The following is a 144,179-nucleotide window of genomic DNA, read 5'->3' on the forward strand; positions in this document are numbered from 1 at the left end:
CCTGAGATACCAGGCACCATGATGATCCAGCTATTCTCCAACAGAGCGACTCCTCGCTATCGTCGAGTCCATAAGCTGACAGGGTTTGTGGGAACTTTCCAGCTTTCGCTTGCAGATAGACAGTTTTCGCCATAGTTTCATAATTTGATTATGGGTGTAGAGAGAAAGACAAGCGGTGGTATGCTGGCGTGAAAAGATCTCAAACAAACAGTTCAGAGGTTCGTGCTCTTCAACGATTAGAATGTGTTGAATGAGGATACGATCATGACTTAATACAACAGTTATAACAGTTATGTTCGTATCATATTTCTCACTATTCTGGTATCAGCTAGATTTAAAATTCAGAGTTAGTATGGAAATATAGTCAGACCAGACAAGGAAAACAGAAAAAGTGGATATTGTAGACAGGTGGCCTTTCTAGGCAGGTTCTGCAACACGTATCTTCCTCAAGAGAGACAAAATAGATGGCTACTGTGGATTGGTGGCCTTTATAGAGAAGTGATTACTAGACACGTTGGACTATAGTTCAGATTTCTAAAAATGATTTTATCAAGCTCTCAGCTATTCAATGAACCGTTATAAAATGATACGTTTGTAAAACAGTGAGCATTACTGCACATATCTTGGTAGATAGATTCTAAAAAGTTAAACATCTATTTTTGAGCCAAGTTTTTTAAATCAACAGGTTTCGCATCAAGTCTAACTTTTGATTATCAAACCGCTACTACCACTGCTGAGGTTTTAACTCGCTTGCCAAAATCCCCAACCTTCACCTCTCTGTTTTACTTTTAATCCGTCTCCCAACCAAACGATCGTCCAGAGTTTAACCAGGACTCCTCGCTAACCTCAGAAAAGGCTCGACAATTCAATTAGTTTTAATCAGTTATTCTCTAGTTGCTGTACGTGACTTTAAAAACCCAGGATACTCCCCCTCTTCCCAGGTATGAGAAATGAAAGTAGGTTGTGGCTTTTCAAAAATATCACATTTGTTTATCTACTCTATTGTATTTTCACCTTCTAGATGCACTTTCAACGATTCAAGGAAATTAATGGGTTGATTATATTACGTTGGTTTAGCACTTAATATTATATTTTTAGACTATTTTTGAGAGAAAAAAGAAAATACAAATTATAAAAATAATCCGGAAATGATGAAACTGTAGAAAAGAAGCATGATTTTTATATTTCATTTTTTAAAGATGTTCATGCGTGGGTATATAGTCGTTCATGAAGTAGGCAACTTGGCGAACACTGAGCCAACAGGTATTATGCTCCTGTATGGACGTATGCTTAAAGGGACACTAGTACGCAAGGAGGCGTAATACCCGTTGGCTCGGTGTGCTGCCCTCTATATACCCGCATGTGAGCAACTTTCAAGGGGGAATTAAAGTTACAAAAAATGAAGAAAATAGATAAAAGAAAAGGGGCAAATATAGTAGGCAAAATGATATACCCCCCCCCCCTCTATTTAGGTCCAGATGGGTGTTCAAACAAATTCTTTAACACAGGGTTGCTTTTTGAGATCAGAAGGGTATTAACTCATGTTCATAGACTTTAGAGTTAACATCCTTCTTGCTCCTCACCGGGAGATGATACAGGCCTAGAGATTCAACAACAAACGAAATTTCCAAAACAGAGACTAAAGTAGTGTGGATAGTGTGATATTCTTGCAAATCTAGTGTTGTAACAATAGCAATCATCTTCAAAAGATATGCTTCAGAAGTCATTGGAACTTCAAGTGTGCTCTAATGTGGTGTCGCTCATATTGAAACAAGACAGTGATGGAATTCATGTTCTTTCTATTTCCTTTCCATCCCATAATACTGCTGAACTTGAAATGAACCATGTTCTCTCTAATCCTTTTTTTCCTTTCCCCACTCCAAAAAGAAAAGTAAGCAGAGAATGTGATGTATTTCCATGCTGTGTAGGGTGCTACCAAGGAGTTATTCTACCAAGGTTTCTCGCTGACCTTTTTCATCCTTATTATAGCTTGAAGGATTTGCTTGCTAGGCTGGAAATTCTCCCCAATCCAACCACTTCTGATCGCTTTCTATTTTGCCCATGAGGTCTTTGGTGCCCATGGAGCTCCTGTAGAGTGGGTCACTGACCGGAAAATCAGCTAAACGATATGCCAAATAGAATTATATTCCTTGTTTTGAAGTAGTAGGCATTTCTTTGAAGAGTTAGAAAGAAAAAACTGTTGACTGCCTGCGATTCATGGTCCAGGAATCAAGGAATGGGGGTTAGATGATGGATGTGGTTACATCTAGCAGTCTCCCTGAAAAAAATGTCCATATGCCATGCCAGAATACATCAAAATGTGATGAGAAGTAGGAAAAGTAAAACTTTTACAGATGTAGACATTCATGCAAGCTGAATGCATGACCAAAGATATTATTCTTTTCCTCACATTATCAAAGCATTATATCACTTTCACAATCCAAATAATTTCTTCATTCTTCACAACAATTTTAAATACAACATATGCTCATACCATTTCCTTCACAACATGATGTCACAAGGCGTCTTTTTCATGCAAGAACTGTGGAAGCCCGTCATTGTGGTCAATCCATGCTGTTTGGTCTGTATCTTTCTTAACCTGTTGACTCCCAAATCCCCTCAATCCCATAGGCTTGATGTAGGAAGCCCCTGGACTGGTGTCCCCCCCCCCACCTCTCCCCACCCCGGCAGTTGGTTAAATAGACACCTGTTACCCACCTGTATCACTATCTTATGAAGATAACTCTGGTAGACCCATGCATTGGGGTTTCTGTAAAGTCAGCCCAATACCACCATCGTATGAATCTATTGTCATGCTTTCCCTTTGAAGTATGTGCACTCTGTATGCCCACGCACTTGGACGTTTTAGTTTTGATAAATGATTATGCTGTTGCTTGGAACTTTGAACGTGGAGAGGAGGAAATACATAAATTATTTTAAACTTTAAATGGATGGATTTCTGTAAAGAGAAGTGGAGTTGAGAGAAGTAGAGGATGAGAGAGACTCAGAAAAGGGGCATAGGGGAAAGGAATCGGAAGGGAGAGGACTCAGGAAGGGAGAGGGAGAGAGAAAAAGGAAGTTGGATAGATGGAGAGGATGCGAAAGAGAGAGAGAGAGAGAGAAGGAGAGAGAGAGAGAAAGGGGGGGGGGGGGGAGAAAGAGAGAAAGAGAGAGAGAGAGAGAGAGAGAGAGAGAGACTCAAAATAAGGACAAATGATTCAGAAGGGAGATGGGTAGAGAGAAAGAGAGAGAAAGAGAGAGAGAGAGGAAGATGAATAGAAAGACAGACAGACAGATAGGCAGACAGATAGGCAGACAGACAGAAAGACAGAGAGATGCATGGGCTGATAATACCTACATTTAGACAGAAATACAGTCAAAAGATGCTTTGTAAGGATTCGGGAATTAGTTTTAGAGATTAAAGATCAAAAAATAGAATGAAGCACACCTGTAGCTTTGGATAATAAGTATCAAACAACAGCATGGATAGGTAAGGAACCAAGGTCAACATAGCTCGTCAAGGTTACACTCTTTTTGATATCTTTCTTTTGTAAGACCTAACATCTAGACTCTAAACCATTGCGGTAGGAAGTGACTCACATTAGTTCAGCATGTTGCTTACAGTCAAAGAGAAGTCTGCAATAATATTGACTTTTCAGACTTTACAAAATCTTTGATTCGTGGATTATTTCACATGTTATCACACCTTTAGGATTAGATAAGGAAGCTCTAACTGTGAGTGAGGATTTATGTTTGGTTTTAACTTTTGTTTGTCTAATAATGTACTGGTACTTAATAATCATTTCATGAAATTTATGTCAAGTTAAAAAAACAAATGTGTCTGTAATATATACCAGGATTATTTCCGGGGATATAATTTGGGTTTGTGGACATTACATACTTCAAATCTACCTTTATGATGTCATTATGTTTATTAAAATTTAAAGTAAGTCCTATTGAATTTCTTGAACTTGTTGGAGAGAAGTGCTGTCACCTTTCATTTCCTCTTTGAAGCGGCTTAGACATGACAAAATCAGGGTAGGTTGTTTGTAGGCCGGTGACGAACCCAAAGATATTTACTCAAACGACACCTATTCTATTCACCGGCAGTGTTATTGAGGAGGGGATTTTCCATTGTGGCATTGTATTTTCTGACTGAATAAGCCAGAATTAAACGAGCGATATCTCAGTTCTAACCTCATGCTAGCTACCACAATGCCTCAGCAGGGAGTATACAACCTGTTTACATCCGACTGGTTTTCTACCTAGTACCTCGCTTATATATTGATGAAAAAAACAGAAATATATATGTTTTCATACTTTCATACTTGAGGTTCTGTGGGAGAAGAATTCCAAATCATGTGATACAGAATAGTGAGAATATTTTTATAAATTTTACAAAAACAAAAAAAATGTATTTCCTGCTTGGGTCCCTGTTGGAAAGGATTTATTAAGTGATGATTGGTTCTAGCTGTAAACCTGAGATTGAATGTTGCTAAAAGTAGATCCGCCTTCATTGAACATATTACAATGGGAATATACAGTCACATATTGTTGAGAGCCAGAAGGGCATTAACTCTGTGTTTAAGTTTATGAGTTAATGCCCTTTTGGCTCCAAACAGAAGACATTGTCAGCTGAGACAGAGAGCCTGAATGTCACTAGTTCTTTGTAAGATGGCAAACACATGTATGAGTTTAAAGGTATACTGGTAGACCAGTTTTGGAAACGCCCCCCCTCCCCTTAAAAAAATGAAATGGAAACTCTTATTACCAATCATGTGAAAGAATATGTTTTGACTATAAACATGTGATCATAAAAACTTTGCCAGGAAACCTCCTACTAATTGATATATTTGGTATATCTGGACTGGATAGATATCGCGTAGTCCCATATACATCTTTCTGTGTACAGTGCTTGTAACTTTCCAAGACTGGGCCAAATTTTGATGATTCCAGAACCTTGCATTACACACCAATACTTACATGCTAGATGATCAACCTTTTCTGATCGATTCCACAACGTTTCTTTCACAATGCAATCACATGACCAGAACTCAACTTTATCTTAATGATGCCTACTCTCTCATCAGATGAAGTACCCCAGTTTCAAAAAGCATAGATCATCTGTTTGGAGCCAGAAGGGCAGTGTCAGAAATACAGAAATACAGAAATATCGCCCTTCTGGCTCTGAACAAACAAAATGGGCATCATAAACTGAACACAAATTTACCCTACAAATTTATGTGACAGCAATATTCTAGTGTTCTGTGAGTTTTTGTTAAAAATTGCATAAGCAGGGAAGTACCGTATGAATCATGCTATTAATTTTCAGATTAGTTTCCATTTTGCACTTTTATCATCGCATATTCATGGCAGGTTTTCATGACATCATTTAATGATGACCTCATGACCTTTGGAAATGAACGTGTTAAATGCAGGAAATGAAAAGTGACACAAGAAAGGAAATATCAGATTGGGAGTATTTGATAGTCTAGGGGCACTTTCAAATTAATGAAGACCTTCGGTATGTCAAATCATTGTGATATTGTTAATGGTATTGACCTACTTAGAATTAACCTGAGTAATTCAGTAAAAATGTACAGGTATTGATGTAAAGGACATTCAATGATTTTACAGAAATATATCACGTTTTTAAGACAATAAATGTTTGTTTCATATTGCATACTGTAAGATAAAGGTTTTAATAATGTCTTAATTTATGGATATCAGTTGTATACTTCCACTCATGTAATATCAAGGGAATAACAATTAAAAAAAATTCATGAAGGAGTATTTTGATTTGCTGAAGTGCGCTAACGTTTAATTTTCTTTCTTTCTTTATTCTATTTTACAGACATACTTTTTCACCGATGTAGATGATTCAGATTATCAGGATAAATCAAGTAAGTCAAATTCATGTTTTTTTCTTGTTCCGTTACTTAAAATTGATGTTCCATTTATCTTCTTTGTACCCTGGCCCACCCCCATTACATTCCTGATGTCTTCTCAACAATAAATCAGAATTATATTTCTATCTCTTCATAAATAAACTAATTTCTGCTTATATTTTAATTCACATACCTGCTTTCTCATCCGACCTCTTTTTTATTTCTATGTACTATTTTTTTTTTACTGTATGTTCTTCCTTGCTGTTAAATTTCTCTCTTTTTTTGTCTTCCATCATATTTTATCAACTTCCATGATGTTCTCATGGTATTGTGTTGTTTCCACTACCAAAGTCTACATAAGATAAAGCACATGTTTAGCAAACTACTTGATGTTATATTTTTTTTGTTCTCATCTTGAATCATCGTTTCCCACACCTACCCTTTCAACCACAGCCCTCATTTATCAACAGATTAGTTTATTCACATACATTTGGATGATGACGTTACAAAAATTTTATAAAAACATGGTGAAATATGAAAGACAAAATTGTAGGATAATGAAGCATGACGAATTATCATCATCATCAGTAAGAAGGTGATAAAACTGGCAAATTACCCTGTACAAAAGCCATGTTCACACGGCAGTCCATAAAGATAAGGTTTTTAGGTCATGGTTATAAACTTTGAGGTTATCTTGTAGTGGTGGACCGTATGAACACACTAATAAGGTGCAAGTGTACTCAAACCATTATTGATCTTCTGGTCGACATCGTAACGAGACGCAGGGGGTTCTGGCTTGAAGTTATAAACCATGGAGATGCATTTTACTAGAAGGTTTTGCCAGCTTGTAGTAAAAGGGATCCGGTAACTTTGTCTTAGATCCTTTAAAAAAATCCTTGATTTAGCTCATGTTGCAATAATAATTAAAAACCTTTAGGTCAGTCAGGAACCCCATGAATTGTACAAGCCGATCGCCCGTCTGATTATGAAGATATTTATGATTGGAATTACAAATTTTGAAAACCGTTTAGCAACAGTACAGTCTATTGGGGAAAACGAGTATGGTAAAACTGGTCATTCAAAGGTTTTTACTTTTTTGAGGCACTTCTTGATCATTTTGAAGCGCAATTTTTTTAGGGCTTCAATATAACACCATATCACAGACACTGATAAGACGTAGGGCTTTTCAGGGCATCTCAGATTTAACAGTGTTAAACGATCCCTTTAATTGAATGCTTACACAGGTTGTAGTTTAAAACTTTGAATACACATTGTTTTTTGTCTGTGTAAACTCTCATAGTTAGTGGGCCGTGTTTAATACTTTGAGGTTTCGCAAACTTAAAGTTTAAAACTACGACCGTCCCAAGTGAACTTAACTAAACATAGCAATAATAACAAACAAATATGGAATGAAAACACACCACAAATGAAACTTGAAACATAAAAGAAACAATAAAACTCCCATTTGCTTGTACCTTTGTCTGGTTTTCAATAGTTACCATCTGTTCAGAGCCTGGAGAAGGGAGAGACGCGCTCATAAATCCTTCATAAAAATGAGAACAGGTTGAGGTTATTATGAGTAAATCAATATCAAATCATCCTAAATGATACCCAGGAGTACAATGGAATGTTCATCAAATAATTTTTCCAACCAGTATATATTTCTTGTTACTCTTCTGAATATTTTTGACCCACTTTGATGTAGTAGTGTAATTTGTGAGTTCATTGTGATTTTAGTAGAACTCTCTGGTGTCCATTCCTATTCCCCCAAAGTTTTATTCTGAATTTAAGGGGTCCTTATTATCCAAGAAGAAGAAAAGGGCCAAGGATAGAAGGAGCTAGTTGGGTCTATGAAACGAGCTTAGAGCTCAACCTCTGCAAATGGTTGTAGTGAGCTGACCTGCAGAAGAATTTAATCAAAATATATACCTTAGAAATTATTGTTTTTCATCAGTTTAAATATCCTCTATCCTTTTTTTTTTACTGTCTTGAGCAAAAGTTTCAAACATTTATCAATGTTTTCCTTTTCTGGACCTATTTATTCAGAAAAGGATCAAGTAAAGAGTGACTTTGGTATGTCATTGAGATGGAAAATCAATCCAAAACCTTAAACAAATAAAACTTAGCCTCTTATTTACGGAAGGTGGTGTTACTCAATATCCTGAGATAAGTGGATGTTTAGACATAATGCAATTATTGGAGAGCTTAAAGAAAAAACATGTGCCATTTTAAACTGATCAAATCATCCATTTCACAGTTCCAATGTCAAATTTTTAAACTATTACAATACCAAGCCCGAGATCATTTTGGATCTGTGGGGAAAAGAATGTATGAGGAAAATGTAATTGTCTCCACAATGGAAAACATTCAATTCCCTCCAAGTATTTGTACTATAATGGGAGGGGAGTGGGGATTTTGATTGTGACAAAATCCAGTTTAACAAGTCATGATCTTAGTGCAATATATTTCCCTTTTCTGTAAATATTATCAGTTATAGGGACCATTTTGTAATTCTACCATTAATGTTTGCAGTCACACCTGGTTAAGTAGATTAATTTATGCTTTTTTCAATGAGACAGGTTAATGGTTAGCTTTTAGTTTAGGCTGAGAGGTATTGTAAAAGTAAGACCTGTTCTGGTATTTGGACGACCACTTGTTCTCTTTACCCTATACACACTGTGTGTTTGTAGAATTGTTTGCAAAGCAGTGATTAATTTTTTTCACCAAGTCTTTGCATTAACATTCTTTTGTGCCCCATTATCATCAAGTGATTCAGACAAACTTGTCTTTATTCACTAAAATGGAGAGCAGGTAGAATTGTATACTTCTTATTATGATCAATCAAAGGTAACTCAATGGATCATCAGGTAGCTTTATTTGTAATCCAGGAACAAATAGTGAGTTGTTGGTCGGTCGGTGAGATCAGATGCGTGCTCGATGGTTCGTGATGGTATTTTAACTCTTTTCTTTGAAAAAGAAGTGATCAATATTGTTGTGAAGTGCCTCTGTTTATTGACCTCTACTCAGAGTTAATTTAACAGGGGTATATGATGGACTCTGTGAAAAGCTAGAAATGTAATTGAGAATCGAAATGGAAAATTATGTATGTATAACAAATTTGAAAACCTAGTGGGCAATTGGTGGTGTTTGTGTAGTCCAGACTTATAGGAGGAATGCTTTGATAAGATTCATTTAGAATTTTTTCAAGACCAATATATATATATATATATATATATATTTATTTAAAAAAACAGACACTTAGTCTGGTCTCACTACATCACATTCAATCCTTGTTGCCTCTCAACTGAGTCTTTTTTGTAATAACAAGAGGTGATTTCACGTACCACTTATGACAATTAAACTTGTCAAAATGAATGACAGCTAAGAGAAGAACAGTTAAAATATTCAGTACTTCGCAGTGCAAATACTCTATCATCCATGTTGAAGATACGAAAGAGAGGACCAATTATTTCCGTCAAAACATGAAGGCGGGGCTCTTTGAGAGATGCACCGATTCTGATGAATTCTAAAATATTAATCGTATCATAGCATTCCAATTCCTATGCAACCTGTGACATAGCCTCGGGGGAATGCCTACCAATATTGACTAGTAAGGTTGTGTGTTGTCCTGGTGGATTTCTTGAAGACTCCTAAGAGAGGGAGTGTTTGCCGACTCTGAAGATGATTGTCCGTCCTTTGATCCATCCTTTGATCCATCCAGTCAAAATATGATGAACAAACACCCTTGAACTTCCTCCTACTCAATGTAATCCCTTTTCTAGAAGTCTTTGGTTAGAATTATTATGAGGTATAGGGAAAGGTATTTTAAAATTACCATTTTTGATTGTGTTTGGATAGCGTGACGGTGATACCAGTGTTTGCCAAGAACAAATTGTAGAACCGTGGTGTCTCTAGGAAACTAGGCCTGGGCGACTCTTGACCGACCTTTGACAATCGGCTGGATCGAGCCTTCCGATTTTCATTTCCTCTGGTCAGTTTGCATCATGATACAACACCCATTGGTGTCTGTGGTCAATATGACTCTAATGGTCACTTAAAGGTCATTTTGCCTTTATTCACAGTGACCATTTGAAATGTTATTACATGACACAAATGCAATTCGTCATTTGTGTTTGATTTTTTATGAGTAATTCCTATTGAGTTAGGCCATAGTTATGGACTTGTCTTGTGATAAAAAGAACTATAAAATTTATTGTTAGCAGTATTATCATCTATGAACAGCCAAAAAGATGTCACTTAAAGCCTGTCTGCCCTAGTTAGGCCAGGTGGGATTATACCACCCTGCATGGTCACTGGCAGGTGGTTATCTCATCAAATCAGCTCTTACTTAACATAAGAAAAAGGGGATCATGGGGGACCAACAGGCACCGATTAGGCATTGTTTGCTATATAGAGGGCGCAAGTAGCTACAAGTAGTACAGTGAGGCTTTAATGTAGAATAATATGAGTTAATGCCCTTCTGGCTGTCAAACCATGAATCCAGTCACCAAATATGTAGAGGATGACTGGATTGAGAGATTTAATGTATATAATTCTATTTTCAAGATATAATCCTATTTTCAAGATATAGTTACATGCATGTTCAAATGGATCAATGAAATAGACATAAGGGTGTATGAAGTATTAATAATGTTCATAATTCTATCTTTGTTTTCAGATGGTCACATGGTTAACACAGAGTGCCAAGGAACACACTCAAGGTAAGGATTTCCCCAATAATATAGATAATTTCATTTTTGTAAAGGCAATTCAGGTATCAATAAGAAATGAAATGAATCGGTCATCATATATTCTCTTTTGTTAAGACTCCTAAAATGTGAGGTAAATTAGTGAAGGGTATGGTTATATTTTAGAAAATATTTTAGTGCAATTCAGCTTTTCCACGGGTCTATTATATTCATTGTAATTTTATCCATAATTATCCATAATGATTACAGATACAGTCGGGTATATGATTGTTTTTTATACATGTATTCAATTGTTATTCTTTCAAAGTATGAATAGATTTTGATTTCTAATGTAAAGAAATTAAATTGAAAAAAAAATATAGATCATACTTTTGTAATTGTTTTTCTTTTTGATGTAAACGTGCTTGATCTTTGGTTAGGCTTATGTTTTTATTCTTCTCCTCTCTTCTCTACAGATTGGCCCTGTGTTGTAAAACCTCCAAGATTTTCAGTATGTTTTATAAATCTGATAAAAGGTGAGAATCTCTTTTCGACATTGAATCATTTAAATTATCTACTTAGTATTTTCCTTACGATTCCCCCCTCATGAACCTGTCCTTTTTATGCTTTTAATCAGTTTTAAAACTGGTTTCCTTCTCAATTCCATTTTTGTTTGATACCCTTCTTTGTTTTCTTTAATTTCTATCAACAGGTACTTTGTTATTCTGTAATGGATCTAAACAAGCTTTTATACATTAGATTTGATGATAAAATCGTATCGATTTCACATTATCAATACATCTTGTTGCTTGTTGAAGCAGTAATGTGAACCACTTTTGTTATAGGACCTACTATCAATATGTATCTATTAAGATAAGAACCTGATACGTTCATCCTCTTAATTAAAGTTCTGTAATATAAACCCATACTTTCTGTGATTTTATAAAGGCATTTTTCATTAATTTTCCCAATATTTCAACAATCTGATAACCTCAATCCTGAATTCAAAACTCAGACTGGTGGGCATGAGTGATTCAAAGTGGACTCTGTTTTAAATAACTGCATTATTTATCTGCAGTTCTAAAATTTGAAGAACCAATTATTCAATATATTCATAAATCATTATTTGTTCTCCATTATAGTTCTGTACAATTTGTAGTATAGACATCATAATTAATAAAATGTACAGTGGACTTAGTTTAAAGCTGTAAAATGTTTCTTCTTTCATTATTAATCTACTTAAATTTTTTACATTACATGTTTGTTGTGTCAATTCATATTAATTCAAGAACCTATTACCATATTTCTTATGAGAATTCTGTAACACAAACGTCAGACTTGCAGCAATTTAAAGTGGAATCCTTATTAAAATTCTGACTTTTATTGTCAATTCTTATTATTGCAAGGAACCTAATAAGTACTTTCTTGTGATAGTTCTGTAACAGGAACCCCAGACTTGCAGCGATTTTAAAGTGGATTCCAGCTGATTTTCCCAATACTTACTTGTATATAATTGCCTGCTTTCTGAGATAATCTTTGACCTAGAGGCAGTTGGACTGTCGAGAAAGTCAGTCACTTTAGAAGACTCCTGGAAAGAACAATTCTCGGTCTAATTGGTAGTAATGTTATTCATTCTATAGGAAATGTAAAATAATTCAATATAAGCTAGAGATTATTGTGGTTCGGGAAAATATATCCAAAGTGACTTCTATTAGATGGTCAATTTATTGGGTTTTATTTCTCAAAGCTATTGAGCAATTGTTCAAGTTTTGCATGCATTTCTTTACCAAAGAAACTTATGATTTTGTCTTACATTATTGGCTACTATTTACAATCTACCATTATAGTAGTTGTCTTGTGACTTCCGTGACTGCGACTAGCTTAGTACTGTATTGAATCATCAGGGTCCCTAAGCCAAGATTATCAGTCATAAGTTTAGGGCGCAGAGCTTCATCATCCATCACTCAGTGAAGATTACCATGTTCTACGTGACATTACTGCATTAACCTTCAATGTTCTTTACTCTTGCAATCTTGATCTAGCTGCGAAGGGCTTGATTAAAGTTGTCGATCAAAAAACTGACAGGTCAAATAAACTGTATATGAAACTTAAGCATTATTAATAAAGGTTGAGTAGTGCCTAATTAAAGCTTCATCTCTTCCCTATCCCTTCTCCCCCTATCCCCTCCCCATTTAGCCCTCTCTTCCCATCCACTCTCTCCCTTCCCTCTCCCCTCCCCTCCCCTCCCCTCCCCTCCTCCCCTCCCCCCTCCCCTCCCCTCCCCTCCTTTCCTCCCCTCCCCTCCCCTCCCCTCCTTCCGTTCCCTCCCCTCCCCTTCTCCACCCCTTCTCCTTGTCTCCTTTCCCCCATCTTCCTTTCTCTCCCTGTCCCCTCTCTATTTCTAAATGTGTCAGTTCATCAGACCAGACATCAGCCATTGTGTATAGAAGCAATATACAACATGTTTTCATGCTTTAATTCAATCTTTCAGGTGGTTATGTCATGTTGATGATGACAACTATCTCAATGTACCAGAGCTGATGAAGTTACTCAGGCAGTTTGATCATAATCAAGATCATTACCTTGGTAGAGCAAGCCTCAGTCATCCTATAGAAGCTTTAGATAGAGACACAAATCAGGTAAGAACCTATCACAGTCTTGGTAAAGACTGGTAAAGTAACCCATTACTGAGTTAGAGCAAGCCTCAGTCATCCTATAGAAGCTTTAGTTAGAGACACAAATCAGGTAAGAACCTATCCCAGTCTTGGTAAAGACTGGGAAAGTAACCTATTACTAAGTTAGAGCAAGCCACATTTATGTGATGATGTATGCACCATTTTCCTGCAAGTAGCTTCATTCTACTGCGATTTGTTCAAGATCATAATGGAGTCTTCTGCCAGCGAGGTTTCCTTGAAGGGATTGAGGTTTGGTAAGACAGAAACGAAAGATGGGATCAAGCAGAGGAAACGAAGCAGAGATTATATCAAGGAGAATGATTAAAGAAGCCAGGAAGTGGAGGCATGAGCCATTTCTGGAGGAATCTCTTGGCTCATTTACATTACAGAAAAACCAATTTGAAAAAACATTGTTCAAATAAAAAACTTAATGTAAAATCCACATTGTAATGGGCAGTTTCATTTCATTTTGGTAGAAAGTAAAGATTATGTTTTAGTACAGTAACTTAATTAATCCAGCAATAAGGAATAAAATGTGATTTCACTCACAGGGAGAGACACAATAAACACACGTCATAATGAAGGAAACTTAAAAAGCAGATTTATTTAAAGAATCACAAGAATAAAAAGCACCATTGTGCTCAAGTTCAGAATTTTCAGTCAATGCAAAGGACCCTGAAAAAGTGCAATACTTTTATCAGAAGAAAACTGTAATGTTCATTCATTTTGAAAATTCAAAAAGAGATAAATGAAGTTTTATGATAAACGGAATAAGCATTGCTCTCTCCTCTGATTGAGATGTTTTATGTCACTGCAAGTGGTTCGTTGAGTACATTATTGTTTCTTTCTCATGAGCATGACAAATGTTCAATTATTAGTTGATTCTTGAGGTAATGCGTTAAACTTGCACACGTTAATAATAATAATAAAACGGTGCTTATAAAGATGTTGGAAGAATGAGGAAGTTAAACCTACTATCAGCTCATTTCACTCCAAATTAAAATTGCTTGACTTTTATTTATCAAAAGATTACTCGATTGTGTCATAGTCAATCAGGCATAGGACGTTGAATGGGAAGGAGATTGATAAAAGAAGAATTAACGAGATCTATCCATCATGATAATGTTTGCCTTTCTTGTAGTAAATTGCTTAAAGGCATTGAAAATGAACTGACACAAAAGTCAATACCATCTCTGTTGGGGTAGCATGAAGCCATACAGGAAGAAAAATTATATATTTCTGCAAAAGAAATTTCAGATGAAAACTGAAATTTCAAGCCATAAATGCATATAAACAAAAGAAAGTACATTTATCTTTGACAATAATCATTTTGTGGAGGTGTCATGGTTTAGTGGTTCATTCACTTGACTTTCAAGCTAAGGGTTGAGGGTCCAAATCCCAGCCCGGCGCTAACGTCGTTTGACAAGACATTAGTCCAAGCACATTTGCCACACTCTACCCAGGTGAATAAATGGGTACAGGCAATGCTGAAGTAAATTAATTGCAGGGCGCGCAGGAAGACCGGGCTAATAAAACCACTTTGACTTTCTTTTTTCTAACATCAGTTTTCCAACACTTTAAACAAATTGATCTACACAGTAGATGTCAACAGAAGAAAAAGTTAGATTTGCTATAGACAGATTATGACGTCAGGGGAAAAAAATTAGGGATTTAAAATGATCTTGAAGTACATGGTATTAGGAGAGAATTTCACACGATACTCGGATTTGATGATGAGCAATCATAAAACGTCTTTGTAGTCATTTTGCAAACAGTATTGTAAGACGGAAGCTATCGATACAATAGAAACAGACATGGTCCACCGGAGATATAGCGCTGAAACGAAAGGGGATTTTCTGCTGTTAAATATAAAAGAACTCAAAGAAGAATCATAGATGAATTCAGAAAGGTTACCAAATTTTCTGATTGTTCCATCATCAATCAATACAAAATCTAACAAATAGTAGGTGTCCTTGCATTTCTTGCTCTATTTATTTGATGTTTTTGATCCTATTCTTTCTTTGTAAGAAAGTGTGAGAGAAAGAATAATAATCCTCTTATTAAAGTTCATATCTCATTGTGGGTTAGGGTGTAACTTAACAGGTAACCTCAAAAGGATATCTGCTTTTGGTTTTATATCGAATCCCATAATTTTGTATTACCTCTCTTTATCTATCATTGAATTATATGGTGCTGATTTTTATGATTCACACATACCCATAAGTTCTTTATACTCCTCATAATTTTATGAATTCTTATTCTCTCCTTTCATTTGTCTTTTTTTTTTTTTACCATCAGAGAGTATCATTTTGGTTTGCGACTGGAGGGGCAGGGTTCTGCATCAGCAAGGCACTAGCTACCAAGATGATGGTCTATGCAAGGTATGCTATTCTTATCAAGTCTTTGGATTCCATGTTAGAAGCTGATCTCCAGGGGGTGTTTCACAAAGACTAAGATCGACTATAAGTTGGACTTAACTATGGCAGGCCGTTCATGCCACTGTTTGCTCTAACCATTTACTGGCATTGGTCTTTGAAGGGACATATAAATCGTGGTCACAAATCTACAGAATTTACATTTTTTGATGGTTCATTATTGAAGGAAAAGATATCTAAAGATCATAATCATGAGACCAATAGTGAGAGCAACCAGTGGCATGAATGGCCTGTCATAGTTAAGTCCAACTTAAAGTCGATCTTAGTCTTTGTGAAACAGGGCCTAGGAATGATGATACCACAAATGCTCCTATGACACTTGCACGGGCCCCTTGGTCTGTTCCATACATTACTGGAATCCCTGATCTCAACTGAGGACCCACCACTTTGCTTAACTATAACCCTAAATCTAATATGAAACTGTTTGGTCTCCAAATGTATGTTTGGTATCTTACTTCAGTTTTACAGGAAAATGTCTCAATAACGTTCTCCTGTTTGATGTAACCATTACTTTTCATTAGTAATTTTTTTCTACAAAATTCTTAATTCTTCCAGTATACAGAGAAATCAAGGAAATGTTAGAAATATAGATTGTAGAGAGATAAAAAAAGAAAAGTGAGGATGAGAGAAGGGGAGAGAGAACGAGGAAGAGGGAGAGAGCAATAGAGAGGGAAGGAAAGAGAAGGAGAGATAGGTGAGGAAGAAAGAGTGAGAGAGTGGATGGGAGAAATGGAAAGAACAGGAAAAAGAAAGAAAGATATTTGTATCACAACAACTTTTCCATTTCATTATCATTAGAGTATATTTGTATCATATTGTTGTGAATTAACCTGTACCCTCTACTACTAAAGGCTGAAAAGAAAGGCTTTGAATATAAATCCTGACATGTTTACCCGTTCTATTTACTCGTTTTACTCTAACGGATACATAAATATGTTATTGGTTTAAACACGTTGACTCATTTTTTACTCCAAACCGATGCAGTGTGTTGTTGGTTTGAACACGTATCACACGTAGGCGTGGGTTGTTATGGATTCCAAATCTCAAACAAAATGGTTGTATTAAAGATCACGTAAGCTCTTTTCTTGCTGGCCTGTTCATACTTCTGAGTACAAAGAAAGGTGTATAGAATCGTCATAGCGATAGTAATAAACATACTGTTTATATAACGATATTACATTTAAAAATGTTGTACCGGGGTATATAGAATTTGTTTTAAAGAGGTCATTTGACATTACAGCTAGCCAGTCATTAGTACATGCTCACGATGTAACTAATTTTGGTAGTATGAAGGAGAGTATGTGCACTTTTTTCAGTTGTAATAAATAGACGAGAGTGTAGTGTTTCATCATATTACTGGAGAGATTACATTTTCCCAGCACATAATATATGTAGATATCCACCAAAACAAAGGATAAGAAAAGGAAAACCCTGGACATTGTTCATGTTATTCCCACAAGTTGAAAAACATTTTGTCACACATGTCACTCAGGGGAATGGTTGATCAATAGATTTTTTTTGTATAGAAATGGATGTATAGAATTGAATGAATCCGAACGTGTGACATTGTTTGAAGACGGAGGTTACTGTAAATAGTAGAAATGTGTTGGATCTTCCGATAACATATACTAGAGCTCCGAAACAATGTGTATGGTTTCATTTGCTCAAGGTTATAAACAAACACCAGAGGACCTTTCCGCCAATCAGTGTTTAGATTCACACCTTGATTTTTTTAGTCAAATAGAATTGGTTTCTTGCAGGAAGCTCAAAGAAGATGATTTGTCTTGATTCTATAAGCCTGTCTTCATCAGCTCGAGATTGCCAAATAGCCCGCTATTTTAGTTATCATGATCGCAAATCATCCAATTAGTTTGCGTCTTCACCAGCCTGAAGTTGCAATTAGCAAGATATTTGGTCGAGATAATCATCCCAAGATATCTTGGTTAGTTTGCAAAATATCCCGCTATTTGGCAAAATATCTTCACCAGCCCGAAGACTCGCACTATATGCGCGAATGCTGAGCAAAATATCTTGAGCTTGAGTTTCAAGTTTCGAGGTAAAGTCTCGAGCTGATGAAGACACGATTTGTAACTTTGGGATTATTTCCCAAATCAGAAATAGCTGGCTATTTTGCAATCTCGAGCTGATGAGGACAGGCCGCGTGTGTGTATTTCTGGTTCATTGTCAACCCTGTATTCACCAAACGGGTAATCTGTACAAATACAACCGGCCATGAAAAGGATGTTGACAGACCAGCATGCTGCTTTGGAATAATGCTTTTATATTTGTTCCTGTTCCATGACAATTGTAATGAATGCTAACTGAATATCATTGGTGAAATCACGACACGTAGAAAAGAAGACCATGTTTTGGAGAAGGCAGTTTGGCTGTCATTCACCATGTTGTCTAGTTTCTCAGGACAATAGGAGCTGTAGACTGATAGTATATGGTTGTGCCCCTCAAGAGTTTGAATTAAAGTTCCGTCACTTCCCTGTCTGTGTAATAACCTGTCTGATAACCAGTTTTTGTACCTCTTCAAAGAATCATTTCCAACTGCTTCAAACTATTGACTCAGAAATGAGTAGGCCATAGGGTAATATACCCACAAGGATTCCAGTAGACAACAGTTGTATTAAAATGAAGTTATTCCATTGAGCAAATATCACAGTTTTGAATTCTAAAGGGTATGCTTGATCATTGCTTCACCTTTCAAATATTCAGATATAAGTTATGAGAAAAGCTCGCAGGTTTTGGACACTGGTCAATGAAACTTTGATCATCATACCACAGCCGGGGTAATAATCTTCAAGTTTGGAAGCGCTTAGTGATTGTAATAAGCGCTATATACAAACTGAGTATTATTATTATTATTATTAAAACCAACAATACCATAACAGACTGACAGTAGACTGGTAAAAATAAAATACATTACCCTGAATTGCAAATATTTTTCCAGTTGTCAGTCAGCTTGGATTTGCTTTATAGCATGACCAGACTATCACACGGTCATTTTTATTTTAAACATGTAACAATGGTATCTATTTTTTTAGTTCTATAGAATATTAAAATTAGCAGGGCGTCATGCTAGGCCGCATAATTGTTTGCTGACCGGCAAGAAGGCTGTTGAGAGCTATATATCGTTAATAATAATAATAATAATACTCAGCTTTTATATAGCGCAAATTACAAGTCTCTAAGCGCTTCCAAACTTGGAGATTATTACCCCGGCTTTAGGTGTGCTGTCATTGTGGCGCTCTAGCATTTCAAGGAATTAATTCCTGGTAGTGAGTGCCTTAATGCTTGCAGCTGACATGCTGATATGGTGTTTTTCAAAGACAGAAATTATATTTTATTCTAGAATGTGAAAACGATTCATGATGGCGGTGGAAAGAGAAAGGCTCAAACTATCATATAAAAGATTGAAAATTATAAACTGGAAAGGTTAGCAAGAGGACGAAAGGAAGTCTTTCTTGAACTGGGTCTGGGACGATAGAAGAAGAAACTAATCCTTTTGTTGAGAATCTTTATTATAAAAGTCTTGGCTTGACCATGCTAGCTATCATAGGAGGAAGTATGAGGTTAGACATATCCCAAGATGATCTAATACAGGAAGTTATGTAGGCATGATCATCAAAGTGCCAGGTAATGATTTTTCCCCTCTTCATTGGACTCTAAACCTTCTAAAAAATAGATAATCTTTGCTTTACCCCGATAATTTCTTAGACCCTGTTTACTTTGAGAATTTTTTTATGGAGTGCACCAAAGTTGCTTAATATTGGTAGTACTGACCTGCCCACTTTGCACAAAACTTACCATTGATGGTAACTTTGCCGTCAATGGTAACTACCATGGAAACCTTGATTTGTATTGGCTGTTGAGCCCTGTTACCATGGTAGTTGCCATTGATGGCAAAGTTACCATCAAAGGTGAGTTTTATGCGACGGGGCGCTGGTCAGTGTGGACAAGATTTTTGGCGAACCCCTAAGTGACTGTCCACTGGAGGTATAAGGTTTAGGCAGACCAGAGGGGGTCAAGATGCAGAATAAAGAGGAGACTCTACTGTATGGAGTTGATCGTTTGTGGCCACCACAAACTTGGGTTTTAGTCCTTAGAATTCTGCAAATTTGATTGAAGAGACTTTTTGGCATGGTAACCAGATTTCTTCAGGAAGGATTTTTCTTCCAGCCCGATTGCTCACCCCCCCCCCTCCAACTATACCTCATTCTTGGAATAGAGTGTTTAATTGTGAATGAATGGCTTAGTTGCGATTGTCCCATGTCTTGTAGGAAGTTAGGAGATCCTCTATCACTTGTTGTCCACTTTCACCATTCAGCACTTGCTTAAAGCCCCACTGCTCTATAGTTTGGCCAGGAGGGATTAGACCTCCCTGCATGGTCACCGACAGGTGGTTATCTGATCAAATCACTTGTCAATTAGCAAAGGAAAAAGGGGACCATGTGGGACCAATGGTCACCGATTAGGCATTGTTTGCTATATAGAGGGCGCAAGTAGCTATAGTGCAGTGGGGCTTTAAATCATTCATGTTTACAGGGAAGGATGGTTGGAATCCCTGGAGATGAAGTGGGTTTCTAGCTCCTAGAATCTTGATCTTCATCACAACCTCCTCTTGTTCTCCTTCCTATCCCAGTCACACTGCCAAACTGATTCCAAAACTGACTCCGGCCCAACCGATCCATTCATAGCTATTCATTTGTTATTATCTGATAGTGTGTTGGTCTCTTCAATGTGACAGGGGTTTCAGGAGGGGTTTTCTCTAGAGAGGATCATGATTTGATGATGAGTGGGAGAAAATGTGGAGAAGTAGGATTCTTCATCATCCACCGCATAGATCAGGAGATTCTCAGGAGAATTCCAGATGCTTGGTAGAGTCTTGGTATTCTAAGACTCTGGCGGATGAAGATGTTCGATGGGACTTCATTTATATACTCCAGCGCATGTGAAAGTGTTTGGTGATTTAAATGCCCTGTGAAAAGTTACAGCTACAATTTCCCACCAGTGCCCGATTTCTTGAGTTTTAAAGTAAAACGTTGGGTGGGGATTAGAGGAAAATTGAGATGGGGGGAAGAAAAAAAAAGGGGGGTAGGGTTCGAGAGAGATGTAGAGAAGGAGCAAGGCAAATAGGATGTGAGATATGAAATAGTTTTGTTAATGGTAAGAGACTTGAATTTCAGGGAGAATGACATGATAAAAGTAATTAGAGAAATAAGTGAAGAGCAAAAAAAGAATTAAAAAATGACTTCCAATTGATGGGTTCAAGGATACAGAAATGCTTAGTTTAGAAAATTCTGGAAATATTTTAAGTTCATTGACATTGATAAGGAAATGTTAACGATAAGTTAGTTGAGATAGGTACTAGACTTTGAATGTATTGCTGCTATGTAAATGTATTGTGATTCTTTTTTCTTCATTCATAAGTCTAGATATGAATCAATTAAGCTAGGTTATTCAAATAATAAAACTTTGAAGAAAGAAAAAGGCGATTTGCAGAAGTAGAAATCATTGAAAGAACTCAAAATTTACAGATTCTTTTGGGGGAAGTGGAGATAGAAGTTAAAAAATATAATATTTGAGACTTCAGGATTGGGAAAATGAGCTGAAAGGAGGGAAAATTAAAGAGTACTTTAACAGAATAGAGATTAGAAGGTTAAGGAACTGGCAAATTTCTGAATAAAAACAATTACAAACCGAAGAAGAACTTTAAAGGGAAAAGGACATGGATAGAAAAGAGAAGAACAGGGTTGGACTGTTCTTCAGACCTGTAATAAATCCACCTGTTTAATGTACTGGTAGGCAGAATGCAGTAATAGTCGTACCAGGATATGAAGATCTGGTCCATCCATTCAACCCTTATCCATTTCAACATACTTATTTCAACTTTACTTATTTATTGATAGATAATAGATATACCAAACTGCATGTGTGCTAATGTAGTTTTTCCTGCAGGTGTTCTAACTACGCAGTCATGCCTTTTTTCTCGATATTTTGGAATTATTCTCCATGTACGTTAAACCATTTTAGATTTTTAGACGTGTCCCGAAATTGACATCGGTTGTCTAACATTGGTCATGGAAGAGTAAAGTGACTGGGGAGGGAAGAGAGGGAGATAGAAAGAGAGAGAGAGAGAGAGAGAGAGAGAGAGAGGGGGAGAGAGGGAGAGGGGAGAGAGAGAGAGAGAGAGAGAGAGAGGGGAGAGAGAGAGGGGGAGAGGGAGAGAGAGAGAAGAGTAAGGCAAGAGAGACATAAAGGCAGAAGGGTAGAGCAAGAGAGACAGGCATGCAGAGAGAGAGTCAAAGGTAGATAGAGAGAGAGAGAGAGAGTCAGATAGAGAGAGAGAGAGAGAGAGAGACAGACAGACAGACAGAGGAGAGGGGGGGGGGGGGTAAACAAAAGAAGGAGGGAAAGATAGACAGGTTAAGACTTTCACCGCCCATGAAACATCAAAAGCTGGGCATTGAACATTACAATATCAAGGTAGAGAGAGAGAGAGATAGAGAGAGAGTTCATGACCAAGCTGAAATATTTGAGTATTCCAATATGTTGGCATTCTCCACAAATAAGATATACTGCGGGCTGTCTGACGTAGTGTCAGGCAATGAGTTAGAAATTAAGGTTGCGAAGTCGTGTAAAGAGTTTGGTGGTTTGTTAATTGACGTCTTCTGATAGCAACCTATTCCCCAGTATGTTCTTATCAAGCAGAGCATGATCTGTGACTCAGCACAACATGGATCTCATTTCACTTCAGCTTCAAGTTCAAGAGGAATCTTTAAAAAAAGCTTGAGTTCTAATATCTCACTGGGCCTTTTCATCAAGGAGTTAATATAACTCTCTGGTTTTATCAAGGTTCCGATGATGCTTCCTACCCTTTCATCGGCCTTCCCATGATGCCTTCTTGCTTGAAAATAAATGTAAGCTTTCTTGAAGTTGAACCGAAGACCAACCTATTCTTGATTTATCTGACTCAAGCAGACGTGAAGTTTGGTCTTCGCTATCATCCTTGACGGGGAAAGGTCTGATGAAGTCTGACTGCAGTCAAGTGGGTGCATTAATGGGACCCAGATGGGCTCAATCTGGAGCATTAATGTGACCTAGGATTGTCCACAGGGGTGCTTGTAGGGGGTTGTAATGACCCCCTGTCCACTCTCCAAGATAAAAGAGGACGCATATTCATGTTTGTAGGCCTAATTAGATGTATGTTTGGATAACAGTGCTTGTATTCAGTAGCCTACAGCCATGATTTGTTCACATTAACACAAGCCTGTCTTCATCTTTTAAAACGAGCTTTTTTTTCAAAGGTATTTCTAATTTGATTTTGACTCTGATATTTCCATACAACAATTTTTTATTTTACGTTGGTCTGAACTTTTTGTTGAAATGTAGAAATGACTACAAAAAGGAAATAAATCAACTCTGTTTTAAGATGGAAATTTGACAAAACAAAGCTTGTGTCTTTTGTGTAGACCTACCCCTAAACCATTAAATTCTATTACTGCTTACTCCCTGTGCAAAGCTAAGCATAGGACTAGACCTTTATGCTAACATTTAAACATATTTAGATTGATCAATATCTAGGATGTCACAGCTGTTACATATCCTATTTAAACCGTCTGTATGTCTTCCACTTCACTTGGAGAACATTAATTGGAAATATAAAGGATATCCTCTCATCATTGTAACATATTGCAAACATTAACCACATCAGACACATAGCCTACATGTGTATGAAGGTTGATAATATGAAATGTGTCAGGGGCATTTATTCTTGTTGATTTCTTCAGTTTTGTGTGCTGGAAGTGGCACCCATATTGCCTCCATTTAAACAAGAAACTGTAGCTTAAAGATATATGTCCCTTTTGCAGCCAACATCAAATTCTGTAGAACTTTGTAGGAATTATGAATAATTCACTATGTCCTATCTGTGAAATTTAAACGTTAGCAGTGTCCCAATATTCAAATTATGCAAGGAAACCCGTTTACTTGCTAGACTTCACTGTCAGACACTATTGAGTGACGGACTGGCTTTTTTTCATCTTTGGTAATAACAAACATAAAATGAGCTGAAAGGGTACATGAGCATTTGTCTACAACAATAACCCACTTCTTGTAATGGCCAAAATTAAACCGATTGAATCTAAAATGTACGACCATTCATACAATGGTCTGAAAAATCAGACTATTACTTACTGGCTCTATAGCCCCTAAGTCAATTTGACAACTAAAAGTCATTATTTTCCCACTTAATAACATTTTCAAGCCCCCCTTTTTTAGGGAAGTTCTAAATTAGTATTGTATTTCAAATGCTGTTGGATTTTAACCTTTTCATTTTTTTGGCCTGCAAATGGGACATAGTACCTTTAAAGTGTACCAAACACCAAATGATATTTTGTATTTTTGTTCTGCATGTTGGAAGTTCCATGTCGAAATAGTACGGTACATTCAAAATATGAGCTTGAAGTAATCCATCTTTAAAGAGATTTTACAACTTTAAATACACTCTTAATTAACATAAAAACAGCTTGTGAGTAGTATACATGACACACCTGTACGTGCTTGCGACTTGGGTTCAATGTGTACTGTTTTATGTTATACTATACTTTACTTTCTTCATATTCCGTTAGCCCATAGAATGCGGGATGCAGTTTTGTTAATGATGATTTCAAACATTCTAGCTATACACAAATAATATTTGTGTATATAATATTTGTAGGTTATTGGTACACTTTGAATAGCTTGATTATTCTGTACCAAGTTCATTGAGTTTTTTTTTTTTACTATTCCATTCAAATTACCCCCTTTCTGCCCATTTAAAAAGATATGACTTTTCACAATTGGCATATTAGCTTAGATTTTCGTTCTATATCTTTTATGATATTAATATTTTAAAAACTTTCCTCTTGCCGTAGGCTTCATACAATTCAGCAGTTACCGGGAGTACAGGTCAGTTAGAATCAGGAATGTGTAATCCACTGGGTTCAATGGTATGATTGATGTTATAACGATGGTTGGTTTGAAACTTTGAATTAAATACTAGACTAGGGCTAATCCTGTTTAGGGTTGCATTAAGGTGAAACCCTGTCATTAATCCGCCTGATTGAGTCTGTAAAGCGCCAGCTATGCCTTCAGGGAAAATATGATATTACCAGCCCCAGGAGGGCCAGGACGTAAAGAGCTGTTCTAGTCCCTTAATTTGTTTTGATTTCTTGTATTTAGTAAACAGAACACCTAGATAAGCCGCCTTAATTCCTGTCTCTCATTTAGAATAAAATATCCCATCAACCTCACCTGTAAATGAACCTTGCGTGAAGATCTCAAAGTGCAACATCCACAGGACAAGTTTTTCCTCCTTTGCAATTTCATATGTCCTGTCCCTTATTGTTTTTCTTCTATTAATAGTAAACAGAACACCAATATAAGCCGACTTCTCCTTCTCTCTCTCCCTCCCCTCTCTCTCTCTCTCTCTCTCTCTCTCTCTCTCATTGTAAATGAACCTTGCGGGAAGTCCTCAAAGTGCAACAACCACAGGACAAGTTTGTCTTCCTTTGCAATTTCATATGTAATCCACAATCTTTTATAGCTGAATGGTATTGAAAATAAGCTATACAGTACTGAGGTGATAAAGGACATCAAAGTGATTGTCTAAGAAGGGTAAAATGGCGAGGCTTCTTTCATAATTGAGGCCAATCATAATTGGTCACGATCAATTCCTATTATATGATATTGCCTCGTAGAATTGTTCACTCCATGGCAGGTTGCATCAAGGATGACGCATATTGAATTAAGAAGGAATGATACACTGCATAAAAAAGTCAAATTCTGATTATAATAATGCGATACAGAGTATCATTTATTGTAGACTGTATTACGAGGATGAATCATCTTATGTTATTGAATGGTTTTGTACTTAATTCTTTACATTCCTATTTTAATGTAACTTCTTACCTAATACATTTAAAAAACTACTTCCATATTTGTTTCATATTTCTCAGATATTCAAGATTCAAGAGTATTTTATCAGTTTCTCTGTTTCTGACATATCTGTCTCTGTCTTTTGGTCTCTCTCTCTCTCTCTCTCTCTCTCTGTCTGCCTGCCTCTCTGTGTCTGTGTCTGTGTCTGTCTCTATTAGTTTCTCAGTCCGCCCCCAACCTCTCTCTATCTCTGTATCTCGCCAATCTGGCTTCCATACATATTTTTGAAACCCCAAGCAAACACATTTTGACTCAGGCCATGTTAAATAAAGCATGAAGATGAAGGGGAGTAGTTTAAGTGAGAAGTGATGACGGATGTAGCAGATAATATCACAGTCTCAAGCTCTTTTTAACCGTGCTTGAAATTGAATATTTTCTCTCCTGAGATCATTATTTTGAGCAAAATTGAGCGAAATTGGATGAAAGAATGTGAATAATTAGAAACTGAAGACAACCGTGAAACCTAAAAGGAGGGTCGTGAATTTTTAGCTTTTGTTATTGTGAATGGGGATGAATCAGGAAGAAGGAAGTGGCCGTTTTAAATTGCTCTTAGACTTCTGTCATTTGGTGTATTAATGCAGCGCAATGTAATTTGGATTTTTTTTTTAAATTTATCTATGTAGTCATGTCACTTGTGTGTATGTATTGCTAGTTGCCCTTTTAAATTGTGGTAATTACAAAATATATTGATTTCAGTTTCTCCTTTCTTTTCCCCCTTGCTGATTTCTTCTTGCCCTAACAGTAGTGGAACTTTTGAGAGAATGTGCCAAAGAGTACGTCTTCCAGATGATGTAACTATCGGTTTCATTATAGGTAAGTTATTGAACCCAATATTCTTTTTTATTTAATATCTTTTTTTTAAATTTAAGTACCTGATCTCATTTCATATTTATTTGTGGGACCTAATGACATGGTTAGTTATGTTTAATGGCGTTCTTTAATAGACTTCATCCAAATTTATGTTTATATATTTTCATATTTAGATTGAAAACCAAAGTAAATTTTTCTCCAACACATTACTGATATGTTGAATGATACCCTTTTCCCTTTCGTTTAGTACTCTTGATTATAATTCAATGTTCTTTTCTTTAATCTTCTATTCTACTTTTGTTTCCACCTTGCCTTCTATGAACCTCTCCCTTTCTCTCTTTCTCACTTTCTCCCTTTCTCTCTTTCTCTTTTTCTCTCTTTCTCTCTTTCTCTCTTTCTCTCTTTCTCTCTTTCTCTCTCTTCTCTCTTTCTCTCTTTCTCTCCTCCCTTTCTCCCTTTCTCTCTTTCTCTGTTTCTTTCTTCCTCTCTTTCTCTCTATCTCCCTTTCTCCCTAATTTCTCTCCTCTTCTCTTTCTCTCTTTGTCATTGCAGAAGTCTTATTGAAGAAGCCACTGACGAAAGTGCAAACTTTCAATTCTCACCTACAACAATTGGCACGGATTCCAACTAAACAACTTCAAAACCAGGTATCTGATCTCATTTCTTCTCTCAAAAAATCTTTACTCATATTCATAAAGGTTGCCTTAAGTTAATTCCGCTTTAATTTAGTCCACTGATGTATGGTGACCAAGCACGAAACTCTTTATTCCGTAGAAAATTTGTATCTCTGTAATTGAATGAAAGTGATTTTAAAATACACCATGTCGCAGATAAAATAAGGCTTGTTTTCATATATTTTGTGTTCGTGAAATCAGCAATATTTAGTGTTAAGATATTCAGTTATTTCTAACTGAAACTCGACACTTATACATGCCAAGTGCAGTGAAATTACAGTTATGTGAGACATGCTTTGTAATAATTTTATTTTTGTTTTGCAGCTCACCTTGAGTTACAGTATTACTGAGAAGAGACGCAATGTAGTCAACATGGTATCCATAATGAGTGACGATCCTACCAGGTATGACATACAAACTCCCTATTTTATGAAACCTAATGTGAACTTCACCAAAGGCTCACACAAAGCAGATAAATGCAAGCAATCAGAGCTTTTTTTTACATGTGACTGAGTGTCATGCTGGAATTGGGCAATGATAATTAAAATGTATAAATAAATGTTAATTTTTCAAGCAAATGCAAACAGTATACAACAAAAAACACAAATTTTGCCATTTTTGATTTTGAAAAAAAAGAGGAAATTTTGTGTCCATGTACATCTCCTTCACCTTCAAAGTGTGTATCTTCTTCTGTAAGAAAATAATCTGAACATCAGATCTGAGAAAAGACAATCTGTTTATATTTGGTTGCTATGGAAGGAACTCATCTACATGTCACCATCTAATCACAACTTAATTAAGCCTGGTTCAGATATGAAGGGGTAAACTGCAGCATTTTAAAATTTGATGATGATTTACCGGTAAGTGTTGTATGCTTCACATCTCTGCATCTTATAACTCAAAGCTCAGACAATACACCTAGAACCTTTGTTGCATGCAGTTGCCATCCATGATACACATAATCAAAACATGCCATGTTTTTTTGCAGTAGTTTACTGCGTAATATCTGAACAAGCCTTATCTGCTTCCCTGCCATCCATCCATCCAATTTTTTCCAAAAATCTCCAGAGCCACAATTCTACTCTTGACAATGATTATGGCAGTGTTCCAGCGCCGCCGATAGTGATGCTTGGCTGGTGTGCGATTTATAGACGAGGTGTCCCGTTACATGGAGCAATTACTCCAGACCTGGGGATAAGATATAAATATTTATAGCGAGCTAAAAGCCATCTGGGTTCACATTTATCTGGGAGGACTGATTTAGGTTGGGGGTGGTTTGAAGGATGCATATTTTAAGGAAGGAAACAAAAGAGTTACATACAGTTATAGTATTCAGGCCGATGATAGTATATTCCTTTTAGTAAAATTCATGCCTAGTTTCTTGTCTAGTTTTTAAAAGAAAAGAAGAGGAGGGGATTCTGTGTTATTCAATACTCAATATTTTTCCTGTAGATATATAAGAATGCTATTGCATTAATTTCAATACACGTATGCTCTGAATTTAATTTCATTTATGTTAATGATTTGTTAATCATTGTATAGATGTCCTCTGATTATGACTATTTTTTTTAAGAACAAGATTATCAAATATTCTAAAAAAGGAGGGTCAAAGTAAGGAAGGAGGGGGTGAGAAACTAGTTTTCTTTTTACTTTTCCTTATGGCTGAGTAGTATTTTTCTTCAAAACATGAACCTTCTTTTTAGAAATTCTTTTTATGACAAATTTATCCAAAAAAGGACAGGTATCCAAATACATGAAAATTGAGATGTGAGCAAAGTCTTGTCATGTTATGATCCATTAATTGTCTCTACTCTGCATTTGGGTTTATATAAGATTTGGGGTGTTCCAGGAAAACAGGAACAGAAGAACAACATCATTTTATGATATTTTCTTTTTTTTAAACTAAAACTTTCTAGAGCATAAAATGAAATTATGGGAAAGTGATGCTTGCAGCCTTGTATCTTGTTATAAATGAATTTAGACTTACAAGTTTTTTGAAAATGGCAACTTAGATTAAATTCATACCCCCCACATTATTTGGTAGTATGTTGAATTAGAGAAAACTCGTAATGGAATTGTATTTTTAACTGGAACGATAAAGGGGAGAAGCATAATGAAAGCCTTGTTCAATATAGGTAAGGGCCTACAGTCATAACCTTTTCCTTTATTGATTTAGAATTGGATGTTTTTGTCTGAGTAATAAACTAATCATGGATTTTCAATTACCAGGATGAGACCTGTATTGTTAGGCAGAGCCAATTTTCATTATGATGATGAGGAGTATCAGTGTTCCAAAAACTCATTACCGGTATAACAAGTCATGGTATATGAGTACGACCAAGACTTGATGGCAAGATAACCTTCTCTAACCTCATTGTACGCCTTTACATCAACATCTGAAACCAAGTCACACCAGCAAAGTGACTCAAACTGACTGGAAACAGACACAATTCTAGCATTTGAAATAGTAGTAACATTCAAAACTATTCAAACTGATCCGTAACCATTTGGTAATGACATTGAAATGTCACCCCCTTTTGTTTTGATCTATATACGTAGCAGCAGTATTTTAAGGGATGAGATATTATTACATTTTGACCATGAAACAGTGCTTGAATCAGTATGGTTAAAGTTTGAGGAACTACATTAATAGCAATATACATGTCAAATTACTGATGGTATGTCATCACCACAGAGAATCAATTAAGAGAGATAAATACACTCCTTGTTGATTGGTAGTACATTGAACCACTAATTAGACATTAAGATTCTTCATCAACTCTTTGGTGAAGAGTGAGCTGAAGTCATACCCCTTGCCCATTCTGATCTAATTAATTATCTATCCAGCATTGTACAGTATTCAAAGTAACTGTTACAATATGACAGCTAAATTTCCTTCAGTTGTCTCATAGGCACAAGGCTACATTTAAACGCAAAATTATTTGACGATATGAAACTTTGTATTACTGAATTCCATTGTAATTTATGCTGAGAATGATTGAATACCCTGTAGTTGATTGGTATTGCATAGTTCTGTTATGAAAAGGCATAATGCTGTTTGTTATACTATTCCAATAATTGATATATGTATATTTCAACTTGTCACAGTCGAGTGACATTGCCAATCTCATCTATTTGATTGCTATTTTCTATTAGCGCTTAGAGACTTTGGGGGAATGCGCTATATAAGCACCGTTTTATTATTATTATTATTAGGCTCTTGTCATATCTGACTGATATAGTGCAGCATCATCACCTAAATTGATATGTTTGCACTCAGAGAACTATACAGGGAGAAATAATAATTTGACCGGGACATATTTTATAAGATTATCAGTGGTGTTACAGAACTGCCAACCATTACCAGTACGTTTTTCCCAGAAATATTCTGTGTTTTTTTCTCTAAATTACGGTAGTACGTTATCATGAAATACGTTTTTATTTCTTTTCTTTTTTAACATACCACACATTAACCAAATGCCCTTAAATTTTGATCACTATTTCAATAGAAAACATACTTGAAGAGAAAAATATTCTCAAAGAGAATGAAACGCCGATAATACCACCCCCCCCCAAAAAAAAAAAAAAAAAAACTACCTACCGGTACTTGTAAATAAACTATAGGTCCTAATATAAAAGTAACATCATGAGGAATGGATATTGCAGTTCCATGCAGTATATAAACCTTGTATATTACATGTATGGTGTCCTCTTTCCTGGCATATCTCTTCTTTAACAAGAGGCACTAGAATATCAAGTTCATCTCGGGCATTATATAGATGATTCAGAATAACAGTTGAAACCCTGAGAGAAAGATCTATGAAACAATTTAAAGACCGGCAACTGCATTTCGTCTCCTTCAGTAAAATCACCTACTAAACCTTGAAACTATTCTTGCTTATAGTAGTCAACGAGGAAGAATATATAAGACTTTCAAATCTGTTGAGATGACAAAATAATGATATTACACTCTTGACTGATGACGTATCCATACATGTAGCGAAGCTCATTATGAATTTCTTGAAATTATATACCGATATTAGAAAGTGGTACCATGCATCACAACTGCTACAATATGCTTGTGTAAGGCGTGTGTTATATATATTAGAGGGACGACTGGTGTAAGATAGAAATCTAATGGTGATGAGAAATCCAATATCTTCTGCCTCCTAGCCGTCACACTCCACTGAGACTAATAAAGAATACATAACTGCTACAGGATGTCTCAAGAAAACCCCAATTTTTCTAGGAAAAAGGTGCCTTGTGCAAGGGTCATTTTTGGGAGATAAAGCCATTGTTTTCATGCTTTTGAACTTGTTTGTAGTTCACAGTGCTTTAATAGGAAATTTCAAATTTCAGTTGTGAAAAATGTTTGAAAGTTGAATCCTAGGACTATGTGATATTGGTGAACTCTATAGGCATACTTTTAGATGTTTTAGTGATGTTTTCTGTTTTTTGTTATAGATGTTGTAGCCAAAAGACCACTACTCTTTGACTACTGCAATCTGCAGACAAAGGGGGCAGAAATCAAAAAGAAAACCTTTTCAGTAGATACAGAAAAGTCATGCATTTACATTTTGTTGGGTCTAAAAGCACCCAACACTCCTACAGTTTTCTTCAAGTAGATCTTAATCTCTTTAACTACCTTGTAGGAATCATTCATTGTAATTCAATTCCTTCAATACAACATGCAATCAAAGGGAAATAGAAGGTTTGTACTCATGCAACTACTTTTGAAGATAAGCTTTCAATCAACATTGAAGAAGAGCATTACAAATCATCAGAAGAGCACAATCAACCAATTACAATCAACCAATTAGAATCAACCAATCACTATCAACCAATCACAATCAATCAACCAATCATAATGAATCAACCATTCACAATCAACCAATCACAGTGAATAAACCAATCATAATAAATCAACCAATCACTATCAACCAATCACAATCAATCACCCAATCATAATGAATCAACCAATCACAATCAATCAACCATTCACAATCAACCAATCACAGTGAATAAATCATTCATAATCAACCAATCACAATGAATCAACCAATCACATTTCTCAAATTTCCCACTATTCAGGAGTAATGACTGTATAAATTAATTAATTTCCCCAGTAAAGCAGTATTAAAACTTTTCAGGGTATTTTATGTCATTAGTTATACAGCAAACTCCTGTTCCGGAGGCTATACTATGATAAAAGGGAGTATTTACATAATGAGCTGTAATCCGTTTAACAACTTTGAGTATTCTAGCTAAATCTCTTCCTCCATTGGTAATGTATCATCCAGCAGGGAACTTTGCATTACAATACAACCATGCAGATTAACTGGAGGAGGGAGTTTGAAATGAATAAGAATAAGATTAAACCTTGCTCTCTTGCTGAGTTTTAGCCTTTTGAAATAGGGGATAATGCCATTATATGGGGCTATGGGAAGGATATTAGGTTTTTTGTAATAGAGTGAGGTGAGGGGGAAAGGTTAAATGCAAATGTTAGATCGACACTCACAAGGCGACTACCATAACTTGCATGAGAAACACATTTTTTGGTAACCCATAAACATTAACGCTTTAAAAAGATGAGCAAGACTTAAATATTTAAAGACTTAATATTAATATTTAAACAAGGAATAGCTGCAGTGGTCCAAACTGACCGAAATGGTCAATCTTCAGACCGCAATCACAAGTGGTTAATGGCACTGTAGGGCCTATTGGAGGCTGTATGTTTAGTCCCTATTGACGTTAGTGATTATGAGTATCCAGTTACCCAGCCCCTCCCATACAGACCCTGGCTTCCAATCCTAGATAAGTCCCTACATGCTTCCCAGGGTATACTCATGGACCTACTATGCTACGGCCTGGGGTCGATGGAATCACCGATATATTACCATAGAAAACTGTATATCCATAATTGTGGTAGGTCTATGATTTTATACTCATGATTGAATTCAGTATATTTGTATGGTGACTTTTCATCCATGAAATGAAGTTTTTCTTCCCAATATGGATCTCTATGTTGTCTGCTGATTTGTTAAAGCAAGAAAGGCACTAACTCTATGTTAAACTCTATGAGTTAATGCCCTTTAGGCTCTTAGCACTGATAATCTGAGAGTATCCCTTTTCCCTAATGCATATCACTATCCAATCGGCCATTCCTGTTATTCTTCTTCATTGCTGATTAGATGTTGGAACATAAAAGTTAGTTTTTCTCCTGCAATTTGACATTTGAAGAGGAAGTTAATGCTCTGTCTTATTCCTAAATCCTAGTACAATCCATCAGTAGTCGAGCGATAAATCCTTTCATGCTCCGCCGGTGAAGCTAGGTTGTAAGGAGATAAAGTCTGTTAGGAGCCAGAAGGATTTTAACTCTTCTATTTATACACATAACTAATGCCCTTCTGGCTCTGAACAGACATTACGTTTTTAAGATCTTCTCCAGGGATGAGGTGCTCTTTTCCAAGGACACTTGTGGGCTAAGAGGTTATAATCCATCAAACGGTTATTGTATACCCATTAATTAGCACCTTATCGGTCCATATGATTTATTTACATAATCTTTGCCCTCTGTCACCATTTAATGTAAAATGTTCTACATACAATTTGTAAATAACAACGATGATGATAGTAATAATGATCATAAGAACAATAATAATGATAACGTTAACAATGACAACAACTACTGCAACCACAATACCACTGAAATGTAGTTTTTGTTTAGGACATATTACTTCTCTAGGTGCTGCACTGAAATGAAAGAAAGAAAAGAAGAAGAAAATGCAAACAGAAAAACGAAAGGAAAATGGTTTACCATAAGCATTACTTCAGTTTTAAAGAGATATATGTCTATGCTTATTCCACCATGTACTGCGTGTATGCCATACCCTTTCCTGCAATACTTTATATCATATGAATGGGGATAGTGCAGGGAGATGACTATTGTTTACCTTCCATGGTCCGCTGAAATTCAATGCAAACATGACATTTCTAAGCATTGAATATGGGTCACAGTCAGGTGAACTTTTGATCAGCATGAAACAAATATTTATTTCAGTTACTACTAACCTTTAATATAGCTCCTCACACTTTTTCATGTTTTGAATTATGATTGAAAATAGTGATTAATCTCTTTAAAGTCACTAAAACAGGTTTATTCTATCCATATTTGTTTGAATTTAATTGCTCTAAAGTTTATTTTCATTAGCTTGCATTCATATCCAATTGGGCGTTTGGATAATTAGGCTTTTTAAATTAAATATTATACAAATAATGAATGGTTATGAGTTGAATAGTGCGAATATTTTCATGAGTTGAAAGATTAACATTCTATTCAACGAGGCATCAGCCGAGTTGAATAGAATTAACGTTAATCTTTCAACGAATGAAAATATTCGCACTATTAAACGAATGAAAAACTTTTCATTATTTGTTTTATACAACATCGAAGAAGATCTAATAGAACGTTAATCAACAAATTATGCTTTAGTCCTTAATTAAAGATAAATTAAAGTTGGAGTCAAGCCTTCTCGATTACATTCAGATTGCCTTCGCGTCAGATACATGCAGGGATACGCGCACTGCAGAGAGGTACGCAGTCTGCATATAACCAAAAATGCACGCTCGTGCAATATAACATCTATTGAATATCATGTGACCAACAATCCTCCAATCAAATGACAAGGATCCACGTAGATGTTATATATCAAGCTGTATTTCAAGATACTGTGTAATCATATTTTCTAACCGTCATCTTTTTGTTTCTTTTATCATTTTGTGCTACCATAGATTCAAGTCATTCCATTGCACCTACTTCCGTGGATATGGAAATGGAAACTGTCCAGCCACCTAATGTCATATGACTGACCAGCCACTGACCGTCTCTACCATCCTGAAGCCAGTCCATGGTCATTTCAACCACCACCCAAAGGAGAACTGATTAATCCTCTGGATAGCTAACGGTCATCTTACTGATCATCCATGGGTTGGCTAGTGGCCATGTCAGTGACCATCTCCAGATGAGCTAATGGTCATCACATCTTATGGCCAGCTAATGGTCACTCCAACTGTGTGGGCCATTCCATCTTATGGCCAGCTAATGGTCACTTCAACTATTTGGGCCATTCCATCTTATGGCTAGCTAGTAGTTACTTGAACTACATGGACCGTACCAATTCTTATGGCCATCTGATGGTCAGCTCAACCACCATCCACTGGTCAGCTAACAGTCTGCTCAACTATTACCCCAGCTACTTCAGTATCTGGTCTAGGAAGATGTGTAGCTTGAATGGGTGAACAGACTGCGATATGTTGATAGAGCTTGTGTCCTAGAACAGAAAGATCCTCTTTCTCTTGGAGCAAGTGCTGCAATCATCTCTCTGTAGGATAGAACAGTGAATACAACAAAATATCTTTCTTTATCAAGAATGGGTTCATCCTTGGTGCCGAGACATTCTTGAAGAAGTCTTGGAAGACATCAGTTCACCATTCCAGTTTCCTTCAATGTTTCTATGTCAATATGCTGCAGCCATTGTTTGTTGGTAAAAAAAGTAAGCTGGTGCCAAAACAACTCAAGGACAAATACCACATTGTAAATATGTATTTCCTCAAAGTCTATCTATAAGTAGCACGGGTCAAGAGGTGCCTGCTGCTACCTACACAATATGATATAATATGGTGTGTAAAACCTGAATAGTATTTTGATTGTTGGTGAGAGACAGAGTGTGGAATGCATACCTGCATGCCTCTGTTGACTTCAGGTTCCAAAGCCATATGTTGTCACGATCACAAGAAGATAAATAGAGATAGGTAGGATAGCAATGTCTTTGGTCTTTGGTGTATGCACTGACCAAAGAATGAACCAATGAATTTCTCTGGGACAACATCCATGGATCAGGAAGTCTGATCTCGACCAGTGCCTATCATCTACCATAGAGTCTCAGTGGCGGATCCAGGATTCCTTGGCTAGGTGGGGGAGGGGAGGGGAAGGGGAGGGGGCACAAAGTCCAAAACTTTGTGACAATAAAAAGTGGATCATCAGTCCATCCTTCCTCTTTTCTTTCTACTTTATTCCTCCTTCTATTCCTCTTTATTTTATGGCTGGGGAATAACCCCCTGCTTATCGGGGCACCGGTGTGCCAGCGGTGGTACTCTTAGCTGGCCCCTCATGAATCCTCAAAAAGGGGCTTCCCCGACTCTCACCTGGATCGACTAGCTCAATTGAGTTGCGACCCGGAGGTGGACCACCCAAGGCATATTTGCGAGGACCCTACGGCTGTCCAGCGAGTCAGTAGTACACCTCCTCACTGCCCAGCCTGTGTTAGCACAAGAGGGTCCTCCATCATCCTTTTTAAGTCCATTACCTGACGAGCCTTCGTCATGTAGGAAGATGCGTCGCGAGACTTAAGAGAGTCTGTCCTCACACCTGTCTGTGGAGAAAAGAGAACCAGTGCTTCTGTAAAGTATCGTCATCACTGGATAAAAGTGGTAAAGTCTTCCAAGAGCAGTTACATCCATCTGATTTAGAAATGTTGTGATTATCTCCCATGGAGATCTTTAAAGGACAAAGTTAATACTGAAAGGATTTATTGTAGGCTACACACCAAATTTTACTCATAAATGACTTATATATCTGTTGGACATGATTAAATGTAAATGCTGAAAAGGTGTTTGGTTATCAAAAAAAATTATGAGGGAAAGAAAGGAAATGTTTCAATAGTGCACACACTTTAATGACTCTCAGAGAACTTGAGTGTTTTAAAGGAAAGAAAGGAGAGAATGATTTATATATGTATAGCACACCTTAATGTATGTGCCAAATAAGGGCCCTGCCTTATGAAACTCACACTTAATTGTATTAAAAATTGGCAACATTACTTAGATCTCATTGTATTTTACCACAACATGACTTTTAACTGGGTCATGGTCTTAATCAATTGATTGTGAGTTTCATGTTGCAGGCCTCATACATGTAAATGTGAGTATGTGAGTGTGTGTGAGAAGTAGAGTTCGAAAAGAGACAAAGGAGAGGTTTTATACATATGAATGAGAGTATATTACAGATGAAAGCTTATAATATTTTTGTACTTGTATAGTCTAGTGATTGTTATTTTTTTTTGCGGTGAGCGTTTTGTACTAATAGATTTCCAAAGGATTGCATTTGCTCCATATGAATAGGTCACTTTACTTACGCATGTTGCTATAACATTCAACTCTCTTTTAAAATTCATATGATCTAATCCATAAACATTATAGGGCATTCACTTAATTTTCAAAGGGAGGTTTGAACATTTGAATCCATAGCGAGGGCATTTATGTTCTTAGATGAGACATCTTTATCTTCTCTCATCCCAGGCTGTGAAACTAAAGCCAATAACAAAATTGCACAGACAAAATATTTCTAAAAAATAAAAAATCAGCTTTTATTTCTTCACATCAAGCTTCCTGTAAATGCTCCTGGCATTCTTACGTGACAAAATGAGTCTTGTTAGGATTATTGCAGCCTTTTGCAGGCTATACATCTATTATAACTCAGAGAATAAAGCATCTAAAGTAATATTGATATGTAGAAAATATGTTTGTGTATTAAGAAAAAGCTCTTTTCCTGATTGATTTTATTCTTGAAAATATGCTAGAAACTTTTTATTCTGGAATTGTTTACTTTTGCAGAACAGTTGAAAACAAATTTTTCATCTATTTTTGCAGACCAGAGTGTGTTATTAGGTGAAAAATGTTGGATATTTTATAGTTGTTTGTTCTAATTTTCCTATCGCATTGGTTGCTTTAAATTGTTTATTATTCAGCATTATGTATTCATTTAACCAAAGAGATATTGTTAAATCATGTTTTATATCAGTTTGATGTTATAGTTCAGAAAATGAGAGTTGTAATGATTTGTTGTAGTAATTTACAAGTGTTGTAGATAGGCTTTTAAAATGGAATGATTCTTTAATGAACATTTCTATATATTTCTATGAAACATGATTTATAATCATATTGGTGATATTATGTGTGGTAGGTAAGGAGAAGAGTGAAAATGGTTATTGAAGAATTATGTTTATAGGTTTGTCATTTTCTTTTGTATGTTGATCTTCAGAATTTTGATGCTGTCGTTACTTTCTTTATCATTCCAATACCGTCAGACTGTTGTGCTTGGTTCAATTTATTCATGATAGCATTTCTTTCAAGGAAATCTACATGTACACATCATCAACTATTTCGACAACACAACACAACACCATCAGCAAATCAATAATAACAAAAAAACATTAACAGCAATATAGAGATCAATTTCAAGCAGCATGAAAGGATATCAATCATACAATGTAGTTTGTAGCAAACACAAAAAACAACACACTACACAGTATATGACCTACAACGTGATTTATCCAAGTCTTGGAAACTTGTCATCTGAACATTTCTTTCATTGTGCATAGATATGCAGGACATATCTGAACTCAATTTTATATACTCTATGTAGTGAGATATCAAAGAAAATTTTACAGACAGTGAAAATATGTACTGTATGTTATAGTGTTGTGAAGAGTTGGTGCTTCAATTTGCAGTTGATCAGTATCATAACATTTTATCCAATCTGAACATCGATATATTGCTGTACTTCTAGTTTACAATGAGAATGTTAGTAAAGCATGTTTGTATGGAGATGTAACAACACATTCCAATCTGTTCCATATTGCAGAGTTAATTTCTCAACACTCCCAATAAAACTTTGCTTTGTTAACAACAATCCTTTGTTACAGCAAATGATGATATATTTTTGAAATACCAATGCAGATTATAAATAGAGAATACAGTTATTCAATAGAGGTACAAACCTCAAATGCCTCTAATTACAGATAAAGAGATATGTGTTCGTCATCACTGAAAGGCTTGTATGAATGCAAACTATGGGTTTGTATTGGTCTGTGGTGTTGGTATCCTTACAAGTTCATTTATAGAGGAGTGTATTCTTTTTTAGATGTCTACTCTTGGAGATACCATACAGTTAAGATCATTTATACTACATCAAGTTAATATTTCCCTAGGAAGTATTATGCAGGTAACCTTGAAAAAACTATCTGAGTTACACTAAAAACTCCAAGCATACCAATCACCTTTGAAGACAGGTTCCCCCATGAATACCTTTGCGCTCTTCAAAGTCACTTTACTCTTTAGTAATTATTGTAGTTTGCTCTTTCTTTTTCCAAATGAGTCACTTTAAAAAAAATTGTCACTTTAGTCTTCCCTTTGTATGTTCATTTGAATGCTTAGCATGTTTATTAAAAAAAAAGGGAAAGAAAATAAAGTTATTATAAGCTGCGCTATTCTGTACATCATTCCTAATTATGGTTGTTTATTGTTCTTCCTCTTTATCATTTGAATACCGGTAGATTAAACAAAAACAATTTAAACACAAAAGTCTTGACATACATTGCCTAGTAATGTTAGTCACTTTTGGATTAGTGTTTCAGGAATCATGTTTTATTTACTTTAAAAGAAAACAAGATATCAAATGTTAAATCTGTCGGGTTTAGCAAATTTGATTTGTACATTGCCAGACAAGTACGTGTGTGTTGCAACTGAAAAAGGTCTTTTACATGATAAAGAGGAATGAAAATACAAACTCTATCTCGTTGTTATAAGAGACTTCATGTAAGGCTATTTCTTTCTCCTTTATGCCTAATGTTTGATATTGGCAGATGTCCTTGCTTTTGATAAAGATTTAATTCTTATATATGCTGAGTTTGACTTTTTTACCCTATACATTACATGCATCTGGCGTATTTAGTTTTGTAGTTTTAAGCAGTATCTCTATACATTTTTTTTATATTCCAGCATTTGCATTTTTCTATCTATAAAACTATGAAACTAAAGAGGAATCAATCATGTAAATTGGATAAACCTTGTACTAACAATATTTATCAGTGATAAAAGAGTAAATTGAAAGTACTATCATGGGGATACTAACATAGATACATTAAAAACTGTGTACATCTAGAAGGCTCCGAAATGAGACCGTTAGACATAACTTGCTAATTTTCAAAACATGAAGAATGTTTGAATTCAATGTAGCAATCATGGAGAGCATTTTGACTTGTTATCCAAATAATTATGATCATGATGTTTAATATGGTCTGCTGAGAGGAAGAAGGACATTAACTCATATAACTTTACAAAGAGTTAACGTTTTTCTGGCTCTTAGCAGACGAACCCGAGTGCCAAATAGTAACATGTAAGTTGTATAAAGTAAGTATTATTATCTTTTCCATGATGTAACACAAGCTAACTTTATGATACATAGAACTTGGTAGTAAAATTAGAAACCTCCTGGGGTTCAATATCTCAGTTTGTTTTATGAGGTGAAATTAGAAGCTTAAAAAATTAACTGGGAATCGAATGACTGTGAAACTGCATATATACGTTGAAAATTGATATTGGCAATAATAAAATGGGATATTTGTGATTTTAATTGACTGATGCTCAAAGGTGTCTTTTTGATATTGTTGATACTGGTTGTATTGATGGTAGGAATGATGGTGATGGTGATCATGAAGATGATAATGGTTATGGTGATGGTGATGTGATGACGATAATGATATTATAATGGAGATGAAGATGATGGACAATGATGAGCAAGTGTGTGCTTGTAAAAATGATGCCTGGCTGGAATGCTCCCCAGGGAGTGGAGAATGTGCATACATTGTGTGTGGATAAGCCTGAATCCAATGACCGGGGTAATAATATTTATCTATGAAGTGCTTTGAGAGGGCCTACGGTCCTGAAAGCACTATATAAGAACAAACTATTTTTATTATTATTATGGTGGTGATGCAGATGATGATGATAATGGTAATGGTGATAGGATGGTGGAGATGATGATGGTGATGATGATAATGATAATACAATAATTGTGATGATGATGATATCAATTCTGATAATTACATATATGACATCAAAGAAAATTAATTTTCATGGAATTTGGTGAGAGTACAGGTGATTAATGGAGTGATAAAACAGAAACACTGGAAACACTTCAAAACTAAAATTGCTCAACAACAAAAAATTCAATCTTTCACCAAAGAGTGTGTTATGTTCAATTTTTATTGTAGCTTATTCAACCATACCAAAGGCACAAAAACCAGCATATACAAGATTTATTTTGCATAGAAACACACATCAATAATATATTGCGGCGGTAGGAATACAATCTGCAATAAAAATAGCTTTTTGAAAATTGGAAATTATTTGATCATTTCACAGCATTTTTTGTTCCAAGAGCTCACTTAGACTGTCAAGGTGATACCTTAGAGGACGGAATATTGAAGAAAAAGATTCAGGTGCAAAAATAGCCAAATCTATCCAACTATGCTTCATAATATTAAATACTAGATAAAGGCACACACACAATTCATCAAATTATCTTATGTACATTTTGTTCCAGCTGATCTACTGCCAACAATATACATCGTTTCTCATAAATAAAATGTCAATTATAGAAGTATTTCATCACGTATGTACAATGTTCTATTTACATGTTTTGGTGTATGAAACCAAGAGGAGTGTAGGAATGTTTGATCAATACTACTCCAGAATGCAAGATCTTCACACAAATGTCACATTTCTTTATATATATATATATATATATATATATATATGCTTGCTCAATACAAAGGATCTTATCTTCATTTCATTCCAAAAGATGAGAGCTCTCCTTGAACCAAAAGCCACCCCCCCCCCTACAAAAAAAAAAAAATATTAATAAAAAAATATTAATAAAAAAATGAAGAAAAAAATAATTACACTATGATATAACAGACAAGAGTAATTGTCTGTATATGTGATGCTACTCTCGACATTATACACATCATACAAACATGTATACACATGCACAAGTACTAACTTTAAAACTCTGATGTATGTTAAAATTTATGATCATCTGCATCAACATATACTTGTACGCATATGAAAACATCTTCTCCATCATAAGATTTATTTGTATCTATATTCCCATTGCAAAGTAACCTCAAATAGTTTTCAGAGGTCAGTCTGACTTTGCAAAAACTATGACTGCATGAAATGGACTTGTCAATATGTTAGTGGAGAAACATCTACTCGGTATTATGTTGAATGGTCTATTATAACTAACCCAAAGTCTATTAACAACAGAAATAACATTTTTTTTCCAAAATAGTTTTTCATGACTGGCCATCACAATTCAAGTACACATATGACAGAATCAAGAACGTTTATAGAAAACACTTTAAATATATAACTTGACGCTCATTCTAGAATCAGGCAAGACTTCCACACCAACCAACAAAGCAAGAAAACCGCAATTTTGATAAATATCCAAATATTCTGTTCTGCTTCTCTCACCTCCAATTATCAAATCTTTGTAGTATGATTGGAAACCCTTGCAAATCACTGATTCTAACAATTATTCTATAATACAATCTGATATCTCCCATATCATTCTTGTAAACATTATGATATACTTTCTATTTATAAGCCATCAACTTTATATACATTTTCAATCAGATTTTATACAGGACTTATACAGATTTCAGAAAAAAAGATCAAGAAGTTAATGTAAGATAGTTGGTAAAGGCACATATAATATTTTTCTTTGAATACTCTTGTAATATTGATATAATTCATTATTTATCTTTATACTGATGAAGCTGCTTCGGGCAATGATGAATGAAAGAATTTGTAATATCATTTTTTTTCTTCAGTTGAATTTTGTAAAATATAATTGCATAGTTCCTTTTCAAGGTTTGATCAAATTTGGGGGTTTGAAAGCAATATGGGGAATCAATACAGATGTGCAAAACAATATCAAGTTTTCAATGAAACCTTTCAATCTCAAATCTATAATATGGGTATTTACATTTCACATAAAATCAACTATTGATTTCATTTGAAAATTAAGTGGAAATACAGGCCACAAAACTGAAGTCCTAACATATTTCAAATAAATCAGTATTCACTGCAATCACTATGATATATCACTTGTCTATTTGACTCAGGTATGAAAAATGTACATACATGTATATAACATTTATGTAAGAAAAATATATAAATTAGAAAATATATACATTATGTAAACATAGAATTTGTTCATATTTTCACATCAATGCATATCTAACAATCCCATTTGGAACTAATTCACATTTACGAGACATTAGGTGAGACATATACTGATATTTAAGCCAATTCATTATTACATGTACAAAAATAAAGAATTCTTACACAAATTTAAGACAAACAGAAAAGAAATGTCGCTTATTTAAATTCCTATTTATAAAACATCAAATGTTTACTAACAATACTTAGTGTGTCATTGATGATTTGAGCATGAAAGCATTTCACTGTAAAAGACATACAACACATACATGTAACTGTCAAATAATTAGCATAAATTAAAAACAATTTCATACAGAACAAGCAATATTTTTCATCCAATTTCAATTCTTTATTAATCCATCATTATCTGTTCACAAGTCAGAAGATGAAACATCTTCATTCATAAATTGATTTTTAACTCTATTTTATAACTATCCACATTTCCACTTCAATATAAATGAAATTTAAGATGGCTGAGGGCACACAATTATCTATTTTTGTCTTACATGTAATCATAAGTGATGCTAGGGATGCTTTCACATATGAAATGACATTAGAACAATTTACTGCCATATCTAACCATCTGTATATCTGATTGTTGTAGCTGTACATGTTTGGTCCATTGACACTCTAAAACACGGCAGGCAAACACCTGTATCATCATCTATTGCTTTATGTACTATTGATCGCTGTCTCATTTCAGCATTATTATTATTTAATGTTGTTTGTTCTCTAATAACCAATTGGCTTATTGCAGTATCTAATAGATGCTCTTGATTATTCCTGTAAATGCATGATCACCATGGTTACTAATCATCCAGCTGGCAGAGAGCAGCCACGCCCCTATTGGTCCAGTGCCTCTGGGTCTTATCCGACGGCAGCTCCATCCACATCACAAAGTTGGTGGAATGACCGGTGGTGGAGAGGGTGCCACGCCTAGCGCTGGTCTTGTAGACGGGCGTGTTGTAGATGGAGGAAGGTTTGAAGTCTGCCTTGCGACCAGGCTTCATCCAGATGATAGGGATGGTGTCGAAGAGTGTCTTGGGGAGGGATTCAGAGAGGACCTTGGTAGGACGATCCCAACGACATCCCTCTAAGAACAGACCCTAAAGGGAGGAGAACAGGATAAAACAAGCACACATTATACTTCCAATCTTGATCTTTAAGATGTCATCAGAGCATAAAACTTACAATTGATGGAAACTTTGATGTTCATGGTAGCTTCCATGGAAACCTTGATTTGATTGGCTGTCGAGTGATGTTGCCATGGTAGTTGATATTGATGGCAAGGTTACCATCAGCGGTACGTTTTATGCAACGGGCCCAGTTCTTTTTTAAATCAAAGTTTGCAATAATAATATTAATTGGCTAGGCAATAACCCCCCTTTCTATACACAACCCAGGTGTGGTAGAAGTAATTCCTTGAATGCTTTTAGTGCCTTTGGGCACATTGGCTACAGCCATGGTAATAGTAGCATACACTTTGTAGATGCCTTTCCTTGAGTATCCCCTGGGATGGACAATATCACTGCAGCTATTGCTATCATGCATAATTGTTGTACTCTTAGACTGACAGTTTCACATATCAATAATTACATTTAAACAAGGCATTCAACAATTTAGCAATGAAATCTGGATTTGTCAAACACATTATAACCTGACAAGTGCTCCATTTTCTTGACTTTGGCCCATATGGTAGGTCTACATCCCAGACCAGTGTGTATGCCCTAGCTTACACAAGGTATTTTCTGCACTTCAGCTCTCAACAGTGAAAGAACCTTCAGACATTCCTTGAAAGCTGTTTTAGAGTGTGTACATTGGAGGTTATGGAAAGCCAGGGCGATACCACCAAGGACCTTGGGGTAGATTTTTTAGAAATATTAAAGCCGGACTGCCCTTCTTGTAGAGCCTTGCGCCCTCTACATAGCCAACAATGCCTAAGCGGTACCCGTTGATCCCCCATGATCCTCTTTTTCTTATTTTAACTGAGAGCTGATTTGATGAGATAACCACCTGCAAGTGACCATGCAGGGAGGTCTAATTCCCCTTGCCAAACTAGTGCAGATAGGCTTTAAAGCCCTTTTGTACTATCAGCTCTCAATTAACATATGAAAAAGAGGATCATGGAAGACCAACAGGTACCGCTTAGGCATTGTTTGCTATATAGAGGGCGCAAGTAGCTATAAGCAGTGGGGCTTTAAATGCACTATCATGACATAAAGCTTGCAAACAAAATGACACAGAGTTTATCTAACTGGTCTAGCATACATACCTTGATGAAAGCCCCATCCTCAGGCCTGGCACTGACAGAGTCTTCAAAGTCAGTCACTTCAAACTGGAATCCAAGATGGTCTATGGGAATGGTGTACTTTCTGGCATAGTTCTGACTCACACCTGATGAAGAAAAAGAATGTATGATATTATGATATTCTGTTTAATAGTCCTTTCATACCACAAACACAATTCATGCTCCAGCTTGCTCCCATAAAAACTGCTCCAGGCTATATTTTATCAAAGATAGAGAGTTCAGGTAGGGTTACAATTTTGGTTGGGTTGATGGTTCAGTTCAGGGTGAAGTATAGTTTTAATCCAGGGTTTCAGTTAAGAATTCAGTTAGTGTAGGACGCAGATTTCGTCTACTGCATTCTTCATTTTGACTGACCAGTTTAAATATAATACATTATGTGTAACTTAGCAACAATTGTTGATTAATTAAAAGTATATTTGGCTTACCAGTGAGGAAGGAATGTGTGAAATAGAATCCAGACACCCAGAATACATCAGGGGCACCATGTGCAATCCAGTCATTGAAGAACTTTAATCTGTAAAAGTACCAGAGCACACATTAATTTAAAATGAATACTTGTACTGAATTTGCAAGGAATGCATATATAATCGATTAAATATACCGACTTCAGGGTGCCATCATTCTATCTTGATGGTTGAAAATCAATGACATTTTTAATTGTATAAATTTTATTAAACAAAACCTTGAGTTGAGAAGAGCTGCTTCTATTTTTTATACAGCTTGCAAGGTAACAATCAAATATTATTATTATCATTATTATTATGTCTCACTCATTTCTCAAAGTCTGAATGTTTCAAGATCATGAAGATGGGCACCTACCTGGCCAGGAGATCATTGATGTAGCTACCCATGGGTTTGAGGGAAGGGTAACTCTTGGCAGCCCACATAGGAGGTACCTTGCCCACCAGCATGCAGTCAAAGACATCCTCAAGCTCCGAAGACATCACCACCAGACCCTTGATGGCCTTCTGGATATTCTGCAGACTGGCACGGACCACGGTGGTGAGGCGGTTGAAACGGATCAGCTCCTGCCTCAGGACAGTGTTCATAGACTCCTCATAGGTCACAGGGTACTTCTTGATCACCTGCAGCGATAGAAGTATGAAAAGTGTTGCGGAAAGAAATGTTATGACTTCATGTCTTCAAGAAGCTATTAACTCGGGTACCCACAACCACAACTATGACAATAGTGAGGATGACAAAGATAATGACAGTGAGGATGACTAAAATGACGATGATGATTATGGTAGGTACTCCATTTATGGTATATATTAAATTCATGCTGTAACATAAAGGCTTGTACTCATATGATGTGGTAAACCATGCCGGTTAATGGCAGGTTTTTTTTCAAGCATACCTTACACATCCTGCACTTTTTTCATTTCCACTCGCAATTCATTTAGTACACACACACAAGAAGAAAAAAACCCAGATGCAGTTTATTGCAGCATATGAGAACGGGCTTTGACTGTACAAGACAATAATAATAATATTCAGTTTTTATATAGAGTCGCACCCTTCTACCAGTACTGTTTTGGTGTCCTGATACTGCATGTATATCAACACAAGCAATATGTTGACCATTTTAGGGTTCTTTCATTCATCACATCAGTCCATTCATATAGTGTCAACCAGAGAGTGACATCAGGCAAAACTATCAATAAAGGTGTGAACTATAATCAAGTAAGGAAATAGGGTCACAAAGGGTCAGTCATGACTCGCAGGACAATAACGAAGGAAGTTTCAAGTTTCAAGTTGATTTATTTCTACTTTATCGAAGATAACATAATTGAACATAATGAACATGGTAATTATTATAACTAAACATACAATATAGAAACATAATGTACATGGTAATAGTTATAACAAAAGATACAATCATAAGTTTGATAAATACATTGCAAAAAAGCTAAATAAAGTGGGGGATCTACTAAAAAGCAAAGCTTGTATTATGTAGGTCCCAGTTAATAGGTTTGTATATAAATTAGGGTATCTGAATAAACATATGTACGCCTACAATAGAAGAGACATATACATACCATCTCCATATCAAAGTTTGGAGGTAGCTTGGAGAGGATATCATTAGCAAGATCCTGGATCTGTTCAGCGGGTGACTTGCCCCCTTCTCCGGCCTGACGGGGTAGGGTACACAAGATCCCATCAAATAACTGTGAGGAAGAAGAAATCAATAGGTTTTAAGATAAATGTTACTTGAAGAGGCACGATAGCTCAGTCGGTAGAGCAGTGGTCTCGTAATCCGGTGACTCGGGTTTGAAACCAAGTTGATGCGCTAGTGCCCTTTGGTAAGGCATTGATCCTCATTACCAGGTCCCTCGGAGAGGACCTAAAGCTGTCGGTCCTCTGGTTGCTTACTTACAAGCATCTATGCCTTCCTAGCAGTCAGATAAAATAACCAACACCACTAATAAAAAGAATTGCTGAGCTTGAGGATTAATATTGCTCCGATTGTTTGTTTTTTAGTGTGTGTATATGTTTTGTTTCTATGCAAAATGATTACTATTCTGAATCTAGAGGAATGTACATTTACCAGAAGAAGAAGAGTAGAGAAACACTGTCTAAACAGAGACAAAATGGGATGATAAACAACTTACAATCACCATTACCTTGTGCGCATTTCATTTCATCACATAATACTATCAAATGGTGCCAGAGGTGTGATATCAAGCCCCATTTTTTCAATAATAGATACCAATATATATATCTTTGGGATGTTCGAAAAATAACAGAGGAGCTAGGAACCAATGTCTACTTTGCTTTACCTGTTGTGTTTCTTGGTTGTCCTTTGTGATGTCAGCATTCTCATGAAGTCCAAACACCTCAGGGTGGGGTATGAGAGGTAGACCACGCAGGTACTCCACATAGCTCTCATAGTCACCATGCAGAGGACAGTAGTACATACCGCTGTCTGAGAATCTGCAATCATATGACAAACAAACAGAGACATTTGGACGGGGTTCAACACTAAATTTTTCTTGGAAGGGGTCTGGACTGACCTTTTGGAGTATGTATGCATAGGCCATATGTAAACATATAAGAATTTTTGGTGTACGGACTTAGATTGTGGGCGCTGGGTGCCTGTCAGTGTCGTGGACTGCATTTGCAATAATAAGAATACCGTACATTTATATAGTACATTACATAATACATTTCAATGCGACTTAAGACACAAAACCATAATGCAGGGAGTGGGCTGTTGGATGTACCCTTGAATCTTTGGATAAGGTACAACGTAGTGAGGGGAAAAAAATCTCTAGTGTCTATTGCTTATGTTAAGCCATATAATTAATGTAAATGTAGGTGTAATAACAATCCAATTATGACCTTAACTATGTCCACTGAAACAATTTCTACAATAAACTGTTTGATTTGAAAGAAACAACAGATATGACCGGTGATACAAATGTGTATTCTTTGGTAGATCTTTCACCACGATTGAGAGTGTTCTTACGTGAATTTATCTTGCTCCGTGACCTCTGGTGTGTAGAACTTGGACAGGAGAGACATGAGAAGACGTCTGTCCTTGTCGTCCGTCACACGTCCACCATAGTTACATTCCCCGGTCAGGTAGATCAGGGCATCGTATGGGGTGTCATCGTAGTTATTCAAGAACATCTACAAGGTAGAGGAAATGATTTCATTGAATGAGCACCAAGAAGGAAAATGAATAGCAACTTCTGAAGCTTTATCCAGACATGGTATATGTTTGATAATTTTTTACTAATCTATATCACAATATCTGCCTAATACATTTCTTTCATTAAAAGATAACAGCATAAAAAACATGGGGATGGTATTCACCACAGAATTCTTAAGTAAACAGAAGCAGAGATACATGGATAAATGACAAAATTTTTAAGTACAGAAAGAAAACAAATCCATCAACCATATTTTTAATGAGAAAACTATTACAATCCCTCCGGTTAAAGGTCGATTTATCAACACCCATATCAAAAGCAGATTTCAATCAGGATAATAAAACAAAATCTTTTTAAACAAAACTAATAATCTTAATGAGATGGGGAGGTGTTGTGGTGGGCTGTACAGAGAAGCAAAGTTGTGATGAAATGGCTTACCTTGAGCTGTGTCATACTGATCCTAAGATCCGATTCATTGAACTCATAAGGGATGTTCCAACCAAGAGGACCAAACTTTCTTCTCTCTTGGGTCAGGGCATGGAAGAAACACAGACTGAATAGAAGCTTCTGCCAGACCACAGGCTGCACAAAGATCAAACATGCACAAAATAATTAACAATAACAGATTATAGCATTAGTGATGATGATGAAATACATTGGGATGTTTATAATGCCTATGAAAAAAAGTAGCATGAGAGAATACAAGAGAATTATCTTGAGGGTAAGTCTCTGGTTGCCTCATTAATGTTAAAGCATTGTCTAATCATTTAAACAGCTATACATCAAGGCTTCATCTTTTTCTAATATTGATTATTTTTATGATATAGTAATTATATGACAGCAGCTATGTATGGCACAAAGAGGGACTAACGATATGTATTTAATCACTCACATTTAGTTTTTAATCATTCTAAGTACTACAGAATCAAATTTCAAAGCAGACATGAAAATACTGGTGCACGAATGGTAGCAGTATTATACTTTGGAGTAATTACAACAAAAAATTCTCAGTATCATCCTTCCTTTCAAATGGGAATATATCTCACAGAGATGAGAATCTCAAGATGAATAAACATCTTTGATTGTGAAGAGAACTTTTTTCCCTCCATCATTCATTAATTGAATGATATGTACATAAGAAACACATAATTATATTGATTACAAAGAAAAACACATAAATTATACTTGTATCAAAAAATTAATTATACTTTTTTTTTAAAAACATAACAAACATTTAGAGAACTTCTACTGACCTTGTTGCATCCTTCAAAGAAGCTTGGATCTGAGATGGGATCATTCAGGTACGATCTGGTGAGGTTGGCTCTCAATCCTTTAGGGGGTTCATTGGTCATCTTTACACCTGCAACACAGAATCAGAGATAGATATCGTATCATCAATTAATACAGCTAATATACCACATATCACAATCAGAAGAGCAAAGTCTAAAGAATCAATTAAAGCCCATCTGCACTAGTTTAGCCAGAAGGGATTAGACCTCCCTGCATGGTACTGACAGGTGGTTATCTCATCAAATCAGCTCTCAATTAACATCAGAAAAAGGGGATAGTGGGGGACCAATGGTCACCAATTAGGCTTTGTTTGCTATATAGAGGGCGCAAGTAGCTCTAAGTAGTGTAGTGGGGCTTTAAAAGGTGTCTTCAAGATGCTTCTTTAGAATGTAGAGGTGTGAATACTTAGTCGGACTGTGGATCACAGGGTTTGCGGTGGGCAGCACTAATATCCTTTGGCAAGACATTAATCTACATTTGCCACTCTCTACCCAAGTGTTAAGTGGGTACCGGTAAAAAGGAATTCGTTGAATGCTGTTAGCACCAAAACTGGTAGCCTAGCAGAGTTGGAGTAATATTAGAGCGCGTGATCACCTGGTGGATATGTGCGCTATATAAATTTCAAATATTGAAATTATTAGTCATTACTATGAAAAAAAATGTTCTTGTTCTACATTTGTATCTGTTTTATTTCTCTTTTCTTTTATGTTATCTGATGGGTTAAAGAACGTACCATTCTGGAGGATGGATACAGGGAAGGCATCCGACGGGTAACTGGTCAACCACAGTCTGAAATCACTATGCACATTCTCTGGTATCAACACCTCCTCACAGATAAACTCCAGCCTTGGCATCCAGCTTGTCGCCAAGTGACAGTTCTGTAGAACCACCCATGTACCCGCTTCCCGGGCATGTTCGATCATCTTCTCAGCGATGGGACCTTGGCCCTGCCCGAGTGAGATGGTGCTGATGCGTGGGCCACCGTACCCGTTATCATCGGCGTACTTCAGCAGACCGGCCATAGGGTCAGCTCCAGGGGAGAGCACAAACACCAGAGGGGCGCAGCAGTGGGAGTCCGCGAAGCTGCCTGCGAGGTCAAAGGTGGGAGGCTCGATGTAGTTGCGACCGAGTTGGTCCACGATGTAGTTTTGGACAGCGGGTACCATCTTGTCGGGTCTGAGGGCGCGGAGGATGATCATTTTTGGCATACCTGTCACCATGTCGTAAGGGGCGGGGTAGCTCTGTTCTTGAGGAGCGGCTGAATCGTAGACTTCTTTCCAAGCATCACAGTTGGTCTTCACATCTGATTGAAAAAATAGAAATAAACCATACTGTCACTACATACCATTAAAGCATCTACTTTCTTTATTAGCTCAGCAATGCCCAACAAAGTCTCATCATTTGAAATGTAACAAATTTGTTGTAACATCAAATGTTCAGTCGGGATAGAAACCAATTATGAAATCTACAAGTTAAGAAGTTTATTACAACAATATCATTAAAACTTTGATAAAAATCACCATTCTGCACGAGCACACACTATTGAGATATGATGCAATAACCATCATTAAAAAAACTGGTGTAACAAATTATTGTGTGTAAATTCATGCCAAGGGGCAACTATGACAGAGATTAAAAATATATAAAAAACAAAAAAATAAATAACAAACAAACATCCAAAGCTTGGCACAACAATGGCCCTTATACTTTACCGATTGATTTATGCATTATAAAAAACAGAATACATGAAGTGCTTTCAATAAAGTTTTGCAACAACACTTTTTCTCAAGTAATTTACTACTCATGTGTGAACATGGTATCTGCCTTAATATCCTGCCTCATTATCCTCATCACCAGATTCACATAAGGCAGCAGAACAGAGTACAAGTCAAGCGAATGAACTTACTTTGCCTGAGTCCATCTAGGCTCTTTAGATCAGAAGCCCTAACGATCTCTGCCCATGCTCTATCAGTCAACCAATCAGGGCAGGGGTTAGGGTAAGGGTTCTCTAAGGCCACGCCTCCCGTCAACAGGAATCGCCACTCAGTATCGTCAACTTTACCCCTGAAAAGGACAAGATAAACATAGCAAGATTGTAGCACATGGCGAAGTAAGATATCATTATGGTAGCCAATCTACAGGAAAATAAAAATTCATAGTCTTAGAATTCATAGTCTTAAATAAAAAAAGCATGAGATTATGAAAGATGGTCACTCGATCCTTACTTGCTAGTCATGATGCCAACAGCCAGGATGGTTGAGAAGAGAAGTTTATCTTTCTCAAAGAGAGATCTGCAGACGTTCTTATAGATGCTGTCGGTGAAGTGATCGTTGAGATTATCAATACGCTCCTGAAGGACAGTGGACTTGCGACTGTTCTGGATGGACTGTAGAGAGAGAAAGCAATGACAACAACGTCAATATCTTTCAAACTGTACATATTTGGAGTGATAGCACAAACACTTATGTTGTACGCAACAGCAAAAACAAACGTTCTTATTGAAAAGTTGGTTAATGAAATTGTATTCTAGACACAAGTTTTTGAGCGTTATGGCATCCAAGGGGGGGGGGGGGGTAGCCAATAGCACTGCTGATTCTTAGCGTATGATCATATGCATGAAGAAGAATCTTACGTGTACAAACTGTCTATTCGGAAAAGATTTGTTTGAACTGCAAATGTAACTACAAAAAGGCAGAGGATTGCAGTGCCTGTTTATAACCATCGATTAAGATGAAAAATTCCCTAAGCACCTTCCTACACTTACCTGAATGTACAGGTTTATAAACCATGTGAGCGAATACTGGTACATAGGTTCAATGTTAGCTCAATCATATGCTTACCTGAATGTACAGGTTTATAAACCAAGTGAGCGAGTACTGGTACATAGGTTCAATGTTGGCCAGTTCTGATATGCAGAAGAAGAGTGTTGCAGAATGGACAGCCACAGGGTGGTAGCCATTCCTTGTCTCATCAATTTCCTTCTCAGTCGCTGAAGCAATTTCCTAAGGAGGGTCAAAATTATAAAAATTGTCATTGTCCTTATAGAGCTAGGTAAAGTAATTAAAAGAATAATAGTGACTAGAGATACATATCTTGAAATCTGCATTCATTCTACATTGCCATTTCCATCTCTTTGAATTACTACCACATCTAATCTATGCATCAGTTAGTTTATCTACCACCTTTCTTGTGGTCTGTTTGTATGTTGCATGTACTTGTCTACCTATTATCTTTCTTTCTCTCTGCTTTTCTTTCTGTCGCGTCGCGTCTTTATTTACTTTATCTATGCATTAACGATATTGTACAAATATGTTTTGTAATATCCATGAAAGGACCCCCCTACCTCTTAACTTCTACGCTGTTGTATCATCCTCTATCAATCTAACTACTTCTTCATTTACTTTATCTACATATCTATAGATATATCAGGTTGTGCAAGACTGCTACTTGATATCTATCAGTGAATCCCTCTGCCTTTGTTTCTCTCTGCATTCTTACATCATCCTCTCAGTCTCCATACCTGTTTAGCAGAGATCTCCTCCGAGAGGGTCTTGGATGAGGACAGGACCTTGATGGCCGTCTCGTCCTCCAGAATGTTCCCCTCCGAAGACGAGAGGATCTCCAAGATACTGTCCTCAATCTCCTTCAGTTGTTTCTTGTTGCTGGCGCTCTCTACGATCAGTTGGTTCTTCTTCTCTTCCAGCTCGGGTTTCTCCTTGGCTGCTACCAGACCAAGGAGCTGGTCTTGGAGACCCAGGGGTGTGATCATGAAGTTTACCAACGCAACCTAGGATGATGGCAAAGGTAAGAGACACACCACAATGAATGAGAGAAGACAAATTCTCAAACATATTAAGCAGCTACAAGTAGCATTGATTGAACCATTTTAAGTACTATACCTGAGGTAAACTTGGGCTGGAGTCTAGATGTAAACAAGTGTTATACCAAACCACATAGCATCCACCAGGTTAACTGTTTGTGAGTTTGTCCGTAAACCCCCTGTGCGTTGCATTAATTCGCAGCGTGCACTTTTTGTCTGTGTTAAGAAGGTACACTGTAATTCTAATTTTAGAAGGCTGTAACTTTTTACTTGAACATTTTGAAGATAAATGCTGTGTAGCAGCATTTTTTAAAGTTTTGTGAACCCCCCCCCCCCCCCAGGTAGAAGGTGATCGAGTTTGTCTGTCTTACCTTGACTGAGATCTCAGGTAGATAATGAGGGTTTCTCAGGGATGTAGTGATGTAGAACCTGAAGTCTGGTGACCATTCAATCACATTCTCACCAAGGCGAATGGACTGCACAAGTAAGAAAAACCAGGAATTATTAGATATGAATTCATGATGTCTACAAATATAGACACAAAAATCAATCAATGATAAATACAATACCAAGAGATTATTTTGATCATATTTCATTTAGCTTCACATATTTTTTTCACCTTTCTTTTCACTTCCATTTTTCATGAAGAATTTTCACAAGAAACAGCAAAAAAAGAAGAAGCAGGAAATAGATAATCACAATTACTGTCGTACTTCAAGAAGAATCATATTCATGTATATGTTCATATACCACAACAATTTCATAAGCTATGACAAGATGAGCAATAACTTCATATTAAATAATTGAAATTCATGAGTTAGAGTAGTGATTGATGAATAGTTTCATTTCATCAAACAGAAAGTCAAGTTAGCATGCACAAATGTGAACAGATGGTACGTCCTGAATACAAACAAGAGGTATGAATTACAGCTTAACTCTATGATGCAATTTAATTCATTGAAGATTTGATAGTTTGCATTTTTTCCCAATTTTGTAAATGATATGGTACTTTTTTGCTTTTGGTGCCCCTAAATATCTATCACGATCATCATCATCACCATCCTCCTCCTCCTCATTATTTCTTTCACTTACCAAGACACCTGATACTTTGAAGGTCTGTTTAAGAAGGATGGATTCGAGGAGAGGGTCCAACTCCTCTCCGACGTTCTCCAAGAGGACTGGTTTACCAAACTGGATGCTGTTCTCTAGGGTTCTTACATAGTTGGGATCAGAGAGCTTGATGATGGACAGCTGGTTGGCTTTCTCCATGTTCTTCACCCATTTATTAGCTTGACCTGTCATGGTATGAACATAGGATCTCTTGAAAACTGACATACTGTGGATCTAGAACCCATTTCACAAAGCCTTTTTTCAATGACCAATGACAAAAATCAGTGACAAATCTGCTGATAACCAATCAGAAGCAGGGATTTCAGTACCTTATAACAAAAACTGTCATTTATCTCTGATGACAAGTTTTGTGAAATGCCCCCTTGGACATTACAGTACAGGAAAGGGGGCCAGCGCTCTGTACTAATCCTCTAAACAGTTTTACAAAAATCGAATATGTCACCGAATGTACATGTAGTGCTATACTGCTACCCTATACTGCAACTTGAAGCTGATGAAAAAACACAGCTCTAAATAACACTTTGTTTTGCATTGAACTCTATGCAAATTTTAGGGGGCTCTTTGGGGCATTTTGAGGGCTATATTGCCCCGAGCCCTGTGTATTTTTAATTAGGTAACACCAAAAAGGATAAATATTGAGCTGAAGTCCTTGGTATACACTCACCCTGAGGGTCAATCATGAGGGGCCATCTCCTTGAGTTGGATACAATGATACCATTATCAATAGAGAAGGAGTCTACAGGGAGACCAGCAATGTTCCATGCTCGGATCTTCACAGGTTCACCTAATGTAGCACTCAGTGAGAACGTCTCAGAACATGGGATCTTCTTCTCTTGACAAAGCTTCAGCCATTCATCAGTAGCTTTCTGCAAATCACAAGCATGGGTTAAAATGGTCACCACTGTTTAGCTTGACTGCATATATTGTCAATGATACTGCAGACTCATATCATCTGTTACTATGCATAAAGGTAATGGATTCGTATGCAAAATTAATTAATTTTGTTAACCTGTTTTGCTTCCTAATTGTATTATTATTATATTATATCAATACTATTATATTATAGTGCTCAAAACATAATCATTTTATATTGAAATTGTATGTACACTTCATCCATACCCATCCAAACTGAGACCTGCTAAAAGCAAGTATAGAAATCCACTATATAGTTTTTATAATGCAACAGAGAAAAAGATGTGTTTGATGGTTGTTCAAGATGGAGTTACAAGAATTACAAGTTTGTTAAAACCACAGTCAAATCTGGACAAAGTAAAATAATAGTATATTGCTTTTAAAAAAATCAGCTATTAGCTGATTCACACTATACCTCCTCATTTCTGCAATAACAATATATGACAATTAGGTTTAATGGTTGTATTTGCTTGTAGATAGACCTACCTGTCTGTAGTCCACGGTGAAGGTTCCTAGGTATGCTACCACACCAGCTGATATCAAGACATCACCGGTGATAGAGATAAACTTCTGACCTAGAAGATTAGCTGCCAACTCCCACCGATCCTTTTCTCCTCCCAGACCACCGATCAGCTTCTCTGCACGGTCAAGCTTCTGAGAGCAGAGCTCGATGTTTGCCTCCAGGTCCTGCTTCTTGTCAACCATGCGCTCCAGCTCGTCGTTGAGGGCCTGGAGCTTGTCAGAGACCTCCTTGAGCTGAGCTCGTTTGGTGTTAAGCTTCTCCATCTGGATGGCCAGCTCCGCCTCAGCTTCGGCAAGCTTCTGTTTCTTAGGTCCTACCACCTGGTGTTGACAGAGAAAAATAATATAAAGATGTTAGATCAAAGATCACCCCCCAGCAAGGATAGTCTTTCTAATCGCCTTTGAATATTTGTTTGATAACCCATACCGACAATACACCATTTAGTTTATGTAAATTTACTGTGACCTACATGTATTCACATCCACCTGATCTAGATAATGCCATTGGCACTATGACAGGAAAGCTCATACTATTGATTTTGAACATTATCAACATACTGAAGATTTTTTGTGTGCAAAATCTCTGCTATTGGCTATTGTCATGTATGTCAAATGAGGCACCGACTAAGAATTACTAACGTGATGGTTTACATGATATTCAAGACCACCTATGAAAGACAAACTTTGGGATGCGACTTCACTTTGACCAACCATGTTGCGTTGCAAGATTTTTGTTATGTGGGATATAATTGGTCACATTTCTTGAAAAAGAACTAAATATTATTCTTTAGATATCCCATTACATATTCAGTAAAACACCCTGAGCTTACAAGACACTTTTATTAAAATAACAATCTGAGATCTATACTAAATGTCATGAACAGAATATTGTTGGTTACCTTGGCCACACGATCATAGACGTCCATAGCCCGGACCCACTTGCAAAGACCTTCACAAGCAGTGGAGATGTTCTTGATAACTTCGGGCTTGAAATCTGGGTTTGGTATGTACCTGGTGTAAAAAAAAAAAGGAACATATGTTTGTAACAATTTCATCACTTTACAAACTGAAAGTATGTATCCCTCTTTTGCCTTTTCTCCATCACAGAAGTATTATGTGGAGGTGTCATGGTATAGTGGTTCATTCACCGGACTTCAGTCATAAGGTTGAAGGTTTGAATCCCAAGCCAGCACTAAAGTCACTTGGCTAGACATTAATATGCATTTGCCACTCTCCACCCAGGTATCAATGGGTGATTGATATACTTGAGCACTAGTTACTTTGGCAGCTGGCTTTAACCAAGGTAATGATGTTGAAGCGCTAAGAGCATCAAAGCTTAATGGATATGATGGCTTCATGAAAAAAATCCATTATCCTATCCTCTATTTGAAGCCAGAGGGACATTAAGCCTCATCATTTAAAACAAAGTTAACGCCCATCTGGCACCAAACAGACGATATCAAGAAGACTTAACAGTTCCTAGAGGGTATTCAGAGAAAAAGGCTAAACTGGACCAGGAGCCAACTTACTTATCCCGGATCTTTTTCATGATAGCAGGAGCGATGTTGTCCTTGTCATATTGCTTGAGGATTTCCAGGAACTTCATGTCTCCCAGAAGCTTCTGGGAGGGTCCCCAGAAGTCCTCCACCATCTTACCGCTGCCGTTGGGGTCAGGCTTACGCTCCGGTTTGACTGAACGCATCACGCACACCGACTCCAACACAAGCCTCACACCACCAGGAGGGTTCTAAGGTTAGAGAAAAAGAGATTGGCTGGCTCAACACTGACTGATGCAGGGAAACCTGTATACAAAGACTGCTCAGGGGAGACCAGACATGTGGTCTTTATAGGCAGGTAGTCTTCATGTATATGTGTCTGTACATGCAGGTTATTTTAGTTCAGGTTTCAATGAGAAACACTGCCCTTTACGTCTTAACTTGTGTATATATATTTATTTGCACAGGTCACTGTAGTATAGATTTTGATGAGAAACCCAGTAAAAGGGAACAAGTGGGACCTTCTGTGCAAGTGTCTTTTCAAACAGGTAACTTCAAGACAAAAAACAATGATTTCAAAACATATCAAAAATACATGGGCCTCCGTTTTATAAAACTTGTTATCAATAATAAGTTCCAATAACTGTTATAAGCTACTGAAATCGTGGCATATGATTGGCTGAAGACAAAATTGTCCTAGAATTTTTACATTAAGTAACAGCTAGGGCTAAGGCAGAAAGATTAGAGGGCAGATATAGAGAGCTCACCTTCATAGATTTGACCATAGAGATGTCACTGGGTTTGAGAGTGTTGAGAGCAGAAAGAGAAGCTTCCAAGGCAGGGATAGCTTCAGCAAGGTCTGCTTCACAGTCAGACTTGATCCCCTGTGCTACACCAGCTGCAGCATTGGCTACGGCTTCATCTGCTGCTACGACCTGGTGTATGGGATAGAATACAAGGTCAAAGTATGGCTCTAGGCCCCATCTTACAAAGAGTTATGATTGATCCAAATCAATCACAAGTCCTCCAATCAATCGCAAGTTTGCAGTCTCCTATCTCTTCTGTACATAGTTGCGATTGATATCAACTCTTTTTAAGACAGGGCCCTGGTTTGCATAATGATGTAAAACAAGAAAATTTCACAATGCAAAGCTTCAGTGATTTGTAAAGAAGAGTGATTTTTCACCGCAAGAAACTTTCATGTAGTGCATAAAACCAGTGGTTTGTCACTTGTGATGCAATTATTTTGCGGCATGGCACTGTCATTAATCTCAACCACTTGCAAACATTTCTAGTGCGCGAAAGCCTTTGGTCTTACAATAATATAGAGGGTACATTAATTTAGGTTACCTTTACTTTTAACTTCTCTTTGATTAAATTTATCTTTTAGATAACTAAAAAAAAGTCCCCTCTTTTCTCAATCGAATTAAACACTACAATGTAAACTGAAATTCTTCACCTCAGAATTTAATTAAACGATCTGTCAATCATGCAAAAAGTTTTTGATTCAGACCCCTTTGAAAGAAGTCAGTGTGGCGCCCTGCGGCGATGGAAGCAGGACGGAAGCAGGCCACCCTGAGGAACACCGACTTACCTCTTTCTGTGCCTCCACCTCCACTGTATCCTGCTCAATCTTCTCCATGAGAATGACCGTCTCCTCGGAGGTCTTGATGAGCTCCGGCTGGAGATCAGTCAGCTCCTGCTGCATGACGGAGACCTGGGACGCAGCGAAGGCCAGCTTCTCAAGACCCACCACGTATCTGTTCTTCATGGTGGCTATCTCGTCACGTTTCAGCTGGAAGAGCTTCTTAAAGGTGAGGATCAGCTCCAGGTAGCTGGTCGGGGTCACATAGTTGTGACGACGCAGGGTGTTTAAAAACCTGGGAGATGAACATAGACACATTCAATATCTCTTTCTCAAAAGGCTCCATAATTTTCAGTCTTTTCCTGTTGCTAAATTATCCTAAAACATTCTTTTTTTTAATTTAATGAAAAATGTTAGTTAAAGTATTATAATAAGGAGTTCTTGTTTCCTGCATTCCAATTTGGATATGCAGATATATACCTAAAGCAATTTACTGTACGCACCTACAAAATATTGCATATTCTTGCTGTGGCTTCAAAAATTTAAATGTTGCACCATGTCTTTCAGAGGTTACAAGCACATTTACCCTACTCATACAAATTTTAAATAACGTTTCAATCAACACTTCCTCAAGTTCCAACTCTCAGCACATGCAATCAATGAATTTAGATTTTCACCAATATATAATATAACTTTATAATCATACAGTCAAACTTGTCTATAGCGACCACCCAAGGAAACACAAAAAGAGGCCTTCGTAGACAGGTTCCTTTAGTACATGATTCAATGCGAAACCATTTTCAAGGGAAACAACAAATGTGGTCTTTGTAGACAGGTGGTCACTAAAGCAGGTTTGACTGTACTTTCATATGATCCTCCAAGAAGAAAATGATTTTATTCACAGGTTGCCATCAGACAGAACATTGTTAAGGAATAATGATTAAGACTCCTGTCACTTTACATACTCAAACACTTACTCTTCAGACATCATGCGCACGCTCTCATGGAAGTGTTTGCACATGGCGACAGATTCCTTGCGGACATGATCATCAAGGTCCATGTCTTCAAAGAACTTCTCAGCGACCATCTCCAAGGCATCTTCTGGCCACGCCTAGCAGTAAGCAAGAATTAGATACACAAAATTACTATGACCTTCTCTACAGGTGATTCAGACTATTTTCAAGTCTCTTGTAAATTCAAAATGATCAATTCAATATAATAGACCTGCTTTATAGCTTTAAAGCAAACTAAAAAGATTGCCAGGGTCCTGTCTGACATAGCAACAACTAATTGAGCAAAGACTATTTCATTCACAGAGATGCCATGATTCATAGCTGGTGAATAAAATGACTGGTAACTAGGGGTTTGGAAGTGGAACATGCATAAATTGAAATAAAATTTAAACAGGTCTATTCCATGCAATGATGGTTTTATTTGAACAATACTACGCAGCCAAAGGCTGAATTGTGCATGTATAAAACAATGTTTCAATGTCATTTCACATTGCATGTACCATTAAGAACCACATTAAAAATGACAGCTCATCAATGAACAATTCTTGATAGAATGTCTACTGACTACTATGGGTTAGAGGTTCTTGCTTTCATGCTATAACAATAGAATCTTTCTAAATAGAGTGGCACCATTTTCTTCCTTGAACTCAAGCCTACCTGGAACCAGTCAATAGTACAGCAGTTGATGAGAGAAGGGAACATCCTCAGTCTATTCCTGAAGGCATCTCCTATCGGACTCATGGCCAGGACCACGTGAAGATGTTTACGTACTCTCTCAATAAAGTAGTTATACATGGCAAGAGGTGTAGCTTCTATCTTTTTACCCTGTAATGGTAAACAAGAAAGCAATTAGGAAATGCACGATAAATGAAACAAAAAAAGTCAATCAACTTAAGTGATATGGATTTGCCATATGAACATTTTAGTGAAATAAAATCAGGCATAATTCATCTTTTATGAGGTTGAGAATCTTCATGGAAGTACCAATTACCAAAAAAAAAAAAAAAAAAAAAAAAAACTATCTTTAATAATAAGCCAGTTTTTCTCCTTCAATTTCTAAATATATATAATTCCATTAAAATTTTAAATCCTCTTTTAAGTTCATCACCAAGAACGAGAGGTTATACAAATTTGTTCATGTATTTTAAATTCCAAATAATGACCATGAAAATTAGAAAATTAAATAAACTCACAATGTCTGTAATGATAGTTTCTGCCTTGCAATACCGGTATGTTTCATTCAATCTTGACTGTATAGACACATTTATAAGGTAATCCAAGGCTATTCTGCGGATATATATATCAACCACTTAAAAATGATTTGAGTTTGTATGTAAAAAAAGATTCTACAGGCCCTAGCCTGAGATACCTTGAGAACCATTTAAAGGTGCTACATCTTACCTCAGTTCTAGCCACTGCCTGCATCTTCTCAATAATTTCAGCTTTTTCATCGGCAGGGTAGAGATTAGGGACATCCCCGGTGTTCAGGATCATGTTGATGTCTTCAACAAACGACTCGTCTTTGATCTGGTTGTCACTGAACAGGAACGTAGTCTGTTTGCCCTCTGCACCGGTCTTCAACAGAAGCTGTGTCCAGAAACAGAGAAGTATGTTAGTATGATAGAGTAAGAATAATACAAACAAATGGGAGAAGAATTAGAAACTTCATATCCCTTCCAAAAAAAATTTGATATATCCTCCGTCCAAATTCATATGATTTTTGTAGTTATCCTATGTATCTATCTCAACAAAGACATTGTATTTTGCATTTCAATCATGATTCCATGATTGTAGTTTGACTTTTGTTTGTAATATCATGATGTTACAGAGAGTTTAGAATTCAATCAAACGAAATTGAAAATAGCCACACTGTATTTTACATCACTTTGCAGAACAGGACCCCATTTGATACAACTTTTATCAATAACAAGTTACAACAACTGTTATAAGCTAATGAAGTAGTTGCATGTAATTGGCTGTAAGCAAATTTTTAATGAAAATGTGACACTTATTGATATTGCTATTAATAAAAAGCTTAATGAAAAAGGGCCCTGTTTCTATGTTTGTACATTTAGTATAAACTTTACTCATTATCTCTTCCAGCAAAAACTCAAAATGTTCTTTTAAGAAGAGCTCTGTGAATACTTTATAGTCAACAAAAAGATTCTACATGTCAGCTATTCGGTGCTAATGAGATGAAAATAATAACAATGATAATAATAATAATAATAATACGTCTTGTTTTCCCAAGGTAGCCTCATCAATACTAATACTTTTCTATGCAATCATATTACATATTACCCGGCTTTAGCCGAGCTACCATGATAAGGCACCAAAGCCGTCAAGGAATTTCTTCCTACCGGGTACCGATTTACTACACCTGGGCGGAGAGTGGCAAATATAGAATACCTTTTTTAAGTCTTCTCTCCATTCATTATGTGTGTAATTCTTGGTAATTTCAATCTGAAAGAGCTCAAAATCTGCCATAGACGTAGCCAGCTTGGTGGCACTCTGACGTCCACTGCCACCGATACCTGAATGAAGGAAGGAACAAAAATTATTCATTTTATGCTCTAATTAAGGATTAATCAATTAAAAGAATTAATTACTACAATAGAATCCTAGAATTAGTGCTTGATTAATTAACAGTGTTTATATATCATAGTGATGTTTATCAATAAATTCAAGTATAAAATTTCCCAGCAGTAATTGGTAAAATTATTCAAATCTCGTTTCTTCTTTTCATTCTATACAACTTTTTAAGGTTGACCTGACTAGAATAATAAAAATGAGAGTGGTTTTGAGTATTGCACGCATGTCTGCAACAATTTGATACTCCTGGGGCTTCAATACTGTTTTCCCAGTTACACCTGAGCGACAACATACTTAAAATTCTATCATATACCCATTTACTTGTACAGCTGATAAATACTTTGATGACTTTCCTTTCGACATTTCCCTATGTCGTACAATATCGTGGAAATAAGACCAAAATAACTGCAGGTTCCACAGACGATCTTAGAACTCAAACTTATCCAATTGAGTTGAAGACTTACCGATTAGGAGAGCATGTCCATTGTCTTGTTTGAGAACACGACTGACCCTAGAGATGTGCTCGATAGCAAACTTGAACATGACAAGTGACATGGGTGCCTTACTGATCTGGTTGAACTCGCTCAGGTAAAACTCCATGGTCCCTGTCAGCTCTTTGATGTTAGTGATCTCATTGTACGTTTTATCGTCAGAGTCAGGGTTGCCAAAGTCTCCAAAGAACAAAGATCTAGAGAGAGTGTGAATGCAAACAATCGTTTTCAATGAAAATGTGAATACAAAATCATTTCAAATGAAACATTCAGTAATGAAGGGAAAATCTACACAAAGTACACCACAGCTATCATGATCACTGTGTCTATATGAAAGATGAATGCTAATTATGCAATCATATTCCAGATTCTGCAGCATATATTACAGTATCTATTGGTATTTTACAGGACGACCCTGGCAACCAGCTTCTTGCTCATAAACATTGTGTACAGCAACATGTTTTTATGAATATCATGTGATAAAGCGCTGGATAGACAGAAAAAACGATGACGGATATTCAGTCTCTTTTTCTAGCTTAGGATATCTTACCTGATATTATCATCGATGAGTTTTCCAGATGGAGTGAGATGACTCAAGACTTTATCCATGCTCTGCTTAAACATAGACTGTGTGGTTTCTTTCACAATCTCAAAGAATGTGATTCTGTTCATGAAAAGAAATAACAAATGTTCAATTAACCCATTTGCTCACTGGAACCGAGTAATCCCTGTGTTAAGCATATGGAAATTAGATAATTCAGTAGTCATTGGGTTAATATATATAATACATATATGTACAAGTCATTCTTATATCTTCAATTTAGAGCTAATCTTGATACTGCCCTTCATCATGTACAATAAAATGTCTTTGTTGGCTACTTAATGATGTCACCTGAATGTAATACTACATGAAATAATAAGGATTCATAATACAGATTTGGCACATTCGCTTAATGTTAAAGTACTTATATTCCGAAGCTAGATATTACCCCAGAATTACATATACATATTTGACCTCAAAAAGAAATATTTAAACCTATTTTTGAAAGTATTATTATGAAATACTGCAATGACAATATCTCTTAACAATCCCTGTACCCGCTAAGCTCTGTGTATATAATATCATAGATAAACACATCATAGATCAGCTGGAATGCTCCCCAAGGAGTGGAGAATATGCATACATTGTGTGTGGGTAAGCCTGAATCCGATGACTGGGGTAATAATAAATATCTGTAAAGCGCTTAGGCACATAGTTGTATCAATGTATTGGGCGCTATATAAAAGCGGAATATTGTTATTATTATAAACACATTGTTTTTATGCATGTATACAAGAACAAAAATCACAACTATTTAGGTATGCAATATTAACCTGTCTTTGTCATCAATCAATCTGTCATAGAAGACTCGATAGATCTCATGAATCCAAAGCCGAATGAGCTTGTCCTTGTCATCCTCCTTCATGACTGTCGATGGAACGAGAAGCACTCCACGGATCACACGGGCAAAGTCACGAAGGTTGAACACATAGTGAGACTTGGAAGGTGTCGGTAGGAAGTTTGTGATGGCTTCTTTGTACACACCCAGAGTGGCTTGAACCATGATCTGTTGGGAACATAGATCAAGATTTGAATATGATTCGTTCTTGGGTGTTATTTATTAGGATGATACTAGCCGGTTTATCATTTTATTGTCTTTCAGGAGAGAACAATGTTTTGATTTTTGTATCTGACCCTAACATCAACATTATGCACGACTTATTCAGAATGCTAAAATTGAATCAATGAAATACTTGACTTATAGAAAAGGTAAAACCTTTCATTGTGGTCTTTTGTTAGTGTCACATCACACAAGTAATGCTTACAACCACAATTATATGATCGTCTTTAATAAGGTATTCTGCATCCTCATGGTGCATGCCTCACATCATCAATATCCCACAAATAATGTATTTCATATTAATGTTTCATGCCAGGTACTTCTTGGAAAAAATAGAAGAAACTATTATGCCTGAGGGCTTGATATTTTCCTCTGTCACCTATTAGTATGAAATTATGTACAATGAAATGAAAACAATGATGTACATTTAACCTGTAAAGAGAGTATTTTTTGTATGTAGACAACCTACTTGACCAGGCCCCTGTGGCCTTTATAAGTTTCTCCTTTATTCTCAATTTCACATTACCTAACTTAATTATGAATTTATTATGGCATACTTGATTAGATATTATATCTATATCTCTTTTGTGTAAGATCACAATGTCTCTATTTTTATGTATTTCACTGTATATCTGTTTTTTAAACCGGAAAATAGAAATAAACGAAGAAACAAACATTCACCTTTCCAAGTCGGGCGAAAGCGCCATCGAAGCCTTGAGCGAAATGCCAGTCACCGATAGATGTGAAGATCTTGACCATAGTCTCATCGTCAAACGAGTCGATGGAGATGATGTTATAATGTCTTGTGAAGCGACCGGTGATGTGATTCCTACCTCCCCCAGGGGGTCCCATTGCAGAGAGGAGAAGCTGAAAGACAGGTTGAATGGATTTTGTTCAAATTCTGAGGGGCTTCTCAATAGAAAATTATCTTATATAACTGTTATTTTGGTTTCACAAAAACAAGTTTGATCTCTGACTGAAGTATCAGTGATAATTGTCATGGTGGATACAGAATTGTAGGTAAAGCTTTCAGGGTTACACCATGTAATTCTTACAAAGAAATAAGATAATGATGTGCAAATTACCATGAAGGCTTACATTATAAATTGTCAATACACAAATTTACGAAATATATTCTATAATTAACCATAAATTTATTTCACAGAAACAAGTTCTTTCAGCTGACACTTCCAATCATCAATCCTGAATTATTCCACAATTATTATAAGACTTCCTATGAAAAAAAAAAAAAGTTTATCACTATAATCCTGAAACCTCTTTCTGTTTAACTGTTACAGATTTAGAGGTGCACCACACCATATACAGTGATACCTGTATACAAAGACCACTCAGAGGAGACAAGAAAAGTGGTATTTGTAGGAAGGTGGTCTTTAAGTACAGGTTCCATTAGTACAGGTTTCAATAAGAAACTATTATCAAGGAAAACAAAAAATTAGGTCTTTCAATACAACTGGTCGCTACGACTGTACATTCTCTATGTCAAATGAAGTGGGTTCTCCATATTCACGGTAACTTTCTTATAAATATGCCTCTATATTAGAAGAGCCTGCGCTATGTACTATACAGATTTTAATGCGATTTGAATGAGTATACTCACTGCATCAACGATCTCCAGCTTGGACGTATCCTTCTTGTCATACCAATGCTTGTGATCGATCCACTGTCTGAGTAATTCAATGGGTGGCTGAGCTCCGTAGATCTCTTTAGCTGGCATGTTAAGATCATCTACAAACACAACACACTTCTTACCCATGGGTGGACCGTATACTCCTTTGCGACGCCTGTCAAGAAACAAAAAAAAACAACATCAATTTACTGAGATATTTTTGGAAACATTTTGCAATTGCGAACAATAGCCACTTCCGAGTATCAATAGATAATTGTTCACTGTTGATCACAAGAGCAGTCACTAAAAGAGAGTCCCAAATAGGCTGAGCCAGCTGGTTAACTGCTGTTTAGATGATATCAAACATCTCATTGCAAATTAAATCTGACTTTATGGTATTTAACATGCTCACAATGAAAAACAAATGGTCCTCTTAATACATGTACATAATAATGCCTTCACATACATACCATTTAGCCAAGAAATAAATGTACCATGCGTTTTAATTTGCCTTTTAGAACGGCAAGAGTTCTGTGGTCGATCAACTGCTTAATAGCTTTCGAAAACAGGTGAAAAATCAAACGTGCACAATCCTGAAAGAAATTATCGCAACATAATTACATGATATTGAGATAGTCTTAACATGAGGAGATTTTGAAATGTCTTTCTTACCTGTCAAGTTTGGACATGATGATGTCTTGTGTCTGGTTTGCTGAGGTTCTGGCTGAGAAGTTGATGGTATTGGCAACATACCTGAAGAAAAGAAAAAGTCAAATCTTTCAATCAGAATCAATTAGAAGCACTAAATCCAAATCAAGGGTTATTCGTTAATAAATTCTTCCCTATTGACACTTTCTCAGATAGATTAAAAAACTTAAGTTATCTGGGAACTTATAGACAAGAAATAAAACTCTCTTATAATCTGCATTCTATCTTACCATTCAAAATAACAATCGAATGGATCAATTTAAACTGTATTATAAATTCTCTCCCATCGCCTTTTTGGAGCCAGAAGGTTCGATGGTCTGGTGGGATGGTTTGTTTTACCCTGGGTACCTGGCAATTGCTTAATTAATAATAACTGCAGATCCCTCAGGAAGAACAGCGGATGCTGATGGGGTTTCCCTGGGTATCATTAACGAGCCATAACTCAGGTTCTTACCTATCCTTTGGCATGCCAATGAGTTGATCATTGGCGATGGCTGATTTTCCCGTACCGGTAGGACCCACAAAGAGAAGCGGTACCTCATGAGAGATATAGGCGTCCATGAAGAAGATCTGACGAACCGTCTCGTTGGTTTGGATGATCAAATCACTCACCTACACAAAACAAAAAATGAACCACAGTAAAATAACAGTGATTCCCTATTGAAATATTTCCATTGAGATGGTCATATCTCAGCCAATACCTAACAAAATTCAATTGGTTTTGGAAATGTGGAAAAAAAAGATTATGCTCTTTCGGAAAATGAAGTTCAAATTGAGAAATTCTAAAAGATACTCTATAGTAAATACTAGATTCTGGGACAACTTTTGCTCTTTGCCAATTAAATGCAATCATTTCAGTAGCTAAAACAGTTATTGTAATTTGTTACTGATGATAATTTTTTAGAAAAAGGGCCCAGCTGGTGTAACACTGTCCAACTTACCTTAGCTCCGGCTGGAATATCAATTTTGGACTTGTCTAGGTATGTCATCCAATCATTCCATTGACCGCTGGCAGCCTTATGGAAGTAGTAGTCATATATCAACCCTCTCTCGGGGAACGAATTGCTCTGAAAAGTTAAACAAAACAGACAAATATATATATACAGTGAAATCCATCAGACTCTATAAAGACTGCCCAAGGTAGACAAGAAAAGTGGTCTTTATAGGCAGATGGTCTTTATGTGCAGGTTCCTTACATGTGTTAATGAAAAACTATTTGTTAAGGGAAACAAAACATGTGGTCTTTGTAGACAGGTGGTCCCTAAAGACTGTACATGAAATGGAAATATCACATACATAGAGTCATAGTGAATCTATGAAAACAAATAATTAAGATTACTTTCGTATTCACATCCTCTATGTGTCCATTGTATGACTCTCAACTTTTGCTATAACCTCCTTTTCATTTTTATTTCACACTGCCAACTTTGTTGCATTGTTTATATCAATCCAACTGAGGCTGATATTGCTTTCATCTCTTTTGTCCAAGAACACAAATGTTACTTGTATTCATTTCTATCATTATTATAACTGCCTCATCCCTCACCCCCTCCCTCTCTCTCCCTCTCTCTCTATCTCTCTCTCTTTAACTATCTCTCTCTCTCTCTAACTCTCTCTCTCTCTCTCTCTCTTTCTCCTCTCTTTCACTATCTCTCTGACTCATCAAATCCCTCTCCATCTCTCTCTCTCTTCACCTACCTTGGTGATCTTGATACTCTTTGGTTTTGGATGATCCGGGTGCGTTCCGCTGATGAGGAGACGGAAGAACTGATCAAACTTCTTCCTGCTGTCTCCCTTCATGGTCCCACCGATGCTCCACACCACGCAGAACAGGAACAGACCCTGAAGCCACAGAGTGATCTGAAAGAGATTAAACAAATAAACAATCCAGATTAATTAGTTTATCTCTATTTGTAATTAGTACTTTCAATACCCAAGGTCTCAAGCTTGAATGATGTAAACATTTTAAACCCTGAGAGTTAATCATAGACAAGAACCCAATGAAACAGCCCATCTTGTAAGTAGTGATCAAGTAGACTTTCTATCAAGTAACCGATGAAGGAAGAAGAGTGACCAGGGGAGTGTTTCACAAAGACTAAGATTGGCTTGAAGTTGGACTTAACTATGGCAGGCAGTTCATGCCATTGTTTGCTCTCACTGTTATGATCTTTAGATAATATTTTTTCCTTCAATAATGAACTATCAAAAAATGTGAATTCTGTAGATTTGTGACCATGATTTGTACGTCCCTTGAGAAACCAATGTCAGTAAACGGTGAGAGAAAACTGTGGCATGAAGGGCCTGCCATAGTTAACTCCAACTAAAAGTTGATCTTAGTCTTTGTGAAACACTCCCCATGTATCTCATCTAACAGACATATAGGGTCTCAACAGAGAGAATACAAAATGGATGGGTGATAAACACAGAGATACACCCAATAAAATAAGTTAGATGGGTGATAGGAACTGAAATACTCTGAAAGATAGACCTACCTGTTGACTACTCATTTCTGAACCTTCTGAGCCAGAAGCAGCTATCTCATCTAAGAGACATGTAAAGAGTCTCATCAGAGAGAATGCAAGATGGATCGGCGATGTTTCCACAAACAGCTTGCACTCATGACGCAAGAATTCTAAAGTGGAAAAGATAAACACATTTCAATATTTGAAATACTCTGAATCGAAACCCAAATATTCTATCATTCTGTATTATACTATAGATATATACATCTATTAGATGCACAACTGCACTTGCAATTTAAAATTTCATAAACATTTTGCCAATTCAAACAGATTATAAGAACATAATGTAGCTACTAGACATTGAAATCTGGAGATATTCTGGGCTTTAACAAAAGGTGCTTTCATTCCTAGTAAGTATTTTATTAATTGCTACATGAAGGGTGAAAAGCCTCATTAAGGACATCCCAGAGGTGGTAGATGAACTTGACAAGTTTCACAAAATAAAAGAATTTTCTTTTACAGGGGGGGGGGGGGGGGGGGGGGGGGGGGGGGGGGGGAGGAGGGGGTATAATGGCATTTTTTTAAAAGGAAGACATCTCCCACACATAACAATGGATAATATATGTTGTTTATACAATTACATATTTTAAGTTCCATCTTTATCACTTGAAATTTTGCTCTTGTTTCCAAAATAACCCGCTATTTCCTAAATAGCAGGCAAATATGCGCCCATCTTCATCTAGTTTGTGATTAGCGTATCGGTCTGGTGAAGACGCAATTTGGAGCTTCAGGAAAATAGCTGGTTATTTTGCAACTTTGGTCTGATAAATGCAGGCCTTTTGGGACAGTGCAGACACCACCAGCAAGACGCTCTTACCTAAGCATGGATCAATGAGCCATTCAAAGAGATCATTGACAAGCTCCCTGTGTTCCTCCGTCAGGCAGGCCGGTAGCTCATCCATGTACGAGGCCTTGAGAGGTTTCCAGCCCAGCTGATGAGGCTCCATGAAGATCATACCGCAGCGGGACACCGTGGCTGGAGACGCCTGCTCCAGGTCCTCAGCCTCAAAGATGAGGTTCTGCTTGTTGCTCATCTGAACGATCTCACCACTCATCAGGCACAGCTGGGATGGATACAAAGAATTAATACAACATTTAGAGGAGGGGTTATAAAGATATGTAGAAGTGTTGTAGTCCAGTGGTTTAAGCACTTGACTTGGAATTCAAAGGTCGTGCTTCGATCCCGACACGGTACTAATGCCCTTTGGCAAGGCATTAATCTTCATTTGCCACACTCGACCCAGGTGATGTAAATGGGTACCTGGCAGGAATGAATTCCTTGAAATACTGGAGCGCTGTATAAATGGCAGCTATAATAGGCTAAAGCCGGGGTAATAATAAGTGCGTCTCGGAATAGAATTTCTAGATAGACGGCGCTATATAAATGCCAAACATTATTGATATATGAACAACTACTGGTGCTGTGGTTTGATCCTTATGCATTGCCAATGCCTTAATACAAAACACATTGTCTGCTAACATCCAGAAGGGAAATAAGTTTTACAGAGTTAATATTGTCAGCAGATAATCTGTCTACAAGTGTTTTCTTAACCCGCATATAGAAGTGAAATAGAAACAAAAATTCACTTAATTCAGTGAGCAAATGTTGTACTGATGTACATTTGATATATAACCAAATACTCACTATTCCATTCCATAATAAAAAGAATTGAACAAATAGAGAACCACAGTACAATTTCCTGGAAAACAAATTATGAGATATAAAGTGTTCAATAGCTTATCTATAACCAAAACTAATACTACCGTCACTGCAATGCTTGGTTTTAATTCAACAGAGGCAAACAAAATCGATCCATATGAGCCCTCTGCATGACTCCTCTAATTTCTGAAGAGTTATTTCTGAGCCAGACAATCAACTTTAATACAGAAGACAAGTTCATACCTTTTTGTTATCATCCAGTACGGTGTTCATGTTTTCAATCCAAACAGCGTCTACAGGACCATCAAAGACAAGCCACTTCCTATCTTCTGTGGTGGATGCTGCCTGCTCTCTGAAGGAGTTGGCCAGAACACCTACACACACATGGGAACATACAATGTAGATGACTCAATGTAAGACCTAGATATACACAGTCATAGTCTACATACCTGTTACCAACCCCATAATTTACTCAATTTCATTGCACCAAGTATTCAGGCAATAGCCTAGGCATGATTAAAAAAAAATGTTTTCAACAAGGTTTCTGTGGTTATATTCGATAAATAAAGTATGCGACAATACAAACATAACATTGATCCTCACAATCATACAAAATAACTTCATGAATAAAAAAAGTATATCAATGTTTCATTTATCCTTTCTTCACCATCTTCATCATCATCATCATCATACTACTCACTAACATCCACTTCATCAGTGTAAGCATCTTTTCTCCTTTGCATCATGTGTCTATTTTCTGTACAATGTTGTTCTTAAATTGTTTAGTTCTGTAAACATTGTATTTTTAATAAGAGATGTGAATTAAATGAATTTGAGTATGAAAGTATCAATTATTTAAAATGCTTCATCCATTGAGCATAACTGTTAACTTTTGAAAATAAGAAACAGGCATTCGCACATGCAGCGGCAGTGTAACGGGCAATACGCCGGTAAATCTGTACAAAAAAAGGAAAAACAAATCCGCTGCTCGAACATGCGGCCATTCAACGCACGCAATACATGAACCCTCAAATCGCGGCACATGATAAAACAAGCTTAATTGGCTTAGAACTTTATAGAAGGTCTAAGCAACAACAAAACAAAAACAACAAAAAAGAAATTGTGAAAAATAAGAATATTCTGAATTTGTAGGTCCTAAAAACCCAGAAAATCTTAATATTCCGGATTATTCGGAAGGGTTGGCAGGTATGATTGAGGCCTGATACATTAAAATAACCAAAGGTCCTACCGTCTGTCCATTCATGAGACACTGGATCAAAAGCACCATAGAGCTGCCCCATGGTGATACTCTTAGGGTTGATGATGGTCATGAGAACCTTGAATTCATCCATTAGATTGGCAGCGTGGAGGTCCCCCAAGGAACCTGCCAACACCCGGTAGGCGCTGGACTTACCCCCCATAGGGTCACCCACGATCATGAAGCCGTGACGAACCAACATCATCTCATACACCTATACAGAGATACAAAACATTATCAAAAGGACATCTTACAAAAGATAGCATAGTTTGAATATTTCAAAGAGCTAAAAAAAGTAATTATGATAATAATCCCAACATTTTCTAGGTAGCTTATGAATAAACAATGTCGGACAATGGAATTGGTCAAGCTCACAAACAATGATTTCATTCCCGATATTTCATTCTCTATATTTCATTGTCTATATTTCATTGTCTATATTTCATTGTCTATATTTCATTGTCTATATTTCATTGTCTATATTTCATTCTCTATATTTTATTGTCTATATTTTATTGTCTATATTTCATTCTCTATATTTCACTTTCAAGTTAGGAATAAAAGTAGTTACTGAAACCGAAGCAGTTTCTGGGTTTAACACCATTAACAATGGAGATCTAGGCAATAAAATTTGATGTATATTTCTCTTTCAAAATTATCTTTAAATGGCAAGATATGACGGGTAAAATGAACAGCAACTATGCACAACAAAGGACTTGCACATATTCACTGAGCTCTGTGTTATATGAGGTGAAGCATATTCCATTTACTTCATTATATAACAAAATTGCCACAGTTTATTGCATCATATTAAAGGGATCCGGTAACTTTGTCTTAGATCCATTAAAAAAATCCTTGATTTAGCACATGCTGCAATGATAATTATAAACCTTTAGGTCAGTCAGGAACCCCATGAAATTTACAAGCCGATCGCCCGTCTGATTATCAAGATAGTTATGATTGGAAATGGAAACCAAATTTTATGTTTGCCTAACGGTTTCCATAAAACTATAGTCTATTGGGAAAAACGAGTATGGTAACACCGGTCACTCAAAGATTTTTACTTTCTTGAGGCACTTCTGGATCATTATTTTGAAGTGCAATTTTTTGTTAGGGCTTCAATATTACACCATATATCACAGACACTGATAACACGTAGGGCCTTGCATCTCAGATTTAGCATTGTTAAATGATGCCTTTAAAGGTAATAAATGGAAGCTAAGAATAAAGTAGGTGTGTTGTTACTGTACCTCAATGATCTTGGTGATGAACCATGGTACCGGCTGTAGCTTGAGCTTGGTGATGTTCTCTTTGAGTGCTTCTAAGAAGACCACATAGTCAGGCTCTGGAAGGATAGTTCCAGGGAACAGATCACCAATGATGCCTTCAAACAGAGGCACATCCTGTACATCAAACAAAGAAAAGTGATGATTACTCCCATTTGATAGAATAACAAACTAGATGGAACTTTGACTGCGCGCAGTCGAAAATGATGCCTCCACCATAGAGCAATTTTACAAACCAAAACAGAAACAATTTTTAAAATTCAAGTTTTAAAATTCAAGTTTTATTTTAATCCATCTGTTGGTTTAAATGATAATGCATGCACAAGCTATTCATAGGCATACATAATGAGCCATGTGACCTTTGACCTTCGACCTGGTGACCTCAAAATCTAATCAGTTTATTGGCTCTGCAAGATACATACATGACTTGAGTTTGATAGTAATCTGTCTATTGGTTCTCATGGTAATGTGATCACAAGCCATTTGTGGATACATAAAGAGCCCTGTGACCTTTGACCTTGTGACCCCAAATCTAATCAGTTCATTGGCTGTGTAAGATACATACATGATTTAGGTTTGGCAGGAATCCATCAATCAGTTCTAGAGATAACGCGATCACGAGCCATTTTTGCATACATAATGAGCCCTGTGACCTTTGACCTTGGATCTCGTGACCCCAAAATCTATTCAGTTTATTGGCTCTGCGAGATACATACATGACCTAAGTTTGGCGGGAATCAATAAATCGGTTCTTGAGATAACGCGATCACAAGAACGGGACGTACGGACGGACGGACAACCTGAAAACATAATGCCTCCGGCTACTTTGTAGCGGAGGCATAAAACCATGATGACCGTTACTAATAGTAATTCTGTACACATATTTATACTACCACAAAGTATTGGCACAAGAATATCTTTTTAAAGTGTACCAACTAACCCCCCCCCCCCCCAAAAAAAAAAAAAAAAAAAGGAAAAAAAAAAGAAAAAGAAGGTGTACAGCTAGAATGTATAAACTCAACTTCTGTGGATTGCAATGTACTGAACTGTAATTGTTGTTAGGCTTTACACCATCTTCTGCATGATATCTGATAATATACAAGCATTCTTAGCACTCTGATAAAACTGAAGATAAATCAAATCAACCGAATTGGACTGAAAATCAGGGGCCCGTTTCACAAAGCCTTTTTTCAATGACAAATGACAAAATCAGTGTCAAATGTGCTGATAACCAATCAGAAGCAAGGATTTCAGTAGATTATAACAAAAACTGTCATTTGTCACTGATGACAAGTTTTGTGAAACGCCCCCCTGAAATGAGATGGTCATACCTGTGCTAAGAACTTTGGTAGATTGACATCCTTGATGGCCCTCAAGACCAGCACGCTCTCATCTTCATCAGAGTACTTGAGCTTCAGGTTTCCTGCAGCGGTCAGTACGGACTTGACCGCACGCATCCCGTAGTCGTAGTGATGCTGCGAGGAGAGAAGCTCGGAGCATAGACGATAGGTGGCAACGATCTTTCCTGCCAAGCTACGAGCATCCACAAAACCCATGGAGTAGAGAGAGATCTCGCCGATCAGGGCGTAGTCGGGCACCATCATAGCAACAGTTCGGAACAGAACCTATATTGCATTTAAAAAAACATAAATATTACACTACAGGAAATAGCACTTATTTAATACATACTATATGAAAACGTAGATGGACCATCAAGATATACTAGAGATTCTCATACAAGAGGGATTATTTTGCTGACAAGTGTTAGCAGAATGATAGAAATATATATTTTACAAGTAAAAAATGAGAATGCCACATGAACCAACCACACAATCAAAGTACATAAATAAAATCATTGTTCAACCAGGATATTGGTCAAAATGTTTATTTTCATCTCATGACTTTAGATTCATTAGCCATATTGGTTTATTTTGATCTGGTTGGTCTTGTAGAATAGGACCTACCTTCAAGTTATCAGGAAGATCTGACCGACCAGCGTAGCCAGGGTTCATGGTGATGAACATAGTACAAGTGGGGTTAAGGGTCAACTCTGTCCCCTCAAACATGAACTTCTTCTGGAAGGTCTGGATGGCACGTTGGATGCTCTGGATCTGCTGAGCTACCACAGACAACACCTCCAGCTCAATACGATTGAACTCATCAAAGCAAGCCCAGGCACCGGCTTGGGCTAGACCCTTGAAGAACTTGCCCATGGCCTTGTAGTCCAGACCATCCGAGCAGTTGAACACCACACACTGGTTTCAAGAATAAAGTGATGAAAACAATCACAATATATAATTTTTTGTAAAAGGCATATCAAGAGATCATGAAACATGGTCTCTATTCCCCTTCTGGAAATGATCAATCTGACTTTAAGGTCATACTGCTGTTATCAGTGCAATGTACAGTGCAATAATAATCCTACTTGGTACCAGGAGGCAGAGCTGCCAACATTTGGAAGTACAAATTAGTACTCTGCACCTCCAAAATTAATACTCAGCACCTCCAAAATTAGTATTTTACCATCAAAATTAGTATTTTTCAAGCAGCCTTCCTTTCACCTATTAAAAACCTATTGATGTCGTAACGCAAGGCAAATGCATACCATAAAGACCATATTTGTGCTGTAATTAGTTTTTTAAAACATATTCAATTGTACATGTTGGCCGGGCAAGTAAAATTTCAGAAAAATGTGATACTGTTACGTACAGTCAATAAAAATGTTTGTTCTTTCATTAAAATTTTAAAAGAAAATTGTAAAAATCAAAGTTTTTGTTGGGATTGAGGGGGTTTACTTGTACATGTTTCTATGCGATTCCGGGGTTTTTATGGGTTTAAAAAAAATTTATGTTTTTTTTTTGTTTGAAAAAGTGTATTTTAAAAGGTGATATCGTATTATCATATTCCACTCTTATTATCGTACTAAAAACGATTAAATCGTACTGGTTGGCACCTCTGAGGAGGGGTGTGTATCAAACTTTTATTCATGTTTATGAAATTTGTGATGCAGTCATGCACAATCACATTTGTTTCTCATAAAGTTTGAAATGCTGCCTCAAAATAACAAAAATGTATGGGTTCATTTCAAATCAGGAGAAAGACAAATAAAGGTTAGACTTATTCAGAAGAATGATATCAGCTGAGAATACATTCAAACCATTAGGTTTAGAGACGAACAAAACAATATTTCGCTATGTTACAGACCAATCTTTTTCTTCTTCTACGGAACATGTCAACAGACTTGTTAATTAGTCCATGTGGAGACATGGGCAAGGGTCACATGATCATGGACTGAATTGATCTTTCTTTGATATATTTCAACGTTTGGGATTTAAAAGTGTCAGAGGATTCGATATTGATGATATGTTCACATGAACTTCACAGAGTTTCACGTAACATTTATCCTGACAAGTATCATACTAACCTGTTTAGCGACAGCTTTGGCCAAATCCTTACTGGTCTCTGTCTTTCCCGTACCGGCTGGACCCTCAGGGGCTCCTCCAAGATTCAGCTTCAGGGCACCCATCAAGGTCCTGGTCAACAACAACAAACACAGAGCAATTCAACGAGGCATGTCGTAGAACATCAGCCGCCTGCAAGAATGCTGTAACTGCCATTAAAGCCACACTGCACTACTTAAGCTACTAGCGCCCTCTATAGAGCAGACAATGCCTAATCGGTAACCATTGGTCCCCCATATGGTCCCCTTTTTCTAATATTTATTGAGAGCTGATTTGATGAGATAACCACCTGTCACTGCATCATGCAGAGAGGTCTAATCCCTCCTGAACAACCTAGTGCAGATAAGCTTTAACAATACATAGGCCTTCTTGTAGACAGCCAGTGAAACACTACCTAACTTTCATTTGCCAAATAAATGTCAATTAAAGCATATAAGTGTTGTGTGGGAGGGATAGGGTATCTTGTGTGATAACGCTAAGGCATTTTGTTGTACATATTGACCTCTTAAATATATCGCAAAGTGCAAAAGCAGTTCAGCTGATTGACATAGAATGTATTCTATTCTGCAGAGTCACTGAATCAGTCTCACAAATTCCTTCACTGTATTTGTAAATATCATCTAAAATTACATTTCCGTAAACCACATTGATATCATGTCTATCCAAACATGAGTCGAAACATAAACACTAGAGTAATATGAGTAGGCCATTATGCACTGATGTTTACAATGAAAGCGAGACACAAATATACGCTGCATAGAACCATTGAATGGGGTGATTATAAAGATAATTGAGAAGATGATTCGAGAGTAATTATTCTGTCAAGTGTTCGGTATCAAAGAGAGATTGAACTCTGATCTTACTAAAACACAAACTCAAGTTACATAGAAACTTCTGGACAAGAGGATACAAAGAGGTGATAATACTGGTACAGTGAAATCTGTGTATAAAGAATGTTCAATGGAGTTAAGAAAAGTGGTCTTTATCTACGTGTAGTCTGAATGTGCAGGTTCTATACAAACTTTCTAATGGTACTTAACATAGCGATGATTATGCCATAAGAGAGATATTATCAATCAAACTTGAGTTCCAAAAACTTTTGTTGAGGGGCTCATTTAAAGGCATAAAGTCTTTCTATACAGGTGGCCCATAAAGCGAGTCTGACAGCTAGTACTAACCTGTAACACCGATCAGTGAGCGGAGTGATAACCAGACGTCCTGAGTTACCCAGGTACTCGTATCCATAGGGTAATTCTGTAGTGATCATCTGTACGTTGATGGTTTCACCGTTGAAGTAGTACCTCAGCTGACTGAGCCAGTTGAAGTCATTCACACTCTGTACACCCATCTCATCAAAGCTCTGTACCAAGTCACGGGCTACGATGGGATGGAGAAGAGATATCATTTAGTAAATAACATACCGCACATTGCATCATGTTTTCTTTTGGTGATGATTTCTTTTTCATTCACAAAGTCATATCTCTATTGGGAAAATTAAAATTTGGTAGTGCACTTCATAATGCTATATGATTCTTTAAAGTGAATGCATTTAGTGTCACACTCCTACTGAATGGGTGCAAGATACCATCTGCAAGCCGGAAGGTCGTGGGAACAGTGAGCCCAATGCTGATTTAGTTACACATACATTTTATATGGGATTCAAAGAGATTTCAAAGATTTTAATGAAAATTTAAAAATCACCATCTTTCTTAAAGCTAAACTTTAGTACTGGTAATGCGATTGCATTGTGAAAGAAAAGGTGTGGAAAGGATCAGAAAAAGTTGATCATGTAGAATGTAAGTATTGGTGCGCACTGCAAGGTTCTAGAGTCATCAAAATCATAATAAATTTGACCGAGTTTTGGTAAAGTAACACGCACCGTACACAGAAAGCTATATATGGGACAACACGCATGTTGTCGGGGCTGGTACTACCTTGATTTCCTTGTCTTTCTATGCTCATTACTCAGCCAGTATACATTTTCTTCCAAAATTGTTTGGCACATGACATTTATTTGTAATCTTGAACATTCGGTGTAAGTTTCGTTTGATTCTGTGAGAATTCATTTTCTTTTTTTTACCAGTACTGGAGTTTCTCTTTAAGGCAGCATACCATTTCAAATGGCAAAGGCATTGTCAAGGCTTTAGGTAGAGGAATGTTGGAGCAATGGAAATCACATAATCATATAAAACTTTAATCATTGATAAAACTCTGCTGCAAGTCATATGTGGAAAGAATACACTGACATACAACTAAAGAGATATGATTGTATTATTGAATTAAAAACCAACTATACAGGTTATAAGATCATTAACCAAAACTTGCAGACAATTATCTGACTTACCGTGAACATCAATGACAGTGAGAGCCCCTAGGGTGGTTCTGTGTCCCTTCTCTAACTTGCCTCTCACAAGATCTACAATCTCCTTCAAATACACATTGCTCAGCTCTGTGTATTTCTGTTCAAACAAAACCAGATATAACAAAAAATTTACTTTCATTCATTTAGTCTTCAATCACTAAAATATTGAGTGACAGAAAAAAGCATTTGGAGCCAATTGGTTTGCAACTTTAGGGCCCAAATTCACAAAGGAGATTTGTCTACAAACCTAGGTTTATGTGCATCATATGATGCGTTTTGACGCGTTTCAGACCAAGGTTTGTCTGAACCTTGGTCTGAAATCGCGTCATATGACGCACATAAACCTAGGTTTGTTGACATAACTCCTTTGTGAAATCGGGCCTTGGAGTCTAATAAAATGTAAAAACAAGCATATAAAATCCATAAGATATTACCATTTTTATGACGAATGCTGAAAAAAATCAATGTGGTATCATACTGATGAAGACAATTAAATATTTGGTGTAACAGTGAAGAAATGATTCTTCCAGAGACTCAACTGACTGATAGATAATGCTGACAAAACAATGAAATTCAGCATTCATATTTAAATGAAAGAAGTCTACCTATTCTACCTGTTCAGAAACTTGAGTGATATTTTAAAGAAGTGGACCATGTAACATGAAGCTTAGCAATGGAACATACAATTTATTTTTATGATTAAACATTTGATTGCAAAAATCCATTATATGTGGCCCTGATGTTAAGGTCTCATCTCTGTTTGGTATAGAACATCATTCCTTTCTTTCTTTCATTCTACCTCTACCCCATACCTGCCAACATTTGAAAATGAGAATTAAGAATTTCTAGCACGGTATGTCTTCGAAAATACCCTTAACAGGCGTTCGCACACGCAGCGGCAGTGTAACTGGCAATACGCGGTAAATCTGTGCAAAAGAGCGAATACAAATTCACTGCTCAATCATGCAGCCCTTCAACACATGCAATACGTGAACTCTCACATCGCAGCATATGATAAAACAAGCTTAAAGGTAATACAAAGTTTTGGTATGGGGTCATGAATTTGGTTCAAATGAAAATATTGGAAGCATATGCGATCCTACAATATTCAGTGATCGTTGTCGCAGTTGAAATCGAGTCTAAAGTTATGAAATTGTAAATAATAAACTCTTTATATTGTATAGCTCCCTCTAAAGGTCAAGATATTAGTTAAGTCAAGAACAATGTTTGTTGACTAAAATCGACCGACTATTATTCCCGTTTGGTAAATATATATCACAACTACACATTCTGAGATTTTCATGGTCGCAGCTACCTTTGTGCGGCCGTAGGCGCTATTTCGAATTTATCAAAATTTACCGGGAGCACCGGTAAATTTTTATATTAAATTTTTCTCGAAAGCTGAAGTGTTTTAGGGGCTAAATTTTCTAGTGCTTATAATACATCCACAGGGGCATCCAAATATATGAAAATTGTAAAGAATCACTATCCACCCAATTTTCAAATTTGCCCAAAACTTTGTATTACCTTTAATTTGGCTTAAGCAACACACACACACACAAAAAAAAAAAATTAATTTTTTTTTTTTTTTAAATTAAAAAAAAATAAAAAAATCCCGGATTTTGTATTGGGGTCCTAAAAATCCAGAAAAACAGGATATTCTGGATTATTTGGGAGAGTTGGCAGGTATGCTACCCCTCTCTACACTAATTCTTTGCTCACTAACCTTGAGTCCACCTGGTTCCTTGATAGCCTTGGCTACCTCATCAGTCCAGAAGGTCTGAGAGACACAGATGACCACCTGACCAGGCCATTCCAGGACCCACTTGTTCCTTGGGTTTGAGGCGTACGCTGCCACGCCGTCCTTGCATACCTTGGTGACGCTGGACATCATCGTCTCTTCAACCTGTAACAACCACTTCTCTACCATACCCTTTGTAAGGAGAAATAATTACAATGACTTATTTTCAACTTTAGAAAAAATATTCATGAACAAATGTCCTTTGGCAAGACATTGATCTACATTTGCCACACTCAACCCAGGTGATGTAAATCGGTACCTGGCAGGAATTAATTCCTTGAAATGCTAGAGCGCCGTAATGGCAGGCGTGCTAAAGCCAGGGTAATGATCAGGAGCGCCAGGAGTGTCAAGTCTGACAGACATGAGCGCTAACAAGAACCCATTATTATTATTATAAGAGTGAAGTTTCCTAATAAATAAAAGTACAATCAAGCAAGTCCTTGACAGATATCACCGTGGGAGCAAAAATTAACTCAAATATAGAACAACAACAAATCATTTTGTTAAAGGTATGATCTAACTCATACACGTGTAATCAATACCAAGGCTAAAGTAAACAATATGCTTCAAACACTTATTAAACAATTAATATACCTATCGTCAAGGATGAGGAAGTATACTTGATTTGTACAAGTGCATCTTCACATAGAATGGAATGGTATGAATACATACATGATGACTGGACATTTAATTAATTTTATTAATTGGTTTACCTGAGAGCCAAGAAAGTACACTGAACCCTGACTTGGTCACAAAACAGAGTCACTTCATTCACAACTTCATCACTCCATTAATTGAGCCATACACCTCCTTCCTTCTTTGTATGAAACACAATTTTGGAACTCACCCTGGCCTTAGCTGGGTAGACTTTCTGCGAGAAAGGAACCATTTCTTTCTCCGCGCTGATCATCCCTACAATCTCCTGCTGTTCAGTGAACTCCAAGGTAGAGATACCTTCAAAGCACTTCTTGAGATGCGGCTGAACACGCAGAGGGTCTTTGGTCTCGGACAAGATCTCAAGCAGTTCATCGTTGGACAAGAAGAACAACCTGTTTGAATATATCGTATACTGTCAAACCTGTCTATAGCGACCGCCCAAGGCAGCCACAAAATTGGTCTTTGAAGACAGGTGGTCTTTGTAGACAGGTTCCTTTAGTACATGTTTCAATGAGAAACCATTTTCAACGGAAATCAAAACATGTGGTCTTTGTAGACAGGTGGTCACTAAACCAGGTTTTACTGTATATATCTATCTTTAGAACCAAGCAACGGGCAACGGGCATGTACAACTTTACACAATGCAAAACACTGTCTGAAAATCAGACGTACTCTAGCCTTAAATCCAGCAAAAGTCCAAAGTATTGTATGCAGTGGTGTCATTTGTATCCACGACTACAATCTCTGAGTTGCATCCCTTACAATTACAGCATCATGTAAGTATGGAATGACCACAACCACCACTAGCTTGTATAACACTCTGGCAATGGAAATGACCGGATAGGACTACATACATGAATTCGACAAAAATACTGAAAAATACCAAATGCTGTAGCTACCTTGGGAAGTAGAGTCGTTTCTTCTCCAGGTAGTCATTGAGACCCTTCTGAATCTCCTCCAGGAGAATGTTAGACTCCTGTAGTCTTCCCAACATGTTGGGTTGACCTGTACACACCAAGGCTTTGTTGTCTTTCACCTATGCATCACAACAAACAAAAAAAGAGAATATTAATCAATCAAAGCATGCCTTAAAACATCAACTGAAAAAAAGAGAAAAGTAAAGATATCTTGTTGCAATGGCAGAAGGGTGTGAATTAACTAACGTCCTTTTCTAAAAACATGCAATTTAAAAGTTCTGACCTTTCTTATACTATATTTCCTCAACATATTTCAGGCCATACATTATCTAAATCCTTTTATTCCACATTTTAATACATAACTGAAAATTGGATCCCATTCAAATTCAGCCCTTATTCGCTCTTGAATGGTTCTTGTTTTGTAATCAACGTAAGTAACATTTATGAAATCTAACTTGATGTAGCAAATATGGAAAGATGATGATGATGATCCAATCCAGGTATTATAAAACGCCAGTATCGATCTAGTTGCCTAATCAAGATTCAAGATTTAAGATTCAAGATTATTTATTGGTCCATGCATGCAAACATTGCATAGAAACATTACATCATCATCATCAAAGGATGATGATGATGATGATGATGATGATATTAGTAAAGCAATGTAAGAGGAGAAATCTATTTTTAAGTGTTAAGCCCCAGGACTTACAGCTTCTGTCATGATGTCCCTCCAGTAGCTATCGACGATGCCAAACTTGCGACCCTCTTCAGGCATCTGGGCGATGATGTCTTCGGAGCTGAAGATGGGTTCTAGGTAGAGCCAGGTGGCTTGGCACTTGAGCCAGGAATCAAGGATGTCCTGCATGGTCACCAACTTCTCTTCCCATTCCTACAAAGAAAGAATCACATAATGGATAATTACCTCACAAGTGGATCAGGGCCCTGTTTCATCAAACTTGATATCAATAACAAGTTACAAGCTACTGTTATAAGCTACTGAAATCCTTGCTTCTGATTGGTTGTCAACAGATTTGTCACTGATTTTTGTCATTTGTGATTGAAAAAAGGCTTTGTGAAACGGGTCCCTGGTCAGTCCAACATGAATGACATCATGGGAAAACAGAAGGGTCTGATGGTAATTGCTACATAAGATAGTTCTCTTTAGAGATACAGGTAGGAAACATGAAATCTGACATAAAGTCAAAATGTTTTCTAGCAGTATAAAGACATTTAACTACTACCCAGTGAAGACTGAGCATCCTATGAGAAAAGAAAATCATATCAAATTAATTTCAAAATGAAACCATCTCTGATCCTATAATGTATTTCAAATATCTTTCAAAAACAAATCCAGGATATCAGTAAATAAAAAAATTAAATACTCTGGTAAGCAGGGAATGCAGGAAGGCAGAGAGAGAGAGAAAGAGGGAGAAAGAGAGAGAGAGAGAGAGAAGAGGGAAAGAAAAGAGAAAGAAAAATGAGGGAAGGACAAGAAGAAAAAATACAAATGGGGGGAAGGTGGAGAGAAAGAAATATGAATATAGAAAAGGAGTATAAAGGAAGGCAAGATAAAAAGGAAGACAGAAAGAGAATGTCTACTGAACATTGGAAGATAGAAGATGTTTTACCTTGACTTCATTCTCGAATGGTTTGACAAAGGGAGATCCCCTCATGGTCTGGACCTTGACAATATGATCATCAAGGAGAAGCTGGATGTCATCAATACTTGATAAGATGGATACCCCCTGCATCAGAAAAAACATAGATCAGAGAAAATGGTTGGGATACATTCATGGCTGCTGCCATAACACTGGCTGAAATCATATACATGTTTCTCTCAGACTAGCATTCAATACATTAAATTGAATTAGATTAATTGAATTAGAGCATCATTTCACAAACTCATCCTAATAACAAGTTTACCGACATCCCATTGGAATATGTGTTAATTACAACACACAATGGGATGTTGGTGAACTTATACTTATGACGGTTTTATGAAACACTGCCCAAGTTTCCACAGTGAATTAATACACTGGGCATCTGGTCTAAAATACATAGAGTTTGTATGCATGAGCCCCCTATTAAATTTGGGGGAGTGGGGTTGACAATTATAATTTTGGGGCCTATATGAACCATGTGACTGTTAGCTGTCAAGCCTCGCTTGAATCATAAGCATTCAAACCAAACTATGTCATTCATCTTGATTCGAATATCTATACTATAACCATTCCAAGTACTTGGTTTTAAGTCGTAAAATGATATTAGCCATCAAGGCTTGTAACTCTCTTTTCCCCTTTTCTATTAAAGCCCATCCGTACTAGTTTGGCTAGGAGGGATTAGACCACTCAGGAAGGTCACTGACAGGTGGCTATCTCATCAACTCAGCTCTCAATTAACATAAGAAAAAGAGGATCATGAGGGACCAATGGTCACTGATTAGGCATTGTTTTCTATATAGAGGGAGCAAGTAGCTACAAGTAGTACAATGGGCCTTTAATAAAAAAAAATGCAATTAACACAAGACATGCCATACCAAGCCCTTTTTAATGCACTGTCACGATCTGAATGAAAGCAAAAGAAAACAATTCAAAGAAAAGAAGTGAAGCGTTATGAAATTGAAACAGCTTTCAAGTTACACTTGACACTCCAGACTGTACTTTTGTCATATGTATGAATGAGACTTCACATCATTGTACTTACAGTGTCTCTGTATGGTAAGAATTCAAATGCGATATCTTGCCATTCAAACTTCATCTTCTCCATGGCCTTCTCAAGGGAGTACTCCTTGCTGGCAGCTGCTCCAACTTCTTCAAGTCTAGATGAAAGCGAAAATACAACAAATTGGTTTACATTATTCCAAGTAAATCATTCTGAGAAAAGAAGTGAGTCAACACTTCTTAAATCAGGTTTATTAGAAAATGATTGTTACAAAAAGGTGTGAGAACACATATTTCAATTACAGAAAATACAACAAATTTAGTATGATATAGCCGTTTGAATTATTTCATTCTGAGAAAAGAAGTGAAAGAAATTGAAGCATGTCTGAAAAGCACTTTGGGACATTATGAATGCTTGAAGTTTCATATAAAACCAGATTGTATTATCACAGAATGTGGAGCAACAGGGTATAAACTGCTGAAAAGGATGGCTCAAGACCGAGGAACTTGGAGAGACACTTGATATAGATTGGGTCCCTGAACCTGTCATAAACTGACAGATCACTATCGATGATGATGATTATCACCATCATTATATCACGCTCAAAAAAAAAATCCACAATCCATATCTGGCACTTTTGATCTACTTCTAACACTTCTTAATCAGATTTATTAGAAAACGATTGTTACAAAAAGGTATGAGAATATATTACAGAATCATAATGCATGATTGTATGATGGTGTATACCATTCAATGTATTAGTAGTAACAAGCTGGGTAGAAATTTTCCTACACTCATATCACCATCATCAAACTGTTCCATGGTAGAGTTTAAATTCAATCTCTCACCATCATATCAAGTTGACTAACTTCATGTTTTCAATCTTTTTTACATAACAAGTAGAAATGCACCAAAACTTTTCAAAAGCAATTACATTTCATTACCCGAACAAATCCAAGTTAAAACCCTTAAATTCTGGAGAAATGTACATCTATAGGTTAGTATTTTGGCAAATGTAAGAACTGCACTGTATGAATATTTTTGGACACAGCTTTTCTTTTCAAAGATGTATAAGAACTTACTGGTCACTCCATTTTGTTAGGCCAAGTTCCAGCATCTGAAGCAGGGATGTATCATTCTTAGGCTGGAGCTCAAAGCCAACAATGTCACTCATCTGTAAAATAAGATTAAAAATTCAAATTATGAGGTATTAAACATATAAATATGAAATGTATATGTGATTGGAAATTATTATGATCAACTAACAAACTCTACAGTATATCACTCAATATTAAGGCATGTTACATGAATTATAAAGGATCTTTTACAATATCTTTTACTTTTACCATACCTTAGCCTGGAAATAGTACTGTAAAGAGGCAGGCCTATATTTTAATTGTGTAACTTGTCTCATTTTGATATCATATAAGTAATCTCTACCAACAGAAGAATGACAAATATTGGACTAAGAATAACCCAACATTTAAGTCTGAACCCCCAAATTTTGAAAGTTTTACATAATGCAATTGCACCCAGGCTGTCAAAAGTACAATCTACACCCCTTCCAAAAAAGCTAGTGTGAAGCCGTCATTAACCGGTTTTGAATTTCCCAAAGAAAGACGAGCATTTATCTGTTATAAACTTGGAGATTTTTAGAAACCTATGACACGGCAATGAGAGGGTTAATTAGAAAGTGAAAGTGAATCTCGCTCAACAAGCCTGGCTTTTCTGAGAATCTCTTTTTTCCCCTCTCAGTTAAATCAAGCAATATAAAATATTTTGTCTTATTCTCAAACTTAAATGTACTCTGTAAACTTATTTGATTACGAACATACATGTATTTGTCAGTATTTTGTTACTTGTATAATTCATTTGTTCTATTTTATATTGTATTACTGTATGGTTTATATATGTCATTTAATTTGTAGATATTTGAGTGGAAAATAAATAAATAAAATTAAATCAAATCAAATCAAATCAAATCAAATCAAATCAAATCGACTCACCCTAGTCCAGTGGCGACCCCTGATACCGGGGTTACAGATGATACCCAGAAGAGGAAGATGCGCTTTGAACTTGTCAATCTTTCCTTTGACATTGTTGGATATCCTCTGCGGACCAGGCTGATCTGAGAAGCTCCTAGAGAGCTTGTACATGGTACGGAACATGGAGTCCACTTCCTCCGTTACCACCTCAGCATTCAGCTCCAAGAATGGACCTGTGCATGTCAAAAAGTTATGATAATATATATTTGTCTTGTTTTACCCAGCGTAGCCTCATCAGTATTCATACTGTTCTCCCTGAGGTCCCTGCAATCATATTATTACCCCGGTCATCAGATTCAGGCTTACCCGCACACAATGTATGCATATTCTCCACTCCCTGGGGAGCATTCCATCCAGGCATCATTTTTACAAGCGCACACTTGCTAATCTAAGCACATTAGCTTTTGCATCCTACTGGATACCCATTTAACACCTGGGTGGAGAGTGGCAAATGTAGATCAATGTCTTGCCAAAGTACATTAGTGTCGCAGTGGGACTTGAACCGCGGACCTTGTGATCCACAGTTCGGTGACATATCCACTCGGCCACGACACCTAACTAGTTAGCCCTTTGCTTTGGCAAGATCCAGTTCGATATGAGCATACAGCTTGGGCTAAAATGGGCTCATTATAGGCCTGATCACATATGATATGATGCAACGTTTTGTTTTGTTTGTGTTCTTTTTGTGTGTACTAAATGAATGGCAAGTGGGGATGAAAGGTAGCTGGGTACAACAAATGTCCTTTGTGCACTCACTTATCTCTGTGTTATGAGATACAAAAACGTGAAGTACAGTATGCTGTAACACGATTAAAAAAGTTCTGTTCACAGCAGCAGCAGTTTAACATATGGTAGTGTATGTGAAGGAGTCTTACGGACATTGATGAAATATCACAGAATGTTATTCAGAGTAATACTTGATATGATATGATTTTCACTAATAATGTTAAGCTATGAGTGCTTCAACACATTAATCACGTCCTACACGTCTTTGAGTCATTGTTTTTTTGCATTCCATACTGTTTACCATTGGCTGACACTGTGTAGGTGACTGACACCATGCTATAGAATGTGAAATTGAAACTGAACCACACCTAATGGGTGTACTCTCTATTCAATTGAATTTCCTGAGAGATTGCCAGAATATCGATTAACAACTTTCTCTTTAAGAAACTATTTATACTAATGAGTTTTCATATCAGTATGGGTACGTGTTTACCACAAACTTTCAACCTCATTTGAGCCACTCCAAGGTTGCTCTATCCTTTCACTTTCATAAATCTTTTTGAATCTTATTGAAATTTGGATCAAAAGCTTGTTACCAGATTTATAACAACAAAAATCCCATCACGTAATTCTTTTTTTAGTCAATCAGAAGCATTCTCAAGTAGAAGGTGCTTGTGCATAGGTTGAATATATGTGATAAAATAAAGAGGAAGATAGAAATAGGGATCAAGATAGGAAAATAATTGATACAAAAGACCTATATCTGCAGAAAATATGGAAAAGGAATAGAGGAGAGACAGAACGTGCATTGAGGTAAATTTTGTTCATGAAATGTATGCTGAAGGCATTCCTGCTGAAGGCACATGCATGGATCAAATGACCGATTTGCCTCCTAATGCTTGAAAAAGTGCTCTAATTGTCTCCAATTTCTTTAAAAAAGAAACGTTTCCCTCACTTATGATGTTCCCACCTGTATAGTGCCTAATTTTGTCTTTAGAATCACTTTTGTTCCCAGCTTTTCATGGGTTGCAAATGGCTGATACATGCCTTTAATGCTGAACATCATACCCTGGTATTTTCGATTATTTAAACCTCATGTCTGTGAATTAACTCACCATTGAGCCACTCCTCATACTTGGTGTGAAAGTTGAGGGCGGTGTTCCAGAGGCTGTCGTAGGGCTGCTTGTTGACAAACATCTGCTGCAGCTGTGGGAACTGGCTGGGCTGCCACTCCAGGAGCTCCTCCTCCACATTCAGACCCTCCAGCTCATCCCGAGCCGCGTCCAGCTGCTGCTGGATCTCAGACAGCTTGTCCACATTGGTCTTCATCTCATCCAGGCTCAGCATCTATAGGACAAAAGTCACACAGGTCAAAGGTCATTCATATGCGTGATCAATGACAGGGATCATGCCATCAAGGGTAGTCTGGTGATATCTGACCATGAAACCACAGATTCTATATGGAATGGAATTATGAAGTGCTTCATCCAAACTTAGCATCTATAGGACAAAGTTCACACAGGTCAAAGGTCATTCATATGTGTGATCAATGACACTAAAGAGATCATGCCATCTAGGGTAGTCTGGTGATATCTGACCATGAAACCACAGTTTCTATATGGAATGGGATTGTGAAGTGCTTCCTTGTTTCACTAATATTGAATCGTGTTATACAATCCCTCCTTAATTTTTCACATAATCTAAAGCAGGAAATCAATATTTGGGTCAGGTCAATAGGGTGAAACCACCATCTTGTTTTTAATTTAGACAAGATGTGTACAGCCTCATCATACATATGTTTGAACAGAGGTAAATGTAATCTCCAAAATTATACACCTGAGCAGTTTATATACCTGAACACTGATCCACTCATGGTATGAATCAGTTCCGTGTTCAAAAGCATACATAGAGTGAAAACAATAACTGAGTCCCAACAAATGATGAACAGCATGATTTCTCAATGACCATGCACATATCAAGAATGGTTGCGTTCATCTCAAATGAAAGCATATAGCCTTGCTTTCACTTAAAACATGAGCCATGATTTTTTCCCAAAATGAAAGTAGGTAGAGCCAAGTTCCATACTTTGCAAGTCAGTCTTTTCTCAAAATGGAAGGGCATCAAAGTAATGTTTTACATATAAACTTTGAGATGCGAAATAGCCTGCCGAGAACCAGAATGTTATACACATGTACTGCAATGCTCTAACAGAGTTCAATTAAGCACTTCTCATTCTCAACAGGTGGGATGACTTTTGACATACAGAAAGGTTAGTCTCAACGTTACATCCGTCAATATGTACACAATATATCTCGGTTGTGCGGCTAGAGGGACAATTGTCAGAGATCTCTTTGAGGGGTCAGTGAGAAAAAATGTTATATGTGTCAGTGAGCACTTGGGCCTTAAGGAGTTAAGTCTATGTTTCACTAGCCATTGACTTTAATGGGGTGTTGGGTGGAGTTAAGTCTTTGTGTTTCCTGGAAAGCCCACATTTTTTCTGAAATTTTTTATATCAAATACTCATTTTGGCAAAATATGGAGTTACGTCTTTGTGTCACTGAACCCTCTTCTTTATTTTTACTGGTAATGTTTAGGCTTTCCACTGTGTGAAAGCTAAATATATCATAGACGCAACTTTTGAAGGAAGGTAAAATGAAGCTGAAAGAAACTCCACCCATTTTGAAGTTCATCAATATTTATCACATTTCATACTTCCTTGACATTTCAAAGCTTTGAGACACAATTTAAATGCGTTTCAACTTTCAAAGAGACATGTAATTGCTATGTATAGTCTCTAATAATATTGAAGGAATTAGTCATACATTTAATGAATTTGAGATGAACAACAAACCACTACAGGTACTAAGGGAAGGGATCATATAACTTTCTTTGACTTCCTTAAAAAACAATGCTTTTCAGGAAATGTGATAGGGTGAGATATTGTTTCTTTATGAAAACCAAGGGTTCCATTTTCAACCTTAAGTAGGTATATTTGCATATATTTGATAAATGAATTGATCGCAAATAATTTCATGTTAAGATTTAAACAGTCAGCACACTATCCCATCAAAAACAATTCAGTTATGTAATTTAAGACAATTTCTCAAGTATAAAAATACAAAGTTGTAATGAGAGATTAAATGATAGGATAAATATACAAGAGAGGCTACATCTAATTGCTTCATAACCTACTGACTTCATTTTACTTGCAGATCTACATCATTTTCCTTGAATTTGACCAAGTAATACTTGTTTTGAAATATGCACACACCCATACATACATATATTACTTTCTTTTAAAAAAAGATTGATATGTATTTATCCAACACATGTAATGTGTTTACTTTGCTCATAGAGAGCATGTTTCTATATCCTCATCCTAGATACAAATGAATGGACATGATATTGCACATTCACTCCCAAACATGTAGCAATCATTATAGTCCATCAGACAACCTTGCATCTTGACGCTACTGCATTCTGATCAATTCTAATATATAATATTTATGATTCATAACCCCCTTCTCTCTTCAATATTTTTAAATTCTTAAATTGCATTTGGTACAGAACTACAGTGTTTTAATTGATTATCAAATTTGGAACAAACTGCACTGGTGCAAGTTACCCTGGAATATTAGTAACTACACAAACTACATGTACATATGGCTATATCATGGGGTAGGGGTGAAACAAAGCGATGACTTGGTGATCGATGCTGCAAATAGGAAAAAGATATGTTCATGGTTAGAAGCTAATGAGGAAAAAAGCAAAAATGGCATCCGTGTTACAAGCAAGCAGAGTTAGTTGTGTGGATAAATAAACAATGACTGCACTACAAGACAAGCCAGCAGCATCCTAATAATGTCTGTTTGGAGCCAGAAGGGCGTTTACTCAAATACTTTACACAGAGTTAATGCCTTTCTGGCTCTGAACTGACGAAAAGACGTTGTTGTAGCTATCTCTGTAGATATAGCAAGCATGAAGCGGGTACACACAAGCTAACATATTGTCTGTTGAGAGCCAGAAGGATGTTAACTCATATCATTTTACAAAGAGTTAACTCCCTTCTGTCTCTCACAAGACGACATGGGTGCAGAATGTGATATGTGCTGCAGAAATACAACATGTAAAGCTGGGGCAGAAAAGCTCTTCACAATCTCATCATATCATGTTTTATACTCCTCGATTAAAAATGAAAGTAATGTCTCTCCTATTCTATTTGTAGATACACGTGTACACTTAATAAGGAGTTATTTGTATGTTATATCCAGGTACGCAATTTGTGCATCGCAGTGTCTCATTTGCTTTGGCATTAACCACATCAACATGAATAGATCAATTTCAAACAATATTATTCTTGTATCACTCAATCAAAATGTAAATGTATAATGGCAAACATATTAGTTTCTGCGGTGTTTACAGTTTCACTGAGGACAAGGAACAGGAGGAAATGTTTATTTCACACCTCAGCTACAAATGGGCTTCAAGATTCTACTGTATGCTAGAAAGAAAACATTCTGAGCGAATGATTCTTATCATGGAGTGTGTAAGGATAATTTCCACTTGCTCAAACTATATATCCTTGCCATTTCACCCCATGTGGCATTTGCACATAAATTTGCTCAAATATTAAGCTACATGCTTTCAATTTTTAAGGGAATCGTTCTTTCAATAGCATTTGTTACAAAATATCTTAATGAATTTTTCACTGATTTACGTCATGTCATTTTAAATGATATGACAATAATATCTTTATGCCACACAAATGCAATCCTTATTCTACTAAAGGATGTAAATCAATAATATTAAATCGTTGCCCATATGATTCAAAATTGTCCTTGAAGAATTAAATTGCATTCTTTGAGTGTAAATATTGAATATCAAATATCAATAAATGCTTGTTTCCCTTGAAATTTTTAGAGAATTGAGCAAAACATACACAGAAAAAATTACATTAACCATCAGTTTTTATAAAAAATCTGGCAATTTTGGGCAACCCTTCTTATCACAGGGGTGGAGTGAGGAGAGAAGAGGAGGGGAGGGTAGGGGGAGGCATTCATAATAACGCAAATTCATCAAAATTGTTAATTTTTTTAAAGCCAAACTGATTTCCCCTAACAATACTTCAACCCGAATCATAAAATTTCGCCATAAAATTCTTCCTTATATACCGGAATGTTTCCAAAACCTACAATCAACTGCTGTCCTAGTCATATTCACAGTAGAGTAGTAACTTGTGCTAAAATATGTTAGTAAAATACTACTTTAAAACCTCTTTGTCTATTAAAAGTACATAACAAATTAATTATAGGTATGTTCTTCAAAACAATGTTTGATATTAGATATCTCTAGTTTCTCTATGCTTTCATATGTTATTAAACTGGAACATTTCCTTATTTTCCTCAAATTAATTCTTTAGCTTTCACTGATCTTGATTTAAATAGCATTTACAGTAAATGGAATCTGTGCCACAGCAAATACACACACACACACACGCTCATCCAAAGATGGAAAACCCATATCAAATGTGTTACCTTTCCACGGAGCTAAAACGCATAGGTGGCACAAGTAAAAGAGAAGCAAAAATAAGATGAAACCAAAAGAAACAAAAAAAAACAGAGACCAAAATACATGCTGTGCATAGTGTATCATGTGGACAATACAGTCCAATTCATGCAATGAGAAGACTTACTGTTCACTACAAAGCTTTCTCTATATCTTAAATGAACTATTCACCAGGAGTATAGAATGATAGGTAAGAAACAATCACATTATGCTGATTGATTGAGAAAAAAAAAGGAAGAGGAAACAAAATATGCATGTGTTTTAGTGAACCTCAAATGCCCATGATCAAATGAATTCAACTGCATTAAGCGAAATCCAGTGCTTTAATTGACAAACCCAAAATAATCAGATCTAAAATAATAAGCTTGGAAAATTGGTCTTATTCAAACAAAGGTATTTCAAAACAGAAAATTAAATCAATCAAGTCCCTAATGATCTCCATGTGTACAGTTCAATGTATTTGCCAAACTGTTTCATGATAAAGAAAGATATACAATCTGATTTGAAAGATTGGCAGAAGATGACAATTACATCTGTAATCCATGTTTATAAGATCTTCATAGAAGAAATCTGTGTTTTTTTTAAATTTCAAAGCATCTATCTAATCATTGATTTTATTAATATTATCTGCTCACAATGTTGGAGTTTTTATGATGTTTAGAAATGATGTTCATCAGTGCTTCCACCAATACTAAATATATTGTATGATATACCACTCTACAGTGAAATATGATCAAAATGCATAGACAATGAAGAAGATCATCACGTCAAAGAAACGGGTACTTACTTCCTTCTTGCGGAACGAGTCTACGTCTCGGCCATACTCGTTGAGCTTCTCCTCGTACCTATGGACACGCTTCTTGAGCTCGTCTTCAGCCTGCTCCCGACGTGACATGAGACGGTTCCGACATACCTCAAAGATGGTCTGGATGTGGTCGGGCCAGTAGAACACTGTGCTGTTAGTCTTAATGTCCTCATCTGCGTCATCAAATAGAAAGAGAGTCAGGGGTACAGACTGTTTCAACAATCTGGATATTTCAAAATGACATCACCTTCCAGGCCTTCTTAATGATGTGCATTAATGACCACACTGTACTTTGTTCATGCTGAACTCATTCATTCCTGAATTCTCTAATTCCTTAGACATGAAACCTGAACCACCCTGTTCTAGTAGGCAGCGGGTTAACCTATGTCAGATATAAAATCGCAATGTGCCATGTTTGGAAACTGAATTGATGGGTATACACTTTTTTTTTCCTTCATTTCTTTTATTTTTTGAATTTCACAAAGTTACTGTCAGGATTTAATTCCTTGAAATGCTAGAGCGCCCTGCAGTGGCTGCCTTGCTAAAGCCAGGGTAATAATCGGGGCGACACCAGGAGCGTCACAACGTGACGGACATGTGCGCTATATAAGATGCCACCATTATTATGTTACAACAACTCTATTTTCGAGGTACACAAAAAAATGAAACAATCACACTGTTCAATTTTTTTTATTTTTTATATGACAACAGCAACTATTGGGATTACTGCACGAAACCAAATCCTTAAAAGGTGAATGCATTGCATATGGCTAAGATTTCACTTCTGTTGAACACCTTCAAGGTTTCCCTGCAAGATACACCACTGAATGCACTTTGTGTACCTAAAATATCCCTGGCAAGAGACTTACATGGCAGGAAAGCATAGTCTAGAAGGAACATGAGTCTGTTGGCAGCCTCATCCACCTCATCCTTGAGCTTGAAGACGGTGACCTCTGAGGAGGTCTTCAAGAATTCAGCAAGTGCTACGATCTCAGCTGTTGCGGTGGGTGTCTCACCAAGTCTCTCGGCAATCTCATCATACCGCCGGCAGATTCTGCAATCGTTCCAAAGGTAAAGTCATTTAGACATATATATCTTTTACTGTTTGATTATTTAATTGAAATAATAATAATCTGCTTTTACATAGCCCATTTATAAACACTATTACTCTTTTTCCACACATATTTTCACCCTGGTCATCAGATTAATTAGGCTATTGGTTATATATCGATGACAACATTATTCTAAAACTCAAAGGAATCATGTCGCAATGAAACCCATGGACGGTGTGAAATACTTAATCAAAACTGCATTGCAAATCCATTTAAAAGTAGAAGATGGGATGGAAATGATACAAAAGTAGAAGATGGGATGGAAATAATATAAAAGTAGAGGATGGAATATGAAAATACCTTCTGATATGTATGTTTCTACATTATCAGCAACTTTAATTTGATGGTGGTCTCAACTGTGACACATGATAACCACAATAATTCAATGAAACATAAAGAGCATGGCTTGGAAAAGCATTAATGACGACACGTTAGCTTTGCTATACCAATCGAATCGTTAATTGCTGAACATCTTGAATACCTACCCTTTGTTCAAGGTCCTGTTCTCGTCCACCTCAAAGGTAATGAGACGTTCCTTGAGTTTCTGCGCCCTGTCACACAGGTCCTTGTTGAGCATCTTGCAGTCCAGACAGAACATGCTGAGGGGGACAGTTATTCTCAGGGACGAGATTTCCTCCTTCAGCTGCTGGTAGCTTCCGATCTTCTTGATGAAACCTTGCAAGGAGTGTGTTTCCTTGAGGAATGCTGTCACATCCGCATCGGCTTTCTGATTCAGAAGGTCATGGTACTTCTTGTATTGGTTCAGGTACCTTACAAAATCAGAACATTATAACTAAGGTTAGCTCTTTTACTTTGTTTAGATAGAGCTGCCAACCTTGTGCGACCAAAAAAAGGCACCATGATGGCAAAAAAAGGAATTTCAAGCAAAAAAAAGGAATTCATTAAAACGTTACTTACAACCACACGCGACACGCTTCTAACGCAGAAATGTCCATTCCTCATTCAGTTTGTTTCCATATTAGGACCTATAGTTTATTTATCGGCGTTTCATTCTTTTGGAGAATATTTTTCTCTTCAAGTATGTTTCAACCTTAGTTTTTTATTGACTTTGTGATCAAAATAACATTTTAGGGCAGTTATTTGAGGTGCAGTATGTAAAAAAAAGGAAAAAAAAAAAAATTTGTGAGAAAAAAAAAACGTAATTTGGATGAAAAAACAGAATAATTCCGGGAAAAAACAGAATGATTGGCAGCTCTGCATGTATACCGATATCAAACACTGCTATTTCAGTTTTATATCTTCATAAATATTAGATTTAATGTATAAAAGCACTTTCCTCTAGAGGACAGAGATTAAAAGAGCTTTGAAAAGTTGTGCAGCTAACTTACCTTGTGGGACCAACTGTATTGTGCTTGAAGATCTCCATAGCTTTGTCAATGTAGTCTGTGACCAGTTGTTCTTCAAGCTTGATAGATCGAAGCAGGAGTTTCTGGTTGGCCATCTGAGGGAATATGGCACACTCCACCTAAATAAAAGACAAAGACAAATTTAGTTTGAATATACAGTTTACCATTTCAACATAAGAAACAATGGAATATAACATATCAAATCGTATCTGGACACCTATCTCCTGGAAATCCATCCCCCGGATAACCAACCATGGGATATCCACCCTCTAGGACAACTACCCCCTAGGACAACCACCCTCTAGGACGACTACCCCCCTAGGACAACAACCCCCCCCCCCCCGACAACTACCCTAGTACACTAGTGCCAGACTGAGACTCGTACCCACAATCTTTGCATCCCAGTCAAGTGCTCAAGCCTCTCTACTAAAACACCCATACAACTGTAGGAATCTTAGGAATTAGTGGTTGCCTTACCCTCTGTAGACCTTCTGCAGATGTGATGATCTCTGAGAAGCATCGGAGAATGATGTTACGGCATTCCACAAAGGGAGGATCAAAGACAATCCTTGGTTCTTCTACTCTAAGCTTGATGATCATGATCTGGGGCATCACGTATTGAAGCTCCTTGTATTCATCCTCAAAGTCATTGCCAGCCTGTGTAAAGATAGCACATCGGATTGGATGGTTTTATTCAGATGATATGAGATGCGTATTGCTAAGTGAAATCATTTGTTAATTATTTTATTAGCTTCATGCATTTGTACAACTGATCTTTAACAAGAATATAAAATATTGTCTGTAGAGAGCCAGAATGGCTTTAATTCTGTATGAATTCATATGTGGCTTTTAGTAAATGATACAGTATAGTTTTAAGATTAACCATGCTAGTGTAGACATAACATCAATACTATTATCCTCTTCTCTGCCCTCTCCATTTCCATTAAAATCATCATAACCATCACTTCAAACATTTTAATCATCTTCATCATCAGTTCCTCATTGAACATCACGGTACCTATCATCACTTTTGTTTAAGAATGAACAGGACCATCATCAACAGCATTACCATTCACCACTACTATCATAATCCTGTCATCATCATCGCCACCACCACCACCATCATCATCATCATCATCACCACCACCACCACCACCACCACCATCATCATCATAATCCTGTCATCACTACCATCATAATCCATCATCATCATCATCATCATCATCACCACCACCATCACACCACCAAGACCACCACCACCACCACCATCATCATCATCATCATCATCATCATCATCATCATCATCATCATAATCCTGTCATCGTCATTATCATCACCACCACCATCATCACTACCACCATCATCATCATCATTAGCATCAACAACTTCAACATCTTTATCACCATCATTATCATCAACACTCTCAAATCTACCTTGTGAACATTGAAGAACTCCAGGAAGTCATTGAGAGAGTTAATAACCATGGACCTGAGCTGGATAGACATGACAGCAGCCACGCAGGCAAAGAACTCCTGTACTCTTTGAGTGGAGTCGGTATCAGTGGATGGCACAAGGTGGGCCCAGAGATCCCTCTTGTTCATGAACATCTCAGCGCAAGTAGGTATCCACCTGGACAAAGAGATGTTTATTTCAACATATTGCAACTTATGTTTCATTCTTAGGCTCTCATACAATACATTACAGCTGAACTTTTAATCTAATGAATTATTTAGAAAATAAATACATGAACCAATTACCTTATACCTTTACACCAAAAAAAAAATCACTTCGGCCACAGTACAGTGGCCTTTATAGTTATATATGATAAGGCAAATAATCAACTTCAGTTGAATAATCTAGTTTAGAGTTAAATTTCATATGTTATGGGAATATGTGGCAAAAGCAGCTTGCATTTATAAGGAATACTGCTACAATTATTAGAATTCATGAAATGAAACTCAAATAGAACAAAATATTTCTCGGAAAGACAAATAAAGTATTATCCTACAGTACATGGTGGCCTTCATAGTTATATATGATAAGGCAAATAATCAAATTCAGTTTGAATAACAATTCATAGAATTCATGAAATGTAACTCAAATATAACAAATTTCTCAGAAAGAAAATAATCTACTATCCTACAGCTTTATATTTCCTTCTTGATAATCAAATGAATTTCTATGATAAAGCATTTCAAGAAACACATAATTTCCTTCTCAGTGAGAAAACTGCAGAATACCCAGGTCAGCACACAGATGAAAAGATCAAAATACACTTAAATTTCAGTGGTTGGGTAAGATTTCTTAACCATTTCATTGTCTAAAACGAAAGAGTCATAAACAAGCCTTTTCAATAAATTGAAAGTGAAACTTACGAGTTCTGCAGAACCTTTCGAGCATCTATGCAGTGTTGCTTGATCAATGATTCAAACTCTCCGGGCAAGAGAGGGAGCTCTGTGTTCATGAGATCGTTCAGACGAACAAACCTGGCTCCACAAAAGCTGCGGGGAAAATATTTGGGAGAGTGGAGAAGGTTAACAAGGATTTCCTACAATTTCCTAACATCTCCGCTTATATTCATCAAACTTAGTAATGTAAAAGAAAGACAAGACCTTCCCATTCATTATTTATTTTAACTATTTATTGTTTCTTGACAAAACCGTTTGTGTACTGATGTACATACATGTAGATGCTCATGTACTTTTCACACGTTACTGTAAATGTAATTTAATTATTTACATTGAACATATATGTTTAAAATGAGTAGGTTGCATGAGGGAGAATTGAAAGCTACATTACTCTTGCAGTCAAACACAATGTATAAGCCATTGCACTCAATGGAAAATATATGGTCTATTTTTCATTGATAAAATCAACTCATTGACTACAGAATTCTCATATACCCAATGTCTAATATAGGAACCATCTAGTCCTGGTAGGTTTTAGAATGTAAGTGGGCATTGATCAGATGTATACTAATTGACTGATACTAATCCCAAATGCTGAACCCCCCCCCCCCTCAAAAAAAAATACAAAAATACAAAATACAAAAAATACAACCAAAAAAATACAAATTACAAAACAAAACAAAACAAACGAACAAACATTGCAGGAAGGGGATCTTACCTATCATACCACAGGTTCTGCAGCTCTAACATGATGGAATTTGTGATGAAGAGATGTTGATTGTTGATCTCTTTGTGTGTGAGGTAAGGTTGATGCCAAGGCACCGGAGCTCTGATGACACGGTGAGGGAACGGGCGTGGTATCCAGGAAATGTGTAGACGTGTCTTCTCCTCTGGGTCATCAAGGATGTAATCGACTAGAGGGGTGGAGGAAGAGTGGGATCAAGATGGTCAATATGTGAATCTTAATTTGTTCTGTCCAGAACTATCAATACTACTGTCTCTCATACTAGTGTACTAGTTGGAGTTTTATCATAAAAGCTCTTTTGGATATAATTTCTCTTCCGTTCTTCTCACTAATTCACTAATTTTTCCTTTATCTAGTTAAAAAATGATTTTAAAAGAGAGATAGATCTGGAGATTGCTTGATGTGGTTGCCGACACTTTCCAGTGGCATATATATATATATATATATATATATATCATTTGTTAGGCACTTAAAAAAATATTCATCAATCATTAACAAGCTACATTTGAGTTGGAACCTAATCTTACATACAGTGTAGTATTCAGTTATAACAACCTGGCCTAATAAAGTATCAGGCGCCTATTCATTTACAAGTCTTCCAAAGAGGGCATGTGTCTTACTGATAGCTTTCCTCGAACTGAAATCATAGTCTTTGATGATCTCCTCCTGAATGCCTTCCCTCAGCCTGCCCAGATGCTGCTTCTCTAATAGATGACCAGGAATGTGCATGCATACATTGTCCATCATGTCGGCAGGGGGAGCAGCCACCATGTTCTCTTTGATTCCTTTGATGATGTAGTAATAGTACCTCTGGAAACAGCAAAACAAAAGGGGGGATAAAAAAATATGTGGGGAATATCGTTTTATATTTGTATGCAACAAGATACGTTATTGATACAGTCAGACCTGTTTCAGTGGCTACCTCTACACAAAGTTCCCCTGTCTATTGTGGTCACTAATATCCTCTCCCTTAAGGAGAAAATTATGTGAGGTAGAACCTGTCTACATAGACCAGTTGTCTGCATTGGCTACCCTTTTTGTCTCCATTGGATTTATTAAAACAACAGATTTGACCACATACTTGGAATAGCGCCAAAATTTCTTCACACTGTTCACTGTAGACACAGGTCTATAAAAACATCTACCCGATTAAAGTACCAAGGGCAATCACAGGTTACAATGTAGCTACAGGAATCACATTACATTATATCAGGCGGTGTCAGACACATCTTTCCTGATTTATCTTGCATTACCTAGATAATTCACTTCCGTAGGTGACAGACAGGCTACAAATTATCTAGGTAGCTATATTCTAGATAATTGATGGGCCATTGTGACATCATCACGTAGCGGTGCCTAAAAACATGATACACAACATTTCATGACATCACAGGGTTCTTGTATCTTTATGATGTCATAATGTAGATCTCGAACTCAACTCAATTTAACTTAAACTGGGTAAGACAGGATTCCAGTTCTTCCTATTAAAGTGTTGATATCATTTGCAGTGCCCTACAGAGAAGGCAATCTAGCCGCATGCATCAGAATTTAAATTAAACGGTTGGTTGTACACATATGATCGAGTGCGCTAGTTGAGTACTGTGATAGCGGAACCGGAAATCAAAAGTTGACCTTATACTGACCTTTAACATGATTTTTTCGTGAAAAATGTCAACATTGGTGACAGACAGAAATTTCCAGCGAAAAATCCTGTGAAATTTCTGTAAGGGAGAAGTTTCTTGGTTTGTTCTGCTTGATTTTTTGCGGGATAATTGATGATGACAGACAGCGAGTTATCTAGATAGGTATTTTTTAGATAATTAGCCTCTGTCTGACACCGCCTATTGCGTATTAAGCCTGAGCATGTAAACATTGAAAGCCCAGATATGAAGAGACTTTCTGTCAAGGACCTGTAAAAATGAAGGCTCTCATCTTGAAATAAACTTAGTTTCACTCAAATCACGTTCACTAAAAAGATTTTCAACAAAGCACTTTTTCATGATGGGAGTTACACTGTAAACACATCAATCATCCTTGAAAGTACAATACTTTCAAAACCAGACAGAGAAAAGGTCTCGTACTGTCCACTTCTGGTATCATATATCCTTGTTTTGAGATCTTTTTCTTTTTATTTTTGTTCAGAAGTATTGATGACAGAAACTTGGACCGTCATCAAAAACAGCAGTTGTCCTACCCTCGATCATTTTATCAAAGATTGAAATAATCAAAACTTCCAAAAGTAGCAGAGCTGGATCATAGTTGAACCAGTTCTGTATTTATAAAAAGCCAATCAAATTATACAACAACAAAGGGCAAAAACCACATCTCAATCGGATTTAGATGCTCGAGTCTTCAAATTTGACTAAGTTACATGTTTTTCAACAATTAATCAAGGTGAACAGAAGCATACTTGTAAAAAATCAGCTAGGCAGGATGTGATCCCTCAATATTCATTCCTTAGAAAAGATTTTATTGAAGTAGATAAGTGTTAACCTTGGGGCCAGTAATCAAAACAGGCATAACAAGACAAACTTTAGGAGGAATTATGTTCTACTATCTATTATCCCATTTCGTCAAAGGGGCCCCTTGTAAATGAAGCAGTCCTGTCATATCTTTTACAGTCTTTTAGACTTTTACAGGGTTCTGTTGTATACATGTTTAGTTGCATTTGAAGAGCCCTGCTAAAAATCAACTGCATACTGATAGAACAAAATATATATATGTACATGGAGTAACTGGTCAAATTGAAAGCAATTTAACTACCGGTACACAAAAATCCCTGGCCTGGATATCACAAATTACGAAGAAAATATTTATGATTCCGTTCATAGAATAACATACAAATATACTCTAACATGAAAGGTTCTGGTAGGAAGCGATGGTTCTCCGAGGTGACATGAACGTGACAATGTGAACGAGATATGTGTGACTTATTTCTTGTATGGACCTATCAACTGTACAGAATCTTTTCATGACAGATCTATATAATGTGTAACAGATAAAAATTAAATAGAATGTTATTTCCAGTCTAAGCTTGGAGAGATTGAGCTTGAAAGTAAACTAGAATCATTTACAAATGATCATTACTCATCTTGCTGTCAAACAAATAGAGAGTGATATGAAGAGTAAAAAATATCAATAACTAACCTCTAAATCCCTTTCAGACGGTTCACCCAACACCTTCTCAGCATCATGCTCCACCCCACGAATGACATTCATCTGTTCTTCAGGGGTCATAGGTCGACTGAGAGGTAACTGATGACCATTAGCATGTCCGTTGGCATGGCCATTCTGATGCCTAAAGGTACAGGTCAATGATAATACAAACAAAAATAAACAATGAGTGATATTTATTTATAGAAATGTAATTCTAGATGTAATTCTAGAGAAAATCAATGTGCGCATAGTCTTTAAAGTGCCCTTTTCCTGGTTTCATCTTTGATTTGTTTCCTGTATATTGGAAACGTGCCCAAGTACACATCAAATATCACAACTCTGAAATAATACATTTCTTAAGGCTTGTTCAGAACTGACATGGGAAAATGTCGCAAGAAAACCACCATGATTTTTGTTAAAGTTAAAAGGGAAGGAAACTTTGACCAACAAAGGTTCTACACATATTAACTGAGAACTGTGTTTATACAAGACACAGAAATATATGACGCATATTACACTTTACGTCATCAACTTTTTTAAAATGCTTTTTTCCCAACTCATGGGCATTAAATAAAGCCATTCAAACTCTTTATCTCAGAGATGCTGGCAGAATAGAATCCAGAAATTCCCTTTTTTTTTCTTCTTCTTGTACCAGAAATTATTGATTGCTTTAATAGTAAATGAGATGTACACATACATGTAGTTCTGCTGTCAGTAGGCAATGAAGTAAGCAAATTTCCACTGTCTGCTCAGTGAGAGAAGGCTGTTAACTTTCACTTCACAAAGAGTTTAAACCCTTCTGGTTCTCAGCAGATATTAGACCTGGCTTTGTGCAAATTTCCATGTAGATGCAAGATTTGCTTCTCCATTGGGTAAATTATATCTACCGGTACTCACCCATTTTGCTTTGGCTTTCTTCCAGCAAAGGTCTTAGACCTGGGAGACATGTCAGGCATGGTGCCATTCCGGGGTGATTTCGCTAGTGCTGTTCATATTCAGTCAAGGATAACTAATACTCTATTATATGTAAGTCACACTTGGAACATTTCTCCAAATACATTATTATTAAGGTTATATGAGAATCACATGATACAAAGGATTGTTAATGTTACTGATTACCCAAAACAGCACTTCTCTGACTGGAGACAAAAAACATTTAGTTATCAAATTACATCCCCCCCCCCAAAAAAAAAAGAAAAAGAAAAGAAATATGGTTGGTGCATAAAAGAATTTTTCTCATCTGTATGTCTTTGTGTTCTGACTGCGATAAAATAAACTTGGAATAAAAAGCCAGCTTTACACAACTTCATTCTTGGTAGAAATTTCATGAGCCATATTGCTAATTCTATCAGTTATCATTGACAAAACACTTTTTGACAATTTTTTTTGCCCCATCTAATAGAATTTGTATATCACCATTGATGTGTTGTAAACAATGCTTAATTATTGCCACAGCTTATCTTTGTTTGTGAGTCATTTAATCTACTAATAGAAAGGATACGTGGAGAATGGCTCCTCTTCCTGGTCATATGGGCCTGAGTGGTTGCCCTCGGTAGGTTGGGTCTGGGTAAGCTCTTGATCTTTAGATGGCTGGCACTTGGTGTGTAGTTGTTTGCAATAGACTCACTGGGGGTGCGATGAAACTTTTGTTCTTTAAAGGGTGCTGCCAACGTCCACGAGTTTCCTTGCATTATTGGAGGATGCTCACTGTGCTTTAGTACAATCTGCCCAAGTTAATAAAAATACCAAACATTGCTTATTTATTATATTAATCTGAATATGAACCAATAAACATAGAAGAGAAACATACTGACCAGTATAACTTGGTCAATTGCGTGCAATCCCTTTTTAACATGAAGGCTACAAGAAGAATTTCACCAAATTTCATGAAGTTGGAGGTTTTCCCTTTGTATGCAAAAGCAATTACAGCTTGCAACTGTGCATGTAAAAGTTTAAGAATGTCTGTAAATCTTCCTGTCATAACCTCAAATGGTGGACTGCCTACTAAATATAAACACCACATTATTTTCTGATCCTCTCCTCTACCATCTATCTACACAAGGAAAGTACATTAAAATGAAAAATTTCAGATACACCTGTATAAGAGATAGTTGATTTAAAAACTATTACACAAGTTTCTGATATTAATCTGATGAATTCTCAAAAGCTAAAGAGTTTCAGAGTACGACATACCTGGTAAAGATCTGAAGGTTGATCCACACCTTCTGCTGGGAGAGGAGGCAGCCCGGGAAGGCCCCTTGTTTGACTGCAGCTCAACATAGGGGTCTGGGTCATCTAGTACACACAGATATATAAAGATTTTAAGATAACACTCATTTCTCCTACAAAAAGGCAATTGAAATAAAAGTTGTTGAACACCCTCGCATATTGCTGTGGATAAAAACAGATATGATGGGGGGCTGTATGTCCGAACGCTTACGGTAACTAAAATGAAGCCATCACTTTTTGCCTTAGTATTTATAGAGAAGCATGCACCAATTACCACTAACACTCAAATATTTGTCTTTTATAATGTTGTCTGATGCTAGGAGTTCAATGGGCCAGCGCCAGTTGGTGCCAGTTAGCGGCAAAGATTATGTGATTGGCGCGTAGTGGCTCGCTGTGGCGCCGAATTAATGTCCGCTCGGCATGTATCGCCAAGTGGAATAAACTTGGTGCCATATGGCGTGTGCCAAATGCCACTCGGCTTGCTCCAAAATGTTGCGCCAGTTTGCGCCAGTTCGCGCCATTACACAGCCATTTGATTCCAAAATTCACCCTGTTGGCGCCATTCGCGCCAATAGACGGCTACTTTGCGCCACTTGTTGATTAGTTTGTGCCAAAGGTCGCCAAATTCGTTTGAACTTGCCGCCGCTTGGCGCTACTTGCCGACTATATAAATACCGGCCATCAGCTACCTGGTTCAGACCCTCCTCAGCTGCTGTATGAAAAACATCTCTACTAAATATTTACAATTTTGATATGTCTGAGGCTTTTGATAATGTTGGAGTGATGATGCTGCTCCATCAGAAGATGATGAGAGATGCTGAGGTGACAACTTGGCGCCAAGTGGCGCCATGTGGCGCGAAATCTCTTTGGCGCGCACCAATTCAATTCCAGTGGATTCCAATAGGCGGATTGTTTGCGCCAAAGGGCGATATGTTCGCGCCATTTGGTGCCACTTGGCGCTGATTGCTCGATGCAAGTGGCGTGACGAAAATTTCAAACATTTTGAAATTTTCTTGCCGCCACATTCAAATTTGGTGCCGTTACGGGCCACCACGAGCTAGTTGGGAGGCAGTTTGAGCCACTACACGCCACTAGGCACCTTTTTGGCGACACTAGGCGCCACAGTAAATTGCATTTGCGCAAACTGGCAACAACTGGCGCTGGCCCCGTGGACTCCTAGCATAACATAGGTCTTGAAAGATTGATAAAATATTGCATGTAAACTTCTTAAAATCACTTATTTAATCGACAGTCCAGACACCCAATCTGTCTGGACACACGTCTATGTATTGAACGTGTTGCATTGCACATATTTGCGGGGTGCATTGTTTAAGGACCTTCTACGGTACCACTGCAGGCCTTAAATTTCAATATTTTTAGGGCAAGGCCACTTTTCTGTAGGGCACATTCCTATATTACAGCACAAATAGGAAGAATTGGAAAGGGCACAACAAATCTCCAAGTAGGGTGTCTGAATGATTTTTCAATCTTCAATTTCGGATCGTTTTTCACCATTTTTGTTTGATATTTGAATTAAAAATGTAATTAGAATAATACATTTCAAATTTCAAGTCTCACCGATGTTTCTATCAAAAGATACAGCCCCTCCAAAACGCTGAAATATTCATAGGATTTTGCTCAGAATCGACGAAAAAGACGTACACGCAGAGTTATGTTGTTTTGCTAAATTTAGCCAAACAGCTGTATCGCGCGATATGCAAGCGTATGCATAGCGTATGCATGTCATGCGCAACTTGCAGCTTGAGCCATGCTGTCACCGCGATATGTGCCATTGACTAGTATGGCTAGCCGTTCGAGGTCTAGGTCTAGGTCTATTACCAAATGGACGGCAAAGTTTTTTACTACCAGTACAACTTTACTGTACTTACCGCACAGGGCGTTACAGCTAATTTATCACAAAATGCGATCCATCATAAATAAGGTAATTATCTAATTTGCAAAGCAAGATAGACTATTATAAAACCAGTTGGTACCACTTTTTACTGTGCACGAGCTATGAGTTTGTAATGACGTTATCACAGTTTTTCCTTCATAATCATTTTGCCATAAGCATAAACTAGAAGGGATGAAATTTAGATGACGTCATGCGCAGCGAGAGTTTCAAATACGGCTGCAAGATTTTCAAGATGGATTTCGATTTTGACCCGTAATTTCCTGAAAAGGGACAGATTATTTTAGTCAAGTTGGTAAGTGGAACCGATAGCCTAGGGATCCTAGATTCTAGATCTAATTTTCAAAAATTGTATGCATCGGATATGCATCCGGTAAAGTATGGAATTTGGGCATAAGTTTGGTGGGTCGTTAGCTAGACGATAGCTCCACCGAACCCACACAGTAGCGCCTATGGTCGGATTCTGTCTCTAAAGAGAAGAGCCGACCATACCCAAATCAGAGGCTAACGAATGGAAGAGACAGAAATTTTGGTCTAGATCTAAGGCAAGCTCAGCTCAGGCCAGGTTTACTATTGCTCACTTAAAAGTTAAATTGGAATGTCACCTGATTGAATGTGTGCAAAACTGGGAAGTGAGAGACAGATCAATGTTGATGACATTGCACTGTACACTCGTCACTTGACCAGCACAAGGTACGATAATCTACTTCTACTTCTATTCTACTACTTGTCAAAGCCTGTTCAGCATCTAGACAAGGGTGATCTTTTGCCGACGGTGGACGGCTTGTGTAAATTTGTGCCGAAATATATACATGTTTATGGTGCAAGTAAAATGATAAAAATCATAAAAATCATAAAAAATAATGATGATGCTGTGACTATTCGCAGCTGATGGCTTCCTTGAACTGCTTCAATGTGGGCAGTTCAATGATATTTGTAGGAAGCTCATCCCAGTCTTTCATGGTGCGAGGAAAGAAGCTGTATTTGTAAGAATCGGAGGATGTACCAAGTCTGGTGAAACGAAGGTGATGTTGACTCCTTGTAGCTCTGTCTTTCTGTGAGATGTAATCTGGAAGAGGGATGGCTATCTGGTGGTGGAGGATCTTATACATCATGGCTAGACGTGATTCCAGTCGTCGCTCTTGTAGAGTTGGGAGTCCGATGTTCAATCGCATAGCCGTGACGCTGTCTTCTCGGCTGTGATTCCCTGTGATGAAGCGTATCCCCCTCCTCTGAACTTTCTCAAGGCTATCTATCAGGTTTTGCCGATATGGATCCCATATAGCTGCCCCATATTCTAGTTGTGATCTGACTAGTGTTGTGTATGCCTGTTTCTTGATGGCAGATGAGCATAGGCTGAGGTTTCTTCGAATGAATCCAAGTGTTCTGTTGGCTTTGGCTGCGACTGCCTTGATGTGATGTTTCCAGCTAAGTTTTTCATGGATCTCCATCCCCAAGTAAGACTGGCTGGAAACAGCGGCGAGCACCTCATCTCCCATGGTGTAGTTAAGGATGATGGGTTTTTGCTTGCGATGAATTCTCATGCTGTAGCACTTCTTCGCATTGAATAGCATCTGCCACTTTTCAGCCCATTTGTGCAGCTTTTGAAGGTCTTTCTGTAGATCCTGGGCATCCTCATCTTTGTCGATCTTTCTGAACAGGAGGCAATCATCGGCAAAGAGCTTAATGGTTGAGCTAATGTCCTCTCCAATATCATTGATGTAAAGTAGGAACATCAGTGGCCCTAAAACTGTCCCCTGCGGCACCCCTGATTCAACATCTATGGTTTCCGATGCTGCTCCATCAACAACTACTCGTTGTGTCCGTGCAGTCAGCCAGGTCTTTATCCAGTTCTTGGTGTTGTCTCGGATACCGTAATGATCTATTTTCCCCAGTAAGCGCTGATGTGGTACCGTGTCGAAAGCTTTGGAGAAGTCGAGTATCAGCATGTCAATCTGGTGGTGATGGTCCAGAGCCCTCGCTATTTCTTCGACTGTTATAGCAAGCTGCGACTCGGTGGAATGTTGTTTCCGAAATCCATGTTGATAATGTTGGAGTAGAGTGTGCAATTCCAGGTGATCCATGATTGAGTGGAAGATAATATGTTCCATCAGTTTAGTTGTTACACACGTCAAGGACACTGGGCGGTAATTCACTGGGAGGCTTCTATTACCCTTTTTGTAATACTCCAACGGCGGTCTGTACTACTAGATCTAGGCCTAGAGATCTATACTGGAAGAAGAAGAAGAAATCCAGAATTTTTTAATTTCGAAATCAATCACACGAATCATGAAATCAACACTAACAACACTGCATGCTGCATGCTGCATCATCATGCATGCACTGCCCTGTCTAGACCTATTCAAAGACAAAAAAGTCACAAAGTTTACAAATATCAGCTGATTATTTTCTTACCCTGAACCTCTCAGCGACTGTAGCATTCCCAGGTCTTGTAACATCCATTTTTTTCGATAGATATTTGCACTAAACTGGGATCTAATAATTGGGTGCTGATATCGCAAGAGAGAGGTCACTCCGCTTCACCTCAGCCGGGCCGTGTTGGCTCGCCTGGCTTGTTATGAATCGTGCTGACGGCCGACAAAAACTCCTTCATTCAATCTAGACCAACCAGTTTCTTCTGCATAAATTACTGTTTACACGAAATGAAACAGTTGTCGTTGAAGCTGTTTATAAATTAAATTGATTTTAGAATATCTTTCTTGATATTCTGAAGGGCAGAACAAAATCTGCCGGACAAATGCGGGTCAGTTTCGTTCTATTTTACTGCGTTTCGCAGTTCCGAACCGAGTTGCGGAGGCGTCCATTTTGTAAAGTTATTTAACATCCGGGTACTTTGGTTGCCATGGCTTGACTAAGCTATAGGCTAGGCTGGCGCAGGCGGTGATCTCGTAAAAATACCGTGCTACAAATTTCGTAGTATAATGTGTTTGTGTGTTTTTTGTTTGTTCGTTTGTTTGTTTGTTTTTGTTTTCGCTATCAAAAATTGGGTTTAAATCAAAGAATAGAGAATGTCCGCGTCTTCGTATTCAATATAAGAATCATATATAGCCGGGCACTTTGTTGCATGAATATCCCTGGCATAGTGGTGGGGGCTTAGGGTCTATTATGGGCCGCCATTTCTCTAGAAGATTACTAACGGAAAAAATCAAAGAAAAGTAAACGAAAATAACATAAGGGGAAACTGAGGAAAGACAGAAGAAAAGAGTCAAAATATATTTAAAAGGCATCTATTCCACGCTTTTTTGTTTACCCCTGCGACTCTCTGTCGTGAATATATTCTTTGTGTACCTGCAAATACTATAACAGTAATTTTTTTTTATTTTTTTGGCATTCATCCGAAAATGACATTGCTTACTTGGTATAGTTTATCAAAACTATTAGCAAGTAAAGTCGGTAAGTTATAGAGATATTCGATTCTTTTTTTTTTTTTTTTTTTTACTTTTCAGTTGGTTTATTGATCACACGGATAAAGTTAAAACAAAGAAAACAAAATAAAAGAGACAAAGTGCGGGGTGACAGATGGATGAAAACGCAGATATTACTTGCTTCGACTTGTTTGCAATGTCAGGTGATACAAATGTGATAATCACCTGTCAAAATAATGAAAGGTATTAGCTAGGCACTGGAGCATGCTAGGGGGGGGGGGGGCGTGTACACTTAATACACCACAACAAACTCTTCAATGTAAAGGTAGCGTCACTTGACCAGTTTGAATGATGGGATGTCGGACCAAATTTGCCAAAGAGTGAGCTCTTCTGCTTTTAAATCTTCAGATTTTCAAATGTGCCGCAAAGAGTAAACACTGCATGCGCGTCGCATTTAATGTGCTGGCAAAGGATCCTTCACATTTTCAAAGCAAAATCATTAAAATGAACAAAGTTTTCAAATGGCATGCATCTCAATAAGGAAAATTTTTTGTTTTTAGAATACAAAATTTGCCAAATGAAGATTGTAGAAGAAGAAGAAGAAGAAGACGAATAACGAGAAGAAAAAGGAAAAAATGAGAAGCAGAAGAAAATGGGGAGTCCAACTAACAACGCTCACAAAATATGTCCATAATCCTAGGTCAGCTTCATCCTTCTCGCTCCTTCCTTATAAAAATCACTTTTTATGTAATTGTCCTTCCTGTTTCTTTATTAGACCCACAACCTCTCAATAAACCATTCATAACAAGAGAGTATTTCACTTTCGATCCAAGATGAAAGCAAAATGAAATTCCCCTTCCTTTTCCCGGCATCGACATTTTTTATTTAGTTTCATGTAATGAATTTTTAGAGAGCTATTTCCTTCTTATCTCAAGCAATTTCCTGTTATTAATAACAATTATTTGTTCCCAAAACTCTCTCATCTTACTATCGAATACCAATTTCAGGTTTTGCTTACACTTCATAATACAAGGTCAGAAGATGGAAATTCATCCGGCAAAAGATTGCCTCGATCCTTTATGAGCGTACAATGAAATTGCCATTAAAAAGTATATAAAAACGAATTTTGAGTATGATGGTAAAGTTCATTTATTATGTTCTGGTTCGTGAATTGGCAATATCGAAATTGCTTTAGGTCAATTTTCTATAGTCTTGGCGGTTGTCTTGTTCAAAGTTTGCCCCCTAATCAACTGTCCTATAGCTATATAAATTATGCCCTTGTAATTTATAGTCTTTCCCTTGGTTAATTTGTCCGTCCTTCCAACTTCTAACTTGCTCTACCCCCCCCCCCCCCTCTCTCTCTCCATTCTTTGTGGTTCTTATCCATTGCTCTCCATCTATCTATCTCTGTTTTTGTTTCCCTGCCTGTATGTCTGTCCATCTCAGTCTCTCTCTCTCTCTCTCTCTCTCTCTCCTCCTCCCCCCCCCCCCCCCCATTTATTCTTCGTGTCTCTTATCCATTCATTTCGCTGTTTTATCCTCCTTTCTCTTCCTGCATGATCTCTTATCAATCCATTTAGGCATAATATATCGCGCTCTCTCTTGTTCTGTCTCCCTGTCTGTCTCTGTCTCTGTCTCTCTGTCTGTCTCTCTCTCTCTCTCTCCTTATTCTTTGTATCTCTTATCCATTCTTCTCTGATGTTTTATCCTTTCCTTCTATTATAGACCTCTTATTCATTCCATCGATTTCTCTCTCTTCTTCTCCATGTCTGTCTGTATGACAGTGTGTCTATTTGTCTCTCGCTTCTCTATCTCTCCCCCCTCTCTCTCTCTCTCTCTCCCTCTCTCTCTCTGTCATATCTCTCTCCTCTTACGTATGACTTTGTGTACTATCCAGGCATTGGTACTATCTCTCCTTACTTCAGGTCCACTTCTTTTACGCTCACTCCCTTTCAATTTTGCCTCCAATCGAACTACGTGGAAAGCACTTGCAACTCTGCATACGGAAAAAGTACAGATTTTTTACTAATATGATTACTGATCAATATAACAGAGATCTTATCGAAAACAATACAGACAATTCAATGATTATTCTTAATCAGTGCTTCATAGCTTGCACAAGTTTAATGTTTATACAGATTGCAATAATATGGTCGCAATAGCATATATATTTTGTTTGCGCAAAAGACACTTCTGAGATCAACGGGCAAGACACTGTTCTGAGATTAATGGGCAAGTGCCTGGGAATGAAATTATTAGTTTTAATACCCATGTACTCAAAGTAACGGATGTTTCACTCCGGAAACCAATGATGAACTGTTCTTTGTCTTTATTCAAGTTGTCTTTGCTCTTGTGAACAAACTTATTTGGAAGAATAGTATCACACACAATCATAGGATTTCTGCTTACGTGTTTTATATAATGCCCGTGATTGATTGCCAGACCGATCGTGCACTTGACTAACAGGAAGTATCTTTTCCACCCTTATAAAGTCATGTGTATCTGGATACTTTAGTCTTTATAGTGTAATTATCCCGTTAATTTAAAATACTAGAGATGAAATATAATACAATACGTTTGGGTTTGTGTAACTACTAATATTATAAATACTCATAATCCAAGCCATTTATACATATTATATGCAACGTGATAATCAGATTGATGTGTGCGTTATATTTAAATCACCGTCATTCCAACGGCAAATCGATCTCGAAATCAGCCTCGTATACTCTTCGCTTTTCATGCCACGCCGGGGATTCGATCCATGAAACCAATGATCCAGAGCCCGGTGGCACATCCACGAGACCTCCTCTCCTCATCGGAAATACAACATAACATTTATTGCTTATTATGATCCTAAAATGTTATTTCAATCTGTACACAATTTTTAAAAATCCAATACATTTTAAATATTGTGCGTATACAAAGTGCTGAAAAATGCGACATCTGCCTTTGTTGCCATTCCCTACATTATTATTTGAAATATTACATCGACGAAATATTATTTGTTCTGATGAAAAACATATTTTGATCCATCTTTTTACCATTAAACCACTTAACTAGCTCGTCAATTAGCCTTTAAATTTGAAGAGGAAGTGTGATTTCTTCGTACGAAATAAAAATCAGTTCAATTCAATTTATACTTTATTTAGATTCAATCTTTGTTTTAAACATTGAAAAATACAACAATTAAAAACGTGCAATTTCATACATAAATACATTTGAATGACATAAACCTAATATACATATATAAATGATAATAGAAATAAAATTGGTACAGCTGTAGAAAACAACGACAAGGTTTAGTCAACACACTTTCCATTGACAAGAAAAATCTGAAATGAAATGTTATCATTTACATGAAGCAAGGTACGCCATGTTATGAATTCATTAAAGATAAATAAAGCCTCTTCTTTTCTACAGGAAACAATTGCAAAAATCTAAAATAATTTGTTTTGTATCACTCGATTTCTTCTCTCTTTAAATTTGTGTATAGGCCTATAACTAGTAAAAACTCGTGTACCTTTTTATTTAAGGAATTTTTAAACATTTATACATGTATATACATATTATCACTTCTATATAATCAGCATGTATTAACTTAACAACATACAAACATTTACAAATGTATATATAATTGTTCACTCTTTAAACGTCATAAATTATGGTCTACTGTGAATGTTTACACTAGAATGATTCGTGTATTAGAATTATTTTTGAAATATTACTATTATATAATATTATTTAGGAAAGTCAAGCAATTTAAGCACCTGTACTTTTTATCTAAGTAATTATGATTTCTCAAAACGTGCATTCTTAATCACGGATGCTTTTTAAGTAACTGTATATACTTTCTCATTAATCTCCGAACATCCTTTATTATGACTGCATTGAGTAAGTGATATTCCTTGGTAATTATCATCGTACATTCGCCGTGGTGAATCAATCCTTCCTGATTGTGGTCGTAATAATTTTCAATATTATTCTCATTTTATTTTAAGTATCCCCTTCTCATATTCCCACTTGTTATACATCCGTAAACACTTACAAAAACACACACACCCCGATATCTCTCTTTCGATTTGTTCAAATTAAAGCCATACTGCACTACTTATAACTACTTGAGTCCTCTATATAGCAAACAATGCATAAGCGGTGACCGTTGGTCCCCCATGGTCCTCCTTTTCTTATGTTGATTGAGAGCTGATTTGATGAGATAAACACCTGCCAGTGACCACGCAGGGAGGCCTAATCCCACCTGGCCAAACTAGTGTAGATAGGCTTTAAACTGCCCTAGAACATGTTGTACGTCATCACTCATTCAAGGTGTATACAAACTTGTCTGACACAAACGGATTATGCGATGGATACATCGCAACGAGGTCAACTCTGCCATTGATAATCTGGCAAACCTAAGTAGAGTAATAATGCTATACATAAAACATCTAAGTAAGTCAAATAATATAAACCTTATAGGTCACTTAGTAGTAGATATAATTTTGAAATTGGACAATGGATTATGAGACCTTGGAAGAAAGTCACAGCCGTGATTATTTACACTCACACTAATTGTTGCTACATTATACAATTATACCTTTTTAAAATACATATTTGATTAAAGATTCACATAGACATGAATGCATGAGTTCACAAACAAAATGTAAACTCTGCTCCTGTAGATTTATAAAGTCTCAGACAGTTCTTTCACGAGGCTTAATAAGTATTTCATCTCCAAGTCTATTCTCTCTGTACTCTATCTCGCTCTCATATAATTTGTTATCCCTTCATTTTGCCACCATCGATGCCACTATCATCATTATCATCTACCTCATCATCATCTTCAACATCACCATCATCATCACATTCGCCATTACCACTAACACTACAACTACCATTTCTTTGTACATGGCTCTTCAAAATGAATGATATTTAGTGCTGAATATTGCAAAAGAAACTTTGTAGAATGTCAATTTCTTCTGTACATAATATATAATCGAAGAGAGTAAGTATTAAAGCCCCTTTAAAGTATTGGGAGCCCGAAATTCGCCAAAATAAAATGATAGCAAATTTGTCTGTTGTACGCAGAAAACCTAAATGTATTATTTCATTTATATTCGACTTCAAACATATTTGAATTGAAAATCCTTCCAGAAATGTGTCTTGTTATGACATTCTCTTTCGCCTTATGATACAATTCAAATTTTAGTGAAATTTTTCCATCATTTTGGGGGGGGGGGGGGCTTTCAACACTTTAGAGGAGCTTTAAGTAATGATAATCATAACTAATAAATATCATATATATTTTCCAAACAGGCGTATTGAACTTCGTCACCCTATTAAACAAGGAAGACGGAATCCTCCATGAGGTCTGTATTAGCATACTGAGATACAAGTTGTTTCTGTTGCCACATCACGGGCATATTCGTCGAGCCATTGGTTGTCGTCTGGTAATCATTGCTCATGGCTCTGTGCAACCGACGTCGCTCTCGCACTGCATCAGGGTCTTCGTAGCACGCATCGACGTCACCTTCGCCTGTATTTTCGCTCGCCGAACGCTGGATGCCGGGTTGGCCACCAGCAGCGACGGGCAAGAAGCCCCCGTTTGGAACGGGTATCATCGATGCTGGAATGGAGAGACTGCGGACAAGTGGGGCATGGCGCTGTTGAAAGATGATGTTGCTCGAAACACTTCCGTGACGGCATCTGTTGATGCCGGTATCACCAACCATTTCCTGGTAAGGGAGATCTGTCGTGGTGGCGTTCATGGTGTTGCAACTCGAGATGGATTCCAGCCTTTGTTTACCAATATCATTGGTTACGGGTGTGGTGACTACAGATCGGAGTGTGGTAGTTGGTTGGGGGTCATCTGGTTGGGCAGGCAACGCTCGCTTGATGGTTCCCTGACTTACTGACTGACTGACTGTTCGAACGGATCTTTCTTCCGAAGCGCCAGGATCAGCACGGTAGGTGACTTGAGAGCTGGAAGAGTGTTCCGAGTCAGATCGAGATTTCTTCTGATGCTTTTGTTTCCGAGCCATGACGAACATTAATACGATCATGAGTATGATCACCAACCCGACGAGAGCGACAATGCCGCCGATGAAATACTTTTTCGTGTCGGACTGTGACTGTCCTTGAGACGAACCAATTACAGGTGCAAGTTTTGGGTCGCAAGGATTCTTTCTACCAATTCTTATTGTGGCAGATGATCTACGTTCAATAGAATTGCTCATATGATCATCGGTGCTCACGATAACAACGCATGTAATCGTTGCCTCTTCGAAATCTTCAAAGTGAACATTAGTAATGTATAGAATGTTATCTTTTGCCTCAGTAGTGAAAATATCGTCATGTTCCCATTTGACCTCTACATTAGCACGAAAAGATGATTGCATGGTCAAGCTGTAGCTGCACACAAACGTTGCATTTTCCCCTGAAATGACTTCAAGTTCTTTGGGCCAGATTGTTGCCTGAAAATCTTGGCCGACTGGCATATAGTTGGTCACAACTGATGGCAGGGTAGTTTCTCTGTTCTGATCATCGCCTGGACTGTATACGACCATTCTGGTTTCTCCAACTCCAAAAACATTTCTCGCTTGACACATCAGTGTACTACCATTATCGACTGGTGCTACAGGTCCAACCTCTACCACTCCGTAACCAGGGAACTCGACATTGAACCGCTGAGAAGTGGCGGAAGATGCTTCCAGTGTGCAGTTGATGTCCGATATGAGAGGTGGGTTAGATACGGTGAATGCGTGGTATTTGTTTTGTCCAGTACGAGGGTCTCCTCCCATTCTGAGAATAGCCACGCGCGGTTTACTGAATTTACAAGATCGACGAACTTCGACATCATCTCCGTCACGGTAATATAGCCGGCATTCAAAGTCACTGACCAATTCATCTCTACGAGCATCATACAACGATTTAGTTTTGTAGCCACTCTGATGAGCATCTGACACCTTAACGTCGTCTTTATACCACTGTACAGTGACTCCTGGAGTAGTCTTTTCTGATGTACACATCAGCTCCACGTCTTTGGAGATGTCGTCCGGTGTCGCCGTGCAAAGAGGATAGTGGTCTGCAGGTGGATATTTGACGGTCAGTAGAGCGTATGAAGATTTCACAAAGAGACTCCCAGAAGAGTTGAATAAAGCGCAATAATAGCCAGTGTTGTCAGTCTGGTCTATCCTTTGAACTTGACGAATGGTCAGGTATTGTCTGAAACGTCCTGCCCCTGAGAGTCCACCTTCAATGCTATATCGTCCATCAGGGTCATCTAGTAAGATCTCATTTCCTCCATCATTGGTCCAACGTGCGATGACTTGGGTGGACGTCGAATATCTTGTGTTTCGGCTCCACTCAATCTGACCGGTTCGCAATGAAGCAGCAGGGATATTTCGAGATGAGGAGCATTCAAACTGTGCTTGGGTGCCCTGGCTAACCTCAGCTTTGGTGTTAGAGCTGTAGTCAATAAAAAGATTAGGTTTAGCATACTGGACATATGATGAGATGAGAAGAATCAAACACAGGTCTCTTTTAGCATCCATCATTCGAGATTTTAAGAATACTGGGAGGGCTGAAAATAGTGAATGCTCCGGTCGAGTTGCTGCCTCTATAATGCAAAATGAAAATGCAGTGCTGATTAATATAGACAAATAGTTACACTTGGAAACAAGGAAGTAAAAAATAAATGAGTAAACAGTATTTGGTCGTAGTCTTGAATTTCAGATATTTCAGATGGCTCATTTAATTCTGAATGCGAGAAATATAGTTTGATATAATATTATATGAATGTAATTCTGTATTTTATTGAAATAGAGAATTGTCTTCAATATAGGCACATCAATTATTTCTCTACTCTTGCAGTAATCTACGAAATGATTTTACTCAAATAAGAATAGAGACATCTCACTTGAACTAAGTCTATATAATATATATTTATATGTATACACATTAATGGTCGTTATAACAGCAAGATTTTAATTGGTTGAATGTTTGCGCATGCGTCTTTTCAAGAGGGTGGATCATAGAGTACTGAAGTTTGACGTCATATAAGACAAGTTGTCAAGGTTGCTGGTTTCAAACAATTTTGTGCTAATCAATTTGATTTGATTTATTGATTTCTATATCATATTTTAAACATACATATTTTAAACATACACAATGTCCATCAGTGTGATATAATTTACGTTCCAAAGTACAATACATGACACTCGTACTGTATAGAACATAGAAAATACATAGGAGAACATTACTAATTTTTTTTTACAATGGTTTGGTGATCACACCAGCGCCAAACATTGACTTCGCCCTGCTTCAGCCTGTTGCTTGAATAGGGACTTTTAGATTTGCGTGGACTAATACGTGTGACGTCCATTCAAGGCAGTGCTTTAAAAGGACGTCGAGCGTATAGCATAGACCTATTGTCTTCGTGCGAATCTAAAAGTCCCTAATGATGTCGCAGTGAACCTCATGCGAGGGCTCTTTTGTTTGGAGCCAGTAAACCTGAACGACGAGCCGAATATGACGTTAGCACTTCGGTACTCTATACTCTGAGAGGAAAATGATTGGTGGCCGGATCTAGAATCTGCGTCTCTAAACCGATGCAAACATATGAGCTGGCCTGGCTAATTACAGCATTCCAGTTTCTAGCAGGCTATGATCGACATGATTAACCATGTTGAATGTTGATTTGAATGCGAATGTAACTATTTCAATTCAATTCAATTAATATTCACTCAAGGTTTATCAAAACATGACTGACTGTCACAGTCTGAATTGCGCATGTTTTTACAGTGCAAATCAAACCTTTATTTGTACAAATTGCAAGTTTCAACAACTTGGAGTAAACATGTAAAATTGGATGTAAAAGGCACATAAAAATAGATAACATTCATAAAAGAGAAGTGGACCATCCCCGGGGTGAGCTGGGGCAGTGCTAAAGGATTCCTAGGCATTATTATTGACAATAAACTTTCTTGGACGATTCATATTGACAATTTGATAAAATTGATTTCTAGAAATATTGGAATAATTAATGAAATGAAATATTATTTTCCATCGAACATTATGAAAATGCTTTACTTATACACTTGTATTCCTCAAAAAAACACTAATTGACAAAATTCTTTATTGCAACAAAAAGACACTTAGAATTATAAACAACGCTGGATTCTTTGCACATTCTGACAAATTATTTTATGAAAATAATATTCTGAAATCTTTTGATTTATATTTACTTCACCTTGGTCAATTTATGTTTCAACTAGATACAAAAGATTAACTACAAATATTTAATACTATGTTTTCCCAAAATGAACAACATCATACATATCCTACAAAACAGTCAAACCTCTATAAGAACCGTATCAGCGATTAATACATGTATGTAAAATGGACCCAAATTTTGGACTTCACTTGAACCTACTCTGAAAAATGCTTCTACATTGTATTCGTTAAGACTTCACTTTAAAAAAAATCTTTTAAAACAATATCAAGTGGAAATGCTAGTTGTATATTGCACTGAGTATGTTTTGTAATATTCACATAAAACATGATGTAGCTTGTATAACCCGAAATGGTTTTCATTGATGTAATAGTTTGTGATTCTCTCTAGCTTCCCTTCTTTACTATCCTTCTCTCTCGGTATCCTCTCTGATTTTTTTCTCCCTATCTATCTCCTTTTTCAACTATAATCTTAGTTGGACTCCTTTTTTTCTATCTGCTTATCATCCTCACCTAGGTCCCCCATATACTCTCTCTTCAGCATGAAACAGTTAACTTGACAAGAACATTTTTTCTCTTTCATCATTAATACAGGCTATATTGTGTAATAGTTATTAAGATGTTATAATCTGTGACACTTATACTTTTTTTTGGTATTTGTTTTGCACTTATTTCGTGTTAAAATTGCTTAAGATGTGAGGAAATAAATAAATAGACTTGAAGAAAAAAAGTGGTAGAGTTAGGGAAAAAGTGGATCAACATTCTCAAAAATGCTAATATCATATATTTTTTGCAAGTGATTGTCACAGAGTAAGTGTTGGAAATATTACAGGAAACAAATCACTCTATGATAGGAAACTTCAACAGTATCTTGCAAAACCGACCTTACGATATATACTCATTTTAAATATACTGGATAAATAAAAGTGATGAGAACTTTGTCAGTTTTATCTTTATATCAACAGTCTTCACAATAACACCGATTTTAATAACATATAATGTTTTAGGTAAAGTGGTAAACACAATTTTGTCTAAAGTATGTAAATCAATCTGTTTAAAGAAATTGCCTGATAATTGTAAGTGAACAACACTTTTATATGGCTTATGGAATTTACGTTCGTAAAATACACAAACTATTACTGGGGCTAAATGGACAAAGTGTCCCAGTTCACCCCCGATAGGTAAAAAAAAAAAAACCCAAATACTATATCTTAGTGTTCATCATAAACAAAACATTGTTGCTATTAGGAAATGGGTCATATATATAAGATATATATAGTATGCAGAGTGTTCAGAACATCAGTATTATAGGCCTAAGCACACTAAAATTAACCAACTTTGCAATTTTTTTAACAATGGTTGGTTTCCAGGTGACCCTATCAACTCTATTCAACTAACAATTTGCTACAATTCTTTAACCAACTTTAGTTGGTCAAAAATTTTACCAACAATTTATAAAAATCTTAATAAATCATTTTTAACCAACCCTTGTTAGTTATAGATATAACCAACTGTTTAAAATCATTTTTTAATCAACCCTAGTTGGCTACAATTATTTAAAAAAAAGTATTTATACAAATTTTAACAAATCAATCTTTAACCAACCCTAGTTGATTACAATGTATACCAACTATTTATTAAAACTTTAACCTACTTGGTAACAATTATAACCTAATATTTTTCATGATTGTTGGTTAAAATATCAATCCACACATTATTTGCGCTCAGTCATGAAATGAAATGAGACGGTTGAGTCAGTAGTGGAAAGGCTGATATCTCGGGGGTTTGAAGGGCAAGTTAATTGACTGATTGATTGATTTGTATTCGCCAAGCTTCCAACATACAACAATTTACAAGAATAACAGGTCAAAATTAAGTCAGCTTGAAAAGGAAACCCGTGAAAGCTCAAGAGCTTATTTCCAGTGGGGTCCCCGACAGACATGTACACAATTAATAATTTAAAATAGTAATATTTACAGACCGATAAGAAAAAGAAGAAAAAAATTATTAAAGATAATAATGATGAAATAATAACATCATTAAACTGATGACAGAAATGATAACAAGTACGAGAAGAACAGAAGAAGGACAAGAAGACAAAAAGGAGGAGGAGGAAGAGATATGTAGAATTTCTATAACGTACAAAAACATAAGTATATACAAAATGAAAGGGTAAGAGCCGGCATGCAGAAGAATACAAATTTCAATCATATAACATGTCATCGCTTCTCATCTCTGACTCTCAAGTGTTAGGTATTCCTTTAATTTCCTCTTAAAATGAGCAAAGTTTTCTATTTTCTTGTATCATTAGGAAGGGAATTCCAATGTTTTATGTCATTGTATATAAGAAAACGAATTATACCAATCCTCTTTCTGGCAAGTTAAAGTTGAATCGGCTATTTCTTGTATTAAATTATATACCATGCAAGGTTAGCATAATCAAATAAACATTGAATGAGAGCAAGACAGAGTATATACGTCTCGCTTTTAAATCCATACAACTTTGATATCTTTAAAAAAAATTCAAACGAGAATGTGCTTTTTTACATCTGATTCTACTAAAGATGCAAATAAAATTGCGCTAGCCAACTCAATGCCTAAATACTTCACAGATTCTTTTCTCTTGATTACTTGATTATTATGTGTCATTTTGAATTCAAATGACTTTTTAGAAGGCTACTTTTCGAACAAAACAAAATGCTTTCTGTTTGTCCTAAGTGTAAGAAAGCTTATTATCAGTCATCCAATCGACGCACGTATACAGCTGTTCACTGAGCTTTTCCTCAAGATATTTTGGATTAGGATTTGAATAGAGTAGTACGCTGTACGTCATCTGCGTATACAATAGTATTTTAAAGTCTTTTTATTGATATAACTTGTAAATAGAATTGGGCCTAAAATGCTTCCCTGAGGAACATCGCATATTATGGGCATTATAGTTTGGAACGAATATCACGAATGGCCACTACTTAGTGTCGATTAGACAAGTAGGATCTGAACCACTCTAAACCTGCCTTATCAAAACCCATTAGTTGTAACTTCTATTCCCGTTTCCTTAATTTAGACCAGTCAATCCACTGATTCTTTGGGATCTACAAGACAGATCTAGATCTACATGACCGTATTTTTTCTGTTGTGCGATTGCTAAAAATAGTATAGAATAGACTATATATAGCAGGGAAATGGCAATCTGAGAGAGAATAGCGGGCAAGTTCTGGCGACTTTATACTGCAATGTTAAAAATATTGTGGAAATTGTTACAGCTACAGATGGATTACAACAAATTTATCAGTCAGTGGCGGATCCAGGAGGGGGGGGGGGGGCCTCGAAAAAAAAATCCCCGGGGGTGATGGGGGCCTGACCCCCATCACCCCCGGGGAATTTTTCGAGGGCCAAACAACAAAATTAGTGCTTACTACCTCCCCTCCCCCCCCCCCACCCACTGAGAGAAATATTGGCTGGCACGATTTTCAGCACACTAAATTTCAAATTGATTTCGAATTTGCCCCCCCCCCCCCCAGAAAAATCCTGGATCCGCGCCTGTCATCAGTAGAATGGTATAGTAAATACCGGGAGTAAATATTCGTTTAGCTAACCTTCAAACCCCCAAGATAACAGCCTTTCGACTACTGACTCCATGGTGATCATATTCCTATTAATTTGACAATTGATATTGACAATTTGCCTGGGCTACGTGATTCAGGCATGACTAACACTGTACATAAAGGCAGGCTAGATTGGACTAAGATTGAAAAAGATCGTAGGAATAATTATTACTATGATACTGATTTACTGCTTAAAGGAATTTATGTGCATGAAGACGATGCTCTTTTATGCCGAGATTCCAATTGTGTGAACAAAGACCATGCTAATTATTTATGTAATGCATATAATGAAATTGTGAAATGCTTATGTGATCCTAGTGAATCTCTATATCAATGTAAAAACAAAGTTCATAATACTAGGCCTGGCTGGAATGAGCATGTGTCAGAGCTCCACTCTGCTGCTCGTGAGGCTCACCTACTCTGGGTTGAAGCTGGCAAAAACAGACAGGGACGGTTATTTGAACTAAAGAAGAGAGCCAATGCACGATTCAAGTATGCTCTCCGTTTTATAAAGAATAATGAGAATGTTATGCGGGCGGACTCAGTTGCTCGTAAATTGCAGGGTAAAAGTTATTATGAGTTTTGGAAAGGAATTAAATGTGTTAATAATAGTAAAGCGCCCTTTTCCAACTAATATTGAAGGTATCTCTGGTGATGAAAAATAAGTGAATTGTGGTGTAGTCATTATAAGGATTTGTTATTGTGTACAGAGTACGGTGCAGGATGTTACTAATGTTGACTTTGATGTAAATATGGTTATCTCTCCAGAGGAGGTTAAAGAAGCTATCAGAAAATTAGACAGCAATAAGTCATGTGGTCTTGATACTATTACAGCTGAACATCTAAAGTTTGCAAGCCCGAAACTCATGCCGTTGCTTGCAATGTGCATTTCGGGCTTTTTGATTCATGGTATCTTACCAGATAGTATGATTTCCGTTGTTTTGGTGCCAGTCATTATAAATAAAGCTGGTCGCATTACTAGTAAGGACAACTATAGACCTATAGCATTGGCAAGTGTCCTGTCCAAAGTGCTGGAAAAGATATTGCTTGGTAGGTTAGAGATGTATATTCTTACCAAAGATAACCAGTTCGGTTTTAAAGCCAAACATGGCACTGACATGTGTATATTTGCTCTGAAGGAAATCATTGCGAGTTATCGTAGCAAAAATTCTTCCTTGTTTCTTTGTTTTCTTGATGCTTCACAAGCTTTTGATCGGATAAATCATGAAAAGCTGTTTACGAAAATGACTGATAGAGGTATTCCTAAGTACCTGATTAGGATACTCGTGTTTTGGTATGCCCATCAAACAATGATGGCTAGATGGGGAAGTAGTGTCTCTGAACCATTCCATGTCAGTAATGGTGTTAGACAAGGTGGTATTCTTTCTCCCTTTCTCTTTAACCTGTACATGGATGGTCTATCTGACAATCTGAATGCTTGTAAAAAAGGCTGTGTAGTTGGTGGTATGGTACGTAGTCAATCATTTAATGTATGCAGATGATCTCGTTATTATTAGCCCATCAACTGCTGGGTTGCAGAGTCTGCTCAAGATTTGTTCTCATTATGGATATGATAATGATGTGAAATATAATGCAAAAAAGAGTCATGTTATGATAATAAGATGTAAGGAACACCGTAGATTGGTATTCCCGGATTTTTATTTGTGTGGAGCTAAACTCAATGTCTGTACAGAGGCCATGTATCTTGGTCATTTCTTTACTGAGGATCTCAGTGATGATAAAGATACTTAGTAGACAGTGTCGTAAATTATATGCTCAAGGTAATATGCTTGTTAGGAAATTTCATATGTGTTCTCCGGATGTGAAGGTGGCTTTATTTAGGGCATACTGTACACCTCTATACACTGCGCATCTGTGGTGTAATTTTAAGAAGAGCAGTTTGTACAGGCTTACTGTTGCCTATAATGATGCCATGAGAATGCTTCTTAGGGTACCTAGATACATTAGTGCTAGTCAAATGTTTGCTGAGTTGAATGTTCCAGCCTGTTCGGCTGTATTACGAAATCTTATGTATAAGTTCATCCAGAGAGTGGATGTGTCTGAGAATGGTATTTTAAAGATGTTAGTGAACCCCTCGTATAGTTGTCTTAGGTACACATCGGGCCTCTGGAGATTTTGGCTGAATAGCCTGCTGACACATGGCAATTGACCATTATGTTCCTGTTACCAAGGATTCCAGTATCCTTGTTTGTTTGTTTTTATAATAGTTATTTATTATAAGTTTATCGTTCTGGTTAGTTGAACAGAGACAGATTGTTACAAGATACAACTTCAATAGATTGTTATTGATTGTTATACATGTACTTATTTTAATCTTACAGTTACAGGTACAGCTTAGAGTTAGTTTATTATGTGTGTTTGTTTTTTTATCAACCTTGCAGGTTACATGTTACTCTTAGAGTTTAGATTGTTTGTACGTACTGTAGACCTAGTATAGTTTAGTTATACTCTTTGTATAGTTTTGTTGTTATTATACTCATCATGTTTATACTCCCTATATATCTATGTAACATATGTTTTATGGACCTCTGCCTTGTGTAGTTGAGTCTGAAATAAAGTTCTGAATTGAATTGAATTGAATTGATGAAATTCGTTGCATGCCGCATGCGACGCTTGATTCTCGTTGTCTATTTAATTGGCTCATTTCATGTCACATGATCAAAACTATAGTTTGGTTAATATATTAACCAACCGTCGAACGGCGGGAATTCTATACTTTGATTACCCAAGTGCAAACCACGACATTTTAACCAACCAACTGAAACTAGCTAAATTGAACGTACCACATTATTATCAAACCACGGCACTTAACACAACAGTTGGTTACTTTTTAAACCAACCAGTTTTAATTATACGTAAACATTTCACCAGTGTTTTTAGAGTGTAGGTGACAACTTACGTCGATAATTAAAGCTACATGCAAAATCGTGATAGGTGTAGATGTATTTTTGAAAACCGATAGTTAAGATCCTTTGTAGGATTATAAAAAGGTTAATTACTATTTAATAGATGGGATGTAGATCTACCACTTCTTTTGCGTTCCATTTCTCTCCTGTACCTAACTGATCTTCCTGAATTTATAGACGAACGCGAAACCTCGATTAATTTTGTCGGCCGACGTCAAGCCAGTTTATGTTCGCGCGCCCTCTATTGATAATTTTGTAGATCCACACCACTGAGAAATACCGGGACGATGTACATGATTTAGGTGAAGGTATATCTTCTGACGGTACTACGGTCCCGGAAGCGTTATTTTTTTATGCGGCACAGATTGGGGCATGGCGCGTGTTAAACCTATGGGAAGTACGTTCTTTCCCTTCTGAATAGTGTCTGCACGTACGTGAGACTAGTCATGTTCGCTAGCGGATTAGCGCTGCGAAGAAGTTTGTATATCCATCGCGAACTATGTGTTTAGATAACATTCCAATTCGTTTAAGTTAGTTAAGTTTCATTGACTAATTATTGTGATGTTCTCCTTATCGACGTGCTGCCTCTTCTTCAGATTTCCAATTTGATTTTAATTGTTGATGTAATGATTTTCCATGCGGTAGTGGATTACATGTAACACTATTAAAAACAGACCTCTACTACTTATACTGTCTATAATACAGTCTGTAAATCAAGACCCCTTTAAAAAAAAAGCCCCAATCTGTGCCGCATAAAAAAATAACGCGTCCCGGAAGATAGTGACATTGCAGATTGTTCATGGAAAACGGCAGTACGCAAAAAATCGAAAAAGAGGCCAAGGGTTAGAAGCAATAGTGATGGAGTGTTACATGAAAAGAATAACAAAATACCCAAATTCTCCCGCTCGACACCAACTCATTCTGAGGGTAAAGTAGTTATTGTTGGATTGGAGAATAAGAATGTGTGCAGAGCCAACCCCGTGAAGGTTGTAAAACAAATTCATGATCTTGTAGGCAGAGTAAAAGATATGGTAAAAGAAAGAAACATGTTGATTGTGAGATGTGAGAGCGAAAACCAAATACCCAAACTGTTGGAATTAACCCAGTTGGCGGGCATTAATGTGAAAGTTACACGATACGATGGGAGCCAATCAACCACTAAAGGAGTTATTCACAAGATTGATCCCCAAATCAGTAACGAGGAAATAGAGGAAGTTTTGAAAGAACAGAATGTAGTGAACGCTAAAAGATTTATGAAGAAGATCAAAGGAGAAATGGTAGCAACCCCTTCCGTTCTCCTCACTTTCAAGGGTAAAAACTTACCCGAATCCATACATTTTCTGTATGAGGTAAAGCAAGTGGATGACTATATCCCTCCTGTGCCGCGATGCCATAAATGTCAGTTATTCGGACACATTAGGCAAACTTGTAAAGGCAATATCCGATGTGTTAGATGCGGGGGAGAACATGAGTTCGAAGATTGCCCTAATAAGGAGAACCCTAAATGCCTCAGATGTGGTGAAAACCACTCTGCAGCTTACCAAGGTTGTAAATTTTATGCAGAGGCGAAGCAAATTCAAAAAATAAAATTACAGGAAAACCTCACTTATGCCCAAGCGGCCAAGGCCCATCGTGCACAGATACATGAAAATGCCGTTACTGACATGGATAATCAGAAAGACATGGGTAGTGCAAATCTAAACAAACCTGCCAAAAAACATAACACAGAATCAAGGCCAAATAACCCTCAGAGAGCCAATCCGAATCCTCAGAGAGCCAATCCGAACCCTCAGGCCCATACCCCACACACAGTACGAGAAAGAAAGGGACAGGAAGAAAGGGACAGGGCAATACCCAGATCTCATTCCCAGATCCCAATTCCAGTACGAAAAACAAAGAAGGAAACTGCAACCCAAACTCCAGTAAATATGACATCTATTGATTTGATTATGTTTATTCTGTTTGTGGTACGACAGTTGCCTCAGTCCAGTAATGATGATAATTTCTTGGAAGCGGTAGTTAGAGCAGGCAAAGAAATTTTGAAGGTAGACATTACCAGGGGCGTAGACAACGGGGGGGATGAGGGGGATGCATCCCCCCCACCTCACAAGGTGGGGGGGATGGCATGTACAATCATCCCCCCCAGGTTTTGGGGAATGATATTTGCTTACTTAATAAGTCATAATAATGATAATAATAGTAATATTAATAATGATAACAATTATAATATTAATAATAATAATAACCCTCATCATTATTGTAATTGTGTTTATTGTTATTAGCCGCATTCACACGGTGAAAGCCAATTCAGACGGTAAAAAAAAGAAAATCTTACAAGTATTTTGTGGTTATCTTGTGGTTTGGAAACCACAAGATAACCACAAGATTAAACAGGCGCGGATCTACGGGGGGGGGGGGTTAGGGGGTTTAAACCCCCCCCCTTGGGCGGCCCAAAAAAGAAACCAAAAAAAAAAAAGGGAAAAAAAAGAAAGGAAAAAAAAGAAAAAAAAGAAAGAAAAAAGAACGCACGCTGGAGAGAAACCCTTTCAAGTGCAAATATTGTGAGAAGATATTCAACTTATCTGGTAACTTAACCAAACACATGATAACTCTGGATATAACTGTGTATTTAACTGTTACTTGATTTAAAAAGACGTTATCATGCACTGCTTTGTATGGTCTCCATTGTGTTAATAGATGCCAGGAAAACATCACTTACGGGGTTCAAATAATGAAATAAACACCCAAAAAAAAAATCGGCTCGCCGCTTCGCGGCTCGTGGACGATGCTCCGCATCGTCATTATTGGTCAACCCCCCCCCTTAGCAAAAAGCTAGATCCGCCCCTGAGTCATCCCCCCCAGGTGTACGAACCTGTCTACGCCACTGGACATTACCATGGAAATGGTAAAAAGTCGCCTCATATAACTAATAAGTCCATATCAGACCTATTGATTGTACAATGGAACGCACAAGGCTTGACGGCGCATGGCGCAAACTTTTTATCTTCCCTTATTGATAACAATTTGTTAGGTATTCACCCAGATATAATGTGCATCCAAGAAACTTGGTTTAACGATTTTAATGTTTTGTCTATACCCAATTACGTTTGTGTTTGTAAAAACAGGCCGGACGGCAGAAGAGGTGGTTTGGTGATGTATTTAAAAAACGACATCACTTTTCAGGCGATGGATACACCCAGGAACGCCGAATACCAAAAAGTTGATATTTTTTGTAAAAACGGAGTTATCTCAATCTTCAACTATTATAATCCGTGTAAAAAGATTGAACTGATAGATCTAAATAACATGATAAGAAATGTGCCGGGGAAGTATTTGATTCTAGGCGACTTTAATAGTCACAATCCTCTATGGGGGAGCAACAAATTAGACACAAACGGTAGAACTGTGGAGTCTTTTATAGAAAATAATGATTTGGTTTTATTAAATGATGGATCTCCTACAAGGTTAGACCCATATATGGTACATACTCAAATCTGGATTTGTCCTTAGTATCGAAAGAATTAGCACGTAATACAGAGTGGAAAGTACTATCCAATAATTTTGGCAGTGATCATAATCTGGTTTGCTTAAATTTTAAACATGTGTACAATAGACCAGGGGGTGAGAATATGGGACAGAGATGGTCTTTTAGAAAGGTTAATTGGGAAGAGTATAGAGAAGAAATTGAAGAGGCATTGAGAAAAGAAGGATATGAAAATCTTGGTGCAGAACTAAACATTCAAGGCAGATACAATGTGATTGTTAAGGTGATCAAGGAAACGTCGAACAAGTGCATTCCGCGTGTGCAGATTGCCAAGAGAAGAAAAGTAAATCCCTGGTGGAACAATGCCTGCAAGAAGGCGGTGCAAGAGAGAAATCGTCTTTAAAACAGGTTAAGAAGGTATTATGATCTAAATGATGTTAAGAAATACTTAAAGAAGAAAGCTGTCGCTCAGAAGGTAATCAGGAGAGCTCAATATGATTATTGGTTAGAGTACTGCCGTAGAATGAATAGATTTACAGACATTGGGAAAGTCTGGGAACAGGTTAAAAGAATGCGGGACAGTACAATGAACAAGCACATCTTTCACAATCTATTTGTAGACGGAAATATCTTGAAAGAATCTGAGGAAAAAGCAAATGCAATGGCAACCTATTTTAAATCGGTTGATGAATCACTTTCCGTAACTAAAAATGAAAACGAAAATATCTTGTACAATAATTCTTCAACAAATGATGATGATTGTATCAATGATGACTTTAACATGAGTGAAATGGGGAATGTTTTAAAGGAGATGAAAAACTCCTCATCCGGTAAGGATGATATTTATTTAATTATGATTAAGAATTTGCCGAACAAGGCACTCGTGTATTTATTAAACTTGTATAATGACATTTGGAAAATCTCACTTTTTCCACATCAGTGGTATGAGGTTATTCAAATACCAATCTTGAAATCCGGAAAAGATCCGACTCAAGTGACCTCTTATAGGCCGATTTCGTTGATATCAACATTCTCTAAAATTATGGAAAAAATGATAAAAAATCGCCTGACGTGGTTTCTAGAAAAAAACAGACTATTAAATCCTATTCAATCTGGCTTCCGCAAATATAGGAATGTCAAAGATCACTTAGTGAGATTGGAGACGGACATACATATATCCTTGAAAAGTAAAAAATATACCGTAGCGGTCTTTCTTGATTTAGAAAAAGCATATGATTCGCTATGGAAAACAGGTCTACTAAGAAAATTATCTATCTTAGGCATTGGTGGAAAAATGTTACTTTTTATAAAAGCATTTCTATTGAGTAGGATTTCTAATGTGAGGATAAATAACTATATGTCTCGCCACTACACGTTAGAAAATGGAATCCCGCAAGGAAGTTCATTAAGTCCTTTATTATTTACTTTAATGTTAAATGATCTCAAGATAAATGTAAGTGATGTTAAATTATCTTGCTATGCTGATGACATTGCAATCTGGTGTTCAAATAAGGATTTAGAGCTGGCCCGCAGGAAATTACAAGAGGCCCTGCATGAGCTTGAGATATGGTGTTGGACGTGGAAGTTAAACGTTTCCCCTACCAAAATATCTGCAGTATTAGTCTTTACCAACAAACAAAAGAAAGATATTCTTCTACAAATAAAAGGACATAATCTGCCTATATGCGAGCAGTATAAGTTCCTTGGTGTGAGGTTTGACTCCAATTTAACTTGGTCTGTCCATATAGATTCTATCATTGATAAATATAAGAAAAGAATAAACTTGCTACGTTGTGTCTCCGGCACCCCCTGGGGAAGTAAGTATGAGATTTTGATGATGATTTATAAAGGACTTATCCTATCCATTTTGGACTATGGGAGTGAAATGTATGATTCTGCTTGTATATCTTTAACAAAAAAACTTGACTCTATCCAATACAGAGCCTTAAAAATTATTACAGGCACAATACACAATGTGTCCTTGGAGGCTTTACAAGTTTTGACCGGGGAGCTGCCTCTGAGATATCGTAGAAGGTTGTTAAATGATAACTTTCGAGTTTATTTACTGTCTAGTACTTTAAACCACCCAACAAAAGAAGTATTGGGTGATGACTATGATTTAAATAACTTAGAATGGAAGATAGGAGAAGGACCTTTTAAACTGCGATCCTTTAGAGACGAAGTAGTGGTGGAAGGGCAAACCAACTTATTGCCGAAAATCCCAGAATGGCGGTTAGCACGACCACAAGTGTCTTTCGAACACCATGGCAAAGTGCAAAAAAAGGAAATGCCTCCATTTGAAATAAAATCGATTGTTCTAGATAGCATTGGAAATTCATGGAATGGGTTTTTACATATATATACAGATGGTTCTAAACTCGAGGATGGGAAGACAGGAGCCGCATTTTATGTGTCTCATTATAATGTGGTGAAATTTTTTAGATTATCCCATGTCTGTATTATGAGAGCAGAACTAGTGGCCATACTAATGGCACTAGAGTGGATTAATACATTTATTGAATCCTCTTCGGTGGTAATTTTTAGCGACGCTTTGTCAGCTTTACAAATGATCGATTCATACTTTATTAGATGTGCTATTGTAAATGAAATTTTATCCATAATTAATATTTTGCAGTTTAAGGATGTTTGTGTTGCTTTTGAATGGATTCCGTCACATTGCGATATTAGGGGCAATGAGATCGTAGATCGGGCTGCCAAAAAAGGAGCCATGAAAAGGTGTATAGACATAGTTATACCAAATACAAGAAGTGAATTGGCAGCCTCTCGTTTGATCCATTATAACAAATTATGGCAAGCAGAATGGGACAATGCAGAACACGGTAGATTTTTATATGCTTTGCATAGCGACGTTTCAAAGCCCATACATAGACAAGGCCTATCTCGCAGAGAAGAATGCTTGATACAACAACTAAGAGTAGGTAACTGTAGTTTAAATTATTACCTTTTTCAAATTAACCAACACGATACTGGTCTTTGTGAAGTTTGTCAAGAAGATGAAACAATTAAACATTTTATTTTCTATTGTACAAAATACGACAAAGATAGACGTCTCTTAAAAGAAAGGATTAAATTGAACAACCCCAATCTGAAACAATTATTGATGTCTAACCCAATTTTTACTCGTGAATTATTGGGTTACATATACGATACTAATCGTTTTAGATAGCTTTTAAAGCTATCAGGGATCCCCTTAACTTATGTCGATCCTGTAATAATATATAAAATGAAGTATTTGCGGTTTTTCCATGAACAATTGCAACTAACTCCCATCACGCCTTTTATGTGCATTTTATGCAATTTTAATATTGCAGCTTTTTTTTTTTTTTTTTTTTTTTTTTTCTTTTTTTTTTCTTAATAAAACCATATCACTATTAATTTCATTTCACCAAGGAAAGTCGCTCGTGGGCTTGATTTCCGAAGCCCACGCCAAAGCTATACACACGAAATTGACTGGCGCAAATAATCTTTGAGATTGAAGAGCGCCATCTAAACGAAGAACCAACCAACCACACACGCTGTAGTTGATCTGTCTAAATTGTGAATCAAAATTTCCGCGGAATCTCTTAAAATGAACACTGCAGCATCAAGTTTGAGACCAAATTTTAGACTGCTTACTCTTGGAAGAAGGTAAGATTCACTTTAAGTATTGTTGAATGTAAATTGAATACTGCTCTTGTGGAAAATTGATTGTGTTGATGACCATTCAATGTTTTGTCAATGCTCTATCTTCGGTCCCTTGTGTTTGTTTCGGTGTAGGAGAATCATCAAGAATTTCAGAATATCAGGACGCTACTTCAGTCTGTTCAGAATACTGTGGCGTAACCGGGCTCTGCCGTGGTAGCGTTCTGCCTTGCAGTCTCTCAAAACCCGGTTCACGCTCTCGACAATAATTCATCAACTATATCTCTCAGTGGGCTCTCACAAAAGTATATCGTGTAAGAATAACGTGGACTAGCTCTTATTTTACTCACTCCCGCAATCACTGAATGTCTGACATGACAGGAACTCATGAAACAACACTTGCACATAGATCTAGATGGTTCAAGTAACTTTACTCGTTCCTGGTAACGGACTTGTCGTAACGACAAGTCAACGCTGACTCACAGATCACAACATATAGATCCTGTCCCAACAACAGCTAAATGCTGACTGACTGACATCTTACGATGTACTACACGTATATTTCACAATTAACTATAACGCACCCTCTACGTCTTACTAATATACTGGGCTAGTTATGTTACAATATCATCAGGGCGCTAGTTTAGAACTGTGACCATACTTTGGACCTTTGACTGCAGCGTGGAGACACCCTACTATAAAATACCAAAATCAACTAAAATCTTCAACAATTGTTCAAAAAATGATCATCAGTAGGGGCGCTGGTCCGAGAATAAGGATCGTCTTCATAAAACGAGGATTGTCTCAGACTCAGTAAACGCAGACCGATGTGTCCTCAAAAATAAGGATCGTCTGCATTTTCGCAGACGTTTCATATTTTTGATCGGCACATAGGCGATGCAAAAAACGGATACCGCAATGATTTTCTTGATGTATTTTACATTGACTTTGTACAGAGAACTTCACATTATGAGCAATAGACTAAATCCTAATTGGGAAGGCTAGACGGACAACCCATAAAAGTAGACGGTGAACTAGGGTTATTTCCCTCCAGGGAATCCATTTTTGGCATCGCCAGCGGGTGGTTCGGTGCAGACCATGCTCATATTTGAGGATGCATTTTGTCAGCATTTATGAGGACGATCCTCAATCTCGGACCAGCGCCCCTACTGATCATGATTTAAAAGTTATCATCTTTCTTACCTGTTTCGTGTCAATTTTCTATCTCTTTGGGGTATTTTTCCTGAAAACAAAGTAAATACACTTTCTCACAGGATTCACTGCAAACCCCTGCATAATACGAATGCATTTTTTGTTTTTTGTTTTTTGTGCGCACACACGCCTGAGTACATCATGATTATTTTCATGCACAGTTCGGTTTCAAAATGTTGAGATACAGAAGAAGGGGACTTATAACAGAAAATTAGGGTCTACAAGTCACATAATGCTGCTATGAACATGATGAGCATTAAAATAGGGTAAACCTCATTTTTATCTTTGAAAGTTGTAGCAGCATATATTTTAAAAGACCCTGAATGAAGTCATCTGAAAAATGTATGTACGTTTGATCATGTTTACATTGATTTTGTTATTTCCATTGTTTTGTTTAACTCCAGCATCATATGTATAATGTTTAGCTCAAATTCACTTGTGCTGTCCATTTATTTTGATCTTTTCAGGTTGTCTAGAAATATTGATGAAGTACACACACCCTTAGCAGCCAGGATAAGACTTCATCATTCATCCAGACCATTCAACGCCAACACACCAAGAGTGATTGCCTGTACAAGACAGTACAGCAATGGAGCTATCCCAGCCCCTTCCAGAGATAATGAACCTAAGCAGTACCCGGAAAAGATCTCCTCACTCGTCGATCAGATAGCAGCATTGAAGTTATCAGAAGTCAGCGATCTCAACGAGTTACTAAAGGTATTGAACCCTGTTCTTATGATAAAATCATAGTCATGGTAGTAATATGAAGCTGTATAGTGTCATGGGAGTTATGTTCATGTAGGTGTTACTACCAATTTTATATCATATTTTATTTGGGGCTGTTATAGGCCAATCCAAATTTTTTCTGGAGAGCAAGATATCTCAAAACAAACAACAACAAAAGGGGGGGGGGGAAGGTGCAAAAACAGAGAGCAAAACAAAACAAATTCCTACCTAATACATGTATTTAATTTTTTAAAATTTCTTTTAAAGATATTGAGAGTTTGTTTTTCCCCTTTCCTGTGTGTGAAAAATTTAAATTAACATCTTCATAAGCCATTTGAAGCTGCAAATCATTTGCTTAAAACTTTGATCTTTCCAATCTTTTGTTCAACCACTGACAATTTGATTGCAGTCACCTGCCAATGATGAATAACACTTTTGAATGTTTGGAACTTTGGATACAAGTTATTTTAGAGTCTTGAAGTGTTTAATAATTACAACTCTTGATCTTATGTCAATGGAAAATGATAAATTATGAACATATCAATTTGTTTTCATGTTTGTTGATATTATTGGAATGAAAGGGGGAAGAAAAACAAATTGCCTTTTTTTGGGGGGGGGGGGGGGGGGGGGGGGGGGGGGGAGGGAGGGGTTGCCAGAGATGCAGATATAGGTCCATTTCGTTGTTGATATTATCAGGTGACAAATTCATACAATTATATATTTATTCATATTCATTTGTTCATAAAAGCACTGATGAGTGGTCATTAAACTTTAACTACCGGTATCTGTATTTGCTTTCTGTTAGAAAACATTGAACATTCAAGATGCTCCCATGATGGCCGTTGGAGCAGCGCCAGCAGTAGCAGCATCAGCTGAACAGGTAAGGACAGATGCTCTCAACGATTAAAGATTTAAGAGAACAGGGGGGTGTTTCACAACACTAACTTAACTTTCATGGAGAGCCATTTGTAGCCTTATAATGAGATATATTCAAGGGCAAAAATTCAAGAATTTAAGACTTTTCATAAATTCCAAATCAAGAACATGAAATCTTCCATGATAATAGAAAATATGAATGACTTGAATCAACATTTTATGCCTTTTAAAATAACATTTTCAAGGATGCTAATGGCTTTCCATAATTGTTAAGTCCAATTTAGCGTTAAGTTTGACTTAAAATCTTTGTGAAATACCCCCCCCCCCCCCAGGAGATCCTTCTGTGAATAAGCATCCAAAATACACTGCAATCTTAATTTTCTGTTGGGAGACTCGCATTTGTTTCTGTGGAGGGTTGGCAGGTTTGTTATATTGGAGGAAATTTGATATTTAAAGATAAATTTGAGTTCTGGTCATTCGATTGCATTGTGAAAGAAAAGGTGTGGAATGGATCAGAAAAAGTTGATCATGTAGTATGTAAGTATTGGTGTGTACTGCAAGGTTCTGAAATCATCAAAATTATAATAAATTTGATCCACTCTTGGTAAAGTAACAAGCACTGTACACAGAAAGATGTATATGGGACTACACAAATGGTGTCGGGCCTACTTACCTCGATTTCCTTATCTTTCTATGCTCATTACTCAGCCAGTATTCATTTTATACCAAAATTGTTTGTCAAATGACATTTATTTGTAATCTTGTACATTCATTGTTTGATTCTGTGAGAATTCATCTTCTTTTTTTACCAGAACTCAATGTTATCTTTAATAACTTTTGAAATTGATTTTCTTCCTATTTCATTATTTTAGGAAGATGACGAGGGAGATGTGGTGAAGGCCCCAGAGAAGACTCAGTTTACAGTCAAACTGAACAAGTTTGACGATACCAGTAAAGTAAAGCTTATCAAAGCCATTAAAGCTCTTACATCAGGAATGAATCTAGTACAGGTAAATTAATTTTGTTTCATTATGTGTGGAACCTGTATGGGCCTAAAGAAATATATTAACATCCTGTTTATCTGGGCAAGCTCTCTTCCCCCTATTTTTATTTTATTTTTTAAAATCCATGTTTAGAAATGGGCAAGTTTACCTTGTTATAATTGGCAATGAGTTAGTTCAATAGTAAATCTTTTAAAGCAAGGTTCCACTATATCAAATGAAACAAAACTAAATCAAGCAGATTGGCGAAGGTTTTTTTCTTCTTCCAAAATGAAAATATGAAATGAATAATTTTTAGGAACTAGGCATTCTTTTCTTGAATAGTGTGTTAATTTATGCAATAGAGTTAGTTTTAGGGAATTATGATCATGGGTATTATTGCAAGGTTATGTCTTCTACAATATGCATGATTTTGTACAAATTGGATGTTTGGTAAGTTGTGAAATCGATTGTATCAAAGAAATTAGATCATGCAAAGACCTCCGTCCAAGGGTTCATTTGATTCATGTTTTGTTTTGTTTTGTTTTGTAGGCCAAGAAGTTTGTGGAGTCGGCCCCTCAGGTTGTCAAGGCTGATGTTGGGAAGACGGAAGCGGAAGAGATCATGAAACAGTTAACAGAAGCAGGAGGAACTTGTGAGATAGAATGATGGAACAAAACCCAGATGGAATTATATATACAGCAACTTGTGCATCAGTCCGTGGGAATCCTCAGTAATGGAGTGTCTTCTCCCCCCCAACGTCATTCATCCATATTTGTTGTTGCCTACATTGGCAGAATATTTGATGCACATGTTCAATCTGCGGCTGATCATAACATAGTCTTGACTTATGATACATCTATATGTATGGAAAATGCATCTAATGGACTGATCAGCAATGGATTTATTGTGAATCCTTTGATCAACGCACATGGTACCAGAGACAACCATCACTGCGGATTCTCATTGACTAAGGCATACTAACTGTGAAGGTGATTAAGAGACAGATGGAGTGATAGAATGGGCACCTACAGGAACACTTACTGGATTGAGATCGGCAAGATTGGCATCAAAGATTGAGAGCAGTGATGTAGACGAGACCTTGGTTTCAAAACCAGGAGGAAAACCAGGGTTACATCGATGTAGCGTACATCGTTTTGATTGCAACCAAGAAATGGTGATATCTTAAAGCAGGAACAAGAGGTTGGTCTTGACTACATCACTGATCGAGAGGCAACTGTCAAAATGTCCTTTTAGTAGACTTTGTTATTGTAAACGCTTATCCATTGGCATTAAAATGAAATTTAATTGAAGTTTTTTTTCCTTCATATTGACGGAATTGCAGTTCAGAATTAAAATGTAGAGGACCCCCCCCCCCCCCCCCGCCCCCTCTATAAGATACTGTCTGCTGCATGCTTGTTCAACTACATGCATGTCCTTCATCATTAACACCTCTCAAGCTCTCAGCAGACAATATTAAGATATGTCCTCAAATGTCCTCATGTCATAAAAATCAAATTCTCCCTGTTTTTCTTTTCCAAGTATGGACACCTGTATACACAAATGTATTTCAAGTCTTTTAACTAAAATTGTTGAATGAAAGACCCATAAATGAAGGCTCACTTGATCTGTAATAGACGGGGAGAAATGTCTTGTGTCAAATATTTCCTCTTAAAACATGGTTATTTGTTTATACATATTCTACTATGAAAGATATTAGGTCCAGGTTAAGATAACATCCTATTCATCAAGAAATTGAATCAAAGATTATAGTTTTCCGGATGAATGGCCAGTTTAATTAATTGTCATACCAGAGGGTGACATGGATAAATACAAGGCGAAATGACAATTTCTCTGTCAATTTCTCTGTCAATTTCTCTGTCAATTTCTTGTTCATTATGGTATTCAAATGAAATAGTTATCATGGGAAATAATTCATTTGGAGATTCAAGTTCAGGTTTTAGTTTTAATGAAATTGATTAAAATGTTGCTTGAATACAAATACATATAAAAGTCATGTACTTGATTAGTATAAACCTCTATCTGCAGTTGCAATCATTGGTTATGAAGAGAAAAGTTTTGCACGTTGATACTAAACGTCATGTACACACAAGTATTATCATAGCAATTCATCTTGTATTGATTTTGGGTTGATTGATTTGTATCCCTAATGTACAGGAGGATTTGACGAAGAAGAACGACTAAATTCTTGTTCAGGAAAAACTGTTGTGTGTGCCCTTCTTTAACTTCCATCATATTTACAAGGCATGAATCATGCTTCTTTTGTACATTTAAGAAATTAAATGAAAACATTTACAAAATATATTTTTCTCGTAGTCTGTTATTCATCGTGAAAAGTGGTGTCATAAAAAGTACTATTTAGTACATGAAACAGAAAGTCATAGCAGTAACACAAAAATGCATCTTTGAAGTTTGTTCCTTGCCAGTTTCTTGGTACACAGGACTGTAACACAAAATACATGGAAAGACATGTATTGTTTTAGCTTGATATTTTACAAACGATACACATACAAGAAGATTCAAGTACATGGAATGAGTTCAGTTCAAGTTCAAGTTTATTTTCACATTCCATTAAAAAACGTACCATTAAGAATAGCATTGTATTTGATACATGTAGAGATCATATGTTATAAATTAACTGCTTCATAAAAAATGCCTGAAGAAAGAGGCACATAAACACACTAAAACAGCTTTCTTATATTTGTTACTTAGATATATATGGTACAAGTACACTCTTTGCAAAAAAACTGCAAAATCGCATCTCGAAGATACATCTACATTACATGTAGGATAGATGCAAAACTGAGTAAGTTCAACAGCTTCAGTTTACAGACTAGCATGTATATAATAATAATATGTATACACTGTACTCTAATATATGTATGGGTTTACCGTATTCATCAATGCACATGATTAAAGATAAACTTTAGTACTGGTAATGCGATTGCATTGTGAAAGAAAAGGTGTGGAAAGGATCAGAAACAGTTGATCATGTAGCATGTAAGTATTGGTGTGCACTGCAAGGTTCTGGAGTCATCAAAATCATAATAGATTTGACTGAGTCTTGGTAAAGTAACAAGCACTGTACACAGAAAGCTATATTGGGACAGCACACATGGTGTCGGGGCTAGTACTACCTTGATTTCCTTGTCTTTCTATGCTCATTACTCAGCCAGTATACATTTTCTTCCAAAATTGTTTGGCACATGTCATTTATTTGTAATCTTGAACATTCAGTGTAAGTTTTGTTTGATTCTGTGAGAATTAATTTTTTTTTTTTACCAGAATGGAGTTTATCTTTCAGCACTTGGTATTAAAACTGCTGAACAGAACAGAAATTAAAAATCACTTGAGAATAGTCGAGATGACTGTCTGTGGCACCCATTCCTAATCTTATTGCTCAATAAGCCACTTTGGAGATAGCACTTGTACAAGTCACCCCCAATTGGCTCAAATATTCATAGATCCTTTAAATGTAAAGTCCCCCTGTGTATTTTAGAATACCGTAATCACTGCCAAAGTGATTGGGGTGCTTCATGAATAACCTTTGTTTGCCCTCTTGAAAAAAAAACTTCCACCTGTGTATCAAAGAATGTATAAAATGGATACATTTTTCATAACTTTCATGATACTAGTCAGTAGTCACTCCTAAAATGCATGATGTCTAATCGTAAAAGGGATGGATATTATAGTAATACACTCTGCAATATTACTAGACTCGGTAAAGCTACACAAAGTTTGTAAGCGTAACAAACTTCCAACAGAATGTCATCAAAACGTACCCAAGGTCTACAGCAAATACCCCACTAAAGCCCTCAACCAGAGCCATCTATTTAAATTGTACAGATGGCTCTGCCCTCAACTAGTGTCCCTTTCCCCTCAACCAGAGCCATCTTTACACAGAGTTTGGCCGACCCGGTTCGAATTGGACACACTATGGCGACTACTGCTTTGTTGGGCAAGCACAAAACAAAAGAATATACGCCATGCTGTGACCCAGTGAAACCAAGTTGGCCAAACTCTGTGTATAGATGGCTCTGTCCTCAACTAGTGTTCTATAAAGGGACACTATCCTCAACTACAGTCTGGCACCCTCAACGACAGACACTATGCAAGCAGCCAGCATCAATCTACTCAGCAATACGAACTGCAAGTCCTCTTGCCCCTAATCCCCTATATTATATAATTTAATGTAACAACAATAAAAGTTACAAGTATCCACACAAATGTTAGTTCCCATATTGTCTACATCTAAAGGGATAAGCTAGACATAAACACAACGGAAAAATATCAACATTATTCTTCATATCGTACATCTAAAGTTGTATAAAACAACCTTCAACTCATACCTACGAGTCAATAGGCGCCGCAACCTCTTTTTGGTTAGTTTAAATTTTGCGCCTTCAACGTCAACATACATTTTTAGTTCACATGTGCGCGAGAAAAAAAAATTGGATAATACATCTTTAAATCATCTTTTCAATCTCTCAAAACATCTTTCCCAATATATGTCGACAGAAAATCTTGCTTAAAACAAATTTATCGCAAATTTCCTTAAAATGTTATGTATAAACAGCGTAATATGACCAAATTAACGCCCTAACCAAAACTTCTGTTCAACATCATTAACAGACATTCTTATCATCATAATTACTTCATAAATACATCTATATCAACCTCAAACTACTCACTTTGAAACAGAAGCGTAACTTACTCGTAAAGACTGTCAAACAGTTCGCGAAAACCTACACCAAAAGTAACTGCGTGTCTCTCTAACACAGGCACATCAAAAACATGCACTCCACTGTTTCTGTTTCCGAACCATCGATATAAAGAGGACAATCACAATGATCCAAACCCGACGAGAACGACAATGCCGACGATAAAATACTTGTTTACGTCGGAGTGTGACTGTACTTGAGTTGAACTAGAAAATGCAAGTTTTGGGTCGCAAGGACTCTCTCTACCGATTTTTATTGTGGCAGATGATACACGTTCAAGTTCTTTGGGCCAGGTTGTTGCCTGAATATCTTGGCCGACTGGCATGTAGTTGGTCACAACTGATGGCAGGGTAGTTTCCCTGTTCTGATCACAGCTAGGACTGTATACAACCATTGTGGCTTCTCCGACTCCGAAAACATTCCTCGCTTGACACACCAGTCTACTACCATTATCGACTGGTGCTACAGGTCCAACCTCTACCACTCCGTAACCAGGAAACTCAACGTCGAACCGCTGAAAAGTGGCGGAAGATGCTTCCAGTGTGCAGTTGATGTCCGATATGAGAGGTGGGTTAGATACGGTGAATGCGTGGTATTTGTTTTGTCCAGTACGAGGGTCTCC

At 36.9% G+C, this 144,179-nt stretch overlaps 4 protein-coding genes across 6 annotated transcripts; 3 read left to right on the top strand and 1 right to left on the bottom strand.

Moving 5' to 3' along the window:
• Positions 1-5,827: 5,827 nt before the first annotated feature.
• LOC578181 (beta-1,3-N-acetylglucosaminyltransferase radical fringe) lies at positions 5,828-40,625 on the top strand. 2 transcript variants are annotated; one of them, XM_030984007.1, is made up of 9 exons: positions 5,828-5,903; positions 10,567-10,609; positions 11,053-11,112; positions 13,068-13,215; positions 15,550-15,632; positions 26,413-26,483; positions 27,033-27,127; positions 27,479-27,558; positions 34,946-40,625. In XM_030984007.1, the coding sequence occupies exons 2-9, from the start codon at positions 10,575-10,577 to the stop codon at positions 35,007-35,009; spliced, it is 636 nt and encodes a 211-aa protein (XP_030839867.1). In that variant the 5' UTR covers positions 5,828-5,903; positions 10,567-10,574; the 3' UTR covers positions 35,010-40,625. The 2 variants fall into 2 exon arrangements, with proteins under 2 accessions (XP_030839867.1, XP_030839866.1); XM_030984006.1 differs by having other exon boundaries at positions 5,832-5,903; positions 26,416-26,483.
• Positions 40,626-41,239: 614 nt separating this feature from the next.
• On the bottom strand, positions 41,240-111,600 carry LOC583552 (dynein heavy chain 3, axonemal). Of its 2 annotated transcripts, XM_030984008.1 has the most exons (69): positions 111,165-111,600; positions 106,802-106,903; positions 106,110-106,332; positions 105,506-105,593; positions 104,600-104,750; positions 102,073-102,262; positions 101,426-101,621; positions 100,675-100,800; positions 99,733-99,928; positions 98,777-98,956; positions 98,282-98,418; positions 97,418-97,702; positions 96,690-96,874; positions 95,803-95,993; positions 94,985-94,996; positions 90,566-90,797; positions 88,686-88,897; positions 87,762-87,853; positions 86,722-86,836; positions 85,647-85,763; positions 84,728-84,907; positions 84,001-84,137; positions 83,292-83,493; positions 82,370-82,576; positions 80,626-80,740; positions 79,460-79,658; positions 78,245-78,353; positions 76,785-77,075; positions 76,152-76,445; positions 74,785-74,937; positions 73,526-73,748; positions 72,520-72,650; positions 71,434-71,680; positions 70,587-70,726; positions 69,793-69,954; positions 69,036-69,161; positions 68,549-68,706; positions 68,059-68,139; positions 67,378-67,561; positions 66,441-66,626; positions 65,473-65,705; positions 64,649-64,762; positions 64,072-64,295; positions 63,425-63,549; positions 62,417-62,602; positions 61,673-61,840; positions 60,980-61,113; positions 60,012-60,297; positions 59,185-59,352; positions 58,451-58,668; positions 57,821-57,932; positions 56,886-57,242; positions 56,152-56,353; positions 55,449-55,651; positions 54,728-54,832; positions 54,057-54,323; positions 53,377-53,538; positions 52,762-52,922; positions 52,443-52,600; positions 51,270-51,839; positions 50,500-50,606; positions 49,685-49,828; positions 49,060-49,223; positions 48,371-48,524; positions 47,630-47,758; positions 46,410-46,675; positions 46,016-46,104; positions 45,555-45,676; positions 41,240-44,388 (listed from the first exon to the last, which is right to left on the bottom strand). In XM_030984008.1, the coding sequence occupies exons 1-69, from the start codon at positions 111,210-111,212 to the stop codon at positions 44,092-44,094; spliced, it is 12,228 nt and encodes a 4,075-aa protein (XP_030839868.1). In that variant the 5' UTR covers positions 111,213-111,600; the 3' UTR covers positions 41,240-44,091. The 2 variants fall into 2 exon arrangements, with proteins under 2 accessions (XP_030839868.1, XP_030839869.1); XM_030984009.1 differs by lacking the exon at positions 94,985-94,996 and having other exon boundaries at positions 44,092-44,388.
• A 17,068-nt stretch (positions 111,601-128,668) lies between these two features.
• LOC115923438 lies at positions 128,669-131,366 on the top strand. Its single transcript, XM_030984010.1, has 2 exons — positions 128,669-129,946; positions 130,786-131,366. The coding sequence occupies exons 1-2, from the start codon at positions 128,924-128,926 to the stop codon at positions 130,819-130,821; spliced, it is 1,059 nt and encodes a 352-aa protein (XP_030839870.1). The 5' UTR covers positions 128,669-128,923; the 3' UTR covers positions 130,822-131,366.
• A 3,531-nt stretch (positions 131,367-134,897) lies between these two features.
• Positions 134,898-141,138, top strand: LOC585458 (39S ribosomal protein L12, mitochondrial). The gene is made up of 5 exons (XM_003728558.3): positions 134,898-135,027; positions 136,701-136,950; positions 137,765-137,839; positions 138,708-138,845; positions 139,368-141,138. Exons 1-5 carry the CDS (start codon positions 134,969-134,971, stop codon positions 139,482-139,484), a joined length of 639 nt encoding a protein of 212 aa, XP_003728606.1. The 5' UTR covers positions 134,898-134,968; the 3' UTR covers positions 139,485-141,138.
• Positions 141,139-144,179: the final 3,041 nt, after the last annotated feature.

The sequence above is a fragment of the Strongylocentrotus purpuratus genome, unplaced genomic scaffold, assembly GCF_000002235.5.
Source record: "Strongylocentrotus purpuratus isolate Spur 01 unplaced genomic scaffold, Spur_5.0 spur5_scaffold_14, whole genome shotgun sequence".
NCBI classification, from domain to species: domain Eukaryota; kingdom Metazoa; phylum Echinodermata; class Echinoidea; order Camarodonta; family Strongylocentrotidae; genus Strongylocentrotus; species Strongylocentrotus purpuratus.

Excerpts from the sequence above, each read along its gene's own strand:
- LOC578181 (XM_030984007.1), top strand. The coding sequence starts at position 10,575 with ATGGTTAACACAGAGTGCCAAGGAACACACTCAAG. Across the intron at positions 27,128-27,478 it reads CTAAACAACTTCAAAACCAG|CTCACCTTGAGTTACAGTAT; the intron begins GTATCTGATCTC and ends TTTGTTTTGCAG. Across the intron at positions 27,559-34,945 it reads ATGAGTGACGATCCTACCAG|ATTCAAGTCATTCCATTGCA; the intron begins GTATGACATACA and ends GTGCTACCATAG.
- LOC583552 (XM_030984008.1), bottom strand. The coding sequence starts at position 111,212 with ATGGATGTTACAAGACCTGGGAATGCTACAGTCGCTGAGAGGTTCAGG. Across the intron at positions 104,751-105,505 it reads AGAAAGCCAAAGCAAAATGG|GCATCAGAATGGCCATGCCA; the intron begins GTGAGTACCGGT and ends CTGTACCTTTAG. Across the intron at positions 78,354-79,459 it reads CTCACTGATCGGTGTTACAG|GACCTTGATGGGTGCCCTGA; the intron begins GTTAGTACTAGC and ends GTTGTTGACCAG.
- LOC115923438 (XM_030984010.1), top strand. The coding sequence starts at position 128,924 with ATGGTAAAAGAAAGAAACATGTTGATTGTGAGATGTGAGAGCGAAAAC. Across the intron at positions 129,947-130,785 it reads AAGAAATTTTGAAGGTAGAC|ATTACCATGGAAATGGTAAA; the intron begins ATTACCAGGGGC and ends ACGCCACTGGAC.
- LOC585458 (XM_003728558.3), top strand. The coding sequence starts at position 134,969 with ATGAACACTGCAGCATCAAGTTTGAGACCAAATTTTAGACTGCTTACT. Across the intron at positions 135,028-136,700 it reads CTGCTTACTCTTGGAAGAAG|GTTGTCTAGAAATATTGATG; the intron begins GTAAGATTCACT and ends TGATCTTTTCAG. Across the intron at positions 137,840-138,707 it reads TAGCAGCATCAGCTGAACAG|GAAGATGACGAGGGAGATGT; the intron begins GTAAGGACAGAT and ends TCATTATTTTAG.